Source organism: Lutra lutra, chromosome 7 (assembly GCF_902655055.1).
Source record: "Lutra lutra chromosome 7, mLutLut1.2, whole genome shotgun sequence".
NCBI classification, from domain to species: Eukaryota; Metazoa; Chordata; class Mammalia; order Carnivora; family Mustelidae; genus Lutra; species Lutra lutra.
Genome location: NC_062284.1, coordinates 4,536,270 through 4,677,740, shown reverse-complemented (window position 1 = coordinate 4,677,740; position 141,471 = coordinate 4,536,270). Strand labels below are relative to the sequence as shown.

Genomic DNA, 141,471 nt, shown 5'->3' with positions numbered 1-141,471 from the left:
TAACTCAAAACAGATTAAAGATTTGAATTTAAGACCTAAAACCATAAAAATCCTAGAAGAAAACATGCCATCCCGGGTGGGCACCCCACTTGCCATCACGTGCCTGCAACCTTCTCAGGGGTCACATGGGCTACAGAAAAATCCACAGAGAGAATGAGACCATTTCTTCAGAATATGGAAAGTATACCTAGGAGGCACGGGGCACATTGACTTTCTCGTCTCATGGGTCAGAATCGTGTCACTGTTCACCCCTTGAACCAAAATCCTGCGCAAGGAAAATAGAACCACCGTGATTGGCTGCAAGTCCCCGCAGAGGCCAGAAGGTCCTCCCTCAACAAGGAAGCCATGCTTGCTCCATCTTTTTCTGGTCTTTTCTCACTTCCCACCTCATCATCCAGGCCTTTCTGGACCATCTTGTTCACAATTACACCTCCAGGAGTCTCCATTTCTTTCTCTGCTTTAGTTTAAAATTTTATTTTTTTAAGTAGGCTCCACACCCAACGTAGGGCTTGAACTAATGGCCCTGAGATTGAGAGTCATGTGCTCTACCGACCGAGCGAGCCAGGCGCCCCTAGTTTATTCTACCATAGGATATGTTTTACTCATTTTTAAAGCTGTATAGCCCCACCTCTTTCAGCCAGAATGTAAGCTCAATGAGTGTAGCAATTTCGCTGTTCTGTTCATTGCTACATCATTAGCCCATTCTGGCCACATAAATAATACTCAATAATTATCTGTTGACTGAGTGAAAAATCCATTTGAATGAATCCCATCCGAATCCATCTTTCAATAAATTCTAAACTCAGGTGAAGAAAAGAATTGTTTACTCTTTCCGTTGCCTTCCCCCATGCACCCCCCATGCCCCCGTCATCACCCACCAGTCTTTGCTCCTCGTACAGCATTCCCATTGGGATGTGGGGTTACTGCTGCTGACAACTGGGGGCACATGTGAGCCGAGGCACTGTTCCAGGAGCTGGCTATCCTGCCCCAATGTCCCTCACATGTGACCACTGCCACCCCTTGGCATCACTCCTTAGCTGTGAACTTCTCCTTCAGGCCACTCTGCAGCTGTGATATGGCTTTGGGGCCAGTGTCCTGCCCCCATCCTCCGTGACTTCTCACGGTCCCTTCACCTCCTCTACTCCAGTGATGCAGACCTTGACATATTCAGCCTCCAATGCATGGCCGTGTCAGGAACCTGCTTCTGCTTCAGGACCTCAACTCTATTGTCCTCATTCCATCTCCCCTCTTCCCCTACAGTAACGGGCCTGCCCTTCACCCTCACTGCTGCCTCTTTGGCTTCCTTCCTTATGGTTCCTCTCACCGTCCACTCTGTCTGCACACACAGTCGGCTCTTCAACTGTGCTCTAGCCAGTGCCCTAGAGTTCCCGTTCTTCAGCTTCCCAGTCTACCCGCTGTGATTTCCCCTGCTGTCTACTTCTGCAACCTTCCGGCTGGTTGAAATGGCTCCCACCCTGCCTGGCTGGAGGGGCCTGTCTGGCAGCACAATCCCCACCCCAGTCCCACCCACCACTCTCTCTCCCAGAGCTCTCTTCAGGTTCTGCCTTCTGACTGGCCTGGGGAGTGGAAAGGAGCTGGGAGAGACAAAGGAGGGACTGAGACAGGGCCTCAGTGCACTGGGCTGCCCAGCCGAGGGCAGGGCAGGGAGACTGACGACATTCTCTCCTGCCCCTCCTGGAGGCTAGCCCAATTCCCCATGTATGCATAAAAACTTTCACATCACCAGGGAAACTACTTCATTTCACAGATGCTTTGAGTCAACTGGGAACTTAGAACTAGAAATGAATGAAAACTGTGCTGGCACTCCAGGAATCCCTAACAGCTCATTGGCTCCTCGAGTTTTAAGGCTTTGAGAAGAAGCTGAGATAGTAAATGAAAACAAAAACAAAGACAAAAACAAAAGCAAAAACCAACACCCAGAAAGAAACTGTATATGGACTCCACCCTCTTTTACAGGAAATTTGGAAACATGCATGAATATATTTCTTTATGTGTTCTAAGCACAAGAAATAATTCTAGCTTTTCTTGATGATTTATAATTATTGGTTTTTTAATTAATTTTCTTAAAAGATTTTTTATTTATTTGACACAGAGAGAGAAAGAGCGCTCGCACAAGCCAGGCAGAAGGAGAAGCAGGCTCCCCGCTGAGCAAGGAGCCCCATGCAGGGCTCAATCCAAGGACTCTGACTGAGATCATGACCTAAGCTGAAGGCAGATACTTAACGGAAGGAGCCACCCAGACACCCCCAGTTAAACCCTTTTAAATAAACTCAGTTTGATCTTGAAAATAAACTGTTTCCAGAATGAATCCAGGCCATGATCTATTAAACTCCTGCCTTAAATCGTAGCGATGTTTAAAGGTAATGTTTTAAAGAGGACATGATCACGATTCTCATGCAGAGATATAAAATGAACACATGTCAAAGATTTTACTGAACTCATAAACGAATCAAGGACCCAGTGAGATATTCACAAGAGAATTCAAAGAACTCCCCCCACCCCCTACCCTCACGTAGGCAAATAAGAAATGCTAAAGGGAATTTATAAATCAATGCAAATGTGTCTATTCCCAGGACAATAATCAATTCCATTCCACCAGACATGATTAATTTGCATTTATATGGACAAGAACAATTTGCATTGATACTGGTTTTCTACAACTTCCAGAGGTGTAAAACAGATCAAAGACAAGAAAGGATGAACATGGAAGGGTTCTCTAGATAAGACACACAATAACTTCTTTTTGGGTCCATTTTGGTTCTTTTGCTTTTTCCTCATACTGACCACTGGAGGAGAAGACCAAGAAACATGAATATATAAAAATTAAAAACATGTACATCACAGAGTATAGATAGTTGTTAAAACTCTTTGGTATGTACACCTAAGATCCGTGCATTTTGTTGTATATAATTTTTTTTGAAGATTTTATTTATTTATTTGACAGAGAAGGAGAGAGCAAAAGCAGGGGGGGTAGCAGGCAGAGGGAGAAGGAGAAGCAGGTTCCCAGCTGAGCAGGGAGCCCAATGCGGGGCTCCATCCCAGAACCCTGGGATCATGACCTGAGCTGAAGGTAGCTGCTTAACCGACTGAACCACCCAGGTGGCTTAGTTAATTAAAATAATTTATGTCAGGGCGCCTGGGTGGCTCAGTGGGTTAAAGCCTCTGCCTTCAGCTCGGGTCATGAGCTCGGGTCATGATCTCGGGGTCCTGGGATCGAGCCCCATATCGGGCTCTCTGCTCAGCGGGGAGCCTGCTTCCTCCTCTCTCTCTGCCTGCCTCTCTGCCTACTTGTGATCTTTGTCTGTCAAATAAATAAATAAAATCTTTAAAAAAATAATAATAATTTATGTCAATTAAAATAATTGTTTAAGGGGCACCTGGCTGGCTCAGTTGGAAGAAAATGTGACTCTTGATCTCTAGGTCATGAGTTTTAGCCCCATGCTGGGTGTAGAGATTACATAAATAAATAAATAAATAAATAAATAAATAAAATTTCTTAAATAACAGAAAAACCTTGTGGATGCTACAAATGTTATTAATAAAATTTTCAATGAAGCATTACGCTGAACAAACATCTGTAACACATGTAACAGACAACAGATTGCTATCTTCCATGAATAATGGGGTCACGTGAATCAATTAAATAAAAACGCCAATAAATAAGTGGCCGAAAGCTAACTAACACACAACTTGTGGAAGCAGAGACATACGTTGAAAACCGTTTACATTCGTAATTAATTGCAAATGTAAAAAAATTCTTTTTCACTTACCCCTGGTTAGAGACTTGTGAAAATTATTTTACTTTTGACAAGCGTGCAGTAAGCCGAGCTTTCTACGTTTTGCTTTGCTGCTGGTGCCACACACACTGACGTGTGCTTTCTAGGGAGTCTTCTTACGGCATGAATAAAAAGACTTACAAATGTTTTTGACTCAGAAATTCCAACACGAGGTCTCTTACAAGGAAAAAAAATAGGGATACAGACCAAGATGCATGGACAAAAACAGTCAATATAGCGAAAAATTGGAGACAACCAGTGTCTGGTAACAGGTTAATCACTGCAAAAACTGCAATATGGCCCTACGATAAAAACATCATTCAATCTTTAAAAATGTTTATGGAGGTGTCTGGCTGGCTCAGTCAGTACAGCATGTGACTCTTGATCTTGGGGTTGTAGGTTCAAGCTCCACGTGGGTGTGGAGATTATTCAAAACTAAAATCTTTAAAAAATAATAATAATGTTGGGGCCCCTGGGTGGCACGGTTGGTTAAGCACCTGACTTTTTTTTTTTATTAAGATTTTATTTATTTATTTGACAGAGAGAGAGAGGGAACACAAGCAGGAGGAGTGGGAGAGGGAGAAGCAGGTGCCTCGCTGAGTAGGCAGTTCGATGTGGGGGCTCGATCCCAGGACCCCGGGATCATGACCCGAGCTGAAGACAGACGCTTAACCGACTGAGCCACCCAGGTGCCCCAAGCACCTGACTTTTGATTACCACTCAGGTCATCGTCTTGGGGTGGTGAGGTCGAGCCCTGTGTTGGGCTCCATGCTCAATGTGTGGTCTGCTTGGGTCTCTCTCTCTCTCTCCCTTTACCCCTGCCCTAGCCTGCTTTCTCTCTCTCAAATAAATAATCTTTAAAAAAAAATAATATTTATGAAGAATTTATTAAGAGATGAGGTGATGCTTAAGATACATTACATGAAAAATCAGGCTATGGACCTATATATGTCATGTTTATAAGCATATAAAAATATAAGCACCAATACTCATATGTAGTAGATATTACACTGGAGATGTAACTCGTGGGTTGTTTATTCATTGCTCTGCAAAAAGAGTGCTAGAATGTGTTCTCCGGGGAAGGAGAGGCTCCCCATCCCATGGGGTCCCCTTCCTCCAAGGGAGGAAACTAGAATTTAACTATTTTGAAGGCCTGGGCCCCCAGAGGCCATCAGGCCCTGCTGTTAGGGAAGCTTGGGGACCAGTGACCAGCATTTTGTGTGAAAACCTATTGAAAGTCAGTCTTGGGGGCAAGGTATAATTTGCAGCTCTATGGTCCAGGAGGGAGGAGGAACAAGCCCAGTCTGTTCTAAGGGTTGGAAACACCAACGCAAGACAGAAAAGGGGGATGGTAAAATCAACAGGTGTTCATCGGAGCTAGTCCTGAGACAGTGCTGGGGCTGGAGGCCTGAAAGGGCTGGCCGCCAAGAATGAGGCCTTGGGAACTGGTAAAGGACTCTAGATTAGCTGACGCTAAGTGGGTAGAATTCCTCCTCCCCAGACCTCACAGTCTGAGAGCCTGGTGGGAACCAGCAGGGGTACCGGAGAGTGACACCTTGTGGTGGCAAAGGGCAATTGCAGAAAGAGCCACAGTCCGGAGCTTAGGACACATGGGCTTTTCTTCAATAGGTGTGAATGTCCGTAGGGCTTTGTATGTTACATAAACTCTAGGGTCCTGGGCAGTCCAGGAGAAAGGGGAACTCTGAGAAGAGGGTAATTGGCTAATTCAGTAGTCAGAGTCTGGAGCTAGGTTTTAGTTTCAGTGATTTCAGAAAACTTTTTCGGGCATCCTGACTACTATGGTTCATATTGACCATGTTCATATGCATGGAAAAAAGAACAAAAGAAAACCCACCATAACAGTAACAGAGGTTATATTTGGGTGTTGAGATTATAGTTATTTTTATTATCTTTTTAAAGGTTTATGTATTTTTAAAAATTTCAACAATCAGGATATATCACTTTCACTGTTCTGGCAGGAATACTCGTTTTCCTTATAAAGGGTGTACGGTGGTATGTTACTGTCATTCTATTTATTTTCTTTTAAAGTTTTATTTATATATTTGAGAGAGAGACAGAGAGAAAGCCTGTGCTAGCAGGGGATGGGACAGAGGAAAAGAGAGTATCTCCTGTCGATTCCCCACTGAGCACAAAGCCCAACATGGGGCTCGATCTCATAATCCTGAGATCATGATGTTAGCTGAAATCAAGAGTAAGATGCTTAACCAACACAGCCACCCAGACACTCCTGTAATTCTTTTTACCTTTTTTAAGATTGTCTTTTTAGAGCAGTTTTAGGTTCACAGGAAGGTTAAAAGGGAGGTACAGAGATTTCCTATCGCCCTCTCCTTGCTGCCACCCATGCATAGCCTCCCTCCCATTATCCACATCCCTCACCAAAGTGATACATTTGTTACAACTGATGAACCTACAGCTCACACATGGCAATCATCCAAAGTCCATAGTTTACCTTAGGGTTCACTTGTAATGTTGTACAATCCGTGGGTTTAGTCAATGTATGACATGTATCCATGATTATAATGTCACAGAGTAATTTCACTGCCGTAAAAATCCTCTCTACTGGGATGCCTGGGTGGCTCAGTCCGATAAGTCCCACTCTTTTTTTTCCCAAGGATTTTTTATTTATATATTTGACAGAGAGAGACACATCAAGGAAGGGAACACAAGTGGGGGAGTGGGAGAGGGAGAAGCAGGCTTCCCACTGAGCAGGGAGCCCGACACAGGGCTCAATCCCAGGACCCTGGGATCACAACCTGAGCCGAAGACAGATGCTTAACGACTGAGTCACTCAGGTGCCCCAAGTGTCCAACACTTGATTTTGGCTCAGGTCATGACCTCTGGGTCATGAGATCAAGCCCCCCATTGGGGTGTGCTGGGTATAGAGCCTGCTTGGGGTTCTCTCCCTCTCCCTCTGTCCTTCCCCATCCCCCCATCTTACTCTCCCTCTCTAAAAAAAAAAATTAAAAATAAATAAATAAATAAATAAATAAAATCCTTTGTGCTGTACCTATTCATCCTTCCTGCTGGCCCTTCCCCCACAAAACCTCTGACAACCATTGATTTTTCACAAAATGCCTCATATTACAGGTGCATCATTTTGTATGTTGCCTTTCTCAGCCACCTGAATATCTTCCTGTATTAACAAATAGAGATATTCATTTTTTTAAACTCTACCCTCAACATAGGACTTGAACTCACAACCCCAAGATCAAGAGTTGCTTGCTCTATCTACTGGGCCAGCCAGGCGCCCCAGCGATGTTCATTTTTTAAAAGGCCAAGTAGAATTCTAAGGTATAGATATTCCAAACATTATTTATCTAGACTTCCGTTTATAAATGTTTAAATTATTTATATATTTTTTGGCTATAAATATTGCTATAATAAATATTCTTGTACATATCTTGGCAGTATGATTCTATCTATAGTATTTCTAGGAATAGAATTGTTTGTTTTCCTTCCAAAAGGACTGCCCCAATTCCTATTACCGCCAACGGGAGAGTAAATTATTTTGCTCCCTGTCAACACTACTGTGTAGTATCATGCTCTAATACTTTTGCCAATACCACAGGAGAAAAGCAGTATATTTGTTTTGATCTCCATTAAAAAAATTATTAATGAGGCCAAGTTTTTTGCTCTGTGACCTGCTTATTCTCATCCTTTGCCTATTCTTCTACTGAGTTGTTGGTCTTTCTCACGCTCCGCTGTATAAACTCACAGTAAATGAGAAATTAGTCCTTTGTCACATATGTTACAAATATTTCCCCTACTTTGTCATGTGACTTTGGTTTCAGTCTTTTATGCTATACAGACATTTTTAACTTTGTGTGTTCCAATTTATTTCTTTTTATTCCTGGGTCTGAGTGCATTTGTTTTATAATTTTTAAGAAAATTCAGTTTGTGTGTGTGTGAGAGAGACACAAAGAGACAGAGAAGCAACTGAAACACACAGTGGTAAATGGCCATTAGTGGAAAGCCTATGCCCAGACCTTTCCCTGGGGATGTTTCTAGCTCCCAGGCCAAGTGGCCGCATTAGTCTCAGTCAGCGGCTTCAATCTTTGTGAGGGAGGAGTTTCAGAGCAGCAGTCTGGTTTGACAAGCCGGTCAGGGAATTTGTCCCGAAGCCTCTTGTGCATGCCATGGGCCTCGCACACTTGTACTGCAGATCTAGAGATTTTTTTCTTTCTCTTTTCAATGGTCAACTAACTATTCCAGTGATAATTTTTCTTCCTATGAACTAAGCAGCCTAGGGATTATATACACAGCTGACTCTTGAACAATGCAGGTTTGAACTGTGCAGGTCCACTTGGAAGAGGAATTTTTTTTTTTTTTTTAAAGTAAGCTCTACGCTCAGTGTGGGGCTTGAACTCATGACCCAGAGATCGAGTCGAATGCTCTCCCAACTGACCCAGCCGGGTGCAAGGTCCTATATGCGGATTTTCTTTTTTTAATAAATAACATACAACATTGTAAAGGTTTTTTCTCCTATGGTTTTCTTTTTTTTTTCTCTTCTGATTTTCTTAATAATATTTTCTCTACCTTATTTTATTGTAAGAATACAGTATATAACACGTATACTGTATCAATGTTAATTGATTGTTTCTGTTATCAGTAAGACTTCTGGTCAACAGGCTCTAAGTTTTGGGGGGTAGATTTTGGGGGGTAGATTTGAGTAGATTTCAACTGCTGGGGTAGAGGTGGGGGTGATGTCAGTGCTTCTAGTCCCTAGTTGTTCAAACGTCAACTGTATACATACAGTACGTGTGCATAGTGTGTGTGTGCATGTGTGTGTGCGTGCGTGCACGTGTATTTACATTTTTTCCTTCCTATCTTTATAATTAGTCTTCACTTGTAATAACTTGGGGGGACATGGATGATTCTAGAGCTAAATCCCCTTTAAAACACGCTCTGCCTTAAGCCCTTCCTGGTTCCACCAGTGCCTCTGTGTTCGGCAACCGCCAGTTCAGACAAAGCTGCCTCCTGAGTCATTCTGTCCAGCCCAGAGCAGCCTTGTGTCTTCCGAAAAATATCCCTGACTACAGCAGTTCAGAGTAGAGCATGGGAACTGGCCGGAGATTGTAAAGCCATTCTCCTCCTTCTTGGCACCAAGGGGCTAGAGAAGCCCAGGCCAGCACAGGACAACTGAAAGAGAGAAAACCCAGCATCCCAGGAGGAGAAAGACAAGGACCAAAGACATCCCCTCCACCCCCATTACACTAACGACAAGCTGTTCATTAAAAAATAAATAAATAAAAATAAAAACCAAAAAACAAAGACAAAACAACACAAAACAAAAAACCCAAAATATGGGGAAAAATTCAGGCCTTGTTGGGAGGGGTGAAAATTTCCTTCAAAAATGAAAACGAAAACAAAAAATCCTGTTCCAGCTCTTCTTTTCACAGTGGCGTGTGTCATGGGGCCCTTAACTTGACATTGTTCAGTGACACTTCTTGGACTGAATTTCACTCCTTCCTCTTTAAAATAAATGCTTCCCCGATCTCATTCCCTCGTTTCTCTTGCTCCCTTGGCATTCCCACCAGAAGCCCCCCTTTAGATTTTTTTTTTTTTCTTCCCTTTGGGCCAGCCTTAGAGCCTCCTACAGCACTGGTCACGATAGAATCTTTTCCCAGGCCCGTTTAGTGGTCCTGCTCCTGTGGCGTAACTAGCAAAAATGAGACACACAGGCTTCCTTCAAACTAAGAGATCCCCTTCCGGAGAGCGAGGACATAGGGTAGTTTGAGCAATGGTAGGGAGGTGGGGGGTGTCTTGGGCGGGGGGGGGGGTGGGGGGGTGGGGATACTTCCTGAGTCCTCAGGGCCTGAAGGCGCCGCTATCTCAATTCAGGTCACTGGCCCTGCTCCTGACCCAGTGCTCTAGAAAGCAGGTTCCGCCCATCCCCATTCTTATCACCTCGTGAATTCTAGCTCACCTGGGTGCTCCCTGAAAGGCTCAGGCTGAGCACTCCCTGGGACAAGGTGTCTTCTTGCTCAGCATCTAAAAACAAGTAGTGACGTGTGTATTTTCTGTCTGGTCAGGTTCTCCGAGTAGGCCTATAGTCTCTGGAGTGGAGAGAACCTGCCTTGGTGTGGGCTACCGGTGAGGAAACTAGGAGCCAGATCCAATCCCCTCTCACCCTGGAGGGTTCAGGGTTTGGGCATGGGACAGACTCAGCCAACCAAATGTGCTTTCCCTGGTTTTGGAACCCTGAGAGGAGGGCAAGCCAACAGAGATGACTGTAAGGTCGCAGGGGCTCATGGGGAGGCACACGAGCCTGGGAAGACCATTGTTGTGGTTCTTGAGGATTTACCTAGCCCTAGTTTCTTGGCTCCCATCTTTTTTTTTTTTTTTAAGATTTTATTTATTTATTTATTTGAGAGAGAGAGAGAGAGATCACAAATAGGCAGAGAGGCAGGAGGAAGCAGGCTCCCTGCTGATCAGAGGACCTGATGCGGGGCTCAATCCTAGGACCCTGAGATCATGACCTGAGCAGAAGGCAGAGGCTTAACCCACTGAGCCACCCAGGCGCCCCAGCTCCCAACTGTTCTTAATTAAGCCTGATTCTTTCCCATTTACTCTGCAAGTTCCCTAATATTCTTTCAATAAGTCCTTTTTACTTAGCCATAGTTCTCTGAAGCTTTTAACCAGGAATGCCCACGGGTAGTGCAGACCTCTGTCACCCCTAGAGTTTGGCAAATGGAGAAAAGATTTTCTTGGGGGAGCAATCCTACTCACTAAACCAGGCTGTGTTTCTAGGTTTGCTTGCTGCCTCAGGCTGGCTTGGGCACCAGGTCCATTATGCCATAAACTGGTCTTAAATGTGAATTGCTTTCTTTTCTTTTCTCTTAAAGATTTATTTACTGGACACCTAGGTGGCTCAGTCGGGTAAGCTCTGCCTTCAGCTCAGGACATGATCTCGGGATCCTGGGACTCAGTCCTGCATCGGGCCTCCCTGCTCAGTGGGGTGTTGGCTTCTGCCTCTGCTCCTCCCCCTTGCTGGCATGCACATGCGGGGTGTGGGGAGGCAAAGGGAGGAGAGAGAATGCTAAACAGACGCTCCGTGGGGCTCAGTCTCCCGACCCTGAGATCAGGGTGACTCTGAGATCACCACCTGAGCCAAAGCCATCCGACTGCACCAGCCAGGTACCCTGAATGTGAGTTGCTTTCTAGCTAAACCTGGGACACTTGACACTGGCCAGGACCAATCTCCTAGAGAATCAGGCACAGGAAAGAGATGGCTGGCTCCAGGATTGTCCTGTGACAAGACAGGGCCAGTTTCTTGTGGCCAAGGGTTGGCTTGGGATAGGAGCAGAGGTAAACACACTCTTAAGTTGCTAAAAGTTTCCGCAACCAACACCCCAGGCCCCCACACCCAAACACATCTTTTCCCCTTCGTGTACATTCCCATTCCTAGGGAGGATGGAAGTGGGGAAAAGCAAATCTTTGTAATATGAGAGCATCCCCAATAATTATCATCCTCAACTATTTTGCATATCTTCTCTAAGATTGCGGGCCCAGGGGAGTGGCCACTGGAGCTCCACCTCCAGGCACCGAGTGCAAACGTCTCAAGCTGGCCTCCAGGTGGTGCTATTTGCATACAGTCCACTAACCCTAACACAGGCGGATGCTGCCGGCGAGGTGGTGGTCCATAGCTGAACTTCACCTTGCATCGTTACCCTTGGACTGATTAAGGGCGTTCATGAATGAAGGGCAGGGGAAACCGAAATAATCTTCGGAGTGGTGCAGAGAACTCTCTTAGAGTGACCCCAAACTCAGAAGCTATAAGAAGACAATGTAGACAGCATAAAAATTTCTACGCTAAAACAAAACAAAACAAAACAAAAAAAACCCCAGCAAACTGAGAAATGGCAACTTCCATGACAAAAAACTCACTTTCTTAATATGCCAAGAACTCCTGCAAATAAATTTGATTAAAGCATGGGAAGAAAAAGAAATCTTGCCATTTGCAATGACGTGGATGGAGCGACAGAGTACTGTGCTAAGTGAAATAAGTCAACCAGGAAAAGACAAATACTGTATGATCTCACTCAGAGATGGAATTTAAGAAACAAAACAAACATGGGCACCTGGGTGGCTCAGTCGGTTAAGCTCAGCCTTCTACTCAGGTCATGATTCCAGGGTCCAGGGATTAAGTCCCGAGTCCCACTTCCTGCTCAGTAAGAACCTGCTTCTCCCTCTCATCTCTGTGTGCTCTCTCTCTTAAATAAATTAAAATAAAATAAAATAAAGAAGAAAGAAAGAAAACAAATGGACAAAGGGGGGAGAAAAAAAAAAAAAAAACAGAGACAAACCAGAAAACAGGCTCTTAACTAGAGAGGACAAGCTGCTGGTTACCAGAGGGGAGGAGGTTGGGGCTGGGTGAAGGAGGACATGGGGACTAAGGAACGCACTTGTCCCGATGAACACTGAGTGTTGAGTGTCGTATGGAATTGCTTCATTATTGCACACTTGGAAACACTGTATACTGGATCAAAGGAAAACAAGCGAACAAACACGGGAACATACGAACAATCCGTTCACAGAAAAGGAGATTAAAATCACCCAAATAAACATAAAATATTTCTCAAGTACAATATTTTCATGAATATGAAATGTAATTTAAATAAAAAATCAGAACAGCGAAGGCAGTCGGTCATTTGCTTGTGCGCCTCCGATCACTGCTCTGTGTAAGCATTCACAGTCTTTCTCTCACACACCGCTGAGAGCGTGTTTCCCTCCATCCTCCTGTTTCCCCCTTGGTTTCCAGACGGTTCCTCACCTGTTGTCATGCGGCGCTGCGGGCAGCTACTTCTTCAAGGGCATCGACTGTGGGAAGGACAGAGGCCGATCTTCCGCTCTCACCTCCCAGGGCCGAGACCCACGGTCAGCAACACTGGGACCAGGGACTGATGTGGACACGTGGAGCCGGTGTGCTGGGAGCCGCGTCCGCGCGCAGGGAGGCGGTGCTGGGGCAGGCTCCAAGGAGACCAGGTGGACGAAAGAAGAGGCGGGACCTGGCTTGCCTCCAGCGGCAGGAACACCACGTGCGAAAACAAAGGGGTGTGCCAAGGCCAGGTGCGAGCGTGGACCAGCAGGTTGGGGGAGAGGGTGCCGGGCTCGGGCAGCGGACTCCTCCCAGCTCCGGCACAGCCTTCGGGGGCCTGACAACCTGCCTCGGCACACAATTCCCGGCTGAAACGGACCTTCGAGCCCCTCCACACAACTTACATTTTTCATAGCCAAATACACGGAGGCCTCAGGGAGGTGAAATGACCGGTCCTAGGTCCCTACTCCGGCCAGCCCTGGGGTCTTGAAGGCCGGTCCGCGGATTTGCCTGCGGCCGGCGCGGCGGCACCGCCCGGGCTCTGAACCCCCAGCTCCGCTCCCCTCCCGGCCGCCCGGCAGCCGCGGTGGACTACAACTCCCACAATACCCTTGGCCCGGCCTCCCCACCCCGCCGTCGGGCTGGGGGCCGGGTTCGCCAGTAGAAGAGCAGGCCTTCCAGGGGGCGTCCTCGGCGGCCAATGAGCGCGGCGGGGGGCGGGCCTCTCCCGTCCATTGTTCTCGGTGCCCCTCGGGCTTGAGCCGCGGATAGTCCGGAGGGGCCGTGCCGTGCCCGGGGGCGCTTTGGCGCGCGGAGTGGCTGCGGAAGCCCGACCTGGTCTCCCGAGAGGTGAGCCCGGAGAGACGGGCCTGGAGCGGCGCGGGCCGGGGGGTAGCCCGCGGCGAGGGAATAACGGGCCTGGAGCCAGTGCGGGCAGCCCTGCTGGGGGAGGGGTGTCGGGGGCTCTGTCCGCGCCCGCGGGCCGGGGCCCCCGGGTTGATGCGCCCACTCGGCTCGGCGAACGCACCCGGACCTTGCTCTGGGCTGGTGAGCTCCCTGCACATCCACTCAGGGGCGCGGGGTTAAGACTGGAAGCCACGCTGGACGGCGTTCCGCCCAGCTGGTCGCTTACCGATGGGGAAACTGAGCTTCCGAGGGGGCGTGTCTTGCCCCGGGGCAGACAGCGAATGAGCTGACCCGGAGCAGTTTTCCCGGGCTCCCAATCCAGACTTCTGTTATACCTGTGCCTCTTACAGCCCTTTGGTAAATACACATTGAGAGCTTCGGGGTTCCCACTAGATTTGCTTTCTTCTGTTTTTTCCTCCTTCTCTGCCCTCCCCCGCCCCATTTAAAAAAAGGGGGGGGTATCTGAGTTTTTGTGATGTGGTAGTGATTTTTAAAACATGAGTTTTCATTGCTTTTATAGTCTTTATTTTAAATAGTAATTTCACTGCTGTGTTCATTTTTAAACGGATTTGGGATCATACTGTGGTGTTTGTGTTTAGCTAGCTTTGTTTTTGTCGCTAATTTTCGTGTTTATGAAGATTATCTCCGATTATTAATGGTTAATAATATTTATCAGCAGAATTTTAAAAAATACTTAAAACTACATGCAGCAGAATGCACAGATCTTAAATTTCATACGTATGCTTTGTGCAACCCTCATTAAATCAAGATACAGAACATTTCCAGCACCCCAAACGCTTCTCTGAGCCCCTTCTCAGTTAGTACCCCACCCCCCAAAGGTAGCCATGATTAAATCAGCATAGTTTTAAGTACAGTTTACTGTATGGATGTGGCATAATTCATTAACCATTCCTCTGCTGCTGGTTTTTAAAATGTCAATTTTAAAAAAAAATTTTTTTTTGCATTTAGAAACAAGGCTATGGTTTTGTTTACTTGCAAATAAATTTTTCTTCAAAGATTTTTTTTTAAAGATTTTATTTATTTATTTGACAGAGATCACAAGCAGGCAGAGAGGGAAGGGGGGTAGGGGAAGCAGTCTCCCTGCTGAGCAGAAAGCTGGATGCAGGGCTTGATTCCAGAACCCTGAGATCATGACCTGAGCTGAAGGCAGAGGCTTTAAACCACTGAGCCACCCAGGCGCCCCCAAAGATGGTTATTTTTAAAGATAAATTCCCGAGGGGGCCAAGGCTGCATTGAAGAGCATGAATATTTTAAAACTTCATACTCCTATGGTAAGCATGCAGTTAAGATACTGCCTTCCTGGGTGGCTCAGTGGGTTAAAGCCTCTGCCTTCGGCTCAGGTCATGATCCCAGGGTCCTGGGATGGAGCCCTGCATCCGGCTCTCTGCTCAGCAGGGAACCTGCTTCCCCCTCTCTCTCTGCCTGCCTCTCTGCCTACTTGTGATTTCTATCAAATAAATAAATAAAATCTTAAAAAAAAAAAAGATACTGCCTTCCTCGAAGTGAGGCTCAAAGTATCTTGACATCTGATCCATTGCTAATCCTATAGATGTCCCCAGAAGATAAGAAGGATGGGTATTATTATCTCTACCTATTAGATGGTCAATGAGGTTAAGGGACTGAGTTGTATGTTAGGTCAAGGTCACTCACTCTGAACTGATTTAGGGCAGAATAACTCAGTCCTTGGTTCTTAGGAGGACTCTGAATTTCTGATACTCATTCTTTTGGAAAGAAAATTTGTGTATTTTTTTGTGGTTGTGATTCTTCTTGACTTCCTTTGCCACAGAGAGAGGTTTTTAGGAGTAAGCCATTTTTCCTTTAAGAGGGACAGGAAACTTGTGTTGATTGGCGAATGTAAGACTCATTTGGTGGCCTGACCTGGGCTTCTGTGAGTGAGATCATTGTAGGACAGTCTACTTATTGATTGTGGTTCTCTTTCTCATTTTCCAGCCAGACTTCTTGTTGAAATTTGAGGCAGGAGGTGTCTCCTCCGTGAGCCTCACTCTAGAAGATTGAGGTTCAAGGTTAGAGCCCTGGGCGATCGCCCTGGGAAGGTGAATGATGGCTGCAGAGGGGCCGAGAGTAACCAGCTCCCTGAGCCCCTTGGTCCAGGTGCCTCAAGAGGAAGATGAACAGGAGGAGGTCACCACCATGATCCTGGAGGATGACTCTTGGGTGCAGGAAGCTGTATTGCAGGAAGATGGCCCTGAGTCAGAGCCCTTTCCCCAGAGTGCTGGCAAGGGTAGCCCCCACGGGGAGGCCGCCGGAGGGCCGCAGGGTGCACTTGGCCGCCTCCGAGAGCTCTGTCGGCGCTGGCTGAGGCCGGAAGTGCACACCAAGGAACAGATGCTGACCGTGCTACCAAGGGAAATTCAGGCCTGGCTGCAAGAGCATCGTCCCGAAACCAGTGAGGAGGCCGTGGCCCTGGTGGAGGACTTGACCCAGACCCTTCGGGAAGGCGGTAAGATTCTGGGCCCCATGGAGGAGGGTGGGAGCATCCCCCACCGTGGAGGAGTGTGGTGTTTGTGGACAAGGAGAGGGTGGTATCCAGGACGGAGGTGGGGACAGCCTGTCCTGCTGCTGCTGCTGCAGGCAACCCGGACATGCTCACCCTTCCTAATGCCCTCGTATGCAATGGTGGTTCCAGAGCCTCAGTATAGGAGAGCCTTATAGGACTATTCTTGGAGGTATATTTGCGTAATAAGCACAGTGTTTACTTCTTTGTTTATTCAGAGTGGTTGGGAAGCTGATAGAGGTTATGGGGAAGGGGACTGAAGACCATATAAACCGTCCCCTGGCACCCTCCCTTGATTGTGCAATAAACATCCAAATATTTGAAGTTCCAGCAATTTGAAAAACCAGATAATCCTATTTTTTAAATGTTTATTCTTATGAAACTGAGATCAGTGACGAGTACACCAGCTAGTAACTAGGAACTTGCTATGGTATAAAGTCATCGTAAGCTTTTGAGTCGTTTCAAACGTGAGCTCTTTGCCACAGTTACCGGCCGTGTCTCCCGCGTTACTGATATATTCTGGGATCCTGGCATGCCACTGAACTCCTCTGCCTCTATTCTGGTCTTCAGTTGTAGACATGACTCCCTTGACTACCAGATGTTTCCTTCGCATCTGCCCGTGTCCCTGGGGCTGCTTCAGAACCCACGGACGATGGCTGCCTGGGCACTGATGAGAGCCGCAGAAGTTCAGAGATAGGAGGGGAGAGGCCGGGAGAGGTCAGAGAGCACGTGGAGCTTGAGCACAAGGTTATAGGCCAGAGTGGGGTTTGCAAAGGTGCAGGGCAGCAGGGAGGGTTTGGCAGCTGAGAAGAAAGGTGGGGGTGGGGAGGGGCGGCATGAAGCTCACTGATTCAGGTGACAGGAAGGGAGGCTGGCTGGTTGGAGTAGAAAGTGTGTTTTTAGGAAGTGGTGGGATGTGGAGTTTGGGGGAAGAGTGGGTGGGGGCTTGAACTGAATGTCCTTGGCCTCAGCAGGTTCTTGAACTAGAGCCCAAGGGGCATGGGAGGAAGTGGAATTTGGCAACAGGATGTAGGTTTGATTCGAGGAGGGAGAGGCTGGCGGCAGGAGAGCAGTCAGGAAGCCGCCTAGACATCAGGCAGCTGGGAGAGGGGTTGGGCGGAGGCGGGGACAGCAGGAGAAGGGGAGGACACTGGACACGGGTAAGAAGAACCAGCAGTGACACTAGCTGACGTTTGCAGGTCCCTTTTTGGTCCGGGCCTTGTTCCTAGCAACCACTATGCAAAACTGACGGACACTTCACCATCTTGGGAGTTAAGTGACTCCCTGAAGATCACTGAGCTAGTATGAGGCTGAACCAGGATTTGAGCCCATGGGTCTGAGGACATGGCGCACGTTCTTAAGCATTTTATCCCATCTGTGGTACAAAGTGATACTTCCCATGGGGCATTGCAGGTGAGGACTAAGACAAAGCTGTCTAACTCAGAGGCATTCATTGGGAGGATTCGGAAGACTGGGAAGAGGAGACAGGAAAGGAGGTGGTTTGGGAGCAGAGGCTGTGACCAAGCCCAGGGACATGGGAGGTAGAGGAGTAAAGCTGGCTTTTGGAGGAAGGGACTGACGTTGATGGCCTCCTGTGAGCCCAGCCCTGCCCCTGGCTCCTCACAGGTCTGGCTGACTAGCAATCCTGGGGGGTGGGTGGGACTGTCATTTTACAGATGAGGAAATGAAAACTCAGCAAGGTCAAGCCCTTACTCAAGGTCACACCCTCAATGGGAGGTGGTGGAACCGGGATTCAAACTCTGGTCTGTTTGCTTCCACATGTGTTTGGTAGATTTTATTTGAAGCAAAGTTCCAGGTTTTCTTTGGCCCCGAAAAATAACTCTTCACTTTACTCTTCCTATTAAAAAGAAAACAGAAATCTATCATCCTGTCCTAAAAATTTAAATTACTTGCCTGGTGATGAATGTGACAAGTTTGTAAGGAACTTCAAAGTCTTTAGCCAGATACTGTGGAGAGGCCAAAGGGGTTGGGGGCAGAGGAGTGACCTTTCGGGTTGTTGTTTATTTATTTATTTTTTTCAAAGATTTATTTATTTGAGAGAGAGCGAGCGAGCATGAGTCAGGGAGGGGCGGAGAGAGAGAATCTCAAGCAGGCTCCCCACTGAGCACAGAGTCCGATTGAGGGCTTGATCCCAGGACCCATGAGATCATGACCTGAGCCAAAACCCGAGTTGGACACTTAACTGACTGAGCCACCCAGGCACCCCCTGGGGTTGTTGTTTTGTTGGGGAAGTCATGAAGCAGAGCTTCAGGTCTGAGCAGGCCCTCCCTCCCAGCTGGCTATGGGTTTGTCAGTCCTCTGACTTGAGCTTGGCTTTGTCGGTTTCCACTTGCCTAACAAACGAGTCTCCTGACCTTCCCCATGATTTCTCAGAGGAACCTGTGCACTGTCTTCATCCCCTCAAACATTTGTTCCACGTAAACCACTTGACCTCTGTTCTGTTCCTCTAGCTCAGGACCTTTGGACGCACTTAGCCAGCACTGGACATTTCAATCCCTGTTTGGACAGTGGTTATTTAATATTTGATTAACAGGCACCTCTGGGTACTCACATTTCAAGGTTCTTAAAATTGCCATGAAGATGGGACCTGTGCTGCTGGTTTAAATGGTAAAACTCATATGTCCTTGTGAGTGTGTCCCAAGAACGTGTTCATCCCCACACGTGGCCCTCCTTCAGGCTCTTGGTGTTTCTGCCCAGAGCTCTGCCAGCGGCCCAGCCTCTTCCCCCTCCAGGGCCCCTGCCCCCTTCTACCTGAGTGGTCGGGTGCTCTCCTGCTTAGAAATCTTTGTGAGTTTTCTGGTGTCTCTAAATCAAGCATGAGCTCCTTATTCTGCTTGGAACTGGGGCTTTGTGTGACCGCCCTGAGCTGCCCTGCAGCTGCCCGTGGTCCTCCTGCTGTTGCCCTGGCTCCATTCAGACCAGATCTTGCTGTGCCTTGAGCAAAGTCTATGCTTTCTAGTGTGCATTTGTGCTCTGAAGTGTTGAGTGGGAATGGCTCTATCCCATCCCCATCTGATAAAATCCTGGATGTCCTTTGAGTGTATGCCCTTAGAGACCCACTCCAGAAAGCTGTCCTTACTTCTGGCTTCTGGTCTCTTTTCACTGTTGCCAGCCCCAGCCTCCTGGGAGCATCTCTAAGCCCCTCTCCCTAAAGCCATCTGCCCCAGAGCTTTTGGATTCTCCTTGTCCTTTAGCTTTTGATTATGTTCCATCTTGTTTTCTATTTATATGAATAGCTATCTCATTTGTTCTAGCAACTTCTAAAATCCCAGAAGGCATGGAACCTGTTTTCTTCTTTCTTTCCTTTCTTTTCTCCCAGCACCGCACACAGAGCCCCCCACACCGTGGGAGCTGAGTATTGCCGGCGCGAACACACGAACCCTTCCTGCCCACTGGCAGGTGCGGAGAGGCTCCTTGCTAGCACGGTCCATGAAGGAGGCAGACAGATTGCTTCTTTGTTCCAGGCTTCTTGCCCTTTCCTTGAGAAAGCCATGCTAAGCTTTTGTTTTAAAACAAAATGGGGTCAAGGCCACATTTGGCAGAACACAGCCTGGCCATGGCCAAGTCTGGAAAGCAGGAGAGATGAGTCTGCAGACCTGGGGGGAGGCTCAGACCAGGGGGCAGCCTGGACAGCTCAGTCCGGCAACAGAGCCCTTGCTCTCAGTCTCTGGCGTCTTCATTCTTGGAAGTGCCACATGAATGCTTTGTTCAGCCAACCCAGTGAATACTACCATGCTTATGCTATTAATCGAGATATTTTATTTTTTATTTTTTATTTTTTTGTAATCTCTACCCACAATACAAGGCTTGAACTCACAACCCCGAGATTGAGAGTCAGTCCCGTCCCCTTCCGACTGAGCCGGCCAGGCGCCGCAAAGGTATTTGTTCATAAAACATGTTTCTGAGGACAGAGGCTTGTGCTACTCCCATTCCTCAAATTCCAAAGGCTCAAGGACATCCTCCCTGTCTGGCCTGAGTATAAACTAGAAGGTGGCCTCTCTGACCGGATGTTGTCCATCTACAGTGCAGGAATCATGCAGGAGACCAAGGGCATTTCCTTGCGTGGGACAAGCTGTGACTGGAAACCTTAGGTACGGAGAAGCCACACCCCCAGGGAGGACATGTGCCTTTTGTGCAGGGAAACTGGCCACGCATGTGCACATTAATACAGGATGGAGCAAACGAACCAGGGAAGGGCAGCGATGCAGGCCTCAGGAGGACATCACTGGTCCTGTGGCGCCTGTCTCTCCAGGGAAGAGGGTTTTCGGTTGATATGAGATTGACCCCTGCAGTTTTTGCCTGGAGGCTGTGTTTTCAGTCTGTGGTTGACAGACCCACTGAAAGACGTTTATGAAAAGCACCCGTTATCTCTACTACTTGTTAGAAAGTCCCAACCTGAACCCAGAACACTTCCTTTTCTTCTTTTTTTCCTGGCAGTTTGGTGAATGACAACTCAGATTGTCCCAGGTAATCCTGAATATGAAATACTTGTCCTTGCAAATCATCAGTGTCTCAGTTCGATGGTGGGTGGCCAGGTCTTACCTTAGACTCCTCTATCCGTCAGCGGCCTGAGGCCAGAAATCGTTTCTCAAATTGTATGGCTCAGTTTTGGGTTCAGAAACTATGGTCACTGTAGAGCTGAGACAGCTTGCGTCTGGACTGTTGTCTGATTGCTCTGCCCAGGGTTTGTGCACCTTTCTGAAGCGGCGAGCAGAAAGATAGCGCTAGAGCCCGCAGACGCGGGGAGTCAGAAGCCCCAGTGGCCTTCCCTGGATCCCCTACCCCCACACCAGTGTGGGGGCAACACCAGGAGAAAGGTGAATTGCTCCTCTCCTGACACACAGATTTGATCTCACAGAAGCTCCACCACCCAAGAAAGAAACTGCTCATGTCAGAGGGGAACAAAGGGGAAATTCCTGGGCTCAAAGTGGATGAACTCTGCTGTGTAAATCGGTGCAGCGTGTGGTCCCTGAGCCCACGGCATCAGCATCCTCTGCACTCGTGTCAGAAATGAACTCCCTGGGCCCCACCCCACACCTTCTGCACCAGAAACTTTGGGGTTGGAACCCCCTACCCTGTGGTTTACCAAGCCCTCTAGGTGGTCCTGATTTAGTCTCCAGTTAGTGAGCTGCTGCGCTAGACCTTTGGTTCTCTAATTTGGCCACACATCAGAATCACTCAGGGTCCCACTCCCAGGGATTCTGATTTTCTGGTTCCACTGGCATGGGGTGTGGCCCAGGCAAGGAAATTTTTGAAAACTCCCAGGTGGCCCTAAGCCACAGCCAAGTGTCAAAACCACCGCTTAGAGCCTTGTTACTCAAAGTGTGGTCCGCGGACCAGTGGTGCTGGTGTCACCTGCAGCTGTTTGGAAAGCACGCTTAGTCTCACCCCAACCCACAGGAAGCAGAACCTGCATTCAGCAAAATCTCTGGGTGATTCGCCTGCACTTTGAAGTGTGAAAAGCACTGCTCTCGCCTAGAGAGGAGTGGAGGTTGTCAACTTCAAACCTCCTCTTATCTACCAGCAGAGCCCCAGAGTCACAGCTGACCTCCCCAGGCATCCGTAGCCTCACCTGGCTTTGGGCAAGCACAGGCAACAGGTTACCTAGCCTGCCTTTGCTGCCCCAGAAATGTTCCCTTCTTTCCAACAATGAGCAAGTGCATGCATTTTTTCATAACAAGACAGGGAATGGAGAGTGTTGGGGCGTTTGGAGAGGTGTTTGTCTTTTTAAAGCTACAATTCTCAGTTTCAAAACAAAAATCACCTTTAAGTCACTGGAATATTTGCAGTGTAGACCTTACAGAGCTCTGAGAGGGATGTAATGTTCTAACTGTAGAATGTTTGGCAATCATTCATTTAAACCGATAACAGAGCTCATTGCCGTTGTTATCAGAGGCCAATCTCTCAGGCAGCCCGAGTGCACAGGGAACAATGCTCCTAGTCACTCAGGCACCAGAGCGCCCTGATGGGGAGAACGCTGCCCAGGAGGAAGCTGGGTGAGAATCACACCTGCACTTCAGACCCATGGCTCTGACCATGGCGTTGAGACACTGGTGTGTCCGAATCAGGTGGGCTTCACCAGAATTTGGAGTCTAACCCACACCAAAGTGCCAAAGTCTGCGACTATTTAGTTCATTTTTCTAAACCAATCACAGTAAATTCAGGTTATCTCCCCACTGATACCCGTTTTCCTCACACTCATCATGATATGCTTTCCAGTGTGAGTGAGGAAGAGGAGGCGTCTGGCGGGGCAGGGGGACACGCACAGCCCTGTGAGCAGCCGTATGGATGTGCTTTGCATGTGAGTCCCCTGTGGAGGTGGGGGGCGGAAGGTCCAACCACCACTGCTTTAGCCTCAGCCTGACTGTGGCTTTTGTTTACTAACCCAGAAGGAAAGGAAGAGGGCCTAAGGCAATTCAGCAATAGGTTCAGTGAATGGCCTTTGGACAGTGGTCTCACCATTTCTAAAAAACGAACATTGGACCCTTACTTCTTAACTTACACAGAACTAGATCTCTGCCTCACAAGTGACAAATTTCCGGTAGATTATAGATCTTGACTCTAAAACACCTGGAATAACATGTAGGAGAATATGTTTATAATCTTGCGGTGAAGGACTTCTTAAGCAAGATAGCGATCTTCAAAGCTGGATTGGACTCAGGAAAACAGAAAAGTCCTTTGTATAAAAAAGGTACCATGAACAAAGTTAAAAGACAATACACCAACTGGAAGGGAATATTTACAACAAAGTCTGCGAAGAGCAGATAATAGTCAAACACCGTTGATCTGGGGGCGCCTAAGTGGCCTAGGTCATGATCTCAGGGTCCTGGGATGGAGGCCCCGGTGTCAGGCTCCCTGCTCAGCAGGGAGTCTGCTTCCCCTTCCCCTCTGGTCCCTCTCCTTCCCTCCACCCCCATCCAACCTCCCAAGGTTACACACACTCTCTCTCTCTAAAATAAGTAAATCTTGGGACGTCTGGGTGGCTTAGTTTGTTAAGCATCTGCCTTCTGCTCAGGTCATGATCTTGGGGTCCTGGGATTGAGTCCTGCATCGGGCTCCCTGTTCAGTGGGGAGTCTTCTTCTCCCTCTCCCTCTGCCTCTTCCCCCTGCTTATGTGCGCTCTCTTTCTCTCTGACAAATAAATAAAATCTTTAACCAAGTAAATAAATAAATAAATAAACAAATCTTCAAAAACAACAATAAAAAGCCCTTGATCTGTAAGAGCTTCTGTAGTCCCTAAGAAAAGTCAGTGCAGTGGAATGAAAGATAAAAGATATGAATGGGCAATTTAGAAAGGTAGAAAAGTGAATTATAACTTTATGAAATCACATGTTCCACCTTACGACTGATCAGGGAAGTACTCATTAATTCTTTTGCCTACTGGACCATCAGAAATTTAATAGAGTGTTTCTGAGAAGTCTCTGCCATTCTGAGCATTTATTTAATCTTCTAAAACTTATTTCAGAGTTAGTAGGTAATGTCATCTATTTTAAATTTGATAGAGTACCTAAAATTATGAGCCATGTATTATTCTCTTCTGACCGTGATAAAATTTACATGACATAAAATTTGCCATTTTTTAGAAAAGATTTTATTCGTTATTTGACAGAGAAAGACAGCAAGAGAGGGAACATAGGCAGGGGGAGTAGGAGAGGGAGAAGCAGGCTCCCCACTGAGCAGGGAGCCTGAAGTGGGGCCTGATCCCAGGACCGCAGGATCATGACCTGAGCTGAAGGCAGACACTTAACGCCTGAGCTACCCAGGCACCCCGATTTTAATCATTTTTATGTGTACAGTTCACAGGCATTAAATATATTCATATCATTGTACAACCACCACCACCATCCATCTTCAGCACTGTTTCCTTTTCTCAAACTGAAACCCTGTGCCCAGTAAGGAACTCCCCATTCCTCCCCCCTGACACCCACCATTCTAATTTCTCTCACTATGATAAATATGACTGCTCTTGGTACAATATTTATAAAACAATAAATACAATATTTATCCTTTTATGGCTGGCTTATTCTTTCACTTAGCATAATGTCCTCAAGGTTCATCCATGTTGAAACATGGGTCAGAATTTCATTCCATTTTAAGGCTGAATAATATTCCATTCATTCATTTGTTGATAGACCTTTGGTTTTTCAGCATTTGGTTATTATGAATAATGCAGGAACATGGATGTAAGAAAACCTGTTTGAGTCCCTGCTTTGGATATAGACCCAGCTGTGGAATTATTAGATCATATGATAATTCTGTGTTTAATTTTTGGAGGAGCCACCATACTGGTTTCCATAGTGGCTGCACCATTTTGCATTCCCTCCAGCAATGCACAAGGGGAAAGTCATATATATGTATGTATACATGCACATATATGTATATATATATGTGTGTACATACATATATATATATATTTAAGATTTACTCATGTATTTTGAGAGAGAGAGGGAGAGAGATACCACATCAAGAGTGGGTGGGGGAGAGGGAGAGAGGGAGAGACAGAATCTCAAGCAGACTCCGCACTGCGTGCAGAGCCCAAGTAGGGCTTGATCCTGAGACCCTGAGATCATGACGCAAGCCAAAGCCAAGAGTCCTATGCCCAACGAACTGAGCCACATAGGCAGCCCAAGAATCATATATTCTTTTAAGTCTATCTCAAGGATGCATTTCTTTTTTTTTTTTTTAAAGATTTTATTTTATTTACTTGACAGAGAGATCACAAGCAGGCAGAGAGGCAGGCAGAGAGAGAGGAGGAAGCAGGCTCCCTGCTGAGCAGAGAGCCCAATGCGGGGCTCGATCCCAGGACTCTGAGATCATGACCCGAGCCGAAGGCAGCGGCTTAACCCACTGAGCCACCCAGGTGCCCCAAGGATGCATTTCTTAAGATTTACTTATTTGAGAGAGCATGAGCAGGAGGGATAGAGGGAGAGAGAATCTCAAGCAGACTCCAGGCAGAGCAGCTGAGTGTGGAGCCCAATGCAGTCTTGCTTCTTTGTCTAGTAAAAGAAGGTTCGGCTGGTCCTTAAGCCACTGACAGGGCAGGGGAGTTATTGTGTCTGGATTCTCCACAGTGAAGTGGTAGAAAATAATCACAAAAATTAAGTATCACATCGAAAGGCTTTACGATTAGAAGAGAATTCTCATATTTCTATCTAATAGTTGGGATGCTGTTTTTGTTTACATTTAAATCTTCGACCAATTTGGGTTTTTCCCAGTATGGGCTCCAACTTCAGATTTTTTTCCATTTGGCCTCACCAGTCGGTCCAGTATCATTTATTGAACATTGATTGAATGTTGTGCCTTTTTTCTGTGGATTTGAGAGGCTGCCCTTGTCAGACGTTCAAGTTCTAGTGGAAAAAAAAAAAAACTCTTAAAAAAATTTTTTTTTAAAGATTTTATTTATTTATTTGACAGAGAGAGATCGCAAGTAGGCAGAGCGGCAGGCAGAGAGTGAAAGGGAAGCAGGCTCCCTGCTGAGCAGAGAGCCCGATGTGGGGCTCGATCCCAGGACCCTGAGATCATGACCTGAGCCGAAGGCAGAGGTTTAACCCACTGAGCCACCCAGGTGCCCCTAGCGTCACTAAATTAATTCTTTCTTTTCTTTTCCTTTCTTTCTTTTTCTTTCTTTCTTTCTTTCTTTCTTTGACAGAGAGAGAGAGAGAGAGAGATCACAAGTAGGCAGAGAGGCAGGCAGAGAGAGAGAGGGAGAAGCAGGCTCCCTGCTGAGCAGAGAACCTGATGTGGGGCTCGATCCCAGGACCCTGAGATCATGACCTGAGCTGAAGGCAAAGGCTTAACCCACTGAGCCACCCAGGCGCCCCTAAATTCTTGTTTCTTTTCCGCTCATCTGTCTATGCATGTGCCACCTGTGTTCAGTTCTGAATTCACATGTCTACTGAGTCTGTTTCTAGAGTGTTTGTGTTGTTTCTCTGGTCTTACTGTCTATCAGTGTTTTTGTTCCTGAGATGTGTAGTATGTTTGAACATCTGACATAGTCCCTCCCCTCCCCACCCCCTGGTCTCAGTCAGTAATCCTGTCTTAACATTTTAAAGTTTTTTGTTTGTTTGTTTTGTTTTTTTTTAGTTGTCTCTACACCCAATGTGGCTCAGACTCATGACCCTGAGGTCAAGAGTTTCATGCTCTATCACCAGAGCCAGCCAGGTGATCCTTAAGGTTGACATTTGCTCTGGGAGACACTTGCATGCACTTTGGGTGCGTGAGTTGCCAATTTTAAATGGTACACTTTGAGGTTAGGGTTAGGGAGGCAATCCATGAACATATATCAGTCAATGAACATATCCTCTGTCCCACCTTCTCTCAACCCCAGATTTGGCTAGAGTACCATTTCTACGTTGCTGGGTAGCCTCCACATTCTCTTCTCATTGTAATGGCCACAGTCATTTGAGACTTCGTTCTGAAGTCTGGTGTATCCAGTGCTCATCCCCAGCCCATTTGCTCGAGTTCCCTTCATCTGGTGGTGGACCGAAGCTCACTTCCTAGTAGTTCCCTCTTGAAGGGCTCATAGGAACCATATTCTGAGAATTTGTGCATATTCAAAGTTGTTTACCTGCCAACGTGATACTTTAAGGATGTTTTTGTTGAACACAAAATCCTGGGCATCCCCTTTCTTTTCTAGTCTGCCTTGTGTCTGCAGATATGAATGTCACTATAGAGAAGTCTGAGCCCAGGTGGTTCTCTTGACCCACATAAGTGATTCAAGCCTTTTGCCTTGTGTCCCATCTCATCACTAACCTCTGGAGTAGTCTTCCTAACACAGTGCACCATCCCAGGGTCCTTGTAGCTTCCTCCGTTCGTGTTTGTTCTGTTCCTTTGGTCTAGTTCCCCTGTTTGAGAACTCCAGTTATGTGTAGATGGGCTCTCCTTTAGTCCAACTTCTCTTTCCATCCTTCTTGTTAATCCCTTTGTCCTCCTCATTCCCCCTTTTTTCCCTGCTCTTCTCGGCCCTTCTTTTCCCTTTCTGCTTGCCAGTGTGCCTGCCCTCCTTTGCACTCCTCCTCCTGTGCTCCGGTCTCTGGATTTCCTCTGCTTTTCCGCATCCTGCCATATCCCGCTCCATCTTTTCCTGCTGTTTCCCTGTCTCTTCCAACTTTTACTGTGGGGTCTTCCTTCCTGGAAGTGGTTGTTTCTCTTAATGTTTCTTTCTCCCTTTTTTTTGTTTTTTGTTTTTTTGTTTTTGTTTTTTCAGAGAAAGAGAGTGTACACAGGGAGGAGGGGGGCAGAGGGAGAGAGAGAATTCTTAAGCAGACTCCCAGCTAAGGGGGGAGCCCGAGGTGGGGCTTGATCTTGTGACCTGAGCTGCCACCAAGAGTCAGAGGCTACTCTGACTGAGCCCCACAGGAGCCCCTTGTTTATTTTGATTTTAATGCATGAAAAATGTCACCTTCTCAGTTATAATTGCCATGATTAATGTGTGAGGGCCAAAGACTCTCTCCTTTCTGCTTTACAGAAACAAAGCTTCCTGCAGAGGGTAGTCGTCTGGGGGATTCTGGCTGTAGAAGCACCTCCTGTGCTGCTCTGAACCGGAGAAGCCAGCCCTGTTGGTCCCAGTTCTTGAATGCCCTGGTGCTCTTGAGGGGTCTCCCTTACCTTCAGGAAGTGATTTTCTGCCTCAGCTTTTTTTATATCTTTTTTTTTTTTAAATTAAATAAGCTCCTTGCCCAGTGTAGAGCCCAAGGCGGGGCTTGAACTTATGAGATCAAGACCTGAGCTAAGATCAAGAGTCAGATGCTCAACCAACTGAGCCACCCAGGCGCCCCTCCGCCTGAACTTTTTGAAGTCAGATGCCCCTCAGTTCTATCCCCATGCCCCTCCCCCCACACCACTTTCCACGCTCGTTCTCTTCACTTCCTGCCTCATTGGCCTCTGACCTATCTCAGCTGTTTCTGGAAGCCCTTGTATGTATTTTGGTGTCTGCAAATTAATCTTCCTCCTAATCTCACTGCTTATGCAGTTTGAGTTTTTGTTTGTTTTCCCTGTTGCTTCCGAGTTCATTCCAGAACCTACCAACCAGTTCTTCTGATTTTAAGGCAGTGGGAAACCTTATCAGATAATGTCCTTGTTCTGAAGAGAACAATTTCTAAAGTCATTTTTTTAAAATGATAAAAAATGATTTATTGGGGCATCTGGGTGGCTCAGTCATTGAGCATCTGCCTTCAGCTCAGGTCATGATCCCAGGGTCCTGGGATTGAGCCCACATTGGGCTCTCTGCTCAGCAGGAAGTCTGCCTCTCCCTCTCCCACGCTCCCTGCTTGTGTTCCCTCTCTCTGTGTCTCTCTCTGTCAAATAAATAAATAAAATCTATAAATAAAAAATAAATAAAAATTTTTAAAAGGCTGCTTTCTTAAAAAAAAAATGATTTATTTATTTATCTGAAAGAGAGTGCAGAGTAAGCAGGGGGAGGGACAGAGAGAAAGAGAGGAACTTAAGCAGACTCCCCGCCGAGCTCAGAGCCCAAGACCTGGAGCTGGATCTCACAACTCAGATCAGACCTGAGCTGAAACCAACTGTCAGAGGCTCAAGTGACTGATCCACCCAGGTGCCCCTACTGGTCACTTTGAGAAATGTTTTTGGCAGTATTCGCTTGCAGAAAATAAATCAGGGCCTCTGCCTGAAGAACTCTGTAGAAGGGGGGTGCGAGCCGACCTCTGTGCTAGAAACTTGCAAAACCCTGTTGTAGGAGGTCGTAGAAGCGCAGGACTCCTGGTCCTGGCCATGTGGGAGCATGCGCTGTGCCCCTTGTGCCTGTATCTGTCCCCTGGACGGACGCCTGGAGCCACAGATCACCAGCAGCGTGTGTGTTACTGGGCATGAAGTGGAATCGCAGGCCTACTTGTATGGTTAAATACAGTCTGCTGTGGACCGATAGCATAACTAGAACCCAGGGACTGCCTGAGGGTGTGTCAGTTTTTATCTTGTGCACCTACAGAAATTTACCTTCACCTACAGAAACTAATAATCACTGAATCGACCATCCAACTTTATTTTTTTTTTTTTTTTTATTTTTTTCTGATTTTAAACCCCGCGATGTTCCCCCGAGGGGGTGCACCGTTCCTGGAAATACTGCAATACCAGGTCGATGCGTGGAGTGGACGGCGCAAGCTCCTTTTCCATCTCCCTGCTCCAAAAATCCATTTAATATATTGTCCTCGGATAGAGGACGTATCAGATATTAAACTGATAAGAACAGATACTACACTTGATCTTAGCCAAAAGGCCGAGAAGCGATTGACCATCCAACTTTAAATAAACTATTAGCTTCAGTGATGGGAATGTTACTAGGACCTTGTGTAATTATTTTACTAATTGTCTTCCCTGTTCTGGATGGATGTGCTTTCTCTAGAGGTCTGATGTTAGGTGCTAGGAATAATCAGGCTGTCATCCTGATCAAGAAATCAATGATTTATTTCTGTACGCCCTACAGAATTCCAAAAAGAGAAGTGAAGACAACTTACAGAAAGAGAGCATAAGGGTGCTCACTTCGGCAACACATATACTAAAATTGAAATAATAAAGGAAAGATTAGCCAAAGAAGGAGGGAGGAGGGGAGGGAGAGAGGGAAGAAGGAAGGGAGGGGGAGGGAGGGAGGGAGCAAACACAAGGAAATTTTATAGCAGAAAACGAAATACTGGGAGGGAAAAATGAAAGAACCCGGGCTGTAGAGACATCCAGTATTCTCTCTGAGTGTGTGGTTCCAAGCTTCCAAGGAGGCAAGGCAGAGAGGGCACCACAACTAGAGCTGTGGGGCAAACACATCAGAGGCTCAGAACAGCAATGCTGTTGGGAATGTCGGTGAGAGGGAAATTTACTTCTTGTTCATCAAGAGGACATTGTGTGGCATAAACAGTGTTGCCAACAACTTCCTGGCAGTGTTAATGTTCCTGACAGCCATTAATTTCTGATGACACTTCTCAGACTGTTCGTGACTGTCGGCCAGAGCCATGAAATCAACATGCGGCTCAGTTTCTATGGGCCTCAGAACAGTGAGGTCCAGGCTCACCACTCTCCACGGCTGGATCCTGGAATAAAATTCAGGGTCTCTCAGTGAAGGAAGGCAACACATATGTTGTCAGCAATATGCCCTTCTGATTTCTTTCTTCCATCTTCTTCTTTTTTTTTTTTAAAGATTCTATTTTTTTATTTGAGAGAGACAGCGTGCAAGAAAGCACAAGCAGAGGGAGGAGCTGAACAGGGAGCCCAATGAGGGACTCAATCCCAGGACCCTGAGATCACAATCCAAGCTAAAGACAGATACTTAACTGAGCCACTCAGGTGCCCCCTCCTGGTTTCTTCCACCAAAATGTTTGATAAGTGTTGGGCAGCAGAATTTGACAAGTTTCTGGCTGGTAGGTATTTTATATTACTGATGGGAGGTCCAACCGTAAGCTCCTACTGCAGATACATTTTAAGGCTCTTCTAACCGCCCACTTGTCACTGTATAGACACCTAGAGTCCTTGTTGCAGGGGCCCTATCATCTTGTCTGTGTCTTACTTACTTACTATAATCTAATAAGATTATAAACACAGGATATACTGTAATGGGTGAAATTATTATATTTGTTCTTTTTGAAAGGAGACTGAGCTTTAGGGAAATTTCTCTGGTACCAATGAAAAACCCTTTCATTCATTCTCCAAATTTAATTGAGCACCTGCCATGGTGAGTATTGGGGGTCACTGTGTACCCTGTTGCTTTCCGTTGATTAGGATTTTTAGATTCCCACCTGACTTCACTTCTCAATGGAGAAACAGGTACAGACCTATAACCCAAATCTTTAAGACTTAGAAATTCTGGGTGATCACCAAGTGGGTATAATTTCTGACAACTAGATAATCACAAAGAAGGAAATGAACCTGGTTTTTTAAAAGTTTTGAGGATCCTTTAGCCTCTTAATTTTCTTTAGTTTAATTTTTTAAATATTTCACTTGGGTTTCCTTTCCTTCTCTCATCATTACAGGAAATTGAGTATAAATCATATGTCTTTCTTCACTGTTTCAGATTTTGAGATCCAGAGTGACAATGGGGAGAACTCCAATCAGGATCTATTTGAGGACGCTGAGACACATGAGATGTTCTCAGAAATGCCAGAAGGGGAAGGCCTTCCGCAATCTGACTGGGAAAGTGACTCTGAGAGAGACTGTGGCTCCAGGGGGCCACAGGGGAATGCCCCGAGTGGGGACCACAGGGAGGTGCCCTCTCAGGGCAAGGAAGTCGGGCAGCTCATCGGCCTTCAGGGCACCTATCTGGGTGAGAAGCCCTACGAGTGTCCCCAGTGTGGGAAAACCTTCAGCCGGAAATCCCACCTGATCACTCATGAGCGGACCCACACAGGAGAGAAATACTACAAATGCAACGAATGTGGGAAAAGCTTTAGCGATGGTTCCAACTTCAGCAGACACCAAACCACCCACACAGGGGAGAAACCTTACAAATGCAGAGACTGTGGGAAAAGCTTTAGCCGGAGTGCAAACCTCATCACCCACCAGAGGATCCACACGGGAGAAAAGCCCTTCCAGTGTGCCGAGTGTGGCAAGAGTTTCAGCAGGAGCCCCAATCTTATTGCCCACCAGAGAACCCACACGGGTGAGAAGCCCTACTCGTGCCCCGAGTGTGGGAAGAGCTTCGGCAACCGGTCCAGCCTTAACACGCACCAGGGCATCCACACAGGCGAAAAGCCATACGAGTGCAAGGAGTGTGGGGAGAGCTTCAGCTATAACTCCAACCTGATCCGGCACCAGCGGATCCACACAGGCGAGAAGCCCTACAAGTGCGCCGAGTGCGGGCAAAGGTTCAGCCAGAGCTCGGCACTGATCACGCACCGGAGGACACACACTGGCGAGAAGCCCTACCAGTGCGGCGAGTGCGGCAAGAGCTTCAGCCGCAGCTCCAACCTGGCCACACACCGCCGCACACATCTGCTGGAGAAGCCCTACAAGTGCGGCGAGTGTGGCAAGAGCTTCAGCCAGAGTTCCAGCCTCATCGCGCACCAGGGCACGCACACTGGCGAGAAGCCCTATGAGTGCCTGACGTGCGGGGAAAGCTTCAGCTGGAGCTCCAACCTCCTCAAGCACCAGCGAGTTCACACCGGTGAGAAGCCATACAAGTGCACGGAGTGTGGCAAGGGCTTCAGCCAGCGCTCGCAGCTCGCGGTGCACCAGCGGACGCACACGGGCGAGAAGCCCTACCAGTGCCTAATGTGCGGCAAGAGCTTCAGCCGTGGCTCCATCCTGGTCATGCACCAGCGTGCCCACTTGGGGGACAAGCCCTACCGCTGCCCTGAGTGCGGTAAGGGCTTCAGCTGGAACTCTGTCCTCATCATCCACCAGCGCATCCACACGGGGGAGAGGCCCTACAAGTGCCCCGAGTGTGGCAAGGGCTTTAGCAACAGCTCTAACTTCATCACTCACCAGAGAACACACGCCAAAGACAAAGCCTACTGAGCTGGCTGAGGGCCAATGGGGAGGGCAATCAGGGCCGAGCCACGCTGCCCCCAAATGGTGACATCCCTCCAGGAAAGCCATTCTTCCCAAGAGGTCTCTAGGGACTTGGGCCAGAATCTCACCCTCGCTCATCCCCGATTCTAATATATGCTGCCATTTCAGTGTATGGAGTCACACCCCCAGAACAGGAGGGGGAACTGAAGGCTGCCGAGTTGGGTTTCTTTCTGTTTCGGCGCATGACACGCGATTGGCTTCCTCTCTCCTGGTCCTCCAGGCTTCAGTTTCCCCTTTGGTAGCACAGGGGGAGTGTTTCTCGTTGAGGACAGAAGACAGCATGGCCCACAGCCCAGGCCGAGGTCTCAGAAATCCTGGAAAGTGACAGGTGCGGTCTGGTAGTTCTGCCAACCCTTGGTCAGGCTAAGGTGCCTTCACCAGGAGTTCCTGCCATGCCAGGCTGTTAGGTCAGAAGTGGCTCTCTCTGGCCTTGTGTCCTGGGCTTTGATTCTCAAATCAAAGGTCAAGGTAGATGAATTTTTCCAACTCTGAGTCATCCAGAGGAAGCTAAAGCCCTTCTCTATTTGTAGAAAGTATCAGGGACCCAGAAACCGGAGGGAGTATGGCCTGGAATCAGTGTCCCCGTAGCCTTTCCACTGATAAGAGTTGAATAGAGCCCACCAGGGAGGGTAGAAACTGAGGAGATGCACACCTTTGCTTGTGTCTCTGCTTACTGTCCTGTGGTAAGTTGGCTGCCAGGGGAATGCACTAGTTTTTGTGGGGTTTTGTTTTTTGAATGGGAAATCAGGGACCGCCAGCCACCTACTGCTGGTGGGTGGTGGGTTCTCTGAGGGTGAAACAGCCCTGCACCCTTCAGGGTTGGCTTGTGTCCTCACCCCCACAGATACTAGCCCCCAAATCATCTCTCTATGCACTTGTCATTCCCTTGTTGTTCTCGTTTTTATTTTATATGAGCAAGTCTAGAATTCTGTCTGGTAGCTTTTGTATACTTTCATATTTTTAAGGAAGTGTTGATTCTGGGGACACATCCTCTGTCCTCTGGACAGATCTGAGCTTGAAATAGGAGTTGTCCTATAGGTGTCATCCTTGATCTTGGGATGCTACCAGGGCTTTGTTCTTGGGTCCTTGAGCCTTGAAACCATAAAGACCAGGGGATGATAGCAGGTCAAGGTGTTTGTTATAAGGAAGAAGAGAACAGAGAAGGTGTTTCTGGGAAATATGAAACCACCTCCTCTAGTACATAGAGCCTGTGCTCACAATGGGCCTTGGTTCTTATAGAATGGATGCTCAATATTTCCTAATAAAATAAGAGTCCCATTCTTTTCCTGAATCTGCCTTTCAATGTGAACTTGACTATTAACCAACCCACACCTCACTTCCCACCTACTCACCTCCTGCCATAGGCTGAAAGTGGTCCAAGACCTTCAAGGAGTAAAAATCAGTGGCTTTAAAGAACACACCTTTGGTGAACCAAGACCTATGTGCTTGACCTGTGCACACATCTGTCCACTGCCCTTTGCCAGCTGTGCATTCATTCAGTCTGTCAACCAAGACTTGGAGTGGCAGCTTTGGCAGCTTTGGCTAAGGAGCCAGGTGGCCTCCTAAGAATGTCATTGGGAATGGTCTCTATCCAGAATCAGCTAGATTAGATACAAGAAGGACATTTCTAAGCTCAGCAGTGATGGTTGTTAAACCAAACCATGTAGGCTGTGAGATCCCCATCATTAATCCTATTCCTTCACTTAACTTGGCAAACACTGAGGACTTAAATACCATCACTGTGCTAGGTACTAGGGAAAGGTGATGAAGAAGAAATCCCATTACCTGTCTCCATCAAGTTCTTACAGGAGGAATAATCCCATCTGTCTGGGAAGCTACAAGAGCCATTCAAGGGAGAATGGATACAGTGCTTTCCTAGCTGAAAATAAGTTCTGGGATTTGGGTTGTAGAAGATACTGGCTCTCTTCTTCCCCCAAGTCTCAACTTAAGAAAAAGAACTGACATTAAACTTTGCAAAACTTTCTATTTTACTCCTCTCTACCTGGTAGGCACACAAAATATCTTAGAAAAAAGGGACACAAGATCAGGCTGGACCCACAATGGGAAATGACACACTGTGGTCCTAGAAAGGTCGAGTCTTTCGCTTCCTGTCCTGCTTGCCCATGAAGCTGGTCTGCCGAGGCAGGGAGGGCATGACACAGGCCTTCATGCCACTCAGTGTGGGATGGGAGGGCAGAGCCTTCTTCCCTAAAACCTGTCAGGAAGCCCCGGTCTCCTCGGCAGATCTATTTCCACCATGTCTTGGCTCTCAATTCAGTTACACCTGTGTTTCTGTACCAAGAACATCTCCCCTAAATGTACATGCCTTTAGGGACTGAGGTTTTTGTCCCCGGTTTGTTCTGAGTTCATGGGAACAGCCTTGGGACAGTTAAACATTTATAATAAGGGCCTCCTGGATGGCTCAGTCAGTTAAGTGTCTGACTTTTGGTTCTGGCTCAGGTCATGATGAGTCTCATCGAGGAGCCTGCTCAGCGGGGAGTCTGCTTCCCCCTATCTGCTCCCCGCCACACCCCACAGCACTCTCTCTCTCTAATACGTAATAAATGGTAAAAAGAAAACAAAGAGCAATGCTTTACCATTAGCAAGTTCCCCATGCCCATTTTGGCAGGTCTCCGTGACTTGCCCACTTCCCTCTCCTGGGCCCTACGGGGGCTGCTTTGTACCCTTCAGGCCTCTTCCTCAGACCCAGCCAACTCCCAGGCTTGGCGCCCCTTCCTGGAGAATGTGTCAGGAACCTCCCTCAGCATCCCAGGCCCAGAGCAACAACAACTCCACAGTGCGTGCCTCACTTCCGTCCTCCTGGCTCAGCCTGGAGATGGGCATTCAGGGTGGCTGAGACCCATCTCCGCCTGTGTTAGCCTCCACTTTTCTCCTTCCCTGGTTCCCAGTCTCTACCAGGTTCATCCCCCAGCTTACGTGCCACAATCAGTCGTTCCTAGAGCCACAGATCCAGTATTCCAGAAGCCACCTTCCTGTGGGCCTCGCATCTCCTCTGAGCAGTACCGCCTTACCCGGCCTCGCCCAACCCCAAACATGGGAGTCTTCCAACACTCCTTCCTCGCTTGCCTCCCTTGGAGCCCTCAGGAATCTGGCCCTACAGATCCTGTCTCCCTATTAACACCTCCCGGCTCCTACGTGACCGTCACCCTCTGACCCCGGGTACAGTTCAGCCCCTTGCAACCGCAGTAGCCCCCAAGCTCCCGCCAGCCCTGCCTCTACTTCATCCTCCAAGTTATAGGCAGCGTGAGTGACCTCCAACACAGAGCACAGCCTGTCACTGCACAGTGTAACCCCCTGGAGCTCCCATCCCTACAGAAAGGCCATGTTCCTTGGAATGCACATGAAGTCTTCCCAACAGGGCCTCTATAGAACATCTTCGTGACACCCCAATACCCTGACCATCCTTGCCCCTTGACCACTCCCTTTGAACGTGCCCTCGCCTTGTCCTCATGATGTTCCCCTTTCCTGGAATGCCTTGTCCACCTAGGGCATACCTGCGCAGCTCTGGAAACTCAGCCTGGGTACCCCCTCCTCTGAGAAGCCTTCCCTGCACTTCTCTGGCAGACCTGACGCTGTTTCCACGCCCGTGCACTGTCCAGCTTCAGAGCCTGGGACAGAATTCTGCCCCTCTGCCTTTTCTTTGTCATGTTCATACTGAACTCTGTCTCCAGCACCTGGCTCAGGGCCTGATGTGTGACATTCCGGAACTCCCTTAATTTTTACAAGTTGAGTTCTCTTCATGGGGATATACGGAAATGCAAGAGGCAGGTAGAGTCCCAGATTCTGAGCTGGAAAATGGACTCTGTCTCCCACACGTCCCTTTGGTTAAGATGTTAAATGTAAGTTAGTTTTAACCTCAGTGCCTCTCACCTAAGTTATGATTTATTGGTATTGGTGGATGAAGTTACAGCTGAAGATATTTATAAAAACCAACTAACCAGAGCTCCGGGCTGGCCCAGTCACTAGAGCATGCAACTCTTGATCTCGAGGTTGTTAAGTTCAAGTCCCATGTTGGGTGTTAAGGATTACCTAAAAAAATAAAACATTTGTGGCGTCTGAGTGGCTCAGTCGGTTAAGTGTCTACCTTTGGCTCAGATTGTGATCTCAGGGTCCTGGGATCAGGTCCCACATTAGGTTCCCTGCTCACCCGGGAGCCTGTTTCTCCCTCTGCCTGCCACTCCCCGTGCTTGTGCTCCCTCTCTCTGAAAAATAAATAAATAAAATCTTTAAAAAATAAGAAAAATCTCTAAAAACAATCAACTAACCAGTATCCTAATGAAACAATTTATATTTTTGAAATACCACAGATATCAAAAAGGCAGTGGAAAACTAGGCATCTTCTTTACACAATCTGTTTCTCTTCTCTCTGGGCAAGCGATGGAAATTGGAGACTATCTCTTACTCCCACCCTTTGGTCCCACTGCATTCATAGGACTATATCCTGAGACAGTGCCCCTTAATTTTTTTTTTTAATACAACACACAGATAAGTATGTGGAAGTGTAAGCTCACTGCACTTTTTAAAGATTTTATTTATTTAAGATTTATTCATTTGACAGAGACACAGCGAAAGAAGGGGAGGGGGAGAAGAAGCAGGCTCCCTGCAGAGCAGGGAACCCAATGTGGGGCTTGATCCCAGGACCCCAGGATCAAGACCTGAGCCGAAGGCAGATGCTCAACGGCCGAGCCTCCCAGGAGCCCTGACTGTGCTTTTACAAACTGAACACACCTGTGTAACCAGCACCCACATCAAGAAAAACTTAGCCACATCCCAGAAGCCCTCCTCGGGTCCTCTCCAAGCAGGACTTTGTCCCCGTGCCCCTGTTCTCACGTTGGATGTAGTGGAGGGAGTGTTGGGAGCCGGATGGACCCGCTTCTAGACACTTGTACCACTAACCACACACCCTCACTTTTATTAAGAGATTTTACAATTTGTGGCAGGTCATAATGAGACTTCACTTTTTTCATGGAATTTTACTTCCCTTTGGGTTGTGTTTATAGTTTATGATAAGACACAGTAGCTCACAGTGACAGCTTACACCGTGGTGACCACGCATAGGCTCTGTGCTAAGCTCGACCCACAGCCCCACTCAATCCTGATGATGAGGCAGGGAGGTAAGTGAAGTAGGTCCGTACCCCCACTTTAGGGCTGAGGATGTGGAGGCTGGGGGGAGAGGTTCAGTAAGGACATTGCCCAGGGCCCCTTGCACTACCAAAGCCATGGGAAGAGTGGAGAAAACAACAAAACACTGAAATACAAATGACAGATTGGCTACGAGTCTTTTCCAGAGCTGGCCTCAAGAAGACCCACAACTGTCATTGGCCCTTCCTTGCACGTGACCATGTGACCGGCTCTTCCCAGCCTTTTATCCCTAATGTCCGGTCCTGTCTCATCACAGGCTCAAAGCTGGGCTTGCCCCCACAGTCCCTCACAGACTGCCCCAGAGGTTTTCAAACACCCCCTGTGGCCAGACCCTGTTAGGCTATACCAAATTTCTGGACAGAACAGTTGGGTCCTTCCTTTTTCCACCCTCTTGACTTGACAAAGTAGCCCCAGGCCACAGAGGAAGGGGAAGTGCATGGGCAACGGTCAGATTTTGAGACCAAGGATTTCCGAGCCTGGTGGAGAGTGAGGGCGGGTGGAGAATTCCCTTTGCCTTTCCACCCAGTCATTGATGCAACCGAGCTCCTGCCTCGGCATCGGCAGTGGCTGGGGCTCTAGGGCCTACTGGCCTTTGGCTCCCTGCTCCTGCTGGCTCTTCCTAGTGTCCCACTCAGAGAAACTTCCCTCCATTCCCAGGCCCGGGGCAGCTGTAGAATGGGTGTGGAGCGGGGAGTCTGGCTCCAAGGAAACACTGCCCAGGCCCCTCACACCTCCCAGGCCCTGGCAGGTGCAGCCTCTCCACTGTCTACACGGCTGGTGTTTGAGGAGTGCCTGCTGGGAGCCCTCAGGGGAGGTAAATTTACCACAGAGTTCTGGTCCCCAGCCTTTCTAGTGCAGAGCCTGGATTTCCTCAGTACACCCAGAGATGACCGAATCCTGGGTGGGAGGCGCCTGTTAACTACATTTCCAAGAGACCAGTAGAATCTAGAACCCCAGTTATCGATTCATAGGAGGGGATCTCCCATCGCAAGCCAGCTTCAGAGTCTTCAGTAATCAGCTAGTGCTTGAGCAGCAGGGAACGAAAGGAGGGGGTCACATGAGGCGCAGGGAGACACCAGCCACGAACCCCCTCAGGAAACAGATGCTGTGCTTCAAATCCTGCTTATCTTCTGTGCCCCCCAGGGCCATCTGCTCAGTGCCCAAGATTCCCATGGTAATGCCTTCTTCCAGATTTCCCTGGAAACATCCCCTTGTTTAGATGAGCTGGTATCACTGGTTAACTTGGAGTCAAATTGATGATCCAGTGGGCCTAGGGAACATTAGTCTCCACTCATCTTACGTGGCTGTAATCCCCTGAATTCCTAGATTCCTAGATAAGGATTCCTTATCTCCTTCATCTGGAAATCCTCGGCTCCTCAGGCACTGCTTATAGACACCTCTTGTGCAATGTTATTCTAAATACATCCCAATAATCTAGAAACCAAACTTGCTGACACTGACCTACTGACCTGTACATGCCTCTTCCAGCTGTTCCAAACAGTGCTGCCCCTCAGAGCTATTAGCTCCCATGTGTCTCCCTCCAGCTCGTGACCTGACATCTGTGGTGTAGTAGATGGAGTGGTGGGAGCCAGAGAGACCTGGCCAACCCAGTTCTAGACACACTTGTGCCACCGATTAGCAGGCTGAGGAGGGCAAATCACTTCTGGAGGCCTCATTTTCCACATCTGCAAAACTGATGGCAATATGTCCCATTCCAGAAGGCTGCCGAGAAGAGGCTAGTCACTCCGTGTGACAATGAACACTGAAATCCTATTCTTCATGTAACTCTAACCCGCTTTCATCAAAAAAAAAAAAAAAAAAAAAAAAAAGGACCTGTCTCGGTTTCCTGGGATAACGGTCCTCCGAGGGACCAGGAGGCCACAACTGGGAAAGTATCTCATCTAAGTAGACTCTTGGGGGTCCTTTAATCCCATTCTCTGAGGAGTGTGGCTCACAGCTTGAGCAGTGTATGCATCTCTTCTCCCTTGAATACTGGGTCTGGTGTTGATGGTGAAGGGGATAGGACCTGTGTTTGGGGCTATCCTCTCCATGCTTGATTTTGCTTCCAGTGAAAGTTCCATTTGCTCAGGAGCTCCCTAAGTTAATAGTTGTGGAGCTGGATCAGTAATTTTCACTTTTATTTTTTTTTAGACAGTGGCCCAGTTGCTCTCCAGGATGTCTTTCCAGCCATTCACTTTGAAGGCACCTTTTAGCCCTTACTGCACTGCATTGGAGATATGTGGGCTATTCAGGGCAGGGGTGCCTGGCCGGCTCAGTCGGTGGAGCATGCGACTCTTGATCTCGTGGTCGTTGAGTTCCAGCTCCACGCTGGGTGCAGAGATTACTAAAAATAAATAAAATAAAAATGTACCCTCTACTGGGCTGCATTCCCTAGAGGAGGACGGAGGGTCTCGCTTGGGCTAACGTTGATATTCCACGACTGATCTTGAATGAATAAGCGTTGACAGTATTCATCTTGTCAACAGTATTTATCTTGAATCTCCCAAGACTGTGCAGGCAGGAACTGAGGGAGATATGTGGTGTGTGTGTGTGTGTGTGTGTGTGTGTGTGTAACGCATTACCACAGTGGACAACCATGCCGGAAAAGTACTCTCTTACATGGCAAAAAATCTGAATTGGAGTCTCAGCTTCATGCTCGCAGACCTCCGGCCCGCAAGGGTCCTTATCCCTCTTAGTGCCACGGGGACTGAGGGAAAGGAGAGCAAACACATGCTCCCAGCTGGGCCCCTTCTTGCTGTGGCTCTTAACTCTCAAATCCGGGGCACAGTGAGGTCCCACCCATCATTAACGATTCGTCGAAAAACAGAGACGCCTGGGCCATCCCCTAAGTTATTGGCTAACGCTGCTGTCAATCTGAGGCGCAGAAAGAGGCCTATGGAAAATGGGAGTCCGGCAAAACCCGAGTCCTCCTGGGGCTCTCGTTTCCGTTCCCGATGTTTAGTGGCTCTCTGGATGCCCAGACTACGGGCCTGGGCTCGGTGCTCGTGTGGGGACGTGGCGTGGCCGCGGAGAAGGTGTCGGGGGCCCAGCTACCCGGACTTGCAGGGCCTCAGCGGGCCCCCTCAACTCTCGGCTAGTGTGCTGGCCTAGCTCGCCCAAGGTTGGGGGGTGTGGCCGGACTGAAATCCGGAATCCCGCCGCCTCCCGCCCAGGGGCTGCGAGTGGCCCCCAGGTAGGATGCGCAAACCACCCCCCTCCCCGTGCTGGCGCGGCCCTCCTTTGCGCTTTCCACTCTACCCAGCAGGGACGACCCCGTCCCCAGGGCCCGCATTGACCCAATAAAGCTTCCAGAGAAGGTCGCCCACGGAGCAGAGTAGTCTTCCAGTGTAAGTCATGCTTTGAGGGCCAGTCCCCCAAGTCCAAGGTCAAGGGGTGGAGCCCCCCTTATTTCCTGCCCTTCACCAACCATGTGACCTTGGGCAAGTCCCTGAGCCATGATCCCACAGCCGAAGTATCTCTTAACTTTCCTGCCAGCTCTAACATCCTATGAGTCTGTGTTTTGGTTTTTTTTTTTTTAAGATTTTATTTATTCACTTGACAGACAGAGATCACAAGTAGGCAGAGAGGTAGGCAGGGACAGAGGAGGAAGCAGGCTCCCCGCTGAGCAGAGAGCCCGATGCGCGGCTCAATTCCAGGACACTGGGATCATGACCCAAGCCGAAGGCAGAGGCTTTAACCCACTGAGCCACCCAGGCGCCCGGTGAGTCTGTTTTTATTGTCCGTGCTCTTAAAGCTTGTAACCTTAGCCAGGGTAAATCTCCCTGTCTGGGAAAGAGCTACTCCAGGACTGACACTTCCGGTGCCCAACGCCGAGAGCCCAGCCAAAGATGTGGGCGGTTAAGAGGTTGGAGCCTGTGAATCCCGGAAGCCTAGAGCCAGCTCCACCCGGGTGCTGCTCTCCAAGGTGCTGCTACCTTGTGCGTCGTCTCCTACTTGTCCTGCACATTCGCTTTTGAAGACCACCGGCTTGGGAAGGTTGGCGGTTCATGGTCCCCATTATCTTCTCCAGCCTACCCTCATTGGTCAGTACAGATAATTGACATTTTTCGCAGTGTCTGGCAAATTGCTATACAAACACAGCTTCAAGCTCCCCTAAGTTCCAACCAGATCACTAGCCCTTGACCCTCCTCTTAAACTTCTGGAGCTTCCTCCCCAGTGACAGAGGGCCAGACTCCATGGACACCAGGACTTGGGAAGGGGAGAACAGGAGGGCTCTTTTCTTCACCTCAGTCTTGCTGGGGTAACACTTGTGAATGTCACTAGTGTTTACTCTGTAATGTATCTCCGGCTCTAGAATTTCAAGTTCTACTTAGTGACACCTATCCCAAGGTAGCTTCCCAGTGTGCTAAAGAAGAGGTCTGAGCTTCAGAGCCCAGTTGCAAGGTTCTTCTCTGAGCTGAACAATGGCTGTAGCAGTGGACCAACAAATTCAGACTCCTCACATGCAAGAAGAGCTTCAAATAGTGAAGCTGGAAGAGGATTCCCACTGGGAGCAGGAAATTTCCCTTTAAGGGAGTGATCCTGGACCAGAGACCTCCTCCCAGTGCCTTTGGCATTTCTGCTATCAAGAAACATCCGGACCCTAGGAGGCCCTCATCCAACTCCGGAAGCTCTGTCATCAGTGGCTGAGATCAGAAGTGTACAAAAGAGCAGATCTTGGAGTTGCTCATGTGGGAAGAGTTCCTGACTGTCCTTCTTCAGGAGATCCAGCTCTGGGTTAGACAGAAGCATCCAGAGAGTAGGGAGGAGGCTGTGACTCTGGTGGAAGACTTGTAGAAAGAACCTGGAAGACGGGGGCTCCAGGTGAGAACCGGAAGCCTTGTTCTGAGTAGTTACAATAGGGGAGTGGGAGAGCAGAGCCCCCTTGGTTTGCCAGCCAGATGGGTGATGTGTAGGTCTTTGCTCTTTGTGTCAAGTGGCCTTTGCTTATTCCCTGGGCATGGTAGCCACAGATTCCCTTCCAAGCTCACACTGACTCTTCAGGGAATGCGTAGCATTGGTTGTTCTGAGTCTTCGTCCCTGCCATTAAGAGAATGGTTTCCATGCATCCATGCTCCTTACTGCCTTGCAGTGATTTGTATAAGGCTGATTTCCTCCTTTGCTTCTTTGCATCTTGGGATGGTTAAGTTTTAGTACCTAAAGAATTCTGACCACTTCTAGTCCTTGAACAGGGGCAGGAGGTACACTCAGAGGAGAAGGAACCGTCATCTATTAGATGGACATCGTGACAGTATCTACCTCAATGGGAGGTTTCGAGGATCCTGGCATGTGGTTAGCACTCAGGAAATGCTTGTTTTCCTTATTGTGAGCATTGCAATTATGGTTAACATAGATGAACACCTTGCCCTATGCTCCCCACTTAAGGGGGCACATTTCCTGAGTCATTACATGTTTTATTCTGAAAACTAGACTTTCTGGGATGTTCATCTCAGCTCCCACTTCCAGGTAGAACAGAAAGCAGACTACATAGGAACTCCGTGTCCCTTCTTGCTTTTCCTTGAGCAGGACTTCCAGTTCCCTGGCCAGATGGGGTCTTGAGGCTGGAGAGAAGTGAAGAGCTTTGGAATGACAATCTCCAGGACTTTCAGGAAACTTCTTGTGCAGGTGGGAAATGACTGAAAGCTAGTATGGCACCAATTGCGAAGTCAGACCTGGAATTCTGAACACAGACAAGGCAGCACTGGGCTGGGAGAGCACCCACTCCCTTGGCTTTCCCGGTTTACTACTCTGAGGTGCTAAAACCACTGGGCAATGGGAGAAGAAGAGAAAAGCAGGTGGCAATAGGAAAGCCTGCTCCCCTTCGTTACCTTGGCTCATAAATATAAACAGGTTATTAGTGTTCATGATTTCCCTCTTAAATTTCTTTTTTTCAAATGTTCCCTTTATTTATTTTTTTCAAGTAAACTCTACCTGCAAGGTGGGCTCAAACTCATGACTTCTTAATCAAGAGTCACATACTCTACTGACCAAGCCAGCCTGGCACCCCTCCCACTTAAATTTTTACCTGACTTTTAACTGTAATTTACTGTTGCTTGGGGCGCCTGGGTGGCTCAGTTGTTAAGCATCTGCCTTCAGCTCAGGTCATGATCCCTGGGCCCTGGGACTGAGCCCCGAGTTGGGCCCCCTGCTCAACAGAAAGCCTGATTCTCCTTCTCCCACTCCTCCTGCTTGTGTTCCTCCCTCGCTGTATCTCTCTCTGTCAAATACATAAATAAAATCTTAAAAAAAATAACTGTCCCTTAATGAGGTTAATAGAAAAAGCAACCCCAAATTAAATAATAGTTAACCTTAGATGATTGAAAAGGTGAATTTCTCATGGTTAAGAGGAGCTTCCCTCCTTGGTGGGGCTCGGTAATTCTGCTGGAATTTTAGGGGATCCAATAAATAGTACTGTTCTTCCCTCACTCAAATTCCAGACCAATCAAGAACCATAGAAGTCAGATGTTGAGATCAAAATGGCATCTTTCTAACTGGTAGAGCCGTTGGGCAATGTAGCTTGATGTGTGGCCACAGTGGGGTTCCTCACACGAACCTTGCATTGAGCCACGGGCAGCCCCAGATGACCACAGCCTGGCAGGCACAGAGCTGTCACTGCTGGTCTATCTGAGCCATGAGTGCCCAGCTCCTTGTTAATCAAAGAAGTCCTTCCTCCTGTTTGAGGAGCGAGGGGACAGAGAGAGGCCAGGAGTATTCTCAGGCTTGTGCCTCTACCCAGAAGGCAGTATCAAGAAGAGAAAGGCAGCTTTTTATAACTGACTGTCAACATACGAGTAGATGGGAAAAGAGGAGCCAAGCTTAGGGGCAGAACCTCTGAGGAATGGGGAGAGGAAGTAATGTGTCTGGATCCTGCCCAGCTCCCTTTCTTTATCCTTTCTCCACACGAATCTCTTGCTTAGAAGCTGGGGGAGGGAGGGAGACCTGCAGCTCTGCTGTCTTAACCGTGGTTCAGCCATAGTCCAGCTTCTTTGTATCTGGTTAAGGGAAAGCGGACTGTGTTCTATTTGTTACCATCGAGAAATTGTTTCTCAGTGTCCAGGAGGGGCCTCTTTCACATTGTTTGCATTCTTCTGAGCTCAGAAAGCAGGTCACATTTGTGGTTTCACCTCATTCTTTCAGATCTTGAAACAAGGACAGAGGATGAGGAGAAGTCAAGCCAGGACATCTCCAAGGAGGCAGAGCTATGGGGGATGCTCTTAGAGAGACCCAAAGTGGATGCTTCCCAGGCCCTTGACTGGAGGACAGACTGGGAAGGTGAACGTGGGGCGGAGAGGCCGTGGGAAGTACCTTTAGAAGATGGACAAGAGGCACTCTCCCCTCCAGAAGGAGAAGTAGGTAAATTCATAGGTCCTCAGGGAACCCATGTAGGAGGAAAGTCCCATCTCTGCCGTGCATGTGGAAAACACATCAGCCAGGGTTCATGCTTCACTGTCCACAGAGTAGCTCACACTGGGGAAAAGACACTTTCTAAGGGGCCATTGTGGGAGAAGCTTTGGCCGAAGCTCATATCTGGTTTGCCAGCAGAGAATCCAAACCGGGGAGAAGTGCTACAAATGCTCAGACTGTGGGAAGGGCTTCAGTGATGGTTCGAACCTCACAGTGCACCAGAGAGTCCACACTGGCGAGAAGCCCTATACATGTGGGGAGTGCTGGAAAAGCTTCAACCAGAGCTCCAGCTTACCATGCACCGGAGAGTCCACACAGGGGAGAAACCCCCTAAGTGCAGCGAGTGCGGGGAAAGTTTCACCGATAGCTCCCACTTTAGCACACACTGGCAAACGCACATGGGTGAAAAGCCCTACCAGTGCCCCGGGTCTGGGAAGAGGTTCAGCAAGAGCTCCACGCTCACCAGCCATCAGCGGGTCCACACAGGAGAGAAACCCCATGCCTATCTCAAGTGCAGGAGAAGTTTCAGCGACCACTCAAACCTCATTACCCACCAGCGAATTCACGCTAGAGAGAAACCCTAAGAATGTGGGGAGTGTGGGAAAAGCTTCAACCAGAGCTCCAGCCTCATCAATCCACCAGAGAATCCACACTGGAGAGAAACCCTATGAGTGTGCTGAGTGTGGCAGGCGATTCAACAATGGCTCCCATTTTAGTGCACATTGCAGGAACCACGTGATGGAGACTCCAGAAGTGGTAGGGATGTCTTTAAAGTACCATGTCTCAGACCACCACAGAATCTGTTCCAAAAACAGTTTGTACAGTCCTTAATTCTGTACCATGGCACCCACATGAGATAGAGGGAAAGAGTTTAGACCCCAGTCCAATAGATGTTATTTTTGTTTCTCTCTCTAAAAGCTCACTTGGAGGGCGCCTGGGTGGCTCAGTGGGTTAAGCCGCTGCCTTCGGCTCAGGTCATGATCTCAGGGTCCTGGGATCGAGGCCCGCGTCGGGCTCTCCGCTCAGCGGGGAGCCTGCTTCCCTCTCTCTCTCTGTCTCTCTGCCTGCCTCTCTGTCTACTTGTGATCTCTCTCTGTCAAGTAAATAAATAAAATCTTTAAAAAAAAAAAATAAATAAAAGCTCACTTGGCTTACAAAATACTACTCAGGGCTTTCTTCTCCACGCCATTGAAATGGAAGCTCATGGGGGGAGGATTCAGAGACTGGTTCCGAATTTGACTGCGTCACCGTCACAGTATGTCTCCACGATCATCCTGTGCCTTCATTTCCAAGCTCAGGATGCTGAGTGGGAGAGTCCTCTCTCCGAGACCCTCTCCCAGGGACAGAAGCTTCTGCTGCCCTGGGCTGCTGGCACCAGGGACGGCTGGCTCAGTCCCAGGGCCAGCCACTGTTGGGCTGTGTCTCTCAGCACTGGGCAGCTAGACAGGGATTTATGACGATATACAGTGTTAAAGGACTTCCATGGCCTTCCCTATGGGAGGACTGGGGCCCGGGAATGGCCTACATTCTTCCACGTTCCTTTTCTTAAGATGTACATGGAGTTACTGGAGAGAAAAGCACTCAATCGTGTCATCTGGAGGAGGGAAAAGGAGAAAAGATCAATGCTGGAGGTTGGCTTTCTAAACCACAACCTACTCTTCCTCTCAGTGTATGAGGCTGAACCATAGGAGACCACCATTTTGATCTCCAAACCCAGCAATTTCATGATTCAACCTCAACAGACTTTTTGCAGAATAGGATTACTCCAGATTGCCAGCGGAGCCGCTGGAGAGCCTGAGAGCTCCCACTGTGTCCTCAAATAGAACACCGGGTCTAGGAGATCACAAACAGGGTAAAGTAGTGGGAAAGACTTTTCTCTCAGTAACTATGTCCTGAGCAGTAACTACAAACCACACATCGATCAAGACGACTCCCAGACAGAGGATCTGCCTGTCAACGGCCTCTCACGAGCCTCCTCGATCCTACAGGGGAGGCCATGTGCAGGTTCACAGGTTCCTGGAGATAACGGGGTATCTCTGCGAGAGCAGAGCACAATTCCTGGGGAGACTCGGACACACACAGCAAATGGTGCTTGGAATTAAGTGGAATATAGTTTTTCCCTCTTAAAATAGTTTCCTTTGGGGCTCCTAGGTGGCTAAGTTGGCTCCTAGATTGGTTAAGCATCCAACTCTTGATGTCAGCTCACGTCTCAACTTCATGCTTGTGAGTTCAAGCCCCACAATGGGCTTAAAAAAAAAAAGTTTCCTTTGTGCATATGACTTGAAAATATTTCCCCACAACTTTACAGAAACCCACCAATTATAAAACAAAGCACTGTTGGGGCACCCGGGTGGCTCAGTGGGTTAGGGCCTCTGCCTTCAGCTCTGGTCATGATCCCGGGGTCCTGGGATCGAGCCCCGCATCGGGCTTTCTGATCAGCAGGGAGCCTGATTCCCCCTCTCTCTCTGTCTGCCTCTCTGCCTGCTTGTGATCCTGTCAAATAAATAAATAAATTTTAAGACAAAAACAAAAACAAAAAGCACTGTTGACACATGACAGTTTCATATAATTAGATTTATAAAATAGCATTAAGTAATGAGTTGGGTTTTTTTTTTAAGATTTTATTTATGACTGTCAAAAGCAGCCATTCTGATGGGCTGTGGGCTTTTTATGTTGTTACTATTATTGAAGACATTGAGTTTTCCTGTAAGAATGTTCTTCAAACCACCTTAGAAAGCCCCCTATCAGTGTATTTCCGGCACAGAGTAGTGTCCTGCACATAAGCAAGGCTTAATAAACACTGATAGAACGAGTTTGTTCTCTAGCCCAATCGATCACCTCTCTTATCCATGAGACTTGGCTCTGCCCAATATCTGCTCTCCGAAAATAGGTTCTCTTCAAAGATGCCAATTTACTGTCACTGAGGAGATTTCCCTATTTTGGGGGATGGTCTTCCAAACACTATCTCAGAAATTTGAGTTTCCAGATTATTTTGTAAGGCCAGGAAATAAATCTGATATGTATTATTTTTAATCATTTCACTCTTCTGAACGAGAAAGACTCTACTTGAGTGGAAATTCATCACACTAAAACCAGTGTGGCTATGCATTATAAAAAGACTTTGGAAATAACTGGATTCCCTTTTGGAAACTTTTGCCACCATCCTTCTCTGGAACGGAACAAGGAGATTCAAATAGGATAGCCATCCACTTTCATCTCACGCGCATTTTCCCCTTAGCAAAGTAACAGGAAGACTGAGCTGGAGACTATAGATCTTTCTTCCGTATTTTACGATCCCTGAAGCAGTAGGGCCTGTGAGACCACAACCCTTGGGTGCTGTCTGCAGTTAGTTCTCAAGGAAAGACGAGAGCAGGGAGTTAGCACGAGCTGACTGTCACACGGAGAGGCTTCCCGGGGAACCAAATGCAGGATGTACTCCTTACAAGGTCTAGAGTTTGATTTGAAACTAGTCACCGGTTACCTTGGTCAAGAGTGTTTTGATTTACTTTTTTGTCCACCCCGATACTCGGCACAAGCAAAGCTCTGGGGCCTTTCACTTTTAGCTCAACTCAGACTCACGATCACGGCTTCAAAGTTTTTGAACCAGGCAAGCAAGTTGGCTTCTGGAAGCTGTCTCCTTGGAAATCCCTCAAGGTGAAAATAATAGTGAAAGTTCTAAGTGGGAATGCATAAAATTCACTTTTTTTTTTTTTTAAAGATTTATTTATTTGTCAGAGCAAGCGAGTCAGCTAGTGCACAAGCAGGGGAGGGCAGGCAGAGGGAGAAGCCTGATAGGGAGCTTGATGCCGGGCTCGATCCTGGCACGCCAGGATCATGACCTGTGAGACGAAGGTAGATGTTTAACCGACTGAGCCCCCCCGGCACCCCCAAAATTCACTTCTATTATAACAGCTGCAATAGATGACACACAATAGATCTAATTATGCGTTGCAGAATTTTAATTGAATTTTAACTGAAGCTCATAGCAAAAATACTGGTCCTTATTCTCATTTACAGATAGCTAGAAACAGGAGGTGGTGTCAGAAGCTAACCCTGCGAGAAGCCAATGCAAGTATGTTCACCCATTAAACAAATGAATGCCAAGCGGATCCTGAGAGTGGAATGATCAAAGGGTGAGCCGTCTTCACCAAGCTGTCACAGACGCAGCCCCAGGGCAGAAGCTTTGTGAGGCTGAGGTCCCCCCAGGGCTGAACCGGCCACATGGGGCACCTTGCAGGTGACCTAGGCCTCCCCTCTCCCACCCAGCCCAGCATGGGGGCCCCCTCACTGGCTTTGATAGCTCTAGCTCTGCTCCACCTACAGAGAACCCACCCTCTCCCTTTACTTCCCTCTGGGACTCCAGCCTCCAGGTGTCCTCCCAGCTCTGGGAGTCCTCAGGTCCGAAGGCGGGGGTGGGGGGGGTGGGGGTGGGGGGGTGGGGGGTGGGGGTGTGTGTCAAGGCCAGCTCTGCCTGCTGCATATTCAGGGAGGCAGGACCTGGCCTGAGCCCTTTGCTGCACCGCGCAGAGCTGGGCCCTCGGTACTGATCTGACTGCACCATGGATGTGTGTGTGGGGGGGAGGGGGGGAGATTCCCAACTGTTCGGCATCGGCCCCCAGCTGTGCACTGCTGGGAGCCACAGAAGCTGTGGGGGTTGGCCTGTGAAGTCCGTACCCAAGGGAATGATTGTGTGTGCTCTGAATGACTCCTGAGAGTCCCTTCCAAAGCCCGGGAGGCAAGGACAGCATCTCTCTCAGGTCTGTGAGATGCTCCTGGACTGAAGGTCCACGGGAGCAAACCCTGCAGGGAGCATCAGGAGCCTGTTGCCCACCGCCACCCTGGACAGCTGGGCCCTTTTGCCCATGGGCCAAGGTGCCACCTCCCTGTCTGGGTCTCGTCCCCTCTCTGCACCCCCTGTTCTCATCTGCAAAACAGGGAGGGGGAGGACCCGTCACTCCTGGTTCCGAGGTCTGCTTCCCCAAACAGCTCGCCATCATTCACAGCCCGTGAGCCCCCCCGCTGGGGCACAAGATAGCCCTTGTCTAAATAGTCAGGGCTCCAAGTCAGGCTAGCCACCTGAGATTCTTACTTAGCCTCTCCCCTTCACAGCATCCTTCAGTATGATGTGGAATGCCAGATTTGTGTGGGTTGTTTTTTGTTTTGTTTTTTTTTTAGTTTAAAATCGTTGTTTTTAGGATATTCAGAAGATTGTGCAACTGTCACCACTATCTAATTTTAGACCATGTTCTTCACCCCAGCAAGTCCCAAACTCATCAGCAGGCACTCCCAGTCCCCACGGCCCACAGCCGCTGGCCACCACTCCTCTCCTTTCCATCTCTCAGGACTGGCCTGTTTTGAACATTCCCCGGAAATGGAGTCCTACGGCAAGTGGCCTTTCGTGACTGGGCCCTCCCCCGCAGCGTCTTGTCTGCAGGCCCCTCTGTGTTTTGCCAGGTGTCCGTGCTGCCATCCTCCTTCTGGCCCAGTGACACTGAGGTACACAGACACGCCGCACTGAGTTAGCCCCCTCGTCAGCCGGAGCCCAGCCGGCTTGTTCCACCAGTGCTTACTGTGAATCATTCGTGCACACGTTTTGACAAGTTTTGTGTGGACACGTTTTCAGTTCTGGGGATAAACGGCTGAGGAGTGGAATTGCTGGGCCATTGAGTAACTCGAGGTTTAACCTTCTGAGGAAGCGCCAACCTCATTTTCCAAACAGGCAGCACCACTTTACATTCCCACCAGCAGCGTACAAGGGTTCAGATTTTTCCACATCCTCCCCCCAAACAGGGTATAGTCTTTTTTTTTTTAAAGTAATCTCTACACCCAGCATTGGGCTGGAACTCACAGCCCCAAGATGAAGAGCTGCATGCCAGGCACCCTTAGTCTGGCTTTTGGTTCCAGTGCTTCTGGAGGGTATGAAGAGATGGAGCCAGGTTCAGAATGCACTGGGGACTCCTGCAGGTGGCAGGATGGCAGGGGGGGGGTGCGGGAGGAGCAGCAGCCCTGCCCCACCTACTCTGAGCCAGGTACGACCCCGGTGTGTGCCCGCAGCCTCTGGCCACACTCCCTGCCAATGGCCACTCCAGCCTCCTCTCAAGCTCAGGGTGAACATGCCAACCGCATAGCCTGCCCTTGAGAGGACAGAATGGAAGAGGGCGTGCAGGCTCTAGAAGCAGACTCTGGCCATTCGGACAGGACCTTCTGGGTCCGGGTCCCTAGAAGAGGCCTGGTGGAGGTATGCAGGCTCTGTGGGCACATAACCATGGACCATGGCCTTCTCAACCCGGAGGAAGGGCACAGCTAGAGGAAGGCTGGATGGGGCTGGGCCTAAAATGTGCCCTTTCCCCATGTTTAAGTGCACAATTTGGGGGCATAAAGTACATCTGCATTTCTGTTCAGTTATCGCCACCCACCAACACCAAAACTTTTTCATCTTCCCAAACTGGAAGTGTATCCATCCCACAGGAACTCCGAATGCTCCTGCCCCAGCCCCCAGCCACCACTATTCCACTCCCTGTCGCAGCCAGCTGGCCTGATTTGGGTCCATCGTGGAAGAAGCATCTTCGAGTCTGGCTTACTTCCCCGCACCTGTTCTGCCCAAGTCCAAGGGGCAGCGCTGGGCAGAGAGACTCTGAACCATCTCGCTGACTGGCCATGCTTCCCAGAGGAAATGTAGCGCCAACCACAAAGAAGCACAGACGGACAGACGGCCGCCCATGTGGGGACTGGTCAGACCCGTGAGCTCTTCCTGCTTGGAGGAGGCCCGCAGCCCCTCATTCCGACGACGCACAGCAGTCAGGGCCCGGCCACAGCCCCCTTTCTCAGACTTACTTCCAACTTGCTTTCTCCCCAGACTGGGGCCGTGCCCTTTCTCACTTCTGTCTTTTCCCAGGTGCTTCCCTCTGCCTGGAACACCCCACCCTCTCCTTCCACCCTAGGGAAGGACACAGCTCAAATAGCCCCTCTCCTGCTCACGCTGGGTCTCAGCTCTCTGTGCTCCCAGATCACACGACCCCCTTCCCCCAACCAGTGGTTCCCTCAGCTCCCCCAAACGTGGGGCCGGGTTGTACCCCTCTGACCTCATAGCCCAGCAGCCACCAGGACGATGCTGGAGAAGAGCTGGCCCAAAGAACCAGAACCTCCAGCCGCCCCTCCTTCTGCCACTGCCGTGCCACACCCGCTTCCCTCCCTCACCCCAGTGCCTGCACCCGCTGGCAACAAACAGTCACAGCCATCACATGGCGGGACCGTTCGCGTTTCCTTCATTCCCGCAAACTTCACTACGCCTCGCTGCCCACGTGTCTCGGGCTGCGGTTTCCTCCGCACCTGCGCTAGGTGCCAGGGCTCCTTCCAGACCCTTGCCCCCGCTCCCCAGAAGCCCAGCCTCACACCGGTGGGGGCTGACCTCGGCACTGACTCTGCTCTCCCTGTCGGACGCTCAAGAGAGAAGCGCAGAACGGATCTGGGCCCCTGGGTCACACGTCCGCCCCCGAGGGCACTGGCGGACCCACTAGGCCGGAGAAGGAGGGAGTTGGAGGCGGAGCCTGAGAACCTGCTGCAACTGAGTCCCCCCACCCCCACCCCCCGCCGCGGCCTTTGAGAACACCCCTTACACCCGGGGACGGGCCTCCTCCTGCGGCCTGGTCACCTCCTTCTGGACCACGGCACATAGTGTTCCGGAACACACGCTTCGGAGCGCTCACACACGCGACGGCTGCCGGCAACCGCGTTACTCACCTTCGCTCCTTGGCTCTTCGCTATATTTCTTGCTTCCTCCTTTTTAATCTCTCCAAATCTCGCTCTTGTATGGTGAATCTCCGTGAGGCCGGAACAGTTCCTGAATGCTCTCCCCCTTCCGTGCTGAGTCTCCACCGTCTTTGCCCAGAGCTGGACTAGAGCGGACCCTGTGCTCAGGGCGATGTGCGTCGCGGACGGTCCTCGGGTCCCTCTCGGGGTTCTCTGGGGCTTCTTCCTGGAGGAGCTGAGGGAACCCCGGGCGTTCCTCCCCGGGACTGTGTAGGTTCCCAAAGGGGCCTTCTGGAAACTGGAGGTGAGGATTTGTAGCTGTTGCCCACACTGGAAGCACGGCTGGCGTGTGGTGACAGGGGCCACACCGCCGGAACGCGATTGTGGAGCCCGCGCTGCACGACCAGCGCTACTGCGCCTGCGCGGAGGGCGGGGTTGCTCGGGCCGGGTCACATGCTCGCAGCCCCAGGAGCACCTGGGAGCTTTCTCCAGATGCAAACTCTCGGGCTGCTCCTCAAATGTAAGGTGGTTTTCTTTTCTTTTCTTTTTTTTTTTTTTTAAAGATTTTATTTATTTATTTGACAGAGAGAAATCACAAGTAGGCAGAGAGGCAGGCAGAGAGAGAGGAGGAAGCAGGCTCCCTGCTGAGCAGAAAGCCCGACATGGGGCTCGAACCCAGGACCTGGGATCATGACCTGAGCCGAAGGCAGCGGCTTAACCCACTGAGCCACCCAGGCGCCCCGTAAGGTGGTTTTCTAATGCGGTGACTTGGCCACATTCCCCAGAAGTCATTCCCCTGTGCGTTTCCAGGTAGAGTGAGCCACAAGACTCGTTCCGGGGTGAGATCTGGAGGAAGTGAAGGGGAAGCCTTTTTTTTTTTTTTTTTTTTTTTTTTTTTTGACGCTTGGGTCCTGGGGCAGGTGCATTTGTAGTTCCCGCTGGCGCCTGTCTGCATGCAGCGGGTCTGTCTTCCCGTGAGCTCTTCAGCTGCTGCCGCTCCTCGGCCACAGGTGTGTTCCGCCCCGTGGCAAGGGCTGCGAGCAGCTCCTGCAGGAGACCCGCGTCACCAGGACTGCAGACAGCGAGAACTGCTGACCCGTCCCAGCTGGTCCTGGCTCCCCGTCTTCCATCCACCTTCCCTTTCCAGCTGCCTGCTCAGCAGTCTGTTCTCACCAGTCCTCTGGGTGATCCTGACGCATGTGGGAATTTGAGAACCGCTGATTGAGAAAAATTTTTACAGTTATGTGGGCCTGCAATCTACCTTTTTATATCTATATGAGGACAGTTTTTTTTTTTAAAGATTTTATTTATTTATTTGCCAGACAGAGATCACAAGTAGGCAGAGAGGCAGGCAGAGAGAGGGAGGAGGAAGCAGGCTCCCCGCTGAGCAGAGAGCCTGATGCGGGGCTCCATCCCAGGACCCTGGGATCATGACCTGAGCCGGAGGCAGCGGCTTTAACCCACTGAGCCGCCCAGGCACCCCTATATGAGGACAGTTTTAATATACACAAATTTCCCAGAAACTTGGCTACTATATAAAACTAGGGGAAATTGTACATTCTTTCGTTCAGAATGTTCCAAAGTGTTTTTTGTTTTTTTTTTAATGCATTTAAGTAAACTCTACCCTGACATGGGGCTCAAACTCATGACCCAAGATCCAGTCACACGCTTTACCAACCGGGCCAGGCAGGCACCCCTCACCCGTTCAGAAAAACCATGTCATCAACTCTCTGGTGTGTGTCACAAATACAGCACACAGCACAAGCATCTGATTACATCCCTATGGATAAGTGTGAACTTTCACGTATGGAAATACATACTCTTTTGTATTTATACTGGTTTTGAAATTGTTTGTTAAGAAATCCATTTTCCCGGGGCGCCTGGGTGGCTCAGTGGGTTGAGCCGCTGCCTTCGGCTCGGGTCATGATCTCGGGGTCCTGGGATCGAGTCCCGCATCGGGCTCTCTGCTCAGCAGGAAGCCTGCTTCCCTCTCTCTCTCTCTCTCTCTGCCTGCCTCTCCGTCTACTTGTGATCTCTCTCTGTCAAATAAATAGGTAAAAAATCTTTAAAAAAAAAAAAAAGAAAGAAAAAAAAAGAAATCCATTTTCCCTGTAAAATTTTGTTTCAGGATAGTAAAGGGGTGTTCACAGAAGGCATGTTGGGGCCGACGGTGTTGAGGCCCACTGTCTTGGATTAGTAACTGAGCTTGAGCGAGCGTGTGTGTGTGTGTGTCTATGAGCACACAGTTTCTGGGCAACATTTTGGTATTATATTAGGAATTGACTAGTTTCCCAGATTTTTTAAAAATGAAAATGTCTCTAGTTGGGACACCTGGATGACTTAGTTAAGCCTTTGACTTTGGCTCAGGGTCCTGGGATAGAGCCTTACATCAAGCTCTGCGCTCAGTGGGGAGTCTGAGTTTCCCTCTCCATCTGCCCCTCTCCCTACTCGTGCTCTTTCTTTCTCAAATAAGTAAAACCTTAAAAACAACAACAAAACCAGAAAGAAAATGTCTCTAGCATGGGAATTGCTGTTCTTTAAAAGTTTGAAAAAAAGTGTACCCACAAAACTGCCCCACCCCCAACATCCTTTTTGGTGCTCCTCCTTCAGGTTTTTCTTAAGTATTGGAGAACTCAGATTTTCTACTAAAAAGTAGTTTACAAATAACAGTTTTTAAGAAAATTAACTGTCTTGAGCCTTTCAAATTAACTTATAATTTTACACATTTTTCTCTTATAATCTTCATTTTTTTTCCTTTTTCTCGCTTAATTTGTAGAGGTTTAGATGTGATGCCTATCAGTCTGTTCTCAGATCTGTCGCGGTTCTGTCCCTTCTGCTTGGTACTGCAGGTGCAGACTCCGGCTCACTGTGCCTCCTGGGCTCCCCTGCTGGCAAGCCAGGGGACTTCTTCTGTCTCTGGACTTCTGCAGTCTCCAACTGTGTCCTCTGCAGTCCCAGCCCCTGCTCCAGGGTCCCAGCCCTGGCCAGCAGGATTGCTGTGCTCCCTTTCCCGGTGGGAGGCCCCACTGCTCAGCTCTTGTCACACCCCACCCCATCCCATCCCTTTGTCCCTCTGGGTAACTTCCTGCTGCTTGTCTTCTCTCATGGGCCCCACCTTCCCCTGCATCCTCTTCCAGATGCCTCAAAACTGAATTCCTGCAGCTGAATTACTTAGCATGGGTTCAGTCTTTCTGGCTGGACCTTGACTGATAGGCATTTTATCACTATTTTTCAGCAAAGCAGCTTTTGAATTCGTCCATCAGCTCTACTATTTTCTAAATGATTCATTTCTGCTTTTACTTGGTAGGTAATATAGCTTAGCTAGTAGTACGCTGTAGTATTTGCCAATTTCTGTGGAGTAAGTATTTCCATCATAGCCAATTTAAACCGTCAGTGTGAAGTCACTAATAGCTCAGAAGAGATCTACAGGATCACCTCTCATGGGGGGATGGGGGGGGCAGTGGTGGGGAGAAAGTACAGAAGGAAGACTTCAGAAGACGATAAAGATGACATCTTGAAACTGAATATTTTAAATTAAACTTCTCCAGTACATAACACTCCCTCAGCTTCATTGTTAAATTAAAAAAGCATTTCATTTGAAAATTTCTTAGGTTTTTCTCACTTCAAAATAATTCCTAAGTGCTTTATTTTATTTTATTTTTTTTAAAGATTTTATTTATTTATCTGACAGACAGAGATCACAAGCAGTCAGAGAGGCAGGCAGAGAGAGAGGAGGAAGCAGGCCTCCCGCCGAGCAGAGAGCCCGATGCGGGGCTCGATCCCAGGATCCTGGGATAGTGACCAGAGCCGAAGGCAGAGGCTTTAACCCACTGAGCCACCCAGGCGCCCCTCCTAAGTGCTTTATATTAACTTGAGCCCCTGCCCCAAATTCTTACATGGAAACCCTAACCCCCAAAGTGACAGTATTTGGAGACACAGCCTTTTAAGAGGTAAGTAAGGTTAAATGAGGTCATGAGGGTGAGGCCCTAATCTGAAAGGGCTGGTGTCCTTGTGAGAGGAACAGAGACCAGACCACTCTCTTCAAGGACACAAAGGGGCCCCGTGTGCACACAGTGAGGGTGGCTCTTATAAGCCAGGAGACGAGGCCTCAGAAAGAAACGTGTTGGCCCCTGGATCTTGGACTTCCAGCCTCCAGGACTGTGAGCAGAGTGCCTATTGTGTGTGCCCCCAATCTGTGGTGTTCCATTAGGGCGGCCCGAGCTGATTAATACAAGTGTGCCCACTGACGGCCAGCAAACCAGAGCCCATGAAGGTCACAGAGCTTGTCTGGGGTGACAAAAAAGTTTTGGAATTAGAAGTAGTGATGGTTGTGCAACATGGTGAATGTAGTTAATTCTACGGAACTGTATACTTAAAAATGAAGAAGACTGGCAAATTGTGACATATATTTTACCATACTCTTTGAAAATTAATAATATACCACCAAGTAGAACACTTTCAATGGGTGAATTGTATAGTGCGTGTATTATATGTATGGTATGTCAATTATATCTCAATAAAATTCTTTTTTAAGAACTCAGAGCCCAAACTGATGAGTAATCAAGTAATTTCAAAAGCTAACTTGCTGAAAATTCCTTAAAAGATGTGCCAGTGAGAAATTCTATTAACAGGAATGCAGGTACACTTTAATATTTGCTACCAAAAAGAAATGCCCCTTGGGTCTATTCCCCTGGGATGCTGGGGGCAGGCATGGGAAAGCACGACCTGAGGCCAGGTTTGTCCCAGTGCAAACTACCTGAAGAGTGGGGGCAATCCGCTCTCTGCCACAAGGCGTACTGGTGAGAATGCCTATGGCCCCATCCCAGCTGTTCTCATCTTTAGAAATCTTTGCCTCTAAATGTTTAACTACACAAGGAGTCTCAATTTCACACATCCAAGACGTACAGACAAAAACTACAAGTAAGGATTTTTCATTGATCAGACCGGCAAAGGCAGCCACTGGGGCCACTTGGCTGGGGAGGGCAGAGAAAGACACCCATCGCTGCTGCCTTCACAAACCACACAGTCCCCAGGGAGGGCACGCAAGCAGGACCTAAAAATGCACCTAAAAATGCACACATCCTCTGCCTCAGCAATTTTCACTTTAGAAATTTATCCTATAGGCTTTTGTCCACGGGTACAAACGTTCACACTATGACAGCGAAAGATGAGAAAATTTTAACTGCTATTTAACAGGGGACTGGACATACAAATTCAGGTTCGACTGAACATGGCTGCCGTGTACCGCTGGGAGCAGGAACCACGCTGCTGCTTCGTTCCCCCTGAGCTGGGTCATCAGGGCCCCTCCATCAGCTGTCCGAAGCACTATTCGACACATTTGGCAACTTGGTAGGTAAAAAAGCGCATCATCTTGTTTTAATTGTTATTTCCTTCATTCCTACTGGAGTTGACTTCTTTTTTCATATTTATTGGCCCTTGTACATTTTGAGTTCTGTAAAAAAATTCACAAAACATGTTTATAACATTTGTTGGTTTTTTTCAATCTTCACTCTGATACTGTGAATACAGGCAGGGATAAACACTGTCATTCTACACTTGGGGGGAAATGGGGCTCCCGGATCTAACAGGAGCTACCAAATATTTATTGTGCTAGGCCTCCTGTGTTTTAATCCATCACTTCTAATTTTCCCAACAAGCCAGAGAAGAGGTAGCTCTTACTATTCTTATTTTACCAATAAAGAACCTGAGGGTAGGAGAAGCTGGCTGACTTGCCCAAGGCCACTTGGCTGGTAACAGCGACCTAAGTCAGTACCTTGGCTCTACAGCAGCTCCTCCTCTTCTTCCAGGCCTGGGTAGGAAGACGCTGGAGTCAGTGGGCTGAGCAGAGGTCCACCCAGTCCCACACGTGCAGGGAGGCGTCGCTCGCTGCCGATAACAGAGTCCGTGGCTTGTGGGGGTGCCACGTGTGGGTAGTGACCAGTGGAGCAGTATCTGTCTGATTGTCCTCCAGGAAGATGTGACCTCTGTGAGTGAAGAGAGGTTCTACTTGGCTTCCCGCTCCATCCCAAGATGTGGCATCATAGACCTGGACTGTCCCATCAAAACCTAAGGAAGAACGAGAAAAGAGAGGATTGACACTGAAAAGTAATTTTTTAAAAAAGATTTTGTTCATTTATCTGACAGAGAGAGACACAATGAGAGAGGGAGCACAAGCAGGGGGATGGGAGAGGGAGAAGCAGGCTTCCTGCTGAGCAGGGAGCCTAAAGCGGGGCTAGATACCAGGACCTTGGGATCATGACCTGAGCTAAAGGCAGACGCTTAATGACTGAGCCACCCAGGCAGCCCTGAAAAGTAATTTTTATTGTTTATTATTTAAGTTATCTCTCTGCCCAATATGGGGCTTGAACTCACGACCCTGAGATCAAGAGTCCACACTCTGACTGAGCCAGGCAGGCATCCCTAATTTTTAAGAGTTTGCTCTCTGGCACCAAAACAGGCTATAGGATGAGAAATCAAATAGTAACAAGATGCTTAAGGCCAGGGGTGCTCAGCTAGCTCAGTCAGTAGAGCATCTGACTCTTGATCTTGAGGTCATGAATTTGAACCCCACGTTGGGTGGCAACTACTTAAAAAAGAAAAAGATACGTAAGGCCAGCTGAAGGGGGCAAGGCCAGCTGAAGGGGGCGTAAGCTATGCCCCTGATATCAGCAGCCGATGACTCACTAGGGTGGTGACAGTATACTTCTTTTGTTCATCTGTGAAGTGTCAGGCCCGAGGCTGACCCTGGACATGCGTTCTTTTAATCCTCACCACTGTATGAAACAGGTACTGTTATTCTCCTCAGGAAACTGAGGCTGAAGAGACTCTTTCAAACCTTCTCCACTTGCTTCAAAGCCTAATCCCTCTGCATCCAGATCCCTCTGGGCAGATGGCCTTGCCTCTGGCTTGATGGCAGAAACAGAAGCCTTTACAGAGGAGCGCCCACACGTCCCCCCATGACCTAGCTATACCCACACGCACTCCATCCTGCTGTCTTCTTGCTACCAAAGAGACCGTTCCTCCACCGAGTCTGGTTCTTCCCTTCTGCCCTTTTTGCATCCTGCCATTGTCAACGATCTTTTCTTGCTCTCTCGACTATTCTTTCAACCTCTCCCCTTCCATGGGTCCTTCCCATGGACTCTGAGACACCCTCATTATTAGACCTCCTCATTCAGCTAGAAACTGCCAGGCCAGACCCAGGAGCCTGCTGACCTAGCAGCTTGCTGGAATTTGAGAAGCAAGCAGTCCAAGAAGCACTTCTGTGATCCTCTCACCTCTTGCTGGTCCAGCCCCGTGACTGTCCTAGTGCCTCACTGTCTGCAGGCCTCTTGACCAACCTCAGCACCGAATTCCTGCTCAGGTAGGAAAGGTCTGCTACCCATGTGAAAGTTGAGTAGCTAGAACGGGGAAGGGCCTGCCCTGGAAGAATGTGGACTACTGGTCTGGAGCTTCTCTGGGAGCGACTGTCACATCTGGGGCCAAGTTTATGTGGGGCTGCAGTCTCCTTCCCGAGCACCATATGGTCCCCTGGGAGGTAAGTGACAGACACCAAATACTGCTCAGCGGTACCTGAAATGGCCAAGCAGTTGTCCAGGCCTGGAGCCCAAGTCACTCGCAGCAGCTCTGGGTCAGGGCTGGGTGCAGACACCGAGCACTGCACGGAGCTCACAGGATGGCTGAGATCCCGGGGATCAAGGAGACAGAGCTGCCCGTTTGAGCCAAGGCTGGCAATGCTCGGCCCAGGGCCCCGGCCCCCAACTTCAGCACACCACCTCCCTCCAGCAGCCCCAGCCCCGGGGCTGAAGGTCTCTGACGGCGCCCACTTCTGGCGGATGTCAACAAGCCCCAGGCGGCCTGAGGCACAGCAGAAGGCAAAGGTGTCTGCAGCCAGCACCTGTAGGCTGCTTAGCTCCTCACTGTCACTGACTCCTAGAAGACAGAGGGTGACAGAGAAAAGCTGCTAGAATCACAGGAATCTGGCCAGTCACACGCCCCTTCCTCTGGAAGCTTCCCACCAGCCCCCCCGCACCTCGCCATGCTCCACCCAGCTGGGATGGCACTGGTCCCTGGGACTGCCTCCTCCAGCCCCAGAACCGTAGCCCCTTGAGGCCAGGGCCTGCCTCGCGTCCAGCTGGTTCCCCCAGCAGCTGGCCAGGTGGCTGAACTCAGTTCTTCATGGGGCTGATGAGGATGGGAGTGAGCAGGAGATGCCGGCAAGGGGTGAAGAGAAGCGGTACCTGAGGTGTATGTGGTCTTCTGGGATTCCAGGTCCACGACCTTCAGACTGTGGAGCCTCACCCCGTGGAGGACTCCGGGTGCCATCGAAGAGAAGATGGCCACCCTGGGCCAGAGACCGCCCTCCTTGTCCAGCACAGCAATGGTGCTGACAGCTTGAATGACATCTGGGGGAAAGCACAAGAGGCTAAAATCCGGGGTGCCGATGAAGGCCTTAAGTATTACAAGGTGGAGGACAGCCGGCAGCCTCTTCCCTAGTACATTTAGATCAAGGACGAAAGGGGGCTGACAGCCGGCAAGAGAGGACGTGAGACATAAATGCCCTGGATTACGTTCACATTTCTAAAACTGAAACTGTCAGTAGCACTTTAATTCCTTCATAATTTGTCTTATAAACAGTTTTGCAAATGGGAGCTAATGAATCACAGCGGCCATCTCAAAACCCCAAGAGCAGTCTGGCTTTTTATAGTTTTACAAAGAACACACGAAGATAGAAAAAAGCCAAGAATGCACTGAGGATGTCACTGACAGCTTAAGTGAACACAACAGGTACAGAGTTCACGAATTAATAGTATTTCTTCAAACACATGTTCCATGGCCTCAAGCGACCTGCAGACGCCAAGCAGGAGAAGGTCACGAGGCCGATGTCTCCAAATGGAGACTGGGCGGGGGGGTTCCGTGGCACTGTTGCATCGGGCAGGAGCAAGGACACATGTGTCTGCTCAGCCTGCTTGGTTCTCGCCCCGTGCTCTGGAGGCTTCTCTTGGTGACAGCCGTTTAGAGCAGAGCTCGGAACGGAACAAGTCATTTGCTGCACAAACTACTTTAGGGAGATGCATATTTCCATTTTGTATATTCTGGCTCCAAGAGAGGCTCATTATTTGGTCACCACTTCTCTGAAGAAAACGGACACCTAGCTATTTTTCTGGTTCTAAAGCACAGGTGAAAGTCAGAATGAGGAAGGAAGAGACGAGAAGGAATACTAGCATGGCTTGGCAAGCAGGCACAAGGCAGCGAGTCCCTTGAAATGGTTCCCATCCAAGGAGGGCACGGGGCACGTGTCTGGGCTGGGCTAGAATGCAGAAGGCCCTTGGGTGTTCCTCCCAAGACCCACGGACTCTCAGTGCCCTTGATCTGGACTTGCTGAACTCAATCGCTCCTTCCACACGGGCTGTGGAGGTTTGGAGCAGACACGACAGCCGAGCTCGGGATCCGAGACTGGGGAGTGTGGGCGAGGCTTGAGTCAAACCCGCGGCACAGCGTGCCCCCTCCTGGGCGGAACATGCGCAGCTCCCTCTTCCCTTTCCACACACTCTTAAGGAGCCTGGAACAGACTCCATGAGACCTACTCCTATGAGCCAGGGCACGGGTCTCAGATGAGATCCGTCCTCTGACAGGGGAAAGGAGGAGGCCAAGGGAAAGCCTTCAAAGACTTATTTCAAAGATGCAGTGGAAAATTTCAGAGCCTCCTGAAGGTCTCCTCCTCCTCCTCCCTCTAGCCTGTGGTAAAATGCCCTCCTCCCGGGAATCCATACCACATTTAGCAAACCAGCCTCAAATGGAAAATGGAAACGACTAGGAAATCAAAGCAAAAGACACAGCGAGGCACCTCTAAGAACTTGGCCATAAAAGAAGGTTGTGTCTGAGGATTCACCAACACAGAACAGGTCAGAGGTAGGCACACTCCCTACAGAACCGGAACAGCGCCCACACCTGCAAGAGTGAGCAAACGCCTTAACACAGCTAAGGGACAGTGGTGTCCTTGAGAGAGGGGGCTGTCCAGCCACGGAGGCAAAGAAAACACTGGGGCCTGTCCAGGGCGGAGGGAGCCACACCAGACTAAGCATTGAACTTCAAAGTGGCTACAGCAGGCGACATTCAGCTGAGAACTTCAGATATGTATTCGTCTAACTCAAAGGCTTCCACAGCCCCAGTGAGGAGAGAAAAGGAGAGAAAAGCCTCAGATGCTGCTCCAGGGGCCTGGATGGCACAAGGCCTGGGCAGCACTGACTTCACAAGCTTTATACTTTGTGCTGAAGACTGCGTGTGAAAACACAATTTGTAAAACCTCTGAGCTGATTCCTCTTGTTATGGTTTTGTTTATCACACAGTCTTTGGTGAGGTCAGGTCTTCTATAGGCAAAGAAATAAAGATCTAGAATAGTCTAATTTCAGGGATACTTATTTTTTCATTTATGAACTCATAAAACTGCATTCCAGTTTCTTTTTTTTTTTTTTTTAAAGATTTTATTTATTTATTTGACAGAGAGATCACAAGCAGGCAGAGAGGCAGGCAGAGAGAGAGGAGGAAGCAGGCTCCCTGCTGAGCAGAGAGCCCGATGCGGGGCTCGATCCCAGGACTCCGAGATCATGACCTGAGCCAAAGGCAGCGGCTTAACCCACTGAGCCACCCAGGCGCCCCTGCATTCCAGTTTCTATAGGAGTCTGATGAGTGAGTCTGTTGAGTGTGTCTGCCTCTTTAAACACATTCGTTTAGGGTGTGCTAACAAAATCGGGTTTTTGAGACATCAAAGCTGTGGGTCAGCACCTGGACTTTGGAAAATTCTGGCTTCTAGAAAAACAGCTGGCCGACCCTCCCCAGGCTCTGGACTATTCTGCACTAGTATCGAGGGAAAGAGAACTTTTTTTTTTTTAAGATTTTTTATTTATTTATTTCACACACACACACACAGATCACAAGTAGGCAGAGAGGCAGGGGGAAGCAGGCTCCCTGCTGAGCAGAGAGCCTGATGTGGGGCTCGATCCCAGGACCCTGAGATCATGACCCAAGCTAAAGGCAGAGGCTTAACCCACTGAGCCACCCAGGAGCCCCAGGAAAGAGAACTCTTTTTTTTTTTTTTTTTTTGGAAAGAGAACTCTTGATCTGATTTGCTACTCCCAAAGGAGTGTCAAAGCTAGCCCCACTGGGCCATTAGCTCCCCTGAGCCTAGGGCTAGAGGTTCTGTGCAGCACCTGGTACCCCAGGCACCATCAGGACAAAAGGCAGCACAGAAGGCAGCTCCAGGTGCCTCCACATGGCTAGTGAGACTCCCCTCCCTCTCATCTTTAAACAACTACTGTCGCATACAGCCTATTTTTAGGTCAAGATAAAAAACTACAAGTTACTGGCCTAAGGACAGACATGAAGATCAATGGAAGAGAACTGAGAGTCCAGAAATAAATTCTTATATTTATGGTTAAGCAACCATCTTTCAACAAAAGCAGCAAGGCAAATCAATGGAGAAAGATAAGGCTATTTGACAAATGGCGCTGAGACAATTGGATATTTACAGGGAAAAAGGTGACTTCACACTGTACACAAAGGGGAACTCTAAAGAGAGCACAGGCTTAAATGCTGCCACGAAAACAATAAAACTGGGGGGAAAATAAAACAATGCATAGAGGAAAAAAATCTGTGGGTTAGGTAAAGATTTCTTAAATATGACACCAAGAAAAAAAAAAAAAAAAAAAAAAAATATGACACCAAGAGTACAGTCCTTAAGAGAAAACACTAACAAATCAGACCTCACCAAAATGTAGAACTTTTATGCTTCAAAAGACACTATTAAGAAAACGAAAAGACAAGTAACAGACTGGGTGAAAATATTAGCAAAACATATATAGGATTAAAAACAGAGCTATTCTACGACCCAGCAATCGCACTACTGGGTATTTATCCCAAAGATACTAATGTAGTGATCCGAAGGGGCACCTGCACCCCAATGTTCATAGCAGCAATGTCCACAACAGCCAAACTATGGAAAGAGCCCAGATGTCCATGGACAGATGAATGGATAAAGATGTGGTGTGTATATATATACCATGGACCATTATGCAGCCATCAGAAAAATGAAATCTTAACATTTCCCATGACACGGATAGAACTAGAGGGTATTATGCTAAGTGAAATAAGTCAACCAGAGAAAGACAATTATCAGATGATTTCACTCATATGTGGAATTTAAGAAACAAAATAGGGGATCATAGGGGAAGGGAGGGAAAAATAAAACAAGATGAAATCAGAGAGAGAGATAAACTTGACTCTTGACTTTAAGAAACATACTGAGGGTTGCTGGAGGGGAGCTGGGTGGGGGGAAGGGGTAACTGGGGGCATTGAGGAGGGCACGTGATGTAACGCGCACTGGTGTTACATGCAAATGATGAATCACCGAACTCTACCTCTGAAACTAGTAATACATTATGTGTTAATTAATTGAATTTAAATAAAGTAAAATTTAAAAAACACGTATAGGACAAATCTAGAATGTATGGAAGACTCTTAAAGATGAAAAAGTCAGGCGCCTGGATGGCTCAGCGGGTTAAGCCGCTGCCTTCGGCTCAGGTCATGATCTCAGGGTTCTGGGATAGAGTCCCGCATGGGGCTCTCTGTTCAGCAGGGAGCCTGCTTCCCTCTCTCTCTCTCTCTCTCTCTCTGCCTGCCTACTGTGATCTCTCTCTGTCAAATAAATAAAATCTTTAAAAAAAAAAAAAGATGAAAAAGTCAATCAAAAAATGGGCAAAATATGTGCTCAAATATGAGCACCAAGAAAAAAGGAGCATCTAGGTTTCTGCTTGCTGTTGTAATCCCCAGAACCTTCCCCATTGCCTGCCACATCAGAAGTGCACATTGAGTATCTTTGAATGAATGAGATGTTAACTACTGCTACAAATCATAGTAAGAACAATTTTTTCTTTTTTTAAAGTAGGCTCCATACCCAATGTGGGGCTCAAACTCACGTCCCCCAGATCAAGCGTCCCATGCTCTACCGAGCAGCCAGCCCATAAATGTTCCCTATCATTGACAGATCTCCCTTCAGGGACCAGCTCCAAGCGAAATGGAGGCACTGACCCCGCTGCTGCTCAGTAAATACCCTACCACCTTTTCTTCAGAACCCCTACACCTGCACTGAGATCAATGATTATTCCTAAGTATAGTTACCACCAGATGTGGTTCCGAGCAGACCCTAACGTCAGACCAGACCCGCGGCCAGGTCAGGCTACTGTCTTCATGTCTTTCAACAACTCAGCCTCTCTGGGATGGTCTGTTCTCAGACTCCTAAGAATTTAATGAGATCAGTCATGGAAAGTCCTTGGTACAGTGCCTGGAGGACAGTATGCTTATTAATATTACTGTTACCTTATGCAGATTATTGATTAATCTGAACAAGTATCTATTAAATGTACAGTGAATCCAGAACATCAAAGGGCCCAGGACAGCATACTGTCTTCAGCCTGTGAGGGCGTGGGAAAAAAATAACAAAACTCTCTCACGAAGATATGAGTAGGCATTCCCCGAAGAAGACCTATGAATGGCTAATGAGCACAGGGAAAGATGCTCAATATTATTAGTTATTAAAAAGATGAACATGAAAGGCACAAAGAGAAAAAAATTTCACTGTCACTAGGATGCTTTAACAAATGTTGATGAGGACATGGGAAAACAGAATATCTCATACACTGTTGGTGGGAATGTAAATAATGAAGCCATTCTGGAAAACAGTTTGGAAATGTCTTTAAAAAAATCAAACATAAATTTACCACATTATCCAGCGATTTCACTCCTAAGTGTCTGTCCAAGGGAAATGAAAACATGTCCACACTGAGACTCATACATGGTAACAGCCAACAGCTGGTGGACAGATAGGCAAGTGCAGCACACACACGCAGTGGAATATTACTCAGCCAAAAAAAGGAACTAGTGCTATATGCTGGGTCCCTGCCTTTCGTCCTGACTGTGCCTGGGGAACCAGATGCCCTCCCGTGGTACGACAGGACAGACCTCAAAGTGTGACACTGAGTGAAAGAAGCCACATACAAGAGACCACCCATCGTATGATAGGAAATGTTCAGAAGAGGCAAATCTATTACAGAGGCAGAAAGTAGATTAGTGGGGCAGGGTGTGGGAATGGGGAGTAACAGGAAGTGGCAAAACAGATCTCACTTGGGTCATGAAAATGTTCTAAAATGGACTTATAGTGATAGTTGCACAATTAGTTAAATGTACTAGAAATCACTGAATTGTACACTTAAAATGTGTGAATTTCATTAAAATTTAAGAAAATAAACAATCATAACTGCAAGTCAATGATACAAAGTGGACGCTATAGCATTAGACAAGTGACAAAGAGGACACAACAAAGGAAAGCCCTGAGTCTGTGATCTTGCAAAAGCACAAGAACCACCTTTCTGGACCAGCACATCCTGGGGAGAAGCCAGGAGCTACCAGCCGGGCTCTGGGAAGTAGCCAAGGGAGGCCGCGCAGGGACCAGGGGCGGAGCATCACACAAGCAAAGAGGCAGTTCCAAGAACAGTGGCCTGTGCCTCCGAGGCACAATTCTGTTCTGGCCAACAATGCTCTAGCTGGAGGAGGGATGGAAGGGGCTGGATCAGGGCTGCCCGCTCTTGGTGCCTGCCTGGCAGGGGAACCTGCACACCCACTGCGGAAGGGAAGGCTATTCCGTGTGAATGAGCTCCCTTCCCTCCCAAAGGGAACAGGATTAACACTTCCGGCTCCTTTTCCTGTTCCCATTAGGGAGTAGAGTACTTCACGAAGAGGGAGACTGGTAGGCTGTGCCTCTTGCTCCCTCATTATTTTCCATCCCTGTGATCTCCTTGCCACCGCCACCTCCTCCTTCTCCTCCCAGAGGTGAGCTCACCTGAGTGGCCCCAGCTCTGCCCTCGCCTCTGCCCTGGCCTGGGGAGAGGCACAGAGTACGGCAGGTGCTCGGCCTACGACTAGGGAGGGGAACTGAACTCCTGAAGCAAGTTACAGGAAGCTCCATCGGGGAGCTTTGCCCACTCATCTTTGCCCACGTTAAATTAGATACTGCGTTTTAATTCCCACCTGGCTCTGTGACTCCTTCTTAACTGGCCTAGATTAGGAGCCGGAGTGTATGGGTATCAAGCTTTCCCACAACCCAGCCCCACCAAGTCAAATTCACTCACCACTGTCCTCTGCGACCTGCCACACGTGCAGGTAAGAACCGGGTAGACCAGTGGTTACCAGCAACCTATTCATAACAGACAGAAGGATTAGTCTAGCGAGTGGGGAGCTCACTCACATACCTGCCGGCCTTTTCCCTTCCCGGCCTGCTCAGCTTGGGGTCCCTACACTCCCCATACCAGAAAAGCTTACTGCACGGAGAGATCATCAAGACCAGTCACCCTCATTTCACAGACAAGGAGCAGCTTCCGGCACTTGAGGGACAGACCCAGAGCTCATGGAGGGTCGTGGGACTGAGCCCAGGCATCCCTAGGGCATGATGTATCCGAGAGGACATGAGCATGGAGCCTGAACACACAACCCTAACCTGGAGACTCTCCATCTCTGCCAGCTGGGACGATTAGTCCCAACTCCCCACCACCAGTTCTTTGAGAAACTAAAGGCATCCTTCTACTCTGTATTCCTTGGGACAACTCCAGCGACCTGTTAGTTCAAAGGTCTGTGGTCTGGGAGGGACCATCAAGCTACCAATGTTTTGTTGGTTTTTTTTTAATATTCCAAAGCCGCGTGTGTGTGTGCGCGCGCGCGCGCACGCGTGCCCGTGTGCTGAATGGGTAGGGGTCAAGACGGTGCTAAAGAGGCAGGACACCCCTGACAGCTCCAGCCACTCCACCCTGAATGGAAGGTCAGAGTCACAGAGCTGACCATACCTGGTGTCTGGCACGTGCTTCAGCTCAAAGACAGACGCGTCTGAAAACCCTCCATGGCACACCTTGAAATCTCTTTCTGGGCATAAGCCCTAAAATACAAAGGGGTGGAGCATCAGAGAGCCTGCTTTCCAGAGACGCACCTCCGATGAGCTCCGGGTTAGATGCTGGCACGAAGCCCCTCGCTGGCAACAGATGCTTCTCCCTGCCGGGCCTCGGTGTGCTGCCACCGGTAAATGTTGGTCTCAGCTGCCTACACAGCCTTCCTGGCTTCCTGCACATCCAAAACCCTTCTCCCAACCTTTCCCTGGGCCCTTTCACTACAGCACAAGTGTCATACTCCAGGCCTCCTTAGAGGAGTCACCCAAGCTTCATAGCTTCATCCAAAACAGCTGGAATGTATCAGTCAACTACCCTATCCCCTTTCCTCCCCAGCTCCCACTGAAAGTCAGGTGGGTTCTTCTAGCAATAAAAATGTAGCAGCCACCAGTCATCCAGTGTTCACTGCATCAGGCTCTGTGTTCAGGGCTTGATCTACTTTATCACATTGAATTCTTTTAATGGCCCTGTCCTGTACGTACTGTAACGACCCCTATTCTAAAATGACAAAAAGCACAGGAAATTTCAGCAACTTTTCTAAGGTCACACAGGGATTATGTTGTGGATCTGAACCCAAGTCTGTCTAACCAAAGTTCATGCTCTCAGCCACTAGACTCCACTCTCTCCATGGGAGGGACTGGAAGCAGAAGGAAAGGAGGTAGCCACAAGAAAAAAGAGGAAAAGCCAGTAGTGAGAGGTAGGAGGTAAATAAGGTGTCTCCTCAAGGCTCAGTCTGGGTGAGTGAGCTCCTGGCTCAAGCCTCAGTGGTGGGGACTGGGGAAGGTCAAGAGCACTAGGCAGGAAATTCCCCCCACCTCACGCAGCTACTCACTCTTTTTTTCTTCACACATTCTCTTCTCTTGGCTTCTGAAACACTGCCCTTTTCTGAGACTCCTACTTCAAAGACTCTTCCTACTTAGTACTTGTTGTGGATTCCTCTTCCTCTAACCATTCCTGAGGTTTGCTCTTAACACATCGTCTTCTTTTACTCCTTATACACGACACTGTCATCCTAGGTGACGTTAACCATTCTAAGGGTTTCAGCCACCCTCTACACGCCAATAACTCCCTAAATCTATTTTTGATAAAGTAAAACTGACCCCTTCTTCTAGGATCCCTCTGTAAACCTCAGACATCCTGTAGCACTTATCTCTGTGCATCCCTGCCTCCCTGTGACATAAGCAGGCAGGACCAGGGCTTGTCCCTCTCTCTGTCTAGTATCCAGGATGATACCTAGTAGGTGGAGAAACTCTCTAAAGGTTTAATAAATGAATAAAAAGTAGACGCATATATTCAGTGTTCATATTTCAAGTTACCTGGTTTTCTTTTACAGAAAGTCTGAGAGGTAGTATGAGATGAAGAATCTCATTTTTTTTCAGGCTTTCATAGCCAGCAACGAAGACTCCTGGAAAAAGAAGCAGAAGTAGCTGTGCCAAACTGCTAGAAAGATCCTGGACTGTAGCTGTGTCCAGAAATTTCACCAAAACCTCCAAAGCAAAGATAAACTCCTCCACTACTGGTATGCAGCCTTGTATTGGGGAATGGAAAGGATCTAGATCGTACTAAGGGAATGTTAAGTGCCCACAGGGCGGAAATTGCTACAAGACCAAGAGGAGGCCTCAGACTCCCAGAAGTGTGGGTTGGGTCCCTTCCGGCTGAGCTAGCATTAAGAGGTCCAGCCTGAGGAGTAAGAGTCCATCTCCTTCAGAGCCAAGCAGGGCAGATCACCTTTGTCACCAATCCATTCGAGGACTCGAGTGGCTCCTGAAAGGTCGAATGCATGGAAATCTTGGTACCTGCATGATAAAGACACAACGTCACACGGTGCATAGCACTACAGCCGTTAAAACTCTGAGACAGCAGCACGGTTCGGTGGGTGGGGGCCCAGGCTCTGGCGCAAAGCGGGCCTGGGAGCAGGTCTCGTTGCACATCATAGGCCCCGTGTGACTGGGGCCAGGCCGGTCACAGTTATCCCTGAGCCTCGGTCCTAATCTGTAAAACGCAACTCCCAGAGATCCCGGGCTTCCCAAGGCTGATGTGAGGGATCACTGAGACCTTTTGTTCAAGGTCTCACTCAGGCTGGCGCAAAGTAACGGGTCACCTAGGAGATTATCATCTTCCAGGACCACCGCTCTTCCTGGCACCACACACAGGCCACGCACACGGGGAGGTGCCTCTTCCCAGATGCCGGGCCCCGCCCCACGACCAGGTCGGCCCAGCCCACACCGGGGTTCCCGGCGCGCTCCACCCCGCGCCCGTCCGCCCACCCCGCCGACTCCAGGCCCAGAGCCCACGTCCCAGGCCCAAAAGATTTACAAGCGCAAGGATTCCACCAGCCAGTCCTCCGCGGACTCCATGGCAACGCCGCTTCCGGTACCCCACTGCCGCCGCCCCACTTCCGCCTCTGGGAACCTTCCTCTGCCGGCGCTGCCCTCTCGCGAGGAGTGGGCGCGGCCGGCTCTGGCTGGGAGGCGTGGTCCCACGCCAGGGGGCGGGGCCGAGAGGAGACTGAGCGCCTTCACCAGCGCGCAGTGCCGTCGCCGGGCTGGGTCCGGGATTCTCCTGACAAAAGCTCCGGGGAAAATGACGTAAAATCAGGGGTTCCCAGGATGTCAGTTCCGGGCGGGGCCTCGGGGGCCAAATACCCGCCCGTTTCATCACCGAATATTTGCAGATCAGAGAGGGTCAAGCCCAGATAAAATACAGGATGCTTGGTTAAATTCGAATTTTAGGTAAACTAACGAATAATTTTTTCGGGTATGTCCATGCAATGCTTAGGACATCTCATACGAAAAACCTATTCATTGGTTTATGTGAAATGAGAATTTAACTGAGTGTCCTGTATTTTTACTTGCTAAATCTGGCAGCCCTACCCAAGGCCAGAGAAGAGAGTAAGCAGACAGCGAGGTGTGGATCCTAGCCCGGCTCACTCCCTTGTATGCCCTGGGCACTCCCCTCAAAGCTTGGCATAGAGATGAAATGGAATGGGGTAAGCAAAACCTCATCTTGTAGTGGAGGGCAGCTCCCTCGTCCAGGCGAGGAAACAGGAGAGACTTGCCTGTGCCAGTAGGTGGCAGAGGTGAGAGTAAGAACCCAGGCGTATCCAGCAGGCGCTGAGTACCTGCTTGCTGAATGAGCGACTGAATAGGAGTCCCGAGTAGGCCGGTGTCCTGAAGTTCTCTAGACTTTTTGAAGCCAGCTCTATCTCATTGAACATGCCCTCCAGCAGCCCCCTTTCCCTCCGGCGCCCTCAAACGCGGCTGGAAGGAGAGGCCCAGACAGTCTATGTAAAGAGCAGGGTTTTATTCACGACTTCAACACGGAACCAAGAAATACAGCAGGGACATAATTTGTGTCTCATGGGCAGTATTCCCAGCGACACAACCAGAAATCACAGTAACGGAGTAACAGACATTTGAGCCCAGGTTTTACATCCAGATGGGGCTGCCACCAGGGTCCCGCTCAGCACCTTCCCTGGGTGTGCGCAGTCTAAGTCACGTCGGCGTCTCTTCCTCATTAGGGGCACCCCTTCTGCAGCATCTGGGCCAGCAGCCTCCTGTACTGAACGGGAACACACAGAATTGATCTGGGCAGAGGGGGTACATGACAGGGGTGTCCTGCCATTCCTAAGTGCTAGGCATCCACAGAGGTAGGCGGGGGCAGGCTCTTAGCTCAGGCAGGCCCCCCTGGCACCTTTCTCCCTGAAGAAGGACCTGGGAAGGGTCGGGCAGTGGTTTTCTCAAAGTGGTCATGAAAGACAAGGAGATCAAGGAAGTGAAGTCCCTGTTATGTGCCTGGCCCTGGGCCAGCATCCGTGTTTTCTCTCCCTGGCCCCAGCTCTGCCCCAGAACCCACTTCTGAAGCCCCATTCCCCAATCCCAGGTACTGCTTCCTCGGAGGTTCGCTAGTTGGTGACATCGCTAGCCCCCGAGGTGACATCATCTCCCTTTAGACTCAGCCAGCCCAAGCTTCCGGCCCTCACTTCTGAGGTCCCCAGGGGCTCGTGGTTCTATGAAGGAGGAGAGCCCAGGAGGTTGACTGGGGCTGGAGTTGGGCCTTCTCTAGGAAATGCCCCTCCCTTCTTTCAAAATGTATGCACTGTATGCTAGGCACAGTGGGGGATATGAAGGTGAGTCTGTGACAGGTGCTTACTAAGTGCTTTCTATGTGCCAGGCACCACGCTGAGCACGTGACACAAATGGTCTCATTTAATACAAGATGGGCGCTATCCTCATCATCCCCATTTTATAAATGAGGAAGATGAGGTCTTTGAGGTCCCTACTAAATAGCTAGGTTATGAGCTTAGCTCGCTGTCACCAGAAGCCACATTCTACCACACTACACGGCCTTCTGGGCACAGTAACAAAGTACGAGGGAAGGTGGTATGGGCTGTGGACAGCACCAGGAGCAGGGAATTGAGGAGCTGCCCTTCTACCAGACTAGAGACTGAAGCTGTCTTGGCTCTAGCTTAGGGATCTTGAATGTCCTAACTCAGTGATCTACAACCAGGGGTAATTTGGTTTCCTACCTCTTTCCCCTCACGAGAGCTCTGGCAATGTCTGGAGGCATTTTTTTTGTGGTTGTCACAAATGGGGTGGGGGAAGAATGCTCCAGTGGGTAGAGACAAGGGATACTACTAAACTCCCTCCAAAGCACAGGGCAGCCCCCACAACAAAGAATTATCCAGCCCAGAATGTCAGGAGTGCTGAGGTTGAGAAACACTGCGCTGAGGGTCACTGAGGCAGATGAGGGACTGGGAAGAGCACTGGTCAAGTTGAACAAGGTCTGGACTCTATCTTGGGTGCTGACTCTTCTCCTTTCTGGGTCTCAGGGTCCCAACTGTAGCCACAAATACAAACGAGGCACAGCAAAGGTGGAGAGCTGGGATAGGGCAAGTCTGGGGCAGGGGACGTCCTGCTGCAAGAAGCTTGCTAATTACTCCTAGGCTGTGACTTCAGACTGGGGACTAGGTGAGGGGAAATTTCTTTCCTACTTCTTGCTCTGTGAGGTTTGCTGGAAAGGTCAGTTTCTTTGAAGTCTTCTCCCTTTGGCTCTGGATCACAAGGAGAGCCTGGAATCCCCGGCTTTCTGGGGCCCATCACACCTTGGGGGTCTGTCACACCTGATGCCTAATGCTAGAACCAGCAGCAGCCTTGGCTAGGCCTCTCCTGGGCCTGAGGTAGGAGCTTGGCTCACCTGGGGGTGAGGTGCTGGGCTGCTAAGGCTCATGCCCAGGACTTTCTTTAGCAGGAGGATCCTGGGAAGATCATGACTCAGTTGGAGTCTCTGGTCCCTCAGGGAGATGTGGGAAGCTGTCCCCAAGAGGAATGGGCTGGGGGTTTCCAGGCTCTTCTTACCCATGAAGTGACCTAAAAAGGAGGCGCCAAGGCACAAGGAAGTTGGGGAGCGAGGATCCTATCCCAGTGGGAAAGCTCCCCATCTCTCTCAACTTTCAGTTCTCGTGACAGCAAGATCCAAGGTCAGTCTTCCTCCTCCTCCTCACCAGGAGACACAAATGCCCCCGTAGGGTGGCAAAGCCTGTACTTCGGCTGTTCCTGAACAGGTGGAGATGGCAGAGAGGCTGGCACATGGCAAGGGAGAAAGTCTGCCAGTTGTGCTGCCTGCTTGCAGGAGGGACAGGAGAGGGCAAGGAGGAAAGTGGGGAATGAAGAGGTGTCTGGAGGGTAGAGGTGCAAAGAGAAGACACACCAAAAGTCAGAATAAGGTTCAGCAGACTGCTGCCTAAGGCAAGGGGCTCCGGCTGGCAGGCAGATCTAGGATCCAGCCCCAGCTCCGCTTTAACTGGCTGAGTGATCTTAGCCAAGTCACTGAACTGTCTGGGTCTCAAGTTTCCCATCTATTAAATTAGACGAGTTCCAGGGTCCTCACCAGCGTGGACACTAGTGTCCCTGGCTGAGGAACGGCCTGACAAGAAAAATGGGATCAGAGCATGGTGAGGGGCGCTTGCCCGGGTCCCGAAGACTTACCGGTGGCCCAGAGGTTGCCCCGAGGGTGCACTCGGATCTTGCTGGCCCGGATGCGGGGCTCTGGGGGATCCCAGCTGAGCGGCGCGGCGCCGGCAGCGAGCAGAGCGAAGAGCAGGAGTCCGCCGAACAGCCGAGAACCCCCCGCTTGCAAGGTCATGGCTGTATCCCCGCCGCTCCTCTGCCCTGGCACGCTTGGCAGTGGCTGAAGCCGGGGGAGCCGCCTTCCCTCCTTTTAAACCCTCTCCCTTGGGGGCGGAGCCTGTCCCGAAGAGCCCGCCCCCCGCGCGCTCGCCGCCACCCGGGCCCCGCCACCACAGGACACTGGGCTGGGCAGGACCCCCACTCCCCCCCGGCTGGGCGCTTGCGCTCCCGCGGCCACATGGGCATCGCTGCCGCAGGGCTTTGGCATCCGTGCGCACCACCCGCCAGCAGAGGCCCCTGACCCCGGGCAAAGCCCGCTTCCCTGGCGGCCGCTTCGCGGCTCCCACTGGCTTTCGTCCACGAGTGGTTACTTTGCCTCGGAACCTCTCTTTACAAGGGTAAAAGCGGGGGTGGCACTACAGTGTCCAGCAAAGTGCCAGGCACCAACCGAACCATAAAATGCCTGCGCCCCTCCCTCTTAGGGAATGAGACCGTGTTCACCGTGCTCCTTGCCCTCTCCCCGCCAGGGCTCCCCAGGTGCTGCAGAAACCACAGCAGGTGCTCGGGCTGGCAGCGCAGAGCGTCCAAGAAGGGACGCTGTACCGGGGGGAGCCTGGCCTATCCCTTGGGTAGGACGCAGATCTCTGGGTCAGGAAGTGGAAAGAGCACCGGACCAGGAATTCATAATAAACAGTGTGACCTCGTTGAACCTCACTTTCTTCAACTATAAAATAGTAAAAATAGTGTTGCCCTAAATGTAATAATTTTACTTTTTTTTTTTTAGCAGTTATTTTGTGGCAGGAAGGAGCAGTCCCACAGGACTGGCCTCTCACACCCAGTATCCTCCTTCTCCCAAGTCCGTCCTTGTCTTTAGAAAGAACTTCTGGCTCAGCGCCAGCACTTAATGAGTGAAAACACTGTGCTCAAGAATAATACATTTGTTTTTGCTCAAATGATTACTGAACACCAATGTTCAGGAGCACCATGCTAGGCACGGGAGGAGGGAGACAAAAGATCATTCCCTGTGGCCAAAGGAGTTACCATCTCACTGGAGAAACAGAGTGCCAAAGGAGTGAATGATGGAGGCGTGGGGTGCAGACCCACCCCGGGATTCGGGGCTCTGCACCGTGCAGCTGGGACAGACCCCACTCCCCAGTCTGGCTCAGTAATGGTACTTGGGATTGCCCCTGCGTGTATCTAGCGCGGCAAGGCCAGCTAGCTCTGCGGGTCACCGCTCTAAAAGGGGAAGTATGGAGCAGAGGCTGGATGTCATGCTGAACACACAGGACAGGGACACTCCATTTCTGGCCCTGGCTTTTTCCCTGGTCTCCTTGCTTCTCATCCCCCTCCCTGGCATTTACACCTCTCTGCATTCTTGTCACTGCTTAGCCCCGGTGTACAGATATAGCTCTTATCACCTCCCCATAATAACCATTCCCTCTGTGACCCCCTTCCTCTCCTCTGGCCCACGGACGTAGAAATAATGGGAACACACGGGAGCTGGTATTAATTGAGTGCTGCTTCACTTCATGTTTGAAGGAACCTTATTTGGTAGGTTTCTCTCTCATTTTATAACTGAAACAGGCTCAGAGGTTGAGTCGCTCGCCTAGATGTCACAGTCGAATCAGCCTTTGGGTAGGCTTGGAACACTCTATCAGGTTCCCAAAGTCATGCAGGGTGGACGCTATTTCCCTAAACCACACCCCACTCCCGTTTTATCATCATGAGTGTAAACATCGAGCTGGTTTAGATTTCTCAGGGAGAAGGGGAGCAGGCACTGAATTTAGAGTTTGCCCTCAATTCTGCAGGGGACCCTGGGGCTGGGGGTTCTGTTCTGACCAGTCAAGCCTGCGTTCACAGCTCCAAGACTGACCTCAGGTGCTCCCAGAGGGATCGTTTTATCTGTCAGGCTAGCACAGCAAGCAAGGGGCCTCTAGGGACCCTGGAGAAAGAAGAGGGTAGCAGCTCCACGGCCGCCAGGAAACATGTGCCGGGAATGAGAAGCATTAGGCCCAGCAGAGAGGGCGGGTGGCTCAAGATAGCCCTTCCAGACTCAATGTCTCAATGTCCCAGACTCACACTGGGAGTGTGCCAGGCTCTGGTTTAGAGTGAGATCTCGGCTGTCCACTGCCCATTCCCCAAGCATACCGTGATGGCAAGGGAAGTCTAAGGGCCTCCATCCCACTGGGAAGACTGACAGTGAGTCCGGTGGGGGCCCTCAGGGAAGCTCTTCAGCGCTCACACTGGGCCCTTTTCAGGTTTCTACAGACTTAAAGGATAGCCATGGGAAACATACACAAGCTTCACAAGACAATCCTAGAGATGATGAAGGGGTAAAAGATACATGGCAACTCCTGTTACAACCAACACCAACAAAACATCTGAACTACACCATGGTTTTTAATCAAAGATTGCTTGAAATAAAGGACATGTGTGTTATATTTGCTACATTTTCACCGAACTAGAATCGATTATAAGTAACATCTTTTCACAAGTACTTACATGCATGCTCCTTTGATCACCAAAACTATTTTGATGTAGTAATGACTAGCATTATGCCTATTTCACAGATGAGTTAATTCAAGTACAAAGCAAGTTAGTTGCAGAGAAACTACACAAATGGAGGAAACCAGAATGAACTTGATGGACATGAAAGGTGCAGAGGACAACAGAGGAAGCGAAAAGCAGAAATTTAAATTAGACATACGTGAGTCTGGTGAAAAGGAATGACAACAAATGCAGAGTTGCTCAGGAAAGGATGGTTATAAAATCACTCCCCTGGCAAACCTTTGAGCACAGATCTGTACCTGTATGGTCTGGGAGGATGAAGAGAAACAGGTCTTGCTCTTGAGTTTCAGAATGGGAAAGGACTGGACAATCAGGACAACAGCAGTCTTCAAGAAGAGAGTCAGGGATATAGGATACAATTTCCCAGAGTTAGAGGGAACACATAAGAATTAGTTAGAAAATCAGAACATTCACCATTAGTCAAGAAATGTACCAGAAACGGAAACTGCCAAAACCACAAAATATTTTTTTAAGGCAAAGTTAAAAAAGAGAGAGAAAAGACCTACATCTAACAAGAAAGTAAGGACAATCGCACCAGTGGCTAAGGGAGCTAAGCAGCCACTGCTCCGCTCAATGGCGCAGGTGCTCAAGGAACTTAAAAAACCCAAGAAAGGGATGAGCCCCAGGCCCAGCATTCATAATTAGTTGGGTGGGACAGTCAGTATTTCAGGTAACATTCAGTAACTCAAATTAATACTCTTTAAACTCCAAAGAGGTTTCAAATCTGCCTGAGAATCTATTTCTAACAGATTTGCTTATCTGAGTTGAGTCCACAGAAGAACCACCTAGAGACTCTAAAGAGTTCCCAAGGGTCATGGCATTTATGCCAAATGAAAGAGTCTCATTAGATATTATAAAGGTACAGGATTGGGTTATGACGCCCAACACCGTGACATAAGAGAAGCAACAGACTTGGGGCGCCTGGGTGGCTCAGTGGGTTAAGCCGCTGCCTTCGGCTCAGGTCATGATCTCAGGGTCCTGGGATCGAGTCCCACATCGGGCTCTCTGCTCAGCAAGAAGCCTGCTTCCCTCTCTCTCTCTCTCTGCCTGCCTCTCCGTCTACTTGTGATCTCTCTCTGTCAAATAAATAAATAAAATCTTTAAAAAAAAAAAAAAGAAAAGAAAAGCAACAGACTTGGAGTTGTGGCCGTGCCTTTCACGGGCCAGGAGATCTTGGGCAAATCTCTTAACTTGTGGTTTCTTTTTTGTAAAATGGAGTTTATTTTGAAGACTCAATAAGAGAAAATAAAAATCTGTCATGAATTCAAAAGCACTTAGCGAAGCATGTGGCAAATACTAAGTATTTGATATTATGAGCTGGGTCCCGGGAAACGCAAAGCCTGTTTTCAATCGAAAGCCCATTACCGGGGGAAGAAAAGGCTCCCTGGACAGCCGCTAAAGCTGCGGTGTTGATACAACACTCAACAAAATGCGTATCACACTGGGAGTTGCTGGACAGACTAAAGGGCCAGCAGATCTGCCTCAACTTTTGACCAATTCAAGAAACAAATTCTGGTCTTCTTCCACTTAAGTAAGTTGTCAGGCTGACTGCTTTGATCAAGGCTCATGCTAGTGATTTACTTCCTTGCCTGACATAAAGCCCGAGTACAAATTCTTTTAACTAGCCTCCTTGATGTAAAGGGGGAATCCAACTTTCCAATCTAAAGAAACTGGCCAATTAAGGGTGCTAGAGAAATGATTTTTTAAAAATATTTAATTTATTGGGGCACCTGGGTGGCTAAGTGGGTTAAGCCTCTGCCTTCAGCTTGGGTCATGATCTCAGGATCCTGGAATCAAGCCCTGCATGGGGTTCGCTGCTCAGTGGGGAGCCTGCTCCCCCGCCCCCGCCTGCCTCTCTGCCTACTTGTGATCCCTCTCTCTGTCAAATAAATAAAATCTTAAAAAAATTAATTTATTTATTTGACAGAAAGAGAGAGCATGAGCAGGGGAAGCAGCAGAGGGAGAGGGAGAAGCAGGCTCCTGTTGAGCAGAGAGCCCAACATGGGGCTCTATCCCAGGACCCAGGGATCATGACCTGAGCTGAAGGCAGACACGTTAACTGACTGAGCCACCCAGGCACCCGTAGAGAATGGAGGTTGGATACAACAGACCTGAGGGAGATTTTGTGAGAATGGAGAAGAGGTAGGAGATTTTAGGTTTCTTTTTTTTTTTTTTTTGTAATTTTTTAAATTTATTTTCAGCATAACAGTATTCATTGTTTTTGCACCACACCCAGTGCTCCATGCAATCCGTGCCCTCTCCAATACCCACCACCTGGTTCCCCCAACCTCCCACCCCCCGCCCCTTCAAAACCCTCAGATTGTTTTTCAGAGTCCATAGTCTCTCAGATTTTAGGTTTCTTAAGAGAGGCAATGCGTTTTGAAAGATTAAGGAACACAGTTCTTGCGGGGGGGGGGGGCGCGGGGGACTCAGTCCATTAAGCACCTGCCTTTGGCTCAGGATGCAGCCCTGAGTCGGACTCCCTGCTCAGTCAGGAGTCTGCTTCTTCCTCTCCCTCTGACCCTCCCCACTGCTTGCGCTCGCTCGCTCTCTCTCACATGAATACATTTTTTTAAAAAAAATCTAAAACAAACAAACACTTCTACAGGACAGGCGTTTGGTGGTTCCTGTGTGAACAGATGGGTGGCTGGGCTGTGTTGAGGCGGTCCTCTGCGGCAGCTGCCAAGGTACACCTACACTAAAGGAACCTTCTCGGAAATCTATGAAAACCAGCAGGCTACTTAACACAGAGATTACGGCAGGACGTCACACAGTGCCCTTGCAATGAGGTCCCAGGAGAGAATTTCTTGGTTCTTGGGTATCATTATAAGGTTTTTGTTAATTCTATTTTAGGCCCATTCCATAAGGCATAGAAATGATGGTTTCCCTCTTCACATTAGCCCCTAAGGAGTTGAAAATCAACACTATGGATCTCCTCCAGCAGACGCAGAACTTTGATGTGTCTTGTGGGCGCTAACCTCACCGTTGACTTCATCCTTTTTTCCTCCCACACTTACTTCAACCTTAGATTCTTCAATTATTTTATCTTATCTCAGAGTACTAGACGTGTCTTTAGGAGCTGCTCCAAATCCTTTTCTGGAACAATTTATTTATTAATAAATAAATCTAAAATGGGCCAAGCACTGGGATAGGGACTAGAGGATATACAAGCCTGAACCAGAGGTTGGCCGTGTCTTGACGCCTTCAAGGAGCCGGTCAGGGTATGGGCCCCGCAGGAAACAGACCACTCCGAGGGCGCCGTTAAGAGTCACGAACAAAGTCCTGACAGCATCCTGTGGGAAGTGCCATACACTGGAGAGCTTGGCTGAGAATAAACACCCTCATCTTCTGAGCTCCCTGTGCATCTGTCACTCCACTTAGGACCCTACATGGAAAAAAACTGTTTACGTGCTGCCCCAGTTAAGGCACGGAGTTCCCAGCAGTTCTGTGCCTTCCTTATCTTTGTCCCCCAGGGGCTAGTTCAGAATCTGGCACCGAGGAGATGCTTAGTAAGTATCTGTAGGATGAGAAAGCTTTCAGCGGGTACAGAAGTGAGCACACACTCCGGGCAGAGCGACCAGCATAAGCGAAGACTTGGTGTCTGTACAGTGAGACCAATGTCAACGGGATGAGAATATGGGGTCTGCAGAGAGCTGAGGCTGGGAAAAGTCCTGAGGGCCTAGGATGCTACAGGACACTTAGAAGGCAGTGTCCTCACTATTTTGGGGGGGGGGGTAACTCCTACACATTCTAGCCTTTAATTAACACATCTTGGTCACACAGAATTCCTTTCACACCCAGATTCACCAACACTTGTGTGCAAAGGGTCATATTTGTTGTTTATTTCTAAAAGTCTATCTGGTATTACTTAACAGTTCTAGTAAGGGAGAATAGTACCAAAGATCTACCTTGCCAGAAACAGTCTGAATAGGCCATCCCGACTGAAGGAGCAGCTTGAGGAAGGTAGACATCTATTTAGTCACCCAGAATCAGCTGGATCATTTCGGAAGCTCAACAGAGTGATAAATGTTCTAAGAAGGGTGCCCTTAGCTGCTGAGAGAGCCCCCACACGTTGTTCTTAGGAGCCGTATGGACTTGGTAACACACTAAAGCAAATGACCAAGAAATGCACTTAAGGATCACAGAGCCTTTATTTATTTATTTTTAAATATTTATTTATCTGAGAGAGAGACAAAGAGAGCGAGCGAGTTGGGGGAGGGGCAGAGAGGGGAGGGAGAGAATCTCTGGCCGAATCCTTGCTGGGCCCAATGCGGGGCTCGATCCCACCACCCAGAGATCATGACCTGAGCCACAATCAAGAGTCAGACACTTAACTAACTGAGCCACCTAGACACCCCAGAGAGCATTTATTTCAAGCCTAGTTCTCTGAGAAACCTGGGACAGCCCAAGAAAAGTGACAACCACCAATATTTCTCCCACTGAAAAAGAGAAGGCAGGAAGAGTCCAAGGACACACATAAAAGGTAAGAAAACAGGGTTAACACGAAAAGTTCTAGAAAGAGAACACACTGTTTAAATGGAACCACAGGGAGAAAGTTTTCAGAATCATCCTTGGCTAGACCGAGATAACGTACTTACTAAATAACAGGAAAGGGCAAATCACTTTAATGATTCCTATGCTCTGCTCCCGCATGAGAGCTCAATAACAATGCTTCCCTAAGTTACTGGGGCACCTGGGGGGCTCAGTCGGTTATGCGTCTGCCTTCGGCTCGGGTCAGGACCTCGGGGTCCTAGGATCGAGTCCAGATCGGGATCCCTGGTCAGCAGGGAGTCTGCTTCTCCCTCTGCCTCTCCCTGTGCTTGTGCTCTCTCTCACTCACTCAGATAAACAAAATCTTTAAAAATTAACACCCATGGGGCGCCTGGGTGGCTCAGTGGGTTAAAGCCTCTGCCTTCGGCTCAGGTCATGGTCCCAGGGTCCTGGGATCAAGCCCCGCATCGGGCTCTCTGCTGGGCGGGGAGCCTGCTTCCTCCTCTCTCTCTGTCTGCCTCTCTGCCTACCTGTGATCTCTGTCTTTCAAATAAATGAATAAAATCTTTAAAAAAAAATTAAAAAAAATAACGCCCACCTAAGTTACTGCCTCTGGTTATACAGAACATGTAGTACGTGCGACAAGACGCTTCTGGGACAACAGAGTACGGTGTCTACAGAACGGGGCCCCTGCATAGGAGAGGTTTTTGCCATTTGATGGGGTCAAAGAAGAGGTGCAATAGGGAGGGTTCATTTACAGGTACTGCCATGAGCGTCAGTTGAAAGAGGGGACAATCAAGTAGAAGTGTCCGGAGAGAACAGAGAGACAGAGATGGAGTGAGGACAGGCATTTGCAAACAACTCACAGAGCCTTACTCCCTGGGAGTGAGGACAGTGGAAGAGTCACAGCCCAGAGACCATGCGATGATCAAATTCTCACTTGCAGTTTTATCGGTCCTCATTCTCCTCAATCCCCGACACTCACAGTGACACTCCCAACTTCCCACTGGCCCAGCCATATCTCAGCGTATAATTCCATTCCACACCAAATCGAACATCTCTGGCATGTCTTACATTCTCTAAGAGCTTTTAAAACACATTACATTTACTAATAAAAAACTGCCCAGCTGTAAGTCTTAGGTTTTAGCACTAAACCAGACAATATAAAAACTGACAACATAAAATCTCTCTCCCAAAATAATCTTTATTTTTGGCTAAGAGAGAAATTCAAATATTTCTGAGTAATTTGATTACTTCTCAGAAAAATTTAGCTGTTGCTTCCAAAGAGAGCATCCAGCAAAGGAGGAAAACCAAAACTGGGTGTGAAAATATGCAAATGAGGAAAATATTTAATGTTTCAAGCGTATACGGAGCAGAAATGTGGATGGCTGAGGATACAAGTACGGGTCGGGCAAGCTAGAATCACAAAGACCCCCAGGATCCCAACACCGGGCAGCGAAGCACACGACTTCTCCAGACAAGCCCCAGAAAGGTTGCTGCAAAAGCAGAGCGAGGATGGTTAAGCCAAGCGGTTAGCTCCACCCTCTGCAGGTGATTAGGAGGGAAAACATGGAGAGAGTAGCAATTTTCTCCATTCTATGCACGGGGGACTGCTTCCACACTCCGCGGCTCTGAGAAAATCTCAGTACAGTACAAGCCTCACAGGCGGGCTCAAAGAAGCACTCGCTAGCCTAATGGGCCAAGTTCCTTACTCGGTTGAGGTCATTCAGAGCCCACATCCAGAATTTAAAGGCTAACGCCTAGTTAAGGGATGTCGGATGGCACTATTCTCTGCGTGGGAGAGCTTCGTAAGAGTAACTGTTCTTAGCTGTAAACTGTCTCCATGTTTTTTTTGTTTGTTTGTTTGGTTTTTTTTTGACAGATCACAAGCAGGCAGAGAGGCAGGCAGAGAGAGAGGAGGAAGCAGGCTCTCCGAGAGAGCAGAGAGCCCGATGTGGGGCTCGATCCCAGGACTCCGAGATCATGACCTGAGCCGAAGGCAGCGGCTTAACCCACTGAGCCACCCAGGCGCCCCCTGTCTCCATGTTTTAATGCTGATTCCATTTGCGTTCAAGTGTGGACTGATTTCCACTTCAGCTGATTTCACTCAGCTGAACAAACAACAGAAGCGGCTCACTTAGCCCAACACAGAAAATCTGCTTACTTCCAGGTTTCACATTAAATACAAGACGAGAACAAAAAGAATCCTGAGTATTTTGTACTTAAAACACACTGGCTTGCTCTACACTGGCCCTTTCCCTAACTGCCTCAATATGAGAGGAAGAAAGACACAGCTGGGCTTTGCATTCACTACTTTAAACTTTTCCTCCTCCAAGTCTGCACGAGGGAAAAGTGAAGCCAGGCACTTAGGAGAACAGGCTTTGGCAAATGAGAGTTTTTTAAAAAGCAAGTAGCTCGCTCGCCTTCTAGCACCTTCCTCCTGCTTCCTCCATATGCTGAAAACCACTGCCATCGTGTAGAAAGGACTGAGAGTGTCTCAAGTGCAGAAAAGGAGAGAAAAGGAGAGAAGCCTTTATAGCACAGTGAGGTTTTCTGAACCTTTCAGCAACACTGCGTTTCTACACATCTCAGTCGCACCCCAGCAAAGAATCCATTTTATGGCTAAGAGATTTCCTATGAATGCCAACAGCCATTTCTGCTCCACAAAAACAAAAATAGACCAACAAAAACCAGTTGTTAAAATGAGGACAACGTTCTTAGCTGAAGGACTGCACACATTAAAGCCTTTATCTCCCCCCAAGGGTGCTACGAACCAGAAGGCAAAGCTTTCCCGACAAACACAAGTCAGGGATAAGGGGTTCGATATGCAAAGTCTTTTATTTAAAATTTGAAAAGTTAAGACTTACGACCACCTCCGTATATGCCATTCCCATCTTATACGGAGGAATGACGGTTCCAAACTCGTGCAGAGCTGCGTTTTCCATTTCCAGAACTCTGTAGGCACTTTAGAGGTGAAGCTTGGCTTCAAAATACAAACACTGGGGGCTTTGGCTCAACCTTTTAATATAAAAAATTCACTGATGTACAAAAATGTGAAAGGGTGACAATGACAACATATGAAATCCTGTGATTGAGAGTCCCCTCGAGCACGCGCCGCGGTGCCCGTGCACCTGCCCACATGGGCCCTGGCGTGGAAACAGAAACTAATGCAAACGTTGCTACCCAGAAGTGCCGACAGGTGCGAGCTGCACTCCACCGATCACAGCCCGGTATCTAAGCCAAACATTCAGGAACGAAAAGTACGGCATCTTCCAGGAACAGCGATGCAGACGTCTTACTCACGGTGGACCAGCACGAATAAACCCAGCAAGAAGAGTACTGCATACTAGAAAACAAACAGAACGCAGGTCAGGGAAGCTTTTCCAAGTGTCCAAGTCCTCAGAGTTCAGTCATGAGCTGGCTCTTGTGACCGTGACCAATTACTAAACTAACTGATCCGTCTGTAACCCATGTGACAGTTTCCAAAAGGAAGCAAAGGAGCTCATGTTTAATAAACTGTATAGTGTAGGCTCTTACCTTAAATTTCGGATAGTCGTTCATGAGGATCGTCACAATCCCAATATAAGGAACAAATCTAAACAGACAAGCAAACAGAAAACGGGTCATCACAATACTCCCCTGTAGCCAGTCTCATTTACCGAACAGTCTCAGTGTCTCCAGCAGAAACGGATTTGCAGTCTACCGAGTCCACTTGTGCAGACTCTCCTATTAGGTCCTTCCAACCACTCATGTGACAGGGAAGTTAGGAATATCACCATTGTACAGATGAGGAAACAGATGCTCGTGCCCGAGGTACGTAGTTTCGGTGCAGGAGGACCAGTACCAGACCTAAGGTCTTGGGCCTCCCGATGGGGACTCTCAGGCTACATGTGGATTCAGTGCTCGTGGCTGGGTTTGTTGTCATAACCTTCCAGGGGCGGGCAACGTAGCTGGGGCAACAAGGCAAACACAGCCCGATCATTACAAGGTACTTCAATGTTAAGCGTCTAAGAAGTGAGCGTAAGAGCTCCATATAGTACTTAAGATTTCGCTACCCTCTCATTTCTTAGCCACCTGTAATCTGGCTCTGGCTCTCCTGATCCCAAACTTCCGGAACACTTTAATACGCCGCATGCAGTAGACCAGTCTCGGCTCCCGTTTTCCTGTTCATCTCTGCAGAATTTGACTTTGAGGACCATAAACTTCCCCTGAAATCCCTTCCCTCCTCGGTTTCTTGAACACCCCACAAATCTATTTTTCCACCTACCTCTTGGCTGCTATCTCTTTGTGTTTTCCACTAGCTCTTTCTTTCTCCTTGCCCCTGAAGTTTATCCCCTTAAACTCGAAAAAGATAAAACCATCTGTTAAATAATCTCACACACCAGATATATTTCCTTTGGAGTCTTTATCACATTTTTTAAAATTGCGTAACTGGTTGCAAAACTAGCTGCACAGTGTCTGTCCCTCTGACTCGACTCTAAGCTCCATAAGGGCAAAGGCGACGCCAGTCTTGCTCCCACTGTATCCTCAAGGCTTGGTGTAACCCTGCACACGGCAGACCTCTGGTAAACACTGCCCGACAGAATGTCTGGATGTCCAAGCCTCTTCTCTTCCTTTCCCTTGGAGATCTCATTTACTCCTGCATTTCACTTCTCCCGCCCAACAGAAAACACTCCTCGACCTCGCAAGAATTCAGGGGGGAAAGGAAAGGTTAGCAGGGTACCGGCACTGTGGGAGGAAATGGCAGTTAGCAAATGCACAACTTCCTTCTTTCTCCTCCTCTTTTCCTGCTGGACTCTAGAACAGGCCCAATGATGCTGACCTAGAGCTTGTCCTAGAGGAGGGAGGGCAGGCTGAAGTGAAGACGGAACTTCGCATACTTTAAAATAGCCCAGATATTTCTATTCAGGGCATCCACAACCTGTGCACCATTGTCCCAAAGGTGCACAAACAGAAATCACCTCCCACATAACACCTCCACCATCAAAGCCTTAGGCAAGCTTGAAAAACAGAAATTTTGTCTTTGGTGCACTTCCTTCCTTTGAAGAACTCCTCTTACTTCCTGTCTCCTGTCCTCACCCCGTCCTGCCCCTCTCCCTTCTGGCAGCATTACCAGACCATCCCCTCCCTGCCACCAACCACCTCTCCGCATCCCCAAACTTCCATTCCATAAGCTGAATGTTTCCTAAAACCAGGCCTCCTTTGTCAGAATCACTCGGAGAGCCTGTTACAAATGCAGACTGCTGTAACTTCCTCACATTACTGAGTCAGCGCATCTGTGGAAGTGGGGCCCAAATAATGCTTCTGCACACGACAGCACCAGCAGCTCAGTTCTAGCTGGGGGGTGCCTGCAGCAGGCATGTGCTGGCAAATAATATCCCCTCCTAGGACCCATGCTTTGGTTTCAACCCCTGGAACCTCTAAGAGCTGCAAAATGACAGTCCCTCCAGGATGGCAGAGCTAAGCTCTAGGAGGGTAGACAGGGGCTTTCTGTGTTTTTAAACACGTATTTTTTCTTTGTAATATAAGAATTTATTTGTCTCACTTATGAGATCTTCATAAAAGCAGTAGCTTTCAGTGATCGTAAGTCATCTAATTTAAGAAGGTGAAGGCAGATGCCTCACGGTAAGATGCAGACTAAAAGCTATAAAAGTATCTGTGATTTCTACTAAAACACTATCAGGCTGCTGATTCTGGTCTGATGATCAACCAGCAGCCACTCTCACAGAGAGAGACTTTTCGCTGTTCCCTCCACGCAGTACCCATGCTCCGGGAACCTTGAGCTCCCCGTGATCACACAGCCTGGTCATGAGTTCCCCATGGAAACATTGTCCCTTCTAAGCTTGGTTTTCCCTTGCCCCACTGTAAGAGAAATGGAAGCAGCTGGGTCTTTAGGAGGAATGTAAGCGAATAATAGGACAGGCAGTCCAAAGTCAAAGAAGAGATTTAATGATTTGTCTCACTATTTCCCTCCTCCGACAGAGACAGCAAAAGTCTACTTATCAAGTACATGACGCTGCCATCATTATCACCTTCAATTCAAATCAGCTGCACTTTTTTCCTACTCTGCTTGGAGAAAGTCTGCTAAAGGCGAGTTGACAATAAGCAGAAGAAGGTTTAAAAGAAGTCAAACACGCCGCCCACAAAGGCAGCTCCAACGGCAGCCCGGGCCCAGTCAACATCTAGAAGGCCGAGTGCGGAGGAACACATGCCCCTGGGAGGTGCTGGTGAGGAAGGGGCCTCCGCTGGAAGAACGACCTGCTGATGTTTGGAAAAAATAATTTGGTCGGATGTCGAAGGGGCCTCTATCTGGGAAGCCTGGACCCCGGGGAGCTGACTGGAAAAGGATCATTGTTTCTACCCCAGAATAATCGGTTTCAAGGTAAGTAAAAGGCACATTTTGAAATCCTCATCCATAAAACTGGTCTTAGTCCCCAGAGAGCTCAATGACTCTACTTCTTCCTTCTCCTGCGAGTCTCTCCTCCTGGTCAACAGTCTCTGTTGCCAGCCTCCGGCCTGTCGCTCACTCTCTTCTCCTCCTGCTCCTTTTCTGTCACTAACAGCTCCTCCTGTGTTTTCAACCTTCTCAAGGGAGAAAGAATCACCCCTTCTTCAATACGTAGCTGGTTCAGTATTAGTTTCATTTTCTAACACTGTTTTTATTACACACTGCGACATGAACAAAAGTCGAGGACAAGATGCCAGGTGAAAGAAACCAGACGTAAATTAAGACCACGTGTTGTGAGCTTCCGTTTAGAGAACATGTCTAGCGACAGAAAGGAGATGATGAGTGGTTGCCAGGGACTGCAGGGAAAAGGGGATGGGGAGCGACTGCAAATGAGTACGGAGTTTTCCTTTTGGGGTGTGGACGTGCTCGGAAATTAGTGCTGACAGCCGGGTAACCTTGTGGATATAATAAAACCCACTGAACTGTACACTTTTAAATGGTGAATTTTATCTCCTAATACATGTGAATTTTGTCTCAATAAACTTGTTTTAGCTAGTTTTTACTTAGGGCCTTAGGCCTCAGTGTAAAATTTTTTAGTTTGCAACTGTTTGAAAAAATCTGTTTTTACTGTGTGAAGACACTTGTACCACAGTCACAGACCAGTCTGCAGAAAAGCTATCCTCAAGGCGTGGGTACAGTCTGACTTGGAATTACCAGTTTGTGCTTTATAAACACAATCTCCGCCAAAGGCAGTGCTGTGCCCCGCTATGTGTCCAGGTAAATGGCAGGATGATCGACGCAGAGCTGCCCAGGTAAGAGCCAGAGCTCCTACTAGGTGGCTACGGGTGTCCCAGACGTTTCTACTTCTTCATGGGAAGTTACTTAACTCAGACAGTACCAGGTCACTGCTTTTTTTTTTTTTTTTTTAAACTAAAAGCCACAAAAAGACCTATATTTTCAATGTTGGGATTTTATTTTTAAGTAATCTCTACACCTAATGTGGAGCTCCAACTCACCCCCCTGAGATTGAGCCAGCCAGGTGCCCCTCAATGCTGGGATTTTAGAAATAATATTGTATGTAGTTTGAGATTTAAAAAAAAAAAAATTCTTCAGAAAGACGAGTTACTTGAGTGAAAGTCTGGCTCCTCTACCCATGATGCATCTTCTACCCAAACAGGGGGCCAGAGTGAGTGGACAGAACTGCATTAAATACCTAAGAATCAAGATCCACATAAAGGGACACTCTGTTATACTGGTTATAGTATAAATAAAACATACTTTAAAATTTAACAAAAGCCTTAAAGTATGCATAGGTTTCACCCAGTAATTCCACTTCTGTGAATTTACTGAAGAAATGATTACTGGGCAGAGGCACTGAGATGTAAGATGTTCATTATTCACACACACACATACACACACACAGAAACAGTCAAAGCACCTACCAATAGGAGACCAGCTAAATAAAAATATAGTCTATCCATTCCATGGAATAGCATACAGCTATGAAAATGATGATATGGAGATATGTCTTTTGATTTGTAAAAATACTGAAAACTTGGGGGAAAAAAAGTGTTATAAACAACATGACTATCTCTCCTCACACATAAAATGTCTTTATGTATATATACATACATACGTTATCTGCATCCTTTACATAAAGACTAAAAGAACCTAAACCAGGGGCGCCTGGGTGGCTCAGTGGGTTAAGCTGCTGCCTTCGGCTCAGGTCATGATCTCAGGGTCCTGGGATCGAGTCCCACATCGGGCTCTCTGCTCAGCAAGAAGCCTGCTTCCCTCTCTCTCTCTCTCTCTCTCTGCCTTCCTCTCCATCTACTTGTGATCTCTCTCTGTCAAATAAATAAATAAAATCTTTAAAAAAAAAAAAAAAAAAAAAGGGCGCCTGGGTGGCTCAGTGGGTTAAGCCGCTGCCTTCGGCTCAGGTCATGATCTCAGGGTCCTGGGATCGAGTCCCACATCGGGCTCTCTGCTCAGCGAGAAGCCTGCTTCCCTCTCTCTCTCTCTCTGCCTGCCTCTCCGTCTACTTGTGATCTCTCTCTGTCAAATAAATAAATAAAATCTTTAAAAAAAAAAAAAAAAAAAAAAAAAAAAAGAACCTAAACCAAAAAGTTGAATACTTACAGAGGGGGAGGGGAAGGAGAGCTGTGACTTTGCCTAAAAAAAAAAAAAAAAGATTTTGGGGCACCTGGGTGGCTCAGTGGGTTAAAGCCTCTGCCTTCAGCTCAGGTCATGATCCCAGGGTCCTGGGATCCAGCCCCGAATCGGGCTCTCTGCTCAGCAGGGAGCCTGCTTCCTCCTCTCTATCTGCCTGCCTCTCTGCCTACTTGTGGTCTGTCAAATAAATAAATAAAATCTTTTTTTTTTTAAGATTTTATTTTATTTACTTATTTTACAGAGAGAGATCATAAGTAGGCAGAGAGAGAGAGGAGGAAGCAGGCTCCCTGCCAAGCAGTGAGCCTGATGTGGGACTCGATCCCAGGACCCTGAGATCATGACCTGAGCAGAAGGCAGAGGCTTAACCCACTGAGCCACCCAGGTGCCCAATAAATAAAATCTTAAAAAAAAAAAAAAAAGATTTATTTTAGAGAGAGAGAGAGAGAAAAACTCAAGCCTACTCCCTGCTGAGCTCAGAGACTGACACAGGGCTCAATCCCATGACCCGAGCTGAAACCAAGTCAGATGCTTAACTGACTGCACCATCCAGATGCCCTCTGACTTTACTTTTAGAACTGTTATTTATGTTTCTACGTGAATGTGTACATTACAATCAAAAGAAAAACAAAAAGACTCAACGAGACTGGCAAGTCTGAATAATCACATTAGCAGCATCTTGGGAACTGTGGAAGATGGGGGCATCATTTCTCCGAAGCACTGATGATCTCGTTTGTATTATAAAAGTGTGTCTGGGGCACCTGGCTGGCTCAGTCGGTGGAGTAGGTGACTCTTGATCTCAGGGTTGTAAGCTTGAGCCCCATGCTGGGTGTAGACATTACTTAAAAATAAATTTAAAAAGTACGTTTAGCTCCAACACGGGAGGTATGCACACAAAAGAAAAGACAAAACACACCAGTGCTTGTTCTGATCCTACCTCTCTGGCCCAAAGCCAGCATCTCTCATGCCATAACTGAAGCAGCTTCCACTCAGTACTGCACACTGACTTCTCTGTGGGAGGAGAATTGCTCAGTGCAGTGGCCTGATCTCTAGCAGAATCACTCTGAATTCCGTGTCTACAGAAGGAACAGATGTTCTGACAGGGGGTGAAAGCCCATGAGGCATCTGAATAGTGAGACACAGCAGCTCTCCACTTTCAGAAGTACAGTACCAGTAACTCTGGTGAGATGGTTAAGTAAGGGTGGGCTCCGGGGTCGGCCGGACCCATCTTCAGTGTGGCCTTTAGATAAGCAACCTACCTCGCGTTTCCTCATCTGTAGAATGGAAATATTAGGGTTGTTTTGTGGTTAAAATGAGGTAATACTTGTGAAGAATTTAGAATGAGTCTCTGGCACATAGGAAGCCCTGGTAAATGTGAGTTATTGTTAATACTATTAATAACATGAAGGTAGTAACAATTCTATTACGTCCTCATGTCAGTAACTTACAATTCCTGTCCTCCACTGATCTGTTCTCCTGATAAAATCTGAAATAAACAGGCTTAATATAACTTTTAAATTTCATTTGACCCCCAATAATTTTAAGGCTAGAAATAAAAACAGTATGAAATAAACATGGTAAATTGATTTAGATGAATACTTTCAGTTGCTGATTTAGTAACTACTTAAGAAATACATTTTAGGGAGCAGGATCAATAACTGGTCTAGACCCCCAAACCAGCACGGTTTAGACTCAGAGTACAAGAGGGTGCCCAATAACATTTCCTTTTTTATTCCCCACTAACATTTCTTGAATGAATTAAATAAATGAATTTTTTAAATTGTCACTCCGATCCATCATCTCATCACTAATATTCTACTCTTTTGCTGTACCCCATCTCCTCCCCTCTGGAGCAGTATCCCCCCGGTTTTAGATGCATTTTAAGAAGCATGCTTTTTCAAAGGACATAAGGTGATTTGGTAGAACCAGGACCAAAACGTCTTATTTAATTGTGTGTGCTCAAACAATATGACTGGGGGCCACATTTCCCATGCCACGGAAGAGTTCAGTAAATGCTCCCCTCTATACTTACCCCCTTGCTCTCCCCACGACATCTTTCTTCTCTAACCAGTGTTGTCCTTGTTTATACAGGCCTCTATCATCAACGGCATTATTATCTCCTTTGGTCAAAAACTTGATATGTCCATTTTGCCTTAAAAGAGCAAGGGGAAAGAAAAGTGAGGGAAAGCCAGGTCACCAAACACAAAATTTCCACAGCACCGAAAATGCTGTGGCACTGTGTATTTTATCATCATTCCGAATATCAAAATGATTATCTACTTAGCTAAAAGGATGTTCCTAGCTGTGTTTACACTAGGGAAAAACGAGAAACAAGCTGAAAGTCTAACATTCAGGAGTTGAAATACGTAAGCATTGAGGACAATGTCACAGAAGAATAGTTAAGTGACGCTGGAAGATAATACACATTTATTAAGTGAAGAAAAACTTAGACAAATACAAACCACCAGTTTTCTGTAAATACAAAAGAGCAAAGGAACACATTAAACTACCCCACATGATATAATCCACAACAAAAACTAAGGAAACGACAGAATAACTTAGTTTCTTCAACAAGTTGTGAGGAACAAAGAAAGTTGGAAGAAGAATTTACAGCTTAAATAAAAAAGATTATAAAGCCTTATCAACCAACTGCAACCAAGGACTTTAAGTGAATCTAGATTCAAACAAACTGTTAAAAAAAAAAGCTATGACACAATTGGGAATTTGAACAGAGATCGGAAACACAATGATACAAAGGTATGGTTGTTCTTTTTTGGGGTGTAAGCATGCTAACTGTAGTTATATGTTTTTTAAAAGCTCATTGTTTATGCTATATAGATATTTGCTAATATTTACATATGACGTGATCTAGGATCTGATCCAAATAATACAGGAGGGAGAGTGGGAAGAGGTGGTAGTCAAAGTGGGGCAGACCTGGCCATAAATTCATAATTATTGGGACTGGGTGAGAGCACATGGGAGTTCATTATACAGTTCTGTGTACTTCGATGCACATTAGAAGTTCTATTTATTTATTTATATTTGATTTTATTTTTAAGTAGGCCAACATGGCACTTAACATGACTCTGAGATTGTAAGTTGCAGACTCCACTGACTAAGCCAGCCAGGCACCCCAGAAATTCTCCATATTTAAAAACTAAAATGAGGGACACCTGGGTGGCTTAGTCAGTTAAGTGTCTGCCTTCAGCTCAGGTCATGATCCTGGGGTCCTGGGATCAAGTTCCACAACAGGATCCTTGCGCAGTGGGGGCCTGCTTCTACCTTTGCCTGCGGCTCCCCCTGCTTATGCATGCGCTCTCTCTGACAAATAATGAAATTTTTAAAAAATAAAAGAAAAAATAAGATAGTGAAAAAGATCTAAAGTGATGGACCAAAGTATAAACAGTGGCCATCTATGGCTTTCTTTAGCTTCTAACTTTTCTCTTTTCTTCTAATTTTTTTCTTCAAAAACCATACATTGCTTTTACATGCCAGGGTTTTTAGGAAAAGCAGTTTACTTGATCAGGAAATTATTAGTTTAATTCTGCTAAAGAATAGGAGGTTGGGGCGCCTGGGTGGCTCAGTGGGTTAAGCCTCTGCCTTCAGCTCAGGTCATGATCTCAGGGTCCTGGGATCGAGCCCCACATGGGGCTCTCTGCTCAGCGGGAAGCCTGCTTCCCCCTCTCTCTCTGCCTGCCTCTCTGCCTACTTGTGATCTCTGTCAAATAAATAAATAAAATCTTAAAAAAAAAAAAAAGAACAGGAGGTTTCTAGCAATTTTAAAATTTAATTGAAAGCAGAGTACATTTTACTGTTTGATAAAGACTATCTTTAAAACTAATTCAAGTGCGTCTGGGTTAAGTACTACACAAAGAAGAAAATTAACCTCAGACTCCTACTGACTAACATCCACTTAGATTCTAAGCCAGAAACTGGCTCACGAGACATGAAATGTGCAGATGAAACTAAATCGGAAGGTGTTGCAAACACCAAAAACGGTTAAGTGCAAAGAGTCACATTAAAATGAGATTCTAGTTAGAAAAAAATGCAAATATATACAGAGAAAAATAATCCTTAGCTGACGACTCAGTGAGGGAAGGAGAGGCTGAAAACTTGAGGAGAGTGGAAGAGAGCAGGTGCCAAGCGGGGCAGCAGCAGGAGCAAAAGGCAGGAGCCCAGGAAGGAAGAGCGCACTGAGCCAGGAAAACAGCAGCGGAGCCCACGGAAGCAGAACAGGAATGTCAGATTCACGAAATGAAATGGGGGGGTGTGGAGAAGCTCCCCAGGAAAGGACAGGGACGCTCCAGGAGGCTGGGGCTCTCCTCAAAGACTTGATCTGCCAACAAGGCAGAGACACACACGTGTGCACACACACACACACACTCAAGCTCCCCGCTCCAGGGCGGTGTCGGGAGACACCACTAGAGCTGGCGAAAAGGCAGGGTCTCCGTCTACGAAAGGGAGCGGCGGGACCGGCTCCTGTTGGAGCCGCTGTCAAACCTACCCCAGCACTTCAGCACTCACGGCCCCAACACGGACTGATGACCCACGCACGCGGGGCGTTCCCCCGGCTACCACGGGGACCAAATATTCAATACCATCCATCTCCAAGGAGCTCTGCGCGCTTGCAGTTTAATTCAACCATCATAATACCGTGCTGTTAGCAGGGAAGAATGAATCATTTTCTAGGTAAGAAAAAGTAAGACCCAGAAAGCTAAATGGGGCAAAACATTCTCTCTGCCCAGAAAGAGCAAAGCTGAGGACGAAGTCATCGCAACTGCAAACTTTCTCCTGCCAGATATTTGACCACATGCCAGTGTTCACCATCACCAAACCATAATAGGAATTTAGTAAGTGCCCCTCAGAGAGGACTATAAAATCAAGCAGGAATTTATATGTGGGAAAAGCGTCATCATTAAGAGGGAGTTGACTAGCAGGCTAATGTGAGAACTAGCCCAGAGAGTTAAGTCAACTGAGAATATTTCAAAGTGATGCCGTCTCTTAAATGAAAACACAAACCTCGCTACGTCCTAGCTCTTTCCTGACTCGTTTCTGTTGGAAGAAAATGGAAAACAAGAGAGCAGGTAGGGGGAGAAGGACTCAGAGAAGAGATGTTCTGCTGTCTGCCGGAGCATGTGTAACCTTGCCTGCTGGTGTTATACAGGGGGGAAATGTATATTTATAAAACAAAGAGTGAATTACCCAAAACTTAACATTTTTTCTGGGTGTTAAGGTTGTATTGTGATTTCTGGTTGCTATATTTACCCATTTTATTTTTATTTTTTTAAGATTTTATTTATTTTACAGAGTGAGAGAGATCACAAGAAGGCAGAGAGACAGGCAGAGAGAGAGGGGAAGCAGGCTCTCTGCTGAGCAGAGACCCTGACTCGGGACTTGATCCCAGGACCCTGGGATCATGACCTGAGCCAAAGGCAGAGGCTTAACCCACTGAGCCACCCAGGCGCCCTACCAATTTTATATAGCATCTTATTTTATGCTGTATAATAAGACTATTACAAGATGGAGAGTCAATATATGAAAAAATGAGCTTTTTCTGATATTTACAAATTTACAAAGGCATTGGACATAAGAAGCAGGTGGAGAAGGAAAGGAGGAATGAGACCAAAGAGAGAGGTCAGCTGAATGATTCACCTTTCTTCTCAGAGTTCAGGATTTTATTTCTTAAGACAATGTTCAGATGAAAGAAATGAGTAACAGTGCAAAAATCAGCCTGAAAATGTTCAGGGCACATTTACTAAAGCACTTCCTCCATTCTGGTCATTACTTAGTCTCATATTTAAGAACACTGTTAACACTACTAAATCAAATGATATTCACAATCAGGAAATTTAGTCCCCCCAAAAGAAAAACAGAAATCGGAAGCTTCAGGATATTAACGGCATCTGTCATCTAAGCAGACCTTCAAGTTGAAGGCATCTCAAGAGTCTGAAATGAAATCACCAAAAACCCTAGGTCAGTAGAGCTCCCTGCTCTTCGGGAAGCCTGCTTCTCCCTCTGATGGCCACTCCCTCTGCCTGTGCTCTCGCTCTCTCAAATAAATAAATAAAATCTTAAAAAAAAACAAAAACCAAAAAAAAACAGTTGACAGTTCCCTCTTCTCTAAGTGGAAAAAATAAATGACTTTAGAGGGTGGGCTAAGAATAAGATACTGTTTATTCAGGGCTCGCTCATTCTCAAGAAGTGAAATCACTGCCTCACTGTTTCCCTTCCTCTCCGGGTGTCCTCCAGGGCACTTACCTTTTCCTTCATTTCTTTCTTTCCTTCCCTCCTGAACGTTTTCTTTAACTAAAAATACTACAGAATTGTAAGGGAGGGGGTGAGGAATATGGAGTTGGATAGGGAAGCATAGGCTCCAAACTCACAGATGTTGTAATTCATCTTCCTACTCTTAATATTGCAGATAAGGAAACAGACCCAGAGATGGGAGATTTTTTGCTCATTGTTATGCCCCACCTCCACCTCTAGGTGATTCTAAAGGTTTCATATATGTCCCTTCCAACTGTAAAATATAAGAGTTTATGTTCAAAAGAGTAACTTAGATTTTAAACATTTTCTTCCTTTTTTTTAAGATTTTATTCATTTATTTGACAGAGAGAGAGAATACAAGCAGGGGAACAGCAGAGGGAGAGAAAGAGAAGCAGGCTGCCCGCTGAGCACAGAGCCTGACTCGGGGCTCGATCCCAGTACCCTGGGATCATGACCAGGCATATGCTTAACTAACTGAGCCACCCAGGAGCCCCAGATTTTAGAAATTTTCTTTGGAATTTAGAAATTCCCCTCACTCAGTCAGTGAAGTGCGCAACTCTTGATCTTGAGGTTGTGAGTTTGAGTCCCATGTTCGTGTAGAGATTACATAAAATTTTAAAAGAAAAAGGGGCACCTGGGTGGCTCGGTGGGTTAAAGCCTCTGCCTTCGGCTCAGGTCATGATCCCAGGGTCCTGGGATGGAGCCCCGCATCGGTCTCTCTGCTCAGCGGGGAGCCTGCTTCCTCCTTTCTCTCTCTGTCTGCCTCTCTGCCTACTTGTGATCTCTGTCTGTCAAATAAATAAATAAAATCTTGAAAAAAAGAGAATTTTAAAAAATTTTAAAAGATGGGGCGCCTGGGTGGCTCAGTGGGTTAGGCCGCTGCCTTCGGCTCAGGTCATGATCCCAGGTCCTGGGTTCGGGCCCCACATCGGGCTTTCTGCTCAGCAGGGAGCCTGGTTCCTCCTCTCTCTCTGCCTGCCTCTCTGCCTACTTGTGATTTCTCTCTGTCAAATAAATAAATAAAATCTTAAAAAAAAATTTTTTTTAAAGAAAAAGAATTTTTCTTTGAATTTGAAAAAGTTGGTAAATTTATCCTTATTGGATATGTCTGTCAGATTGCCATACAGCTTTTTTTTTTTTTTTTTTTTTTAAGGATTAGGTAGGGCTACCTCATCAATTACATTAAAAGATTCTGTTTACAATCAACCTTCATGTAGTTTTTTGGGGGGTGATACACAGGGCTATGGATCTCGTTGGGAAATAAAAGGAAACCAAGAAAAACTTCCAGAAAAAGCTTCAGAGAAATAAATGAATTAATGAATAACTATTTAGTTTTCCAAATGTTCACCAAACCTTCAGATAGTCATAAAAATGGATTGGAGGAAGGACCTATGCTTTCCCCACTCTTCTTAATCTTCAGGTTATCAAAATTAAACACTGCAAACACTAAAACATGTAAAGATCTTAAACCGAGAAGATACAGTTTGCACATACTTTTCATGAATCTTCAAGACCCGGTGAACTATAGGAATCTCTCGTCCTTCTATCCTAAAAACAACAATTTCTCCCACTCGGATGGGATCTTCAACTCGATTTGTTAAAAAGAGAAGATCTCCTCTATGAAATGCTGGCTCCATGCTGCCACTACGAGGGAGAGAAGAATAGAAAACAAAAAGTGTGAGGTTAAATTTACTTTCAAAATTAGATACTCAACAAAACAATCCTAAGTATCACCCTTGGAGTATACTCAATACTTTAACAAATATATCAGCATTGATGTGTGTTGTTCCCAAAACATGGTTTCCACAGACTAATGAGTTATACAAAAGTTTCTTTAGTTATTAGCCTTTACTGACTAGATCCGTTTCAAGCATTACTATTCAAAGGAGCTTAAATCTTGAAAAGGGCAGTGTTACTAATTCCTTAACCTTTTAGAATTTCAAGTGACAAATGGAATATAAAAGAATGAACTTTATAATCACTGCCCTTATTCTCACCTCATCTGAAAACACTAAACACATTCAAATATTCAAATGAGAGCTGGATCGCCTTCTGCCATTTATAAAGATACAGACCAAGATGACCTTACAGTTTTGATTTGAAGAAGGAAAAACAGTTCATCAAGTCAAAGAATAGTCAGCTACAGAGATAAAACTTCTGTTAATAACTTACTTATTTTAAAAAGAAACACAAGAAAGAAAATCAGAAAAAATGCAGAGATTTTTGTTTTAGAATTTCAGAAAGGAGGAAAGGCTTCAATTCCATGGTAATGAGGACAAACTTCCAGAGTGTTTTCTCACCTCTCCCCTGTTCTACCCTATACCAAGTTCTTCAAAGAGCCCAAGATATTTGCAATAATTAATGAAACTTTTCTTGCTATGAAGAAGTAGCCCAACAGTATTATTTTCTGAAACTCAAACTCTAGTTTTCGGTAATAGATTTACTAAGAGAAAAATAGATAAGGGTTTAAATCCAATATAGGAATAACGAAGAAGTCCAAACATTTCCATATAAGCCTCTGGTACCTCAACATAAGAGAATACGGCAGTCATTCCCAAACTTACTAGAATCACCTAGGGAACTTAAAAAAATAAATAAATAAAAATAAAAATCCCAACGTCTAGGTCATAGCTCCAGCCATTTAAATCAGAATGCCTGGAGATGGAAGGCAGACATCAGTATTTTGTAAAGACCCCAGGTGACTCCGATATATAGCCGTATACAGGGAACCACTGGGGACGTGGATTTTCAGTACATGTTTATTCTTAAAACTTTTGTTAAGATTCTTCAGGGTACAATGAGTTCCCTTTTTCAGATGTTGTTCTGAAAACAGGACATTGGTGAAAATATTAGAGAAAGTATTTTAGACCTGTGGTTTTCAAGTTTTTCCTTTGATTGATTTTTAACATCAGTGACATCTTTTGTTTAAATAAAACCTTGCTTGAAAATTATATCAATAAAACAGATACAAGCTGAGCTGCTATGGTTTAATGGCTCATTTTTATTGAGCACTTACTGTGTATAAAGTGCCATTCTAAGTTGTTTTTTTTTTAAACATCTTCAGAACTCTATGATGTAGATACTCTTATTATCCCAACTTTATGGACAAGGAGATTGAGGCTTAGAAAGTTATAGGGTTATAAATTTAAAAAAAATGTTAAAGTTACCTTTTTAAGATCTGAACAGAATCCACTCTCACTGTGCTAACCTGACTCTAAGCCCCTCTAGAGTTTTCAGCAGGGAATTTCATAATCACATTTGCATTTTAGATTCATCACTTCAGAAGGGATAGAGTATGTAGAGGACATCTAAGTAACTATCAAATTAATGAGTAAACCAGAAAAGATCAGAAGGCAGACTGGGAGACCAGTCCAGGCTGTTACTTATAATTGAATTCTTGGCAATCATTAATTGTGTTATTAAAAATATGGACAGAGGAGAATCGTAAGGAGACACATAAAGAAAAGGACGCACATACAGAATCACTCCAATCACGTAAGAAGTAACAGACATGAAAAAAGAGACTAAAATGTTAGTAGTGATTGTATCCCAGAACTATGGGAAACTTCATTTCATTAAGATTTTTTTCTATGTTTTCAACATTTCATATAACGAAAATATATTAACTTTTTCAGATTATAAAAGCATATTTTTAAAGGTCACTACAACAACCCAGACAGGAAATGAGGAGGGCCTGAACTAGAACAACAGTAGAGAAGACAACTACAAAGTAGAAGAGACAACGAAAATAACAAATCTGATGGCCAGTCGGATAGGACAGGAAGGGGTGATCAAGGATGACTCCTGGGTTTTTAACAATGGCGATGGAACAGATGGCAATGACAGTCACAGAAACAGGAGGAAGGAGAACGTGTGTGGCGAAAGGAGATGAATTTTACTTTTATTACACGGAGTTTCTGTTTATTTTATTTTATGTATTTATTTGACAGAGATAGTCACAGTGAGAAAGGGAACACAAGCAGGGGGAGTGAGAGAGGGAGAAGCAGACTTCCTGCCGAGCAGGGAGCCCGATGCGGGGCTCGATCCCAGGACCTTGAGATCATGACCTAATTGAAGCAGATGTTTAATGACTGAGCCACCCAGACCGTCTCTTAACATGGAGTTTCAAGTGCCCCGTCAACATTCAGATGATGTCCAGTGTAGGGAGAAAACAAGAGTCTAGATTTCAGGGAAGAAAGCTGGATGAGAAATAAAAAGATTTAAAAATTCAGATACAGGGGCGCCTGTATCTGTGTCAGTGGGTTAAGCATCTGCCTTCAGCTCAGGTCATGATTTCAGGGTCCTGGGACCGAGTCCCGCATCAGCCTCTCTGCTCAGCAGGGAGCCTGCTTCCCGCCCCTCTCTCTGCCTGTTTCTCTGCCTACTTGTGATCTCTCTCTCTGTCAAATAAATAAATACAATCTTAATAAATAAATAAATAAATAAATAAATCTTAAAAACAAAAACAAAACAGTGTGCAGTGAGAGGACCATTAAAGAAATACACTGGGGGACACTTTTTAAACATTAAATTATTAGTAAACTTTTTACCACTGCCTGACTAAAATTTTAAAATGAATACATCAATTGTAAATTTTATAAGAAGCTATACATAGACCACTTAAATATTTTTAAACTGACTTCAGCTCTACAAAGGGGAAAAAAAAGTTTTGAACGTTCACTGAAACTCCGGTTAGAAAAATAAATAAGAAAGTATTTGCCTTCACCTGGAACTAATATAACACTATGCGTTAAATATTGGAATTTAAGGGGCTCCTGGGTAGCTCAGTGGGTTAAGCCGCTGCCTTCGGCTCAGGTCATGATCCCAGGTCCTGGGTTCGAGCCCCACATCAGGCTTTCTGCTCAGCAGGGAGCCTGCTTCCTCCTCTCTCTCTGCCTGCCTCTCTGCCTACTTGTGATTTCTCTCTGTCAAATAAATAAATAAAATCTTTAAAAAAATATATTGGAATTTAAAAAATAAATATGTATTTTTTTAAAAAAGTTATTTGTCTTTATCCCCAGTGACTTCACAAAAGTCCTAAAAGTGGATTCTCAGTTAACCTGAACCCTCTGAGGCATATTTAGTTCCAGGTAATTATTATATTCCTCGAAGTTACATGAAACCCAGGCCGCCTGGTTTTACTCGGTCACCCAGTCACGCACATTACCTTTCTCTAATGACTGCTCCTTCTAGTCTTGACCAGATTCCCTCCCACTAGGACCTGGTCTCTTTTAATTTTCCTTTCTTTATTCCACGTTGGTAATGAGAAAAGCTTAGTATACAAATAAACCTACCTGCGAAATAACTTGTCCAAACACCACTTTTAAGCCCCAATTTCCAGCCGCAGCAGAAGTGAACTATTTTCAGGACCGCTGTGTTGAACAGGTCCTCAGCCGAATCCCCTGCTCACTCCAACATCCCCAGCTTACAGGCTATTAGACTGTCCTTAAGCATCTCTACTGAAGGGAACTCAATCTGAAATAATCCCAGAAGAATCCCTAAAAGAAGCTTCCCCTGGGCCCTCGCTCTCTCTTTTCCCCACAGTGCCAATTAGTTGGCTTCTCCTGTCAGTGTTTGAAGCCAAAGCTCTCCACTGAATTTAAAACTGTCTGGCAACTTGGGGCCACGTCTCTGTACTCCCAGAGTAGTACATTAAATGCTTTCCCAGCTTGTAAAATACATACATGCCTTTGGATCTGTCAAGTCACAGCTGGATGTGTTCACTAATAAACACAGAACAAAGGTATGAGTAAGAGTAGGCGTAAGGTAAGAGTAAGACACTGGACAGCCAGTGCCTTGCTGGGGAAGCACTTGATGCCGATGTAGGCAAATCCCAAGATGACAATGAAGGAACCAAACTGATCTTGTTAAGGGAAATGCACTGTTATCTACGCTGTAGATGACGGTAATGATTATATTTATACACAGCTATCTCCAGAAAAGATCTGAAATAGCTTGTATAAGTAAGCTCCAAATTAGACGAAACTATAATGATTCAATTATACAACCAAGTGGTAATTCTCCAAAAAAGAGTTAGTTACTAAATCTGGTTTTTAAATCACTAGAGTATGAGTTCAAGGGTAGAGAAGGAAGTACGGTGGGCAAAGATTCAGTACTGTCACTTTAAGAGGCAGCACTAATGTCTTCAAAATTCCAGAAGTCTGTTTAGCAGTGATATTTAAAGGTCAGCAGGAAACCTGGAAATAATTAGTGATGCTTCTGTACTGACACTGAGAACATGCTGCAGAAAAACTCTTAATTAATATGTCGAGACGATACCTAATCTAGCAAACTAACAACTAACAGCCAGCCCAATGTATCAAAATGAGGAATAGAAGAAGACAGAATTATCTCAGGAAAATACAGCACACTGGAACACTTTCTTACAAGATGTGCCAAAAATAAAACTCAAATAGTAAACGTTTTGGAGAAAAGTCATGAGCCTGTTGGGGGTCTGAATCCTAAGTGACTAACAAGGCTGTGCATTTTTCACAGTTGAAAAATGGTAATTGATTTTCTCTCAGGCCCGAAAGCATGGTTTCCCAAAAAATACAATAGTTATCCAATTTCTCATTTTTTTCCTCAAGTAATGCCATGCAATTCTATGCCTTGAAAAAAAAAATTGTTACCTGAGCACCACTACAATTGGACTTTCACTTCCAGTTATGACCATTAGCCCCTTCCAGATCATTAGTGCCGATGAGACAATCATTCCAAAATTTAGGACTTGATAATACAGCTGTAAGAACAAAAGAGAAGAAAGGAGATCCATAATTATCCCCACTCAAGAAAGCAACTGAGAGTAGTATTGATTTAGAAGTTTAACAAAGAAAATGTTTCAGGTAGTACTATTACGGCAGCTGAAGTTCTACGACATTCTTTAAAATTACATTAAAAAATTAAAATGAAAAATTAAATTCTTTAAATTACACCGTCAGCATCCAGCACAGCCAATAACCCTTATCACCCAATAACCATTCTCCCATTTGGTCGCTCAATGTGCTACCATTACATAATAACTTGTGTTCAAAACTCTTCACAGATGTTTTCATTTAGGTTTCACCACAATTCACCTTAAGTTCTATCACATCTGTAATACCTTCCACTGTTTCTTAACTCCTCTAGGACTTACTTTTCTACAGTGTTTATCCCTTGACAACAATGGGCTATTCCATGGCATTTAACTCCCCTCCTCATCTTACAGTTGAGGAAGCTTCGTCTCAGACAGAGAAAATGGCTTCACCAAAGTCATACAGTGGGTCAGTCACATAATTAGGACTCAAAAGCCAGCCTTTTCTGTCTTACTAAATTTCTACTACTTGACAAATTGTAAGATTCTACCTCAAAAAGCAGGTATGACACCAGAAAGAAATTTCAGGTGAGAGAAATAATGGGAGCTTACAGTGTTGGACTAAGGCTGAGTAAGAGGATGATTGACTCATTTTTTGTTATTTTAAAAAATATACGTGCATGTGGACATTCTGCAAGACAACTGTTCTAGTCTTCAAAAATTCAATGTCATGAAAATAAAGGTAGGAGACTGTTCTAGAGCAAAAAGGACTACAGAGACATAACCAAATGTAATGCATAAACTTTGGATCTTGGTTCAAAAGAACAAAATGCATATAAGAAAAAAAAATCCCAACTATTGAAGACATTTTGCCTGGCTGGCTTAGTTGGTAGAGCAAGCGACTACTGATCTCGGAGTCGCCAGTTCAAGCCCCATACTGGCCATAGCAGGGATTACTTAAAAAAAAAAAAAAAAAAAAAAAAAAAAAAGGAGATGTTTTGGGGTCAAGTGGGGAAACTCAAACATGAAACAACAGTAGGAAATTAGTGTTAATTTTCTTAGGTATGATAACAGTATTATGGTTATGTAGGATACTGCATGCTAGCAGTAGTTAGCCAACAGGAGTAGTTGGGGGTAAACTGTCGTATCTGCAACCCATTTGAAACGATTCAGAAAAAAAATTACATGTACACATAAGTACACATGGAGCAAATATGGCAAAATGCTAACAACTGCTGAATCTATGTGGCAGCTTACAGGTGTTTGTGTACTATTCTTTCAAGTTTTTTCAGCCTTATTGAAATATAATTGACAAATACAAATGCAAGGTTTTTGTTTTTGTTTTTGAAGTAGGATACATGCCCCACGTGGGGCTTGAACTCAAAACCCTGAGATCAAGAGTTGCATGCTCTACCAACTAAGCTAGCCAGGTGCCTCCAAAGTGTAGGATATTTCAAGTGTATAACATGAGGGGGCGTCTGGGTGGCTCAGCTGATTAAATGTTTGACTCCTGATTTCAGCTAAGGTCATGATCTCAGGGTCCTGGTTTTGAGCCCCACACTAGGCTCCGTGTTAGGCATGGAGCCTGCTTGGGATTCTCTCTCTTCCTCTCCCTCCCCACCCTGCATAAGTGGATCTTTAAAAAAAAAAAAAAAAAAAAAAAAAGGATAGACATGAGGATCCGATAAATGTATACCCTGTAAAAGGGTTCCTCCATGGAGGCGGAACACATCCACCACCTCACATAACAGCCCCTTCTGGCAGGGGAGGGAGGTTAGGTCTTTAGATTTTTCTTGAAACAAAGGTATAGGGGCGCCTGGGTAGCTCAGTCGTTAAGCGGCTGCCTTTGGCTCAGGTCATGATCCCTGGGTCCTGGGATCAAGCCCTGAATTGGGCTGCTTACTCAGCATGGAGCCGGCTTCTCCCTCTCCCTCTCCCCGCATCCCCTGCTTGTCCACTCTCTCTCTCCTCTTTGTCAAATAAATAAATGAAATCTTAAAAAAAGAAACAAACAAACAAACAAAGGTATACAAAACTGGAAGAACATAAATCTTTGAGTGGTTACATCTGGGGCTACAATACTAGCCCATTTGGTGTCATTTTGTTTATCTGTATTTTCTACTTTTACAATTTTTATTTCTATCAAAATATTATTTAAAAGCCAGCCATTATCCTGGTCATGGGAGGCCACCCCAACAATCATTTTTGTTTCTTTTAACTATTTCTTGTGCTATTTACCCTCATGCTCCTAAAACTAATTTTACTATTTTGGTTGCCCTAGACGAAAATATGAATACTTTCTAACAGATACAAATATTTCCTATTCTTTGAGTAATGGAGTAATAGGAGCATACAGGTATAATCTGATACCTAGTTAGACATTCCCAACTGGGGACATTTCTTCCCATTCACAGGGAAGGAAACTGAGGCACAGAGAGGCTAAGTGGTATGCTCATAGCTGCACAGCTATTGGCAGGCAAAGCAGCAACTATCAGAACGCACGTCTCCTAAATTCTACCTCTTCAAGATGGTAGCTTTTTAAAAGATCAAAAAAAAAAAAAGGGACGCCTGGGTGGCTCAGTTGGTTAAGCAGCTGCCTTTGGCTCAGGTCATGATCCCAGCATCTTGGGATCGAGTCCCACATCGGGCTCCTTGCTTGGCGGGGAGCCTGCTTCTCCCTCTGCCTGCCATTCTGTCCGCCTGTGCTCGCTCTCTCTCCCTCTCTCTCTGACAAATAAATAAAAAATCTTAAAAAAAAAAAAAAAAGGTCCTCTCACTCAGAAAACAGAATTGAGGAAGTGGAGGGAGAGGTTAGAAGCAAGAAAACTAATTTCTAAGAAGTAATTCTGGCTAACCAGTGGATACACAGACAGGAATCCAGCTAAAGGTCCTACTTTCCAAGCTTTTGATCCTGAAAAATCACCTACAGTATTGGTTAGAACAGCAAAATCTGCATGCCACCCCTGAGTCTCTGGGGGAAGGGCTGTGAGATTCCACATAAACTACCAAATATAAAATATAGCTCCATGATTCCTTACCTGGGGGTCAGACAGGTTTCTTATTTCAAAACCGGCCAGATTCTGAAAAGGTAACCCTTACATGTACCACCTATTTACATAACATCCCTGACAGGGTCTACGACAATATCCCATAATCAACCATGTTAATATTTCTGCAGCAAAACGTTAAAAATTCACACTGACATAAATAAAATCTAAAAATAGCCACATGTCTTATCAGTTCAGGTCTGTTTCATTGATGAAAATCTTTCCATTTTCAGAAGGGTACCAAGGTAGCATTCTCAGAACAGGTGTGGGATACCTAATAGCTATTCTTTTTTTTTTTTTTTAAAAGATTTTATTTATTTATTTATTTGACAGAGAACACAAGTAGGCAGAGAGGCAGGCAGAGAGAGAGAGAGAGAGAGAGAAGCAGGCTCTGCACTGAGCAGAGAGCCCGATGCGGGGCTCGATCCCAGGACCCTGGGATCAATGACCTGAGCTGAAGGCAGAGGCTTTAACCCACTGAGCCACCCAGGCGCCCCTCTAATAACTATTCTTTAAAAGAAAAACGAAAGACAAAAATTACAATTTCCCAGGTCCCTGCAAGGAGGTCACTATTCTCCCCATTATTAGCCTTCTCTTCTCCCTCAGACTGGTAATACTACCTTTCACTACAGAGTCATTGTTGTGAAATGTATCTAATCACCACAATCACCGCCATCTTTCTTCTTAGTGAGAAAGAGGTTAAAAGTCCCTTGCTGTGTAGACCCGGTGTACACAATAAAATGGAAACATTGGGGAAAAAAAACCCTCAACTAATCCAAAATAGGCAGAAAAAAGAGGAATAGGGAACAATAAACAAAAGGGAGAAATAGAAAATTAAGATGGGAAATTCTTAAACACATTAATAATCACATAAAATAAAATGACCTAAGTATTATACTTAAAATGTGCCTGCCTGGGACGCCTGGGTGGCTCAGTTGGTTAAGCATCTGCCTTTGGCTCAGGTCATGATCCCAGGGTCCTGGGATCCAGCCCCACATTGGGGTCCCTGCTTCGTGGGGAGCCTGCTTCTCCCTCTCTCTCTGCCGCCCCCCCCTGCCACTTGTGGCTCACTCTCGCTCTCTCTCAAATAAATAAATAAATAAAACCTTAATTTTTTTTTTTTAAATGTAATTGACTAAAGCAAAAATAGGGGCACCTGGGTGGTGCAGTCGACTGTGCATCCAACTCTTGGTTTTGGCTCAGGTCGTGGTCTCAAGGTCATGGATCCAGCCGTACTTGGGCTCTGCATTCAGCACAGAGTCTGGGATTCTCTCTCCCTTTCCTTCTGGCCCTGCCCAGCTTGTGTGTGCTCTCTCTCTCAATAAATAAATAAATCTTTAAAAAAAATAAATAGGGGCACCTGGGTGGCTCAGTGGGTTAAAGCCTCTGCCTTCGGCTCGGGTCGTGATCCCAGGGTCCTGGGATCGAGCCCCACATTGGGTTCTGCTCGGCAGGGAGCCTGCTTCCTCCTCTCTCTGACTGCCTCTCTGCCTACTTGTAATCTCTGTCTGTCAAATAAATAAATAAAATCTTTAAAAAAAATAATAAATAAATAAAATAAAGCATGATAACAATAAGGTATTCTGGCAACATGTACAGAGGTAAAACACACAATAGCACAAAGGCCAGAGGAGGGGAAATAGAAATATATTATTGCAATGCTTTCATACTGTATATGAAGTCATATAATAGAAGTTGAAGATACGCTGAGGCAAGTTAAAAAAAAAAACAAAACAAAAAACACAGGATGGGGCACCTGGGTGGCACAGTCAGTTAAGCATCCGACTCTTGGTTTTGGTTTGGGTCGTGATCTCAGGGTCAGGAGATGGAGCCCTGCATGGGACTCTGCTTGGGACTCTCTCTGCCCGGCTTTTCCCCCCAAAGTAAATAAGTCTTTAAAAAAAAAAAAGAAGATAAACCTTAAAACAAACAAATAAGGTATACCAAACAATACAGCAAAAGAAATAAAATGGAAACATTGGGGAAAAAAAACCCTCAACTAATCCAAAATAGGCAGAAAAAAGAGGAATAGGGAACAATAAACAAAAGGGAGAAATAGAAAATTAAGATGGGAAATTCTTAAACACATTAATAATCACATAAAATAAAATGACCTAAGTATTATACTTTAAAAAGTTAACTATTGTCCAATTAGATTAGAAAAAGAAGCTCAATTATACATTGCCAACAAGAAATGCATTCTAAATATAGATATAAATATTGTAAAAGTAAAAAGACAGGAAAACATACCATGCTAACATTAATCAAAAGAAAACTGAAGATCAGACAGATGGATGAAGTGGACATATTAATATTACACAAAGCAGATTTTTTAAAAAGATTTTATTTATGGGGCACCTGGGTGGCTCAGTGGGTTGAGCTGCTGCCTTCGGCTCAGGTCATGATCTCAGGGTCCTGGGATCGAGTCCCGCATCGGGCTCTCTGCTCAGCGAGAAGCCTGCTTCCCTCTCTCTCTCTCTGACTGCCTCTCCATCTACTTGTGATTTCTCTCTGTCAAATAAATAAATAAAATCTTTAAAAAAAAAAAGATTTTATTTATTTATTTGACAGAGAGAAATCACAAGTAGGCAGAAGAGGCAGGCAGAGAGAAAGGGAGGAGGAAGCAGGCTCCCTGCCAAGCAGAGAGCCCAATGCGGGACTTGGTCCCAGGACCCTGAGATCATGACCTGAGCCGAAGGCAGAGACTTAACCCACTGAGCCACCCAGGCGCCCCCACAAAGCAGATTTTATAGTAAGTAATTTTACCAAGAATATGAGGGTCATTTCATAATGATAAAGAGGTGAGTTCACCATTAAGACATACTCTTAAACATCTATGCAACTACAGGAATACAGGAATACAGGAAACAAATACTGACAGAACTGCAAGTAGAAACAGACAAATCCACAGTTGTGGTTAGAAATTTCCAAATCCCAGGGAACCTGCGTGCCTCAGTCAGTTAAGCATCTGCCTTCAGTTCAGGTCATTATCCAGGGTCCTGGGACTGAGTCCGGCATTGGGCTCCTTGCTCAGGAAGGAGCCTGCCAAGGACCCTGCTTCCCCCCAACCCTCGCTCTGCCTGCTGCTCCCTCTCCTTGTGCTCACTCTCTCTCTCTGTCTCGGTCAAATAGATAAAAATAAAAAAAATAAAAAAAAAGAAGAAGAAGAAGAAGAAATTTCCAAACCTCTCTATCAATAATAACTGATACAGCAAGACAGAAAATCGTTAAGGATAGAGAAAAGGTGAACAACACTTCCAACCAATTTTACCTAATCGGTATTTACAGAACATTTTGCCCAATGGCAGATACACATTCCTTTTAAGTCTACATAGAATGTTTACCAAGATAGACCATATTCAGGACCATAAAAGAAGTCTTAATAAACAGAAAAGGATTGGCATGCATGCCACGCGTATTATCCAATCACCACGGAATGAAAACAGAAATCAGTAACAGAAAGACACCTAACCCCCCCTCCAATATTTAAAAATCAAATAACAGATTTCTAAATAACCCAGGGTAAAAGAAGAACTCAAAAAAGAAGTTAGAAAGTATTTTGACCTGAATAAAAATGAAAATACATCAAAATCTGTGGGATGCACCTAAAATCTGTGGGATGCACCTAAACAGAAGGAATTTTATAGCAATAAAGGCCTATGTTAAGAAAAAAAGAAAAGTCTCAAATTACATGTTGTATTTTTGTTTATACTCAGTTCAAATTATTTTGTAACTTCTCTTGTGATTCTTCTTTGACCCATGGGTTGTTTTGAAACTGTTTAATTTCCAAATATTTGTACAATTCCTAAATTAAGCTTCTACCTTAAAACAAAAGAAAAAGCAAATGAAACCCAAAGTAACTCACTGCAAGCGAACACAAAAACTAAGAGGAGCGCCTGGGTGGCTCAGTCGGGTAAGTGTCTGCCTTGGCTCAGGTCATGATCCTGGAGTCCCAGGATGGCGCCCCAGGGATAGAACCCCATGTCAGGCTCCCTATTCATCGAGTAGCCTGCTTCTCCCTCTCCTTCAGCCCCACCCCTCTTGCTTGTATGCGCACGCTCCCTCTCTCTCTCTCTCTCTCATGCTCTCTCAAACAAATACAACCTTAAAAAACAAAAATAGAGGGGTGCCTGGGTGGCTCAGTGGGTTAAAGCCTCTGCCTTCGGCTCAGGTCATGATCCCAGAGTCCTGGGATGGAGCCCCACATTGGGCTCTCTGCTCCGCGGGGAGCCTGCTTCCTCCTCTCTGTCTCTGCCTGCCTCTCTGCCTGCTTGTGACTTCTGTCAAATAAATAAATAAAATTAAAAAAAAAAACAAAAATAGAAAAATCAGCAAGGATACAGAAAACCTGAATACCATCAACCAACTAAACATCTAGAGAACACTCTACCCAACAGAGCAGAATACACATTCTTTTCAAACACACATGAAGCATTCTCCAGGGACCAGGCTCTTGACGTAGAAAAAAAGAGCCTCAAATTTTAAAAGAGTGTGGTCATAAAAACTATGCTTTCCAACCACAATGGAATTAAATTATAAATCAGCACTGGAAAGAAATTTGGAAAATCTACAGATATTCAGAAATTAAACAACATTTTTCTAGATAACCTGTGGGTCAAAAAAGAGATCACAAGGGAAATCATAAAATATTTTGAGAACCGAGTGTAAACAAAAACACGACATATCAAAATTTATGGAATGAAGCTAAAGCACTGCTTCAAGGGAAATTTATAGCTTTAAATACATATACCAGAAAAGATTTTAAATCAATAACCCAAGATTCCACTTTAAGAAACTAGAAAACATAGCAAACTAAACACAAAGCAACCAGGAAAGAAATATAGTTTAGTTTAAAAAAATAGAGTTTTTTTTTAAATCTTAAAAAAAAAAAAGAAAATATGGTTGAGACAATACATTTTATGTGTATTTCACCAAGATTTTTAAAAATTATGCTAAATGAAAGTAGCCAGCTGCAAAAGACTACATTTTAGATGATTCCATTTATACTGATCCAGCTAAAGCAAACTGTAAGAGACAGAAAGCAGATTAGTAGGTGCTGGGGGCTGGGAATGGCAACAGGCATCAACTGTAAAAGTGCACAAAGGATCTTTCTGGAATGATGGAAATGTTCTAAAACTGGTTTGTAGTGACTGTTGCACAATTCTATAAATGTACTGAAAAATATGAACTATACATTTAGAATGGGTGAATTTTATAAATTGTATGTTAATAAAGCTTTTTTTAAAGGATTTTATTTATTTACTTGTCAGAGAGAGAGAGAGAGAGAGAGAGCACAAGCAGGGGGAATGACAGGCACAGGGAGAAGCAGGCTCCCTGCTGAGCAGGGAGCCTGATGTGGGACTCAATCCCAGGACCTTGGGATAGTGAACTAAGCCGAGATAGACACTTAGCTGACTGAGCCACCCAGGTACCCCAAAGCTTTTTTTTTTTTTTTTTTTTAAAGCACACACAAAATAGAAGCAGAATAGGAAAGGCCTCAGAGTAAAGGAGGTCTTTTTAATTGACCTGAAATCCAGAAGCTATAAAGAAAATACAGGTAAATGTGACTACCAAAACAAAATAAAAAAGCAAACAATAATAAAAAAACCCTACAACTATGCATGGCAAATTATACTATCAGTCAAAAGACAGATGACAGACTCTAAGAAAATATTTACCATAATGTAGAAACAAAAGACCAATCTCCCCATAAACAACTCTGAGGAAAAAATAATCACCCAAAAAAGGAAAATAGGCAAAGGCTTATGAACTGCTAGTTCATGGAAAATGAAGTAAAAACGACCTCAAAATCATATGAAAATACACTCAACCAAGCTCAGAATAAGGGAAATACAAAGTAGAACTATCTTGAGGTACCACTCCTCACTTACTAGAACAGCAGAAACTCAAAGCTGGAAAGCGTACAATGCCGGCAAGGCTACAGGAAAAAGTCACTTTCACTTTTTAAATTTTTGAACAATATAAATATAATATCTACTCATTACTCATTAAACTACTCATTGCAAGGAGGGGAGGGTGAGCCCACAAACTCATTTCAACTACCTTAGTTGTCTCTCTGAGGCACTTGGCATTTGATTAACTCCCTCACCCCCCCGGTTTGTTACATCAGACCTGTAAATACAGGTGTTCCAAGATCCAACCTTGGTCCTTTTCTCTTCCCATCCTGCATGCAATCTTGTCTCTTCGTGGCTTCAGTGACAATATATATGCTGATGACACCCAAATCTCTATCTTCTTATCACACCACATACATCCCCTAGGTAAATACATTCAGTTACTTACTGAAAATCACCCCAATGTTACACACACCATAAATTCAGCAGGTCCAAAGCTGAACTCAATCCCTTTCCTCAATTCTCTTCCTCCTTCCACACTCTCTAGCATAGCGACTGGTGCCATCATCAGCTCAAGGCCTCTGGATTTCACCTCCCCAACAACTCTCACATCCGTCTGTGGGCTCCCTGTCACTACTGCTTTATCAGGTCTTGTTTCCTCTCACCAAGATGAAAATAATTCCACAGGTAAACAGTTCTACCTCTAGACTTGCATCCATATAACTCATCTGCCTATGTATTATTTTTTTAAGGTTAAAATGAAATTATTGTACTGTCTGCTCCAAATTTTTTTTTTAAAGATTTTATTTATTTATTTGACAGAGAGAAATCACAAGTAGGCAGAGAGGCAAGCAGAGAGAGAGGAGGAAGCAGGCTCCCCGCCAAGCAGAGAGCCTGATACGGGGCTCGATCCCAGGACCCTGGGATCATGACCTGAGCCGAAGGCAGAGGCTTTAACCCACTGAGCCACCCAGGCGCCCCTCCAAATTTTTTTTTTTAAAGATTTGTCAGACAGAGAGCACACAAGCAAGGGGAGCGACAGGCAGAGGGAGAGGGAGAAGTAGGCTCCCTGCGAAGCAAGGAGCATGATGCGGGGCTCGATCCTAGGACTCCGGGACCATGAGCCAAAGGCAGACACCCAACCAACTGAGCCACCCAAGCGCCCCTGTCTGCTCCATTTCTCATGACTTATAAAGTCTGAACTCCTTAGCGTACAAGGCCTTCCATGATTTGGTCCTTGCTGCCCTCTTCAACCTTACTCCTTGCTATGAGTGATATTCCAGGCTCATAACCATAATCATAATCTAGCTTAGAATGCAGGATATCACAGCCCCTCAACAATACTACTCCAGGGCGCCTGGGTGGCTCAGTGGGTTGGGCCGCTGCCTTTGGCTCGGGTCATGATCTCGGGGTCCTGGGATCGAGTCCTGCGTCGGGCTCTCTGCTCGGCGGGGAGCCTGCTTCCTCCTCTCTCTCTGCCTGCCTCTCCATCTACTTGTGATCTCTCTCTGTCAAATAAATAAATAAATAAATCTTTAAAAAAAAAAAAATACTACTCCATGTGGCAATCAAAACTACAAGGTACTTTTTTTTTCCCCCCAAAGTAGGCTCCATGCCCAGCGTGGAGCCCAACATGGGGCCCAAACCACAACCCTGAGATCAAGACCTGAGTGGAGATCAAAAGTCAGAACACTCAACTGACTGATGCACTTGCGCCCCAGTACATATTCTTAATAAGTCTTAATGATGAAAATCAGGGGTTAGGTGCCCGGTCTTAGTAAGACAATCAGCTTCTAGAAATGCCAACTTAAAAGAGGCTCATTCCATGTTTTTGTGACAATTCCCTATCTCTGAGGACCCCTGCAGCAAGAGAAATAAGACCACTAGGTATGCTTTTGGTAACAAGGCTTACCTGAAGGCTACATCAGCTCTACAGCTTTCTATCATAATCTGGTCAAGGGGACCCTTGACTGGCCCTCCATTCCAGAGTAAATTTATTTACTTTATTGATGATGTCAGACTGACTGGACTTGGTAGTTGAACCTCGTGACCTAGATTACCTGGTAAAATACGTATACAGCCAGAGTGTGGGAAATAAATTCCACAAAAATTCCCCACCCAATGAAAATTCTTGGGGTCCAGTGGTCCCTGCTAAGATATCCCTCCGAAGACAAAGGCTAAGTTGCCGCATCTGGTTCCTGCTACCACTAATAAACTTAAAGCCTAGGGGGCCTCTCTGGATTTGGGAGGCAACATATACCTCATTTGGGTGAACTACTCGTCTCTTACCCAGTAAATCCATTCTGAGCCATTTTTGCGTGGAGCTCCACAACAGGTCTGAGCTGCCATGAAAGCCATTCTAGCACTTGGGCCATATGACCTAGATGTCATGGTGACTGAAGTATCTGTGACACACAGGGAGCCTCTGGCCATTCTCTATAGGTGAAATGACAGTACAGGTCTTTGGATTAGGGACAGAGCTATGCTATGCTCTGAACCATTCTCTTGAGTAATAGCTTCTAGCTTGTTACTGAGTTCTAGAAGAGATCGTGCATTTGATCACGGGTCACCAAGTTACCACGTGACCTGAACGCCGAGGCTTGAACTGGATGTTGCCAGATACAGCAAGCCATAAAGCTAGGCATTCACACGGCACTCCACCATCAAATGCGAGTGGTCCGTACAAGTCTGGGCTTGAGCAGGTCCTGAAGACGTAAGTAAACTGTATGAGCAAGAGACTGAGACCCTCACACTCACGCTCATGTTACATTGCTTCACCTCTCTCCTCCTATATCTGTCACCTCCTGGGGAGTTCCCTATGGCCAGCTGACTAAGTCAGACTTTGGGTTCTACATAAACCATCTAGCACCACCTGAAAATAGCTGTGGCATTACACGCCTACTCAGAGTTGTCCACCAGGGCCTGTAATTAAGGGAAATCCCTCCAGCCAGCAGAATTTTGAGTGATACAACAGTTATTCATTTTACCCGGAATGAGAGATGGCCACAGGTGTGGCTTTAACTGATTCAGGAGTGACTAGCAGTGTGGCTGGACGGCCAGGGACTTAGAAGGGATATGACTGAAAAGCCAGAGACAAGAAGTTTGGGGAAGAGGTATGTTGAATGAGCTCTCCAAGTAGGTATTTAGCATGCGAAGACAGCTGGGTTCCATATAAAAGTTCACCAAAGAATGACGTCAGCAGAGCAGTATCTTAATACTTAGGTAGATAAAATTCCCTATTCTCTGGATATCAGTCCCCCACTCTGCCCAGCTCTTCCTGTCTTGCACAATGATCAAAATGGCTGTCTGTAGCAACCAAGCTGAAGGTTAGCAACACGGATTTTCACTCACCGAAATGAACTTGGTTCTAGCCATGATGAGTGCCTAGTCTGCCAACTGCAAAAAATCAACAATGACACCACTCCTGACGCTGGTTCAACTCCATCCTGGGAGGGGCAGCAATTTCTCCTTACTAGACTATATTCTGGAAATGGATCTGTCTTCTTTGTCCTTGGTATTTGTCAAAACCACCATCCATTAACTAATGGAATGCCTTATTTCCCCATCACGGTATCCCATTCAACACTGTGTGTGATCAGGAAACTTATTTTATGGAAAATTAGAGCTCTGCCCCAATCCAAAGGTCTGTGCTATCACTTCACCATTTCCATTTTATGGAAAATTAGAGGCATACAGGCCGTGGAACTCACTGGTCTTACGATGTCTCCCATTACCTTGAAAGAACAGCGGAACAGTAGGCTAGTTATCAGTTTACTGTCTCGGAGCTCCAAATCCATCCTTGTGTTACCTAACCAGACTCTTTCCCAACTGGCTCAATGATGTTACGTTTTATTAATAAAAGGCATGGGGGGGGGGAACCACTGCAAGGTGATGAAAGGGCTTCTCCTGTCAGTTCCATGTTTTATCTCACACAGTAGCAAGTGCATCTGTGTGCAGGTCTGACAGTGCTCACTTCAGTTACTATCACAGCCTGCTGCTGGCCACACGATCTCTGGCAAGCTTCTCAGCCTCCCGGCAGGCCACTGCTATGAACCAGCTCCAGCTCACTGCCATGCAAATGTCACTGCCATGGTAGATGCATGTTCCCACACCCTCTCCAAAAAGGTCTGAATCTCAGGCTTGGGAGGGGGGTTGGAGAGAGGTTATTTTCTTATTCCTTTCCACTCCCTCATCCTAGAGGGTATTATTAGTTGTTTTCTGGATATGCTATTTCCTGAACCTCTTAGGAGTGCTCTTGTACCCATTTTTAGTAGTTAACCATCTTTTACTAGTTAACAGTTTTTTTATATTAAACTTGTCTCTGTTCAATTACTGATAAGGTTTCTACCTTCTGAGTGACACAGATGGTCTTTTGAGAACAGTTATAGCACCAGCAGGACTTTGTGGGGCTGGGATGATGTCTAACGCCTTTCAGTATATGGTATGTGCTCTGAATCAGAAACGAACCTATGGGATTATTTCTTCGACAGGTACAATTCACGAGTCTGGAATTAAAGGGTGACTGGGACGCCTGGGTGGCTCAGTTAGTTGTCTGCTTGTCTCAGATCACCAACTCAGGGTCCTGAGTCCCACACTGGGCTCCTTGCTCAGCAGGGAGCCTACTTCTCCCTCTGCCTGCCAATCCCCCAGCTTGTGTTCGCGCTCTGATAAATATATAAAATCTTTTAAAAGAAAAGGGAATTAAAGGGAGAGAATGGGAGCGATCCTTCTCACTATAACCCCTGATAATCTGCTAGTGAAAATTCTGCTTTCTATTTTTATAACTTTGGATGATGCTGGCTTAGAAATTTTCATTCCCAAAGGAAATATCCTTGCATCAGGGGACACAATGGTTCCATTAAACTGCAAGTCAAGACTACTACCTGGCCACTTTGGGCTTCTCATGCCAGTGAACCAAATGCAAAGACTGCGGGTTATTTACTGACAAGGGTGATTGATGCTGACTTTCAGAAAAAAATAAGGCTGTTTCTAAATAATGAGGGAAGTGAGTATAACTGGACTACAGAATCCTCTGAGGCCTCTTAGTCCTCTCATGTCCTGTGATAAAAGTTAGTGAAAACTACAACAATCCATTTCAGGCGGGACTACTCTTGACATCAACCCTTTAGTAATGAAGGTTTGGGTCACTCCGCCAAACAAGAAACTATGACCACTTGAGCTCTTGCTAAGCGCAGAAGGTTTATGGAATTTTTTTTTTTTAAGATTTTATTTATTTATTTGACAGAGATCACAAGTAGGCAGAGGGGCAGGCAGATAGAGAGAAAGGGGGAAACAGGCTCCCTGCGGAGCAGAGAGCCCAATTTGGGGCTCGATCCCAGGACTCTGGGATCACAACCTGAGCCAAAGGCAGAGGCTTTAACCCACTGAGCCACCCAGGCACCCCAGTTTATGGAATTCTTTTTTTTTTTTTTTTTTAAGGAGAGAGGCTTTTTTTTTTTTTTTTTTTAAGATTCTTTATTTTTTATTTGACAGAGATCACAAGCAGGCAGAGAGGCAGGCAGAGAGAGGAAGGGAAGCAGGCTCCCGGCTGAGCAGAGAGCCTGATGTGGGGTTCGATCCCAGGACCCTGCGATCATGACCTGAGCCGAAGGCAGAGGCTTTAACCCACTGAGCCACCCAGGTGCCCCAGATTATGGAAGTCTTAATGGAAGAAAGAATACATCTAAAACCACATGACCAATTACAGAAACAAAGAACAGCTGCATATTAGACAGAAGCATAACTTTGCCTTTACCTTTATTTGAAAAATTAAATACAATTAGAAGAGGTGTATATGGTTGCCGACTTGACAAAGGGTAGACTACAGCGGTTTGCTCCTTGCTAACTTGGTTGGCTAAGATCCCGGTAGGGATCTGGGGTAAAGTTGGCCAAAAAAGGAAATGTGCCCAAGATCTGGAAGGTGAAAGGGAAGCCGCTGCGACTATGCTGAAGGCCACTGTGGTTAGAGGTGGTGAGCAACAGACGTCAAGAGCCTACCGCAATCTGGTCTGTCCTTGCTCCCTCCTGTCCACGCCCGGCTCTTCTGGCGGACTGACAGAGCCTGATGCAGACGCAGCAGCCACCCACAGGCTTCACCTAGTCTCCATCCGAGCGGTTCCACTCCATCAGCAAGACATGGAATCCATCCCCAGATGCCGCGGGAGGCTTGCCTTTGTCCTCCCACAACAGTGCTTCAGAAAAGCCAGTTAATGACATTTCTCTGATTCTCCGTCTCTCAGTTTTAGACTATTACTTAGCCAGCTTCTCCCACCATTGTGTAAGATCTAATTCCTATGACAAATCCTTAATTCCATAACAGTCATAGTGGTTCTGCTTCCCAGACTAAACTCGGACCCGATAAACCATGGTTTTCGGATAAAGCTTTCTGTCTCTGTGCACAAGCTGTGTTTGATACCACATGTCACCTTGTTCCCTGAAGTCAGAAAAGGCAACTCTTTAAAGTTAAAACCACAATTTCTGCGTAACTGGTAGGCTTGTGCCATTTGGCCGTGGGAATGAACTATCACGCTTGTCTTTGCGTCCTCAGAGAGGAATATTACGAAAAAGACCCCAAAAAACTAAGAAGTATGAAGTATCTAGAAACCATTGCCAATAAATGCCTTAATCCTTACTATGGGGCTATATTCCAGATTTTGCTTGAAGTTACACAGGATAAAGAGTGGTTTTTGGATGCTTGAGAATATGCTCATGGACGGTAAGTGCATTTTATAATTTACCTGGGATTTCCCTGTCTGTTGAGACAGAAGTTAGTATTTCTACACTGAAACTTGACAGTTACTTACTGAATGCAGATACCCTGTCAATAACATTTTTCGGATCCTAAACAAAACTATTAGTTTTCAAAAATCTGGATAGATCTGTCCTCTGCACTGTATATACCGCCTATTTGTTGCACACTCATTCATATTTGGTTGAAGACTAAGAAAAATCTCCTAGGTTTCTGTGTGCTTTACTGGAGGGCCAATTTATTTAAAAGAAAATTATCAAAGCTATCTAGAATTCAATCAGGTATCATTACAACAGCCACTAGGAGTTGAGCAATCCTAAGTGATAAGAAGATATAAAAAGAATGAAGGGGGCGCCTGAGTGGCTCAGTAGGTTAAAGCCTCTGCCTTCAGCTTGGGTCATGAACCCAGGGTCCTGGGATCGAGCCCCACATCCAGCTCTCTGCTCAGCAGGGAGCCTGCTTCCTCCTCCTCCTCCTCTCTCTCTCTCTGCCTGCCTCTCTGCCTACTTGTGATCTCTATCTGTCAAATAAATAAATAAAATCTTAAAAAAAAAAAAAAAAGAATGAAGGATTCCACTAAGTCCTAAGGTCTTTAGATTTAGGCAGGAAGACATACAGATAATTAAAATCCAAAGAAATGCAAAATTCAATCAAGTAATATGGAGGAGCTAATAAGCAAATTTCATGAAAGTTGGATTCATCTCATCAGGGCTCAAACATGAATCTAAATAAATAAATAAACTCTTTTAAAAAGGATGGGGGCACCTGGGTGGCTCAGTGGGTTAAAGCCTCTGCCTTCGGCTCAGGTCATGATCCCAGGGTCCTGGCATTGAGCCCTGCATCAGGCTCTCTGCTCAGCGGGAAGCCTGCCCCCACCCCTGCCTCTCTACTTGTGATCTCTGTCTGTCAAATAAATAAACTCTTTAAAAAACAAAACAAAAAATAACATGAATCTAGTCACATCCTGGCCAATATCCTCTGGTCATTAAGAATTCTCAGCAAGGGGCGCCTGGGGAGCTCAATGGGTTAAAGCCTCTGCCTTCGGCTCAGGTCATGATCCCAGGGTCCTGGGATCAAGCCCCCCCCCCCCCATTGGGCTCTTTGCTCAGCAGGGAGTCTGCTTCTCCCTCTCTCTGCCTGCCTCTCTGCCTACTTGTGATTTCTCTCTGTCAAATAAAATCTTAAAAAAAAAAAAAAAAAGAATTCTCAGCAAGCAGAGAAGACAATCCCAAAAATTACATGTGAAAGCAACCTAAAAATTATTTGGCATGACATACTCATTTTCTTAGCAGGTAAACATCTTTTAACCCAAGGAAAATTTGTAATTAAGAACAGAAATGCTTAAAGGAAATTATGTATAGTGTTAATATTTTAATGTTAAAAACTGTGCATATTTAGTATTTTAAGTACTTACAAAATTTTAAGAGAATTTGCTCCATTAAAGTAATAGGTCAGATTTGCAGTTCCAATTTGAAATATACAATCAATTGTTGCAGATTTATTATTTTAATCAGAAAGTTTACCATTTATACAGAGCTGAACCATTTCAGAAAACTTAAGTAGCCCAGACACATAAATATTATATAAGTATGCAGTGGTTTGTTGAATAATGGATAAGGAAATTTTTAAATTTATAGTATTTTTAAGATGCTTGTTTGTAAATTAGCCCAAATATTCAAAGGCCCTTAAAACTGACTGTTAAAATTTCCTATACTTTCTTTTTCTTTCTTTCTTCATCGGGCTTCCTGCTTGGTGGGAAGCCTGCTTCTCCCTCTCCCACTCCCCCTGCTTGTGTTCCTGCTCCTGCTCTCTGTCAAATAAATAAAATCCTAAAAAAAATTTTTTAGGGGAGCCTGGGTGGCTCAGTCATTGAGTGTCTGCCTTCAGCTCAGGTCATGATCCAAGGGTTCTAGGATTGAGCCCCGTGACAGGCTCCCTGCTCAGCAGGAGGCCTGCTTCTCCCTCTCCCATTCCCCTTGCTTGTGTTTCCTCTCTTGCTGAGTCTCCCTCTGTCAAATAAATAAATAAAGTCTTAAAAAAAATTTTAGCTTTTACAAACTGAATATTATATTTTAAAATGAAAGATAACTATAAACGGGCTTTTTTGGACACAAAGACCACCTCAATGGGAATCAAAAAACTAACTTATTACAAGGGGTGCCAATCAATTTACCAAATTTTCAGTTTTACAAGCTGTGTTGTTAAGCAGTGTTATTAAAAATAAGTACAATTAAATTACATTAAAAACAAAGTTAGCAAATAATTTAAATTCATTAGTTCCTGGCTATTTTACTTCATTTTCTCATCATCTACGTTCTTGAGGTTATTTTTTCTATGTTATCTCTAAGGTGGAAGTTTTAGTTGCATGCTACCTCCTTTCCTCCTAATTCCAGATTCAGTGACGTCACGTTAGTAGTGTGAAATCAGCCATGTTGGGTGTATCTGCACCATGGAAATAGGCAAACTTGATCAATCAGGGTTTCGTGGATTAAGAAAAGCCTCAGGGAGACAGTGACCCTATACTTCAGTAAAGGAGCCACACACCAAAGGGGAGAAGACAAATGAGATAGTATACAAGTGCTAAAAGGGAGCTCAGGTAGAAGGTAGGGCTCACCTTATATCCTAGGACAGTCCATAAAGATTCACAAAGAATACAAGAGGAGTTCTCAAGACAGTTGAGTATGCGATGTTTGAATACAACAATGTTCACAGAAACAGTGACATGAAATAGGTAAGAAAAGTAAACTGGGACAAGACTGAAACAGTGAGAAATGGCAGCCTGTAAATGACCGGGATTTACAGCAAATGCCATTCTAAGGGTTTGGGCCATTACCTACAAAGCAAGGAGGAGCTACTATAGGTTTGAGGGTAGGAGAGAGGGCTTTAATATGGCAACCACATATAGGATTCAGTAAAGACAGTGAAACACTTCACCCTTGGAAACTGTGAAGCCAACCAAAAAAAACCTGCATTACATATAATAACCAAAAGTCTTGAGTCAGGTGTTAAAGAACCAATGAAAACTCAAAGCTCCAAAGAACACAAGCTCTGTGATTCTATGTATATAAAATGCAAGGTCATCTACACTGACAAAAAGCAAGTATGTGGTTGCCAGGTGCTAGAGAGATGAACTACAAAGGAGCACAGGGGCTCTTGCGGGTGACAGAAATGTTCTGTTATCTTAAGTGAGCTGGGTGCATAGAACTGTGGAAACTTATCAAACGGTCCACTTTAAACGGATGAAGCTCATCACACTCACACGCGTTCCCCTTGAACCTGATAAGAAAAAGAATTACAACTCAACTTAATCAAACATTTGATGTTATTTAGAGACAAATGGAAAAGTTATGCAAATGACAGCAGTTTTAGAAGAGTGAAACCAAACTGGTTTCCCTCCTTCCATCTGATTAGCTCTCAGTTATCTACAGTCACTGCCAGATACCATGTACAGGTAAAACCTCAGTTCAAAACTTTCCCTTGCCCCACGACCATGCTATCCAATTCCTCCCATCCCCTCCTAACGACCTCCAGGAGGTTGCTCGTTTTCTTCATCTGTATTATGGGAGTAATATGACCTACCTTGCTGTTATACAAAACACTCCACATATAGCAAGAGCTCAAAATAGTTATTATTTGCCTTAGTCATTCTCTACACACTTATGCTCCTTGAAGGCAGAGTTGTCTCACTGAACTTTTCATCTCTCTCAGTGTACCTAGCATAGGTTACAACGAACAGTAGGCCCAAAGTACGAATTTCTTCAGAGAAATGTCTGTAGCACCTGGAAATTCAGATATGAAGAAAACACTTTGCCACAAGTGAGAATGGAATTGTCACCATAAAGACACAAACCTTTCATGCCATTTAAAAAGAATGATCACTTATGACTGTAGGAATTACGAAACAGGTCCAGGAGGGGACACTGAGCTACGTGAAGTCTGAAGCAGAGAAAGGGAAAGAAAGGTGCATATCCACTTCCTTACCTGGTAATTATAAATAGTGTAAAATAAGTCCAAGAGAAACATCTTCAATAGTGACATGTTAAATTCTTAACAGTGAAATACTACAAAAAGGTCCAAGGCGAGCAAAACCAGGCTCTGCGAGCAGAAGAGGAACCTTTTCTAAGGACTGAACAACTGCAGCCGTGTTCCAGTACCATCTGGCACATGGTCTAGAAGTTCAAGATGGAGTAAGGAAGGTTTAAGGACAAAATCAGAAGATCTGAATTTCAAGATCCCGGTGCCATTAATACTGGGCAGTAAACCCGAGGATTCTGAGGGCTGCCACCTGCCTGCGAAGCGGTCTCAAGGACAAGTGTCACTACCGTCCCAACTCTTAAGTCAGAGGTGGTCCAGGGAAAGGCATGGCAGCCCGCTGGGGCCCAGCTGTCCTAGAAGGGTTGCTACAGGCTAAAAGCAGCACAACGGCGGCCTACACCGCCTTCCCGAGCATCCCAAAAGCCAGCGTAGTCCTGAACTGCTAAACCTTGTCGCCGGAACTGATCTGGAGTCGCGGCGATTGCAGGAAACACGAGTTTGCCGCCTTCCCAAGTCTCAAATGTTAAGCAACCCCAACTCCCACAGAGAAAGCGCCCTGCGGTTTCCATTTGCTCTCCTGCCTCCTTAGCAGGAACGGAACGTGAGGAGCCGGCTTCCCGCTCCGCCCCTGGCAGGCCCGGGCGCAGCTCGGGGCTAAACCCAGGGGACGGACAAAGCGACCTCTGGCCACACGTTCCACAAAGACAAGGAATGATCCGGGCGTCAGACCCACTCAGGCCCTCGCACAGGCGAGCAGAGGTCTCTGCCGGGCTCCGCAGGGGCGGCGTCAAAGGGACACGGGGAGCCCCGGGAGACAGTGGGCGGCCAAGCTCACCTGCCGCTTGTTCATTCGCCGCACATCGTCCAAAAAGTCTAGAGACAGCATGGCGCGGCCGGCGAGGGGGACACGAGCAGCGGAGAGGGCGCGAAGTGACCAGCGGGCGGAACGGCTGGCGCACCGGCCGGGCTCGCACTGGACAGGACCCCGTGGCGCCCGCACTTCCGCTTCCGGGGCGGGAACCGGCGCTCCCTTCTTCCCTCCCTCCTCCGCCCCGCGCGTGGCTGCGGAGAGCAGACAAAGGGACCCGCGAGTCTTCTAATCGGGTCTCCCGGCCTCGTCTCGATGCAGGAGGGCGCTCCCACGCCGAGCCGAGCCTGCCGAGAACCCACCGGAGCCCTGTTTCCGCGCTTAGCCCCGGCCCCTCCCGGAGGCGGCGGCCCGGGCTCCCCGGGAGGCCGCCCTTCGACCTCCGGAAGGCGGGCTCTCGCGCACGCCCGGCCAATCGGGAGCGGGTCTCCGGTATCCCGGCGGCCGCGGCGGCCCTGGAGTGGCCGGCGGCTCCACTTGGGCCGCGGGTCTGGGTGTGGCCCTGGGCGTGTGTGACCAGGTCCTGCCTTCGCCGCTGGGGCTGGTCTCCCGCGCCGGGAAGTGGCGGATGGGGTGCTTTCCTTAGCCGCTTTACGGGGAAAGGTGGAGGCTAGGAGCGCCTTTCGAAGCACTGCCTGAACCTCCCGGGAGTTAGGAGGCTGCTGGTGGAGGAGGGAACAACCGAAGAAGGCTACGGTGTGATGCGACCGCCAGGGGTGCGGGGTGTCAGGAAGTCCCTAGCTCCCCCGAACGTGACCTCGCTAACAGGACCTGCCCTCTCCTTGAACTCTGCCTTCTGCTTTTGGTACCTTGGGCATCTGGATGCGACCTTCCTCTCGCTGCCCCTGACTCTCAGGCTGCTAATATGCACGGCGGACGAGAAGGACCAAAGCTGGTCTCTTACCTGTATTTTTCTCTTTTTTCAAAATACTAATCTCACATTAGGGTGAAGGATCTACTGGAACTTTTTGCACGCTCTTTGCAAATTCTTTACTTCGAAAATTATCTTGGAATAAAAATTTAAATATTTTGGAGGATGGCTGTAATGAAAGTGATAGATGATAAATTTGGGGGAGGAGGGAAGCCTCTTAGGCTGCAGGTGGGAATGTGAACTGAGACAGCCATTTTGGAAAATGGACTGGTAGTTCCTCAAAAGGTTAAATATGGAGTTTTTAATCATATTAACTAGCAGTTCCACTGCTAGTATATATCTAAGAGAATTGAAAACATATGTCCAAGCAAAAACTTGTACATGAATATTCATGACAGCATTATTCATAAACCAAAATGTACAAATAACCCAGATGTGCATTAAATCATGAATGGATAAGCAGAATGTGGTATAGCCATACAATGCAATATTGTCAATAAAGAGAAATACAGCAACATGGATTGAACCTTGATAACATTAGGCTTAGTGAAAAAAAGTCATTTATAAAAGTCACATACTGTATGATTCCAATTACATAAAATGTCTAGAATAGTCAAATTGATAGAGATAGAATGAAGTGGTTGCCTAGGGCTGGGAGGGTTGAGAGAAATGGGGAGTGACTGCTATTGGTTACAGGGCTTTCTTTCTTTCTTTCTTTCTTTTTTTTTTTTAAGATTTTATTTATTTGAGAGAAGGAAAACGCAAAGGGAGACCGAAAGGGAGAAGCAGACTGATGTGGGACTCGATCCCAGGACCCTGGTTCATGACCTGAGCCAAAGGCAGATGCTTAACGGACTGAGCCATCCAGGCGCCCCTGGTGTATGAATTATATCACAGTAAAGCTGTTATGAGAAAGAAAAAAAAAATTGACGTCTTGTTCACTGTTAAATTCCCAGTGGCAAACATACAACCTGGCACATATTAGGTACCCAATAAATATTTGTTGAATTTAAAATGTGCATATGTGTATGTATGTGGTGATCTCCAACTGCTACCTGTAGGCACTCCATACTGAGTAAGTTGAAAGATGAATTCCTGATTTCCCCAAATTAGGAAGGCTTGTGGAAGAAAATACCCATAGATTCCATGCAGGCAGGGACCTGGTCCACCCCTTTATCGCTGGCTCTCATAACAGTGCCAAATTCATAGCAAATACTTAATAAGTATTTGTTAACAAATGTTGAATATGGAGTCTAAGCTAAATTCTGGCTAATAGAGTGCTTGGCCTATGCTTGTTAATGTTGAATTCAAATCTAAAGATAAGGCTCTATAACCATCTAAATGGGTATGAGCCTCGGTCAGTCTTCATTGTGAAGAAAAGATCCGGAAGAGAAGCACAAAGTTCTGGGGGCTTCAGATGTACCAGGAGTCAGTGTAGTTGGGGATGTTCAAAGTTGACCTCAGAAGGGAAAGAACTTCTGATATATGGGTAAAATTGATTTGTTATGTGGGTCAAGTTGGCAGGTGAAAAGGATATACCCAGTGGAAGGAATTGTAGAAATAAAGGTATAGGGGCAGGAAACTGGGAAATGTGTTTGGAAAATCCAGTTTGATTTTCCAACTTTGCCTGTAACTAGTTGGGTCTGTAGGTACTCGTTTGTCACTGAGGAAATATGAGCGTGCCTAAGATGTCGTGTGTTGGATTTGCACAATTCGTATTTAGGGCCACATTTAGGTACTGCTCTACATCTGAAATCTTACACGTCCATAACCCACTTTCTGATAGTTACTTCTTTTTTGTTTCTCTGTATGTTTTAAATTAAATAATACATGAGTACATTCTGATCATAAAAGTTAAAATAAGACAGACAATCCAGCCATTCCATTTCTGGGTACATACCTAAAAGAACTGAAAGCAGGGATTTAGGGGTACCTGGCTGGCTCAGTTGGAAGAGCAGGCAAGTCTTGATCTCAGTGTCATGAGTTTGAGCCCTGCATTGGGTGTAAATGTTACATAAATAATTAAAAAAAAAAAAAGCAGGGTCTTGAAGAGATATTTGCACACCCATGTTCATAGCAGCATTACTTAAATACCCAGAAGGTGGAAGCAACGCAAGTGTCCATGAAGGAAGAAAGAAAGGAAAGAAGGAATAAACAAAATGTGATATAAACACACAACAGAATATTATTCAGCCTTAAAAAGAAAGAAGTTTTTCTTTTTCTTTTTTTTTTTTAAAAGATTTTATTTATTTATTTGACAGAGATCACAAGTAGACGGAGAGGCAGGCAGAGAGAGAGAGAGAGGGAAGCAGGCTTCCCGCTGAGCAGAGAGCCCGATGTGGGACTCGACCCCAGGACCCTGAGATCATGACCTGAGCCGAAGGCAGCGGCTTAACCCACTGAGCCACCCAGGCGCCAGAAAGAAGTTTTTCTTTTTCAAAGATTTTTATTTATTTATTTGAGAGGGAGCAAGAGAGAGAGCCCAAGCTGGAGGTAGGGGCAGGGACAGGGGCAGAGGGAGAAGGAGAAGCAGACTCCCTGCTGAGCAAGAAGCCTGATTCGGGACTTGATCCCAGGACCCTGGAATCATGACCCCAGCCAAAGGCAGATGCTTAACGAACTGAGCGACCTAGGTGCCCCAGTCATTTTGCTCTTCAGGTTTAGGTTGTGTTGGCTCCATAGTTTGTCTCAGCTAATGTTCAATTATTAGGGCTTAGTTAATCTAAACTAATGGGTTGTTTCACAATATGCATTGTTTATGTGTTCAATGTAAAATTTCATTGTGTTACATTTTATTTTAAATTTGCAAAAATAGATCAGTAATTCAATTAGTGGAAAGTTAATTAAATCAGGATGCTGAATGCTTTTAAACTCGGGGGGAAAAAGTTATAAGTGAAACAATGACCAGGAATCCAGGGTAAATAACCATATAGTGTGACTGACTATGCTGGGGCTGGGCAATCCACAAGCGTGATGAATTATGATGAGCTTCTGAAAAAGAAAAGGGCTATTAAGAAATACGATGAGCCTCTAGGACATATGTTTTATTAAACTGGTAATCTATTTTCCCCTGGTTCCCAGTACCTTAGGTTATGAAACTGACCAAATAGTGGCATAAAGCCAATGAAGTCTTAGTGCCATTTTTAAGAAAAGCTCAGTGGCCAATCTGATAATCAAAACCAACATTCTAGAGGAAGAGAAGCCCACAAAATAATGCTTCTTAATAAGACACTGATAACACTTACCCCTAATGATAAGAAAAGTGGTCAAAACTATAAAGGCATCCTTTAAAGTTGCACTTTTCAGAGCCAAAACAGTGACAGGTATATTCTTACCAAGAAGCTTTTAAAGTCAGTCATAACATTAATGATAAACATGCAGAGTAAGAAAGGTAAATAAGCTTTTGGCAAAATTCCTTTATCAAAAGATGATGTTGGGGGAAGAAAGATACTGTTGTACCTTGCATAAAATCAATGGCACATAAAGTAGATGAGCACATCGTCTGGAGTTGTCTGGGGCTGCTGGAGAAAGTCATCCAATTTTGCGAGGCCCTGGAAACCTATCTCAACACATTCCCTTCATTTTCATTGATCTGATGACTTGGTTGCCTATTTCTGCATTAGAAATCACCCCAAAACTTAGCGAATTAACACAACAAACTTTATTTCACAATGTCTATGGGTCAGAAATTTGGGACCATCACAGCTGGGTGGCTTGAGCTCCAAGTTGTCCATGACAGTATAGTTAAGCTGTCCAGAGGGGCTGCAGTCTCATCTGAAGGCTTAACTGAAGGACGTGCTTCCAAGCTCCACTCATGGGGCTGTCAGTGGGCCTCAATTATTCTTGGACTACTGGATAGAAGCCTCAGTTCCTTGTTGGCTGTTGAGGGAGACTCCAGGTCTCCCTCAGTTTCATGCCATCTGGGCCTCTGTTTAGGGCAACTTACAACATGGCAGCTAGCTTCCATCAAAGTAAATGATCCAAGAGAGAAAGAACCAGGTCAAGAATAAGATTACCAATGCATCCTGTTTTTGCATTGAAATTTCTGCCTCTCAGAAAACCCTTCACACAGAGATCACAAGTAGTCAAAGAGGTAGGCAGAGAGAGAGAGAGGAGGAAGCAGGCTCCCCACAAAGCAGGGAGCCCGATGTGGGGCTTGATCCCAGGACCCCAGGATCATGACCTGAGCAGAAGGCAGAAGCTTTAACCCACTGAGCCACCCAGGATTCCCTGCAGTGTTTTTTTGAGCCTGATCTCTGAAGTGACATATCATTATTTCTTCCACATTTTGTTCATTAGAAATGAGTTCAGTACAGACTCAAAGGGAGGGAATGAAGTTCTACGTTTTGAAGGAAGGCGTTTATCAAAGAATGTATAGGCATATTTTTAAAACCATCACATATGGAGTCCAGTTTCATGGTGAAAAGAAAATATTACAGAGAAACTAAACTTTCTAACTTACCCCCTACCCAACTTATCTGCTCCCATTAACATTGCTTTCTCCTTTTCTCTCCCTCCATCAGTGAAAGAGGCATCCCTACTCCTGTGTAAAGCTACCCTCTTCCACCCACTCAAAACCATTCTCTCATTCCTGCAATTTCTTCCCATTAACTTTCTCTTTTCCTAGCATCTGATCATGTTCAAATAGATCTTACAAAATTTATATGCTGAGTGTTTTATGGGGGCATAATACACAAACAGTGAAATGTGTAAATAGTGTGTGTATACAGCTCGATAAATTTCAACAGACAGACCTACCCATTCATCATCTATATCCTTCTTTAGCTCACCGAATGCTGGTTTCTGCTCCCAACCCATGGCTGAAAGCCATAAAATAGCCTCTTTAAATCCCGTTAGGTCCATTGGGTCCCCTTTCAGTTTCAGGTCCATTGTCTCCTGCCTCTCTGGCTTGTTGTTCTCAATCTCCAACATGGACTCTTTAGCTTACTACTTATGGAGGAACCCTGCACCACTTCTCACTCTGCAATGCCTCTGGGTGATTTTTCTCTGTCCTCCCAACTTCAACTACCTTCTCTATGCATTCATGTCTCCAATATCTATAGCTCTGACCTCCTCCTGGATGTCGACTTTTATATCAACTGCTTCTAGACATCTCCACTTGGATATCCAACAGACACCTCAAGCTCCCTGTGCCCCAAATGTTACAGCTCCCCATCCTCATTACTCACCACTGAAGACCTGTTATTTCTCTTATGTTTCAAATCTCTATAAAAGGCACCACCTCAGGGCACCTAGGTGGCTCAGTCAGTTAAGCATCTGCCTTCGGCTCAGGTCATGATCTCAGGGTCCTGGGATCAAGCCCTGCATTAGGCTCCCTGCTCAGTGGGGAGTCTGCTTCTCTCTCTGCCTCTGCCCTCACACACACCTCCCTCCCCGCTCGGCTCATGCTCTCTCTGTCTCTAACAAATAAAATCTTTTTTTTTAAAGATTTTATTTATTTATTTGACAGAAATCACAAGTAGACAAAGAGGCAGGCAGAGAGAGAGAGAGGGAAGCAGGTTCCCTGCTGAGCAGAGAGCCCGATGCGGGACTCCATCCCAGGACCCCGAGATCATGACCTGAGCTGAAGGCAGCGGCTTAACCCACTGAGCCACCCAGGCACCCCATCTAACAAATAAAATCTTAAAAAAAAAGGCACCACCCAATCACAAAACTAATTGTTATCCTTGATTCTTCCTTCTCACTCGTCAAATCCAATTAGTCACCAGGCTTGTTATTCTACTTTCTTAATGTCTCTCTTATTCATTCGCTTTCTCCAACCCCACTGTCACTACCTTGGTTCATGCTACTTATCCTGATTGTTGCAATGAATTCCCAACCAGTCTTTCAGCCTGTAGTCTTGTTCCCACGTCTTGCCTCACTCCAATCTCTTCTCTGCATTGCAACCAGAGTGATTTATTCAAACTATCAATGTGATGATGCTACTTCCTTACATAAAACCTTTCAGTAGATCTTCCTGACTTTCAGGATATGGCCAAATTCCTTGGCGTGCTACAAAAAGCATTTTGTGTTCTGGCTCTTGCCTACCTCTCGCGCTGGTCTTACTCTCCTCCTGTTTGAGAGTATATAGTTCCCTGAATGCTGCCTGTTCTCACTTAAGTGGAAGTTGCTTCCACTGCCTGGAAAGTTCTCCATCTTGCCCCAACACCTTTTATTCCTCCTTGCCTTTCAAATGCCTCATGTCCTCTGGGAAGCCTCCACTCTACTTCTGCAAACTCACCATCTAATTGTGTGTTTGTTTCTCTCACCAGACTGTAAGTTTCCTGGGAGCAAGGGCCTTCTTACTTTTTACCCCCAGAATATTACATGAAATAAACACTTGGCAAAAATTGTCAAATGAATGAATGGAGATGTTAAAGCCTGGGAGATTCAGTCCGCCCAGAGACAGGTGGATCAAACCAAACTCTAAGGTTAAGGTTATCTTCATTCAGATTACTGGGGATGGTGTGTGTGCTGTGTGTGCTCAAGGCTGAAGGAGGATTTTTTGAAGTAAATAGCAAAAGACATAGCCCTAGTCCTTGAAGAATTTTCAGTATCATGTGCAGCAGGAAAAAAAAAATAATAAAAACAGGGGCACCTGCGTGGCTCAGTCAGTTAAGCGTCTGCCTTTGGCTCAGGTCATGATCCCGGGGTCCTGGGATCGAGCCCCGCCATCGGGCTCCCTGCTCAGTGGGGAGCCTGTTTCTCCCTCTCTCTCTGCCCCTCCCTCCACTCACGCTTGCTCACTCTCTAAAATAAATAAATAAAATGTTTAAAAAATACAAATGAAAATAAAAGCTCTCTTTATGAAAGCAAACAAGTTAAGGGGTAACTCTCAGCCTATACAATCTATAGACAGTCAAGAGAGGAGGCAGAATTTTGCAGGTACCATCAAAGGACACTCTCATCTGTATCTCAAAGGAGATTTCCAAGGGATCCTGGGCTAGAGTTGGGCCAGTCTAGCAGTGTAAAAGAGGAAGCATACTGTCCAGCACAAACTAGGAATGGGGTGAGGTGTGGGATGCTTCCCTCCTAGGAGTTTACAGTCTTGAAGAACAGACAGATTGAGCAAGAAATAATTGGGATGAAAAGAATCTGGTAGGAAGGAATAGGACCCAGAGAAATTAATATAAACTGGGTGGATCTGGAAAGGCTTAATGAAGTTTCCCTGCTGTTATTAGAGTGGAAACAGTGTGTCTTGGGAAAATAATTCAGATATTTAGGACAGGTGATTCCAGACTAGATAAAGACATAAAGCTTAAGGCATTACATTTTCCAATTGTGGGACTCTGCCATGCTATTTTCTCTGCTCACTGGGCTGCCAGTCTTCCCAACATATAAGTCTTTTAGACCCCATCCATCACAATGACATGTCTGGTATTTTCTTTCATAGATAGCCTGCTGGTCTGCCTGAAGAAAGCTTCTTCTTCTTCTTCTTCTTTTTTTTTTTTTTTGTTTAAGATTTTATTTATTTATTTATTTATTTGACAGAGAGAGACAAAGCAAGAGAGGAAACACAAGCGGGTGTGGGGATGGGAGAGGGAGAAGCGGGCTTCCCGCCAAGCAGGAGCCTGATGCCGGGCTCAATCCCAGGGCTCTGGGATCATGACCTGAGCTGAAGGCAGCCACTTAACACCTGAGCCCAGGTGCCCAAGGAAGCATCTTCTTATAGAGGTTAAGTCAGACCCACCTGTTTTATTTTATTTTTTTTAAGATTTTATTTATTTATTTGACAGACAGAGGTCACAAGTAGGCAGAGAGGCAGGCAGAGAGAGAGAGAGAGAGAGGAGGAAGCAGGCTCCCTGCTGAGCAGAGAGCCCGATGCGGGGCTCAATCCCAGGACCCTGGGATCATGACCTGAGCTGAAGGCAGAGGCTTAAACCCACTGAGCCACCCAGGCGCCCCACCTACCTGGTTTTAAATCACATAACCGCTCACTAGCAGCATGATTTTGGGTCATGAGTTAATGCTCTATTTTTAAAGTTTATTTCTTTTTATTTAAGTAATCCCTATACTCAGTGTGGGACTCAAGTTCACAACCCCAATCTCACGAGTGGTATGTTTTTCTGACTGAACCAGCCTGTTGTCCCAGGATAACTCTTCTTTTAAAAAAAAAATGTCATATTTTTAAAAACATTTAATTTTTTTATTTGTTTGTTTATTTATCTGAGAGAGAGAGAGAGTATGGGAAGAGGTCAGAAGGAGAGAGAATCTCAAGCAGACCCTGTGCTGAGCGTGGAGCCCTTTGTGGGGCTCAATCTCACATCCCTGAGATCATGACCTGAGACAAAATCAAGAGTCAGATGCTTAACCAACTGAGCCACCCAGGCGCTCCTAAGTTAACTCTTATTTTATCCTCAGTTTTCTGGGTGTAAAGTGGGAAGAGAAGATCATTTTCATCATTTGAATATTAAACAAGATAGTAGATGTTAATAGAGCCGTTGGATAACAAATGGCAAGTGGACAATGGATGTTAATAATTATTAAGAACAAGAAGTGGGTTCAAACTGATGTCCAAATGCTCAGAAAGTCAATCTGTCATTAGAGCTGAACCCTGGTCAATCACTTCGGTACAAATCAAACACGTCTACCAGCAAAGGCAAAGTTGACTCCATTTAAAAACAAAAAACAAAAAACAACTACTGAAAAAGCCGTGATCTTACCATTTTCTCCTTGACCTTCCCATGAAGGAAGTGGTGGGTAGAAGGAGAAGGTTCTTGTATAACCCTACCAGGAAGGGAAGTGGTCCAGGAATATCAAGGCAAACCAGTGCACAGGCAACCCTGAGAGCTTCATTCTTCCCTGGGGTCACTTCCCAAAAGGACCTATGTGGGTTTGCTGGGAGGACACATCCATCCCAGGCTCCCCTGGGTCAGGTCAGGAGCTAAAGAAATGAGATTCTCCGCCTACCAACCCAATAGCTATGGACATCAGAGAGCCTGGCTTTTATTTTATTTATTTATTTATTTATTTATTTATTTATTTATTTATTTATTTTTAGAGAACCTGGCTTTTAAAAGATGCAGCAGCTCTGTGTCACATAGGGTGTTAAGAAGAAGTCTCATTCCCCCAAATTAAAAGTTCCTTCTGTGCAGAGAGGTTACCAGAGCCACTCAAGTCTTCCTGGGAGGTTTTTGGGGGAGTTCCCTTAAGAAATCCTGGATAGCTGCAGAGGCAGCCTTCTGAGTTGGTATGTGTGTCTATGCAGTGCGGGTGGGGAGACACCAGTTTCCTGTTTGGACATTCTGCCTTGGCTCAAAGAAGAAAGGGGCCATGTTGTTGGTTCTATAGGATCTTAGAGAGGAGATGGGCTGTTGTCAGTGTGGAGGTCCTGCGGGGGAAGGGCCAAGCGTGGGGACAACCTTAGCTTCTCTCCTCTAACTAGGGCTTCTACCTCCTCCCTCACTGATGCATTGTCTTTGGAGCTTTTGCATTTTGTAGTTAATACTAGGGACACTGAAGGGACTCCATTTTTAGAAAGGCTCTGCCTCTGCTGTTTTTCTGCGAGGCCCCATTTATTCATGTTCTATATTTCACTTTGCATCTGAATAAACCAAAGAAACTATGTTCCCACTCCAAAGGGGGGAAGCAAGAAAGTTAATCATTTTCTGAGTTTGGTCCTCGGCCCCCAAACACCTGATCACATCCAAAAAGTACTGGATCCCAAATGTTCCAGGACATTAGGTTTGAACAAACCCCATCTGATGCCAGCATCAACACCTCCTACCCTCCACGAGTTATGAAATAACACATGTTGTTCACCTGAAACTTGCCTTCGATCAGACCCTACCCTGGATTCCCGAAGGAACACGTACCCTGAACCGCTTTCCTATACCACCTCCTGAACCCAAGCACCGAAGAGGCTCCCTCTCCTTTCCTGACTCAGCCAGGCACTTCATCTGTTATATTCTGTCCCTTACACTATTTGGTAAACTCTGCTCTCCCTTCTTCCTGGCTTGTGTTTGGTTTCTATCCTGCACATAGCCAGAGACCCTCTTGGCAGGTCCTGCGGGACCCCCTCTGATGTAGGCCTGCCTACATCAAGCTGATGGTTTCAAGTATCCTTTGGGAATCTGTTGAGGCACTGAATCACCACTGGAAATGTGGTTTGTGTAAATCTGGATTTGAATATAATGTTCTCTTAATGTAACCACATTCAAAAATACGATCATTAGCAATCATTTATACATGCACTCAAGTAATAAAAAAACATTTACCTAAAGGCTGCTATGGAGCCTGTCTTCAAGGTACTGGTGCAGAAACGCTGCATGATTTGGCCACTCCCTCCTTCATCAGTCTGATCTGACATTCAGTGCTAATCCCTCCTCCTGCCATGCCGGCATCTGCAAACACTTGCAGCCACAAGATATGGCAGAGGGGTTAATGAAGTGAGCTCTGCAGCCAGACCATTCTACCCCTTCCAAACTGTGTAATTCTAGACAAGTCACTTTATTTTTAAAAAATATTTTATTTATTTATTTGTCAGAGAGAGAGAACAAGCAGGGGGAGCAGCAGGCAGAGGGAGAAGCAGACTCCCCACTGAGCAAAGAGCACAATGCAGGGCTCCATCCCAGGACCCCGGGATCATGACCTGAGCAGAAGACCCACACTTAACCTATGAAGCCTCCCAGGCATCCCGACAAGTCACTTTAATTTACCTCTCTGTACCTCTTTTCCTGTAAATAAGGATTGTGGGATCTAGGGGGTTTTTTGGAGCTAAAGTGAGCTCGGAATGTAAACCATGAGAACAGTGCCTGCCTGACACTTAATAAATAATGATCATTCTTACCAACAGAACCTCCTTCCATCTGGAGACCTGACAATCCTACTTCTTCTTCCAGACCCTGCTGAAGTGTCTTCTGCCGTGGGAAGCCTCCGCAGACCTCCCCTGGGCAGAGTCAACACCCACTCATTAGTTCCACTCCTGTATTTTATATGTACTTTTATATGACCTTGATTACATGGAACTTCAGTCGCGTCCAATTTTCTGAATCAAAACAAAGCCTTTAAAGCCTGAGATAATCTGAAAAGAAAATAATCACTATAGGAAAGATTCTTGCTTCTACAAAGAACAGCTCTCCAAAACACAGACCCTTCACTCCAGAGAACTAGTGGCTCCCAGAGGGGAGGTGGGTGGGGGGACGGGAGCAATAGGGGAAGGGCTCAAGAGGGCACGTATCCTGATGAGTGCGGGTGACGTAGGGAAGTGGTGAATCACTGTATTGCACGCCTGAAACTAACATCACACTGTATGTTAACTATACTGGAATCTAAAAAAAAAAGGAGAGTGAAAAAGAACAAGAGAGGGGGCGCCTGGGTGGCTCAGTGGGTTAAGCCACTGCCTTCGGCTCGGGTCATTGTCTCAGGATCCCCGCATTGGCTCTCTGCTCAGCAGGGAGCCTGCTTCCTCCTCTCTCTCTGTCTGCCTCTCTGCCTGCTTGTGATCTCTCTCTGTCAGATAAATAAATAAAATCTTAAAAAAAAAAAAAAAGAACAAGAGAGCAGCTCATGAATGCATCTGAGTGTGCAACTAGTGAACTTGAACCGAGCTGCTGAAGGAGTGTTTTCAGGGTGGAGTACTTCCTGTCTTGGGCTTGCCTATTCCCAATTTGTCAACATCCTGCCTCCCAGCTTGTACCACTCACAGGGCCGCCCAGAGAATGATGCCTGAAACCAGTATTCCCTCTCCCCGAGGAGGCCCCAGCCATGGGGAACCCCTTTCAGTTCCACAAAAGGCTTCTGGGCCTTTCTTACAGCTGCTCTTTCTCCTTCTAGCATTTTCCAGCTCTCCCTTCTCCCTTTTGCTCAGCTGTTCTTCCTTCAATCTGCCTTCCTTCCTCCATCCCTATAGCCTTCTCCTTTCTTATCTCATCTCCAGAGATGGATTCCACTCTTCCCCCAGGTGGCCGCTCAGCAGCTCAGACTTTCCCCTTTCATAACAATGACTACATTTGATGGTGACTATTTCTCTGGCTTTTCTGCCAAATCATAGGTTTCACAAGCCAGGGACTATGCCTGGAAGACTAACCTCAGACACAGTCCTTAACCAGTAGATAAGGAGCGGTAATTGCTGTCACGAGCAAACATGAATGAATGAATGAATGAATGGGGGATTAATGCTTGGTAGTGGGCACCCACCTGTGTCACATCTTTCCAGGGATTTCTGTGCACCGTGGGGCTTAAAAAAGAGGAGAAGAAGAAGGAGAAGAAGAAGAAGAAGAAGAGGAAAAAAAGCAGCAGCAGCAGCATCTCTCAAGGAAAGGAAAGAAACTGACGAGGAGAGCAATACTTGAATCATTTAAAATTTCACACTAGATGGACGCCTGGGTGGCTCAGTCAGTTAAGCACGGCCTTTGGCTCAGGTCATGATCCCAGGGTCCTGGGATTGAGGCCCTCATCAGGCTCCCCGCTCAGTGGGAAGCCTGCTTCTCCCTCTGCCTACCTTTCTCTCTCTGTGTCAAATAAATAAATAAAATCTTTTAAAAATAATCAATGAAATTTCACATTAGAGATTCTCAGCATCTGAGAGTTTTCTCCCACTCCCCTCAAAATCCAGCCCTTCCCAATTGAACATGTTTTTAAAAAAAGAAAGATAGAAGGAAAAATAGAGAGAGAAAATACTTTAATGCCAGAATGTTAAGTATGGTTTTCTCTAAACCTGTGTTGACTGACACAAAGGCCACTAGCCCCAGAAGACGCCAACCACCCAGAAGGAGTCTAGTTCAGACTGAGATGTACTGCAAGTACAAGACACATTGCAGGGGCCCCTGGGTGGCTCAGATCTCATGATCTCAGGGTCCTGGGATCAAGTCCCACGTCAGACTCCCAACTCAGTGGGCAGTCTGCTTCTTCTCCCTCTGCCCCTTCCCCTGCTTGTGCTCTCTGTGTCTCTCTCTCAAATGAATAAATAAAATCTTAAAAAAAAGTCATATTCTAGATCTTGGAGACTTAGCATGAAAAAGGAATTTAAACTATTGGCCGTTTGGTTACAACGTGAAATGATAATTCTTCTTCTTCTTCTTCTTCTTCTTCTTCTTCTTCTTCTTCTTCTTCTTCTTCTTCTAATGAAGTAGGCTCCATATCCACATGGGGCTTGAACTCAGGACCCTGAGATCAAGAGTCACGTGCTCCACTGACTGAGCCAGCTGGGTGCCCCACTAGTAATTCTGATATATTCAGTTAAGTGAAGTTTGATTTCACTTGTTGCTTTTCACTTGTTTTTAATAGGCCACTAGATGACTTCAAATGGCCTTTGTGGGTATGTAGAGGTTAGTTTGAAAGCGAGGTCAGGTGACTACCTCCTTTCTGCTCAGAGCTGCTTTTTCTGTCCTTTCCTGGTCTGCTAGATGCCCTTGAACCCGGCATTTTCTCCACTGCCTTTGGTGTGACCTCTGGAGCTGGGACATTGGTGTGGCAATAGGGTCTGCTGCCTGTGTCCTGACCTTGGGTCCTGTTTGCCCAGTTACCACAGCTCTCAGTTTCTGTCTCAGGCCCTGGCCTGTGACCTGACCATAACACTACACAGTTCCCTTTGGGCTATGGTTTGGTTTTGGTTTTCTCTGTGTTCCCTACACGTGGGATTTGGCAAAAAAAAAAAAAAAAAAAAAAAAAGAGAGAGAGAGAGAGATCTGTTCTTTAGGCAGTTAGTTCTGAAATCGCCTATCAGAAAATATTGATGGGCACCTGGGTGGCTCAGTTGGTTAAATGTCTGCCTTCATTTAGCTCAGGTCATGATCCCCAGGGGCCTGGGATGGAGCCCCACATCGTTGTCATAGTCCTCGTCTGCTTTTCCCTCTCCCTCTGTCAGTCCCTGTGCATATGCTCTCTCCCTCTCACTCTCTGACAAATAAATGAGTAAAATCTTAAAAAAAGAGAAAATATTGATAGATGAAGAATACATCATAAAATGCCTCAAGTCCATCGTTGCAATAAACAAGATGCGAACATATGCAAATTTCCCTCCTCTTCTCTTGAAGATTGATTCTCCCAGGAAGCAACCATTTGGGTAGAGGGTTGGGTGAATCATGTAGCCACACACCTGCCCTGGGTCTTCAGCTTTAACTCTCTTGGCCATGTCCAATCAGTTCTCTCGCTGCAGAAAGGTCAGCTCAGTCCTCTGGCTCAATCTTTTTCTATGTCAAGTTAGGCTTCCTCAACAATGCCAACTTTATTTTTTTTTTTTAAAGATTTTATTTATTTATTTGACAGAGGGAGAGAGAGATCACAAGCAGGCAGAGAAGCAGGCAGAGAGAGAGGGGGAAGCAGGTTCCCTGCCGAGCAGAGAACCCAACGTGGGGCTCGATCCCAGGACCCTGGGATCATGACCTGAGCTGAAGGCAGAGGCTTAACCCACTGAGTCACCCAGGCGCCCCAACAATGCCAACTTTAAAAGTCCATATGCTTGTACATGTGAGTGGGAAGGAGAATAACTCTAAATAAACACAAAACATTCAGCACACACATGTCTTCCAAGTCTTTCTTCCTTTCCTGGGTGCCAAGAGAAGTACCCCTCCTCCCTTTCAGTAGTGTCAATGTTTCCGCCTGTCTGTGGGATAGGGGTCCCAAGTACTGGCGCTTTGGAGTGATGTGACCTGGTTTTAAATCCTGGCTCCGTCACATAATAGCAGTGTGATTTGGGGCAAGTAACTTCTCTGAGTCTCAGTTTTCTCCTCTGTATATCGGGGACGACAGAGTCTTCTGGAAAACACCTGGCCCAGAGCAGCTGTTTATTACCATATGCTTGCATCACACCCCACTGAACTGGGGCTTCACTCCTCCCTTTCCCGCCAGTATCTACAACCGCTGCCTTTGCCTTAAAAAATTCTGCATATACATATGTGTACACATAGTTACCTCTCCTGACTTTTAGAAAGAAAAATAAGCCCCATTTGACTCTCTCTTTGGTTAATGTCTGACTTTCCCCTTCATTGCATAGTCAGATCTCAGATTACGGGTAGTTTACTGCTGTCCCATTCTTTCCTTCCTTTCTTCCCAGCCATGTGTCATCTGCTCTGACACTCACTAGAGTGATCCTCAAGGTACCATTTCAGCAGTGACCAGTGGGTTGGCCAATCCAGTGGTCCCCTGCGGTTCCCATTCCTCCTGACTTCACTCAGCGCTCAATGCTCCTTCTTTGGATGCTCTTCTCCTCCTGCGATGACCACCAGAAGTTCCCCAGCCAGGCGGAGGATCCGTGTCCTTATAAACTCATCCTGAGTGATCCCTGGGCATTTCCTCCCTTCCTCTACTCTCTGGCCAGCCCCTCTTTAAAATGCTCAGCCAGCTGGCCACTTGTCCCCTCTCCTCAGACCTCCCGCCAGCCCCTGCTCGCCGCCCCTCCCCCATGGGTGGCATTCCTTCTCGGTGGCCTGTGGTTACTTCGGAGCCCACAGCCTCCGAGAGCCTGCACCTGCAGCCACACCACAGTCGACTCCTCCCCTCCAGCTCACAAGCGGAAGTGGCTTCCCAGCTAAAGCCGGACCCTCCACCTCTGCCCTAGAGCCCTCCCGTCTGCCTTCTGGGCAGCTTTAAGAGAAAAAAAACAGATCATCAGTGATTTGCCTTCAGCTTCTCCCACTCCCCGGTGTCTTCCCCATAGCATAGCATTTAGGATCTCACCCATCTTTAAAAAAATTTTTTTTCCCTCGCCCTCACTTCCCCCTCTAGTTACTGCCTATATCCCCTCCTCCATTTTAGCCCAAGCTCTAGAAATCAAGCCCGCGCTCTCTGCTTCCTCCTTTTGCTCTCCACTCTAGTTTCTGCCTTAAGGCTCTGCCAAGGGCTCCCTCCATGCCTTGAATTCTAAGTGTTTTATTGGGATGTGGATTCCCTTAACAATGAGGGTGATGATAGGACCGTCTCTGTGAGACACCTGCAGAGGCCCGATGGATTCTGCAAATTAGCCAAGGTCACCTGGCAGGGGTTTGAAAGCAGGCAGTTGGGCTCAGAGTCTGTGCTGTTGACCACCTTGCCACACTGTACTCCATGCTTTAAACCAGACGGCATGTGAGCCTAGCAGTCAGCACGGTGCCTTGCGTCTAGTTGGAGACAGATCAGCATGTCTGAGTGAATAAACACATTCTGCCATCACGGTTCAGGTGCTTTGTCTCTTGTTCTTAGAATAGCCCACTGATCACAGGTTCTTAAAAAGTGCAGGGGCTGGGACGCCTAGCTGACTTGCCTAGCATGGAAATCCTGATCTCAGGGTTGCGAGTTAGAGCCCCACATTGGGTGCTGAGATGACTTAAATAAAACAAAACAGAAAAAACTGCCTTAAAAA

The 141,471-nt window shown here is 46.6% G+C and overlaps 4 protein-coding genes, 2 long non-coding RNA genes and 1 other non-coding gene across 12 annotated transcripts; 2 read left to right on the top strand and 5 right to left on the bottom strand.

Annotated features, from left to right (window-relative positions):
- The first annotated feature begins 13,356 nt into the window (after positions 1-13,356).
- On the top strand, positions 13,357-36,623 carry ZSCAN2 (zinc finger and SCAN domain containing 2). 3 transcript variants are annotated; one of them, XM_047738265.1, is made up of 4 exons: positions 13,357-13,485; positions 15,514-16,024; positions 16,649-16,795; positions 31,113-31,190. In XM_047738265.1, the coding sequence occupies exons 2-3, from the start codon at positions 15,622-15,624 to the stop codon at positions 16,747-16,749; spliced, it is 504 nt and encodes a 167-aa protein (XP_047594221.1). In that variant the 5' UTR covers positions 13,357-13,485; positions 15,514-15,621; the 3' UTR covers positions 16,750-16,795; positions 31,113-31,190. The 3 variants fall into 3 exon arrangements, with proteins under 3 accessions (XP_047594221.1, XP_047594219.1, XP_047594220.1); XM_047738263.1 differs by lacking the exon at positions 16,649-16,795 and having other exon boundaries at positions 31,113-36,623; XM_047738264.1 differs by lacking the exon at positions 16,649-16,795 and having other exon boundaries at positions 13,359-13,485; positions 15,518-16,024; positions 31,113-36,623.
- LOC125105947 (U2 spliceosomal RNA) lies at positions 29,155-29,345 on the bottom strand. Its single transcript, XR_007129183.1, has one exon. It is a non-coding gene; the product is annotated as a U2 spliceosomal RNA (small nuclear RNA).
- A 21,214-nt stretch (positions 36,624-57,837) lies between the features above and the next one.
- On the bottom strand, positions 57,838-71,341 carry WDR73 (WD repeat domain 73). Its single transcript, XM_047738021.1, has 9 exons — positions 71,224-71,341; positions 70,636-70,703; positions 70,224-70,312; positions 68,812-68,900; positions 68,104-68,168; positions 61,162-61,326; positions 60,494-60,853; positions 58,698-58,990; positions 57,838-58,376 (listed from the first exon to the last, which is right to left on the bottom strand). Exons 1-8 carry the CDS (start codon positions 71,262-71,264, stop codon positions 58,755-58,757), a joined length of 1,113 nt encoding a protein of 370 aa, XP_047593977.1. The 5' UTR covers positions 71,265-71,341; the 3' UTR covers positions 57,838-58,376; positions 58,698-58,754.
- Positions 71,342-72,196: 855 nt separating this feature from the next.
- On the bottom strand, positions 72,197-75,149 carry NMB (neuromedin B). Of its 3 annotated transcripts, none has more exons than XM_047738023.1 (3): positions 74,895-75,123; positions 74,104-74,276; positions 72,197-72,468 (listed from the first exon to the last, which is right to left on the bottom strand). In XM_047738023.1, exons 1-3 carry the CDS (start codon positions 75,049-75,051, stop codon positions 72,424-72,426), a joined length of 375 nt encoding a protein of 124 aa, XP_047593979.1. In that variant the 5' UTR covers positions 75,052-75,123; the 3' UTR covers positions 72,197-72,423. The 3 variants fall into 3 exon arrangements, with proteins under 3 accessions (XP_047593979.1, XP_047593978.1, XP_047593980.1); XM_047738022.1 differs by having other exon boundaries at positions 72,197-72,463; positions 74,895-75,122; XM_047738024.1 differs by lacking the exon at positions 74,104-74,276 and having other exon boundaries at positions 74,895-75,149.
- A 9,764-nt stretch (positions 75,150-84,913) lies between these two features.
- On the bottom strand, positions 84,914-124,480 carry SEC11A (SEC11 homolog A, signal peptidase complex subunit). 2 transcript variants are annotated; one of them, XM_047737644.1, is made up of 7 exons: positions 124,289-124,480; positions 103,608-103,717; positions 98,473-98,622; positions 92,744-92,863; positions 92,160-92,197; positions 85,632-85,689; positions 84,914-85,440 (listed from the first exon to the last, which is right to left on the bottom strand). In XM_047737644.1, the coding sequence occupies exons 1-6, from the start codon at positions 124,337-124,339 to the stop codon at positions 85,664-85,666; spliced, it is 495 nt and encodes a 164-aa protein (XP_047593600.1). In that variant the 5' UTR covers positions 124,340-124,480; the 3' UTR covers positions 84,914-85,440; positions 85,632-85,663. The 2 variants fall into 2 exon arrangements, with proteins under 2 accessions (XP_047593600.1, XP_047593599.1); XM_047737643.1 differs by lacking the exon at positions 92,160-92,197.
- On the bottom strand, positions 86,502-90,715 carry LOC125104819 (uncharacterized). Its single transcript, XR_007128736.1, has 2 exons — positions 90,657-90,715; positions 86,502-90,213 (listed from the first exon to the last, which is right to left on the bottom strand). It is a non-coding gene; the product is annotated as an uncharacterized LOC125104819 (long non-coding RNA).
- Positions 124,481-124,789: 309 nt separating the features above from the next.
- Positions 124,790-126,202, top strand: LOC125104820 (uncharacterized). Its single transcript, XR_007128737.1, has 2 exons — positions 124,790-125,227; positions 125,927-126,202. It is a non-coding gene; the product is annotated as an uncharacterized LOC125104820 (long non-coding RNA).
- The last annotated feature ends 15,269 nt before the right edge of the window (positions 126,203-141,471 follow it).

Bases quoted from the DNA above. Each gene is read 5' to 3' on its own strand.
- ZSCAN2 (XM_047738263.1), top strand. From the start codon at position 15,622: ATGATGGCTGCAGAGGGGCCGAGAGTAACCAGCTCCCTGAGCCCCTTG. The intron at 16,025-31,112 runs GTAAGATTCTGG...TCACTGTTTCAG, and splicing joins CCAGACCCTTCGGGAAGGCG to ATTTTGAGATCCAGAGTGAC.
- WDR73 (XM_047738021.1), bottom strand. From the start codon at position 71,264: ATGGAGTCCGCGGAGGACTGGCTGGTGGAATCCTTGCGCTT. The intron at 70,704-71,223 runs GTAAATCTTTTG...TTTATCATGCAG, and splicing joins CTGGTGGAATCCTTGCGCTT to GTACCAAGATTTCCATGCAT. The intron at 70,313-70,635 runs GTGATCTGCCCT...TTCTTTTTCCAG, and splicing joins CGAATGGATTGGTGACAAAG to GAGTCTTCGTTGCTGGCTAT.
- NMB (XM_047738022.1), bottom strand. From the start codon at position 75,051: ATGACCTTGCAAGCGGGGGGTTCTCGGCTGTTCGGCGGACTCCTGCTC. The intron at 74,277-74,894 runs GTAAGTCTTCGG...CCTCCTTTTTAG, and splicing joins GGGCAACCTCTGGGCCACCG to GTCACTTCATGGGTAAGAAG. The intron at 72,464-74,103 runs GTGAGCCAAGCT...CGTTCAGTACAG, and splicing joins GCCCAGCACCTCACCCCCAG to GAGGCTGCTGGCCCAGATGC.
- SEC11A (XM_047737643.1), bottom strand. From the start codon at position 124,339: ATGCTGTCTCTAGACTTTTTGGACGATGTGCGGCGAATGAACAAGCGG. The intron at 103,718-124,288 runs GTGAGCTTGGCC...TTGTTCTTACAG, and splicing joins GGCGAATGAACAAGCGGCAG to CTGTATTATCAAGTCCTAAA. The intron at 85,690-92,743 runs GTAAGTATAGAG...TTGTCTGTTTAG, and splicing joins GTCGTGGGGAGAGCAAGGGG to ATTTGTTCCTTATATTGGGA.